The sequence below is a fragment of the Myotis nattereri genome (assembly GCF_964212035.1).
Source record: "Myotis nattereri genome assembly, chromosome: 9".
Classification (NCBI taxonomy): Eukaryota; Metazoa; Chordata; class Mammalia; order Chiroptera; family Vespertilionidae; genus Myotis; species Myotis nattereri.
The window spans coordinates 39508599-39629496 of NC_138084.1; the positions used below are offsets into that span (position 1 = coordinate 39508599).

At 48.1% G+C, this 120898-nt stretch overlaps 4 protein-coding genes across 9 annotated transcripts; 3 read left to right on the forward strand and 1 right to left on the reverse strand.

Moving 5' to 3' along the window:
• The first annotated feature begins 8979 nt into the window (after positions 1-8979).
• Positions 8980-16794, forward strand: HPX (hemopexin). Its single transcript, XM_081098185.1, has 10 exons — positions 8980-9080; positions 9207-9271; positions 9367-9438; positions 9614-9729; positions 11305-11458; positions 12139-12351; positions 12593-12724; positions 15916-16046; positions 16131-16293; positions 16432-16794. The coding sequence occupies exons 1-10, from the start codon at positions 8998-9000 to the stop codon at positions 16689-16691; spliced, it is 1389 nt and encodes a 462-aa protein (XP_080954311.1). The 5' UTR covers positions 8980-8997; the 3' UTR covers positions 16692-16794.
• A 9658-nt stretch (positions 16795-26452) lies between these two features.
• Positions 26453-50694, forward strand: APBB1 (amyloid beta precursor protein binding family B member 1). Of its 6 annotated transcripts, none has more exons than XM_081098187.1 (14): positions 26453-26836; positions 35396-36130; positions 42045-42220; positions 42314-42370; positions 42453-42538; positions 42652-42715; positions 43145-43294; positions 43643-43770; positions 44153-44267; positions 44415-44499; positions 44731-44814; positions 49600-49715; positions 49860-50036; positions 50119-50694. In XM_081098187.1, the coding sequence occupies exons 2-14, from the start codon at positions 35410-35412 to the stop codon at positions 50284-50286; spliced, it is 2127 nt and encodes a 708-aa protein (XP_080954313.1). In that variant the 5' UTR covers positions 26453-26836; positions 35396-35409; the 3' UTR covers positions 50287-50694. The 6 variants fall into 6 exon arrangements, with proteins under 6 accessions (XP_080954313.1, XP_080954312.1, XP_080954316.1 ...); XM_081098186.1 differs by lacking the exon at positions 26453-26836 and adding an exon at positions 27173-27263; XM_081098190.1 differs by lacking the exons at positions 26453-26836; positions 35396-36130 and adding an exon at positions 27175-27263.
• A 142-nt stretch (positions 50695-50836) lies between these two features.
• SMPD1 (sphingomyelin phosphodiesterase 1) lies at positions 50837-55828 on the reverse strand. Its single transcript, XM_081098192.1, has 6 exons — positions 55091-55828; positions 53481-54253; positions 52458-52629; positions 52097-52173; positions 51772-51917; positions 50837-51616 (listed from the first exon to the last, which is right to left on the reverse strand). The coding sequence occupies exons 1-6, from the start codon at positions 55547-55549 to the stop codon at positions 51210-51212; spliced, it is 2034 nt and encodes a 677-aa protein (XP_080954318.1). The 5' UTR covers positions 55550-55828; the 3' UTR covers positions 50837-51209.
• A 41155-nt stretch (positions 55829-96983) lies between these two features.
• CAVIN3 (caveolae associated protein 3) lies at positions 96984-99072 on the forward strand. The gene is made up of 2 exons (XM_081099914.1): positions 96984-97911; positions 98460-99072. The coding sequence occupies exons 1-2, from the start codon at positions 97528-97530 to the stop codon at positions 98856-98858; spliced, it is 783 nt and encodes a 260-aa protein (XP_080956040.1). The 5' UTR covers positions 96984-97527; the 3' UTR covers positions 98859-99072.
• Positions 99073-120898: the final 21826 nt, after the last annotated feature.

Genomic DNA, 120898 nt, shown 5'->3' on the forward strand with positions numbered 1-120898 from the left:
TATATTTTATTGATATTTTACAGAGAGGAAGGGAGAGGGATAGAGAGTTAGAAACATCGATGAGAGAGAAACATTGATCAGCTGCCTCCTGCACACCCCCTACTGGGGATGTGCCCACAACCAAGGTACATGTCCTTGACTGGAATCGAACCTGGGACCCTTTAGTCCACAGGCCAACACTCTATCCACTGAGCCAAACTGGTTAGGCCTCATATCTTCATTTTAAAAAGGATGTTGTAAGAATAGAAAAAGGCTGGAATAGATAAAATGTGAATAATGGTATCCTCTGGTTAGTAGAATTTAAAATGACTTTTATCTTCAAGAAAGAAGTCTTTTAAGTAGGAGTATAAGGTGGTTTCAGATATGCTTTTGAAGATGACCGTGGTTGCTACAAAGAATGAATTGTAGAGGGGAAGGCGAAGCAGAGACAGGGCTATTTCTGTGGTTAGACAAGAACTGATGGTGTTTGCACTGTGAGGGAGGCAGAGAGAGGTGGACAGATTTTAGGTGTAATTAGGAAGTAGGAACAACAAGATTCAGTACTCATCAAACACATACAGTGTTTCAGGCATTGTGCTAGTTACTAAGAATATGGAAGTGAATAAATCAGATAAAATCCTGTTCTGTTCATTAAGGCAGTGTGGTGGACAGTGGGGTGCTGAAGCTAGTTTGTACTGGCTTACAAGAGCTCGTCACATTTCCAGCAATTTTGACAGCTGGTTGTTGAAAACCAGCCATTATTAAAAATTGAGTTATGTAAACTTAAAATTAAATACATTTTGTTAAAGTCAAAGATAATAGCCCTGGCTCTTGTTGCCCAGTGGTTAGTGTGCCAGTCTGCACACCAAAGGGCCGTGGGTTCGATTCCTGGTGAAGGGCACATACCTGGGTTGCAGGTTCAACCCTGGCCTCAGACAGGACACATGCAGAAGGCAACCAATCAATGTGTCTCTCTAACATTGATGTTTCTCTCTCCCCGCTTCCCCCCTCCCTCCCTCCTTTCTCCCCCCCCCTCCCTCCCTACCTCTCTCCCTCCCTTCCACTCTCTCTAAAAATCAATGGGAAAATATCCTCAGGTGGGGATTAACAACAATAACAAAAAAGTAAAAGATAATAAATACTCAAAACTCATCACTTCCTAATTATTTTGCTGCACTTTACTCTGACCTGTGCTCTTGAGCTTGTTTACATCTGTCGGGTCTGCCCGGTGGAAATACTATATCGGAAGGAGCATGTTGCTGTGCTACTTTTTCTTTCAACTGCACATTTGGATGCCTTGTTGGTAGCCTGAAGATGGCTGTGATATTTACATCACAGAAATTAAAAAATGCTACAAACCGGCCTTTTATCCTCTGGAGAGCTGGCCCTGAAACATGTCCCAGCACACGCCTTGGCAGGGCGGAGCGCACGCCCAGGAGTCAGGCCGCAGAGCTTCATCGTGGCTCTACCACTTGATAACAGTGGGACTTGGCTAACATGCCTAATGGCAGTGTCTGTCCTCATTTGTAAAGTGGGACTAATATTATCATGTGTGTATATATATGTGTGTGTGATTTAATGAGATAAATTCTGTTAAGTGCTTAGCACAGTGCCAGGCACATACATGTGCCCATAGATATGAGCAAATCCTATATAATAAAAGTTTAATATGCAAATTGACCAAATAGCCGAATGACTGGTTGCTATGACATGCGCTGACCACCAGGGGGCAGACGCTCAATGCAGGAGCTGCCCCCAGCCTGCAGGCCCTGATAGCCTGCTAGCCACCCTCTTGGTCCCTTCCCCCAGCCAGCAGGCTCTGATTGCCCAATGGGGAACAGGGAACAACGAGTGGCAGATGTGGGCAGTGCCAGGCCAAGGCCCCTGGCCTGCTGGTTGTCCCACACACAGAGGGCAACCAGCGGCGGAGGGTGGGGCTGGTGAGCGGGCAGAATGGCCAACCTCTTGGTCTCTCCCCCTAGCCTGCAGGCTCCTATTGCCTGATGGCAAACGGGGAACTAGGGTTGGGTGGCATTGGGGGGTGGGGCCGGCTGCTGGCAGCTGGGGAAGATGGCCCTGATTATAGGCCACGCCTAGAGACCCTACCCATGCATGAATTTTGGGCACCGGGTCCATATATATATATATATATATATATATATATATATATATATATACTAATAAAAGAGAAACATGGTAATTGGAGTACGACCGCTACCCTTTTCATTGGCTAATCAGCGAGATATGCAAATTAACTGTCAGCCAAGATGGCGGCCGGCAGCCAGGCAGCTTGAAACTAACATGAGGCTTGCTTGCCTCAGTGACGGAGGAAACCAACGTTCCCCGCCTGTGGCTACAGGCCTCTGAGCCTGCAGTTTAAGAAACAATGTAACAAATACCGCCGGACTTCAGCCAGCAGATTCGCAACATTGTAAGCAAAGGCCAGAAACCTACTTTCAGCCGCGGAGGCCTAAGAGCTGGAGCCAAGCTTCAAAGCTAAAGCTGGCCCAGAATAAAAAAAAAGAAAAAAGAAAAAAAGGAGCAGTTGGGAGCTTCAGTCACCCCCAGCCTGAAAACAGCCCTCAGCCCCTCACCCAGACTGGCCAGGCACCCCAGTGGGGTGGGGACCCGCACCCTGATCCAGGACACCCTTCAGGGCAAACCAGCCGGCCCCACCCATGCACCAGGCCTCTACCCTATATAGTAAAAGGGTAATATGCCTCCCAGCACCGGGATCAGCGGAGCCATGAGGCCTCCCGGCACCGGGATCAGCATGACAGGGGGCAGCGCCCAAACCCTCTGATCACCCTGCGGCTCTGTGTGTGACAGGGGGCGGGGCCACAACCTCCCTATCCACCCTGCTCTGTTCGTGACAGGGGAAGGCGCCCCAACCCCCTGATCAGCCCTGCTCTGTGCCTGATAGGGGGGAGCTCCCCCCCGCCCCCCCCCCCACGGGCCCTGCTCTGTGTGTGACGGGGTAGAGCCATAACCTCCCCGTTGGCCCTGCCCTGAGTGTGAGAGTGGTGGCGCCCCAAACCCCTGATCGGCCCTGCTCTGTGGGTGATAGAGGGCAGTGCCCCAACCCCCTGATGGGCCCTGCTCTGTGTGTGACGGGGGCAGTGCCCCAACCCCCTGATTGGCCCTGCTCTGTGCGTGACAGGGTACAGAGCCCCAACCCCCCTGATGGGCCCTGCTCTGTGAGTGACAGGAGGCAGTGTCCCAACCCCCTGATTGGCCCTGCTCTGTGCATGACAGGGGGTGGCGCCGCAACCTCCCCATCGACCCTGCCTTGAGTGTGACAGGGACGGTGCCCTAACCCCCCAATTGGCCCTACCCTGATCATGACTGAGGGTGGCATCACAACCTCCCGATCTGCCCTGCTCTGTGCATGACAGGGGCGGAGCCCCAACTCCCCAATCGGCCCTGCTCTGAGCCCGACCAGGGGCTGCACCTAGGGATTGGGCCTGCCCTCTGCCACCCAGGAGCAGGCCTAAGCCAGCAGGGTGTTATCTCCCGAGGGGTCCCAGACTGCGAGAGGGCACAGGCCGGGCTGAGGGATCCCCCTTCCCCCCTGAGTGCACAAATTTTTGTGTACCGGGCCTCTAGTATATATATAAAAGGCTGATATGCTAAGTGTCCGACCATCCAACTGGTCACTATGATGCACACTGACCACCAGGGAGCAGACGCTCAATGCAGGAGCTTCTGAGCTACAGTGACTTGGCAGAGGTGGTTCTCAGGTGACACATCCCAAAACCAAGAGGAGGGAGCTCGATTCCTCAAGGGGCCGCATGATTCCACCTTCGGCTGTGGGTTATGTTGTTGCTGGGGCACTGTTGGCCCTGAATCTGGTTTACTGCACACTTGCATTTGCGTTCCACACCCTGTATGACAGCAACTTTGCAGAGTGCCTTCTCGCACTCCAGGACCCCTTGGGATGTCAGAGAGTAGGTTTCGGCCTGATCCTTGCAGGCCAGGCTGAGGGACCTCACCTGCTGCAGGGACTCTCATCACTCCACAGACGCCAGGGAGGGACTGAAGGAGGTTAGCTCCAGGGCGTGTCCAGCCTGTGTCACCTAGTCCCGCCCCACTGGCCACATTCTAATTAATTTCCTTTCAATGTGCACGAATCCGTGTACCAGGTTACTACTTATTATTATAATGATTTACTCATAGAGAAGCAAGAACGGATGATGTAGGAAAGCCCATTATAGACAGAGCCAGTAAAAATGCACGTGTTGGAGGACTCATTTGGGAGCAGTGGGCTCTTTTTGGTGCCTGGAACTTTACCCCTAAGCTCTCTCAGTTTGGGGAAAGGACGGGTCCAGTCTCTGCTTCCTGGAGCACACAGCCGGGCAGCAGGCCCAGCACACCAGTACTCAGCGGCCCAGGGGAAAAGACTGGGGTCCGAGAGTGCAGATCAGCAGCAGGGCAGGCTGGACGTGGCCATTCCAAGGGACAGTGGGTCAGTGTTCAGCTTAGATGTGGCCCCTGGCAATGCAAGAGGAAGCTCTGTCCATGCAGACTCTGTGGGGGAAGCAGAAAGCTGCCTGTCAGGAGGACTGAGAAGACTACATGGAAAAGCAGACAGTTGGGATTTTCAGGGCTGGAATTCCCCAGAAATCAAACAAGAGATTGAAGGCCCCCGGCCCCCCCTGGGCAGCAGAGATTTGCAGAGGAAGAGATTGTGCCACTGAGGGGAGGGAGGGAGGGAGAAAGACGGTGAGAGCCGATTTTGGGGAGGAAAAAACTCCTGGGCTCTGTCTCTGGTTGAAGGGTGGGAGCGCACTGACACCTGCAGCCTCCAGGGGGCGCTCAGGGCCCAGTGAGGACAATCACTTCCTCTTCAGCTCAGGTCAGAGAGCTGGGAAGGACTCCAGGACAAGAATAAATGCCACCTCAACCGAGAAGAGAAGCAAGGCCAGCCCAATCTTGGATCCTCTGAGAAGAGTTGCCTTGTGCCCTGTGACCGGCACGAGACGGACAACATATCCACAACTTGGTTTCCAAACGGATAGTTCTCTGCCTGTCGGCTCCTGCTCAGAACCTGAGCTTCCCCCTGAGCTGCCTGCCCTGCAGAAGTCTCTGCTGAACTACTCCTGGGGCGGGCAGGAAGGCTCCTATACTGCGATCTAAGCCATCTGAGGGTAGACAAGCGAATTAGGACACAGTGAAAAGAGAACATAAAGCCCTCTTCTGCGATCGTTCAGGGGTGAGGGAACCAGCGCTGTGTGGGAAGAGGTCAAGTGGAAAACCCGTCATCCAGTGCATCTGCTTTCTCCCCTCGAAGAGCCGCTACCGAGGGGCGGCTGCTGTGCCCCTGCACCAGCAGGTCCGAGCAGGGCCCTGATGAAATGACTACTGAAGACCCTCACTGTGTGTGTGTGTGTGCGTGTGTGTGTGTGTGTGTGTGTGGTTTCTTTGGGGGGTGGGGCGCTGTTAGTGACTCAGGTGTGAAAGCTTCCATCTCCCGAGGGAGGCTCAGTGAAAGCTGTAGGACACCCAGACACCATTCTGGAGCTAAAAACAGTCGCTGCGGGTGTTGCTGGTACAAGGGGCTCAGGAGGGAGAGTTCAGGAAAGTTCTATAAGATTTTAGAGGCTGAGAGTGAAAGAAGAGGTGAGGGGGAGCCTGGGAGTAGTGGTTTCCAGGGCCTGGTCCCAGCTGCTGGGGTGGAGCAGGTCCAGCCAGGGTCGCCCTGCAGAGGGAGAGAGTGGGTGTTGGGCATCTGCTGTAGGAGCCTTGGCATTACCCATGCTGCCAAGGGCTAGGGGAGTCCAGCTTTGTCCACTAACCAATGGGGAGGAATGAGGCTAACAAGGCACATTTGTAAGTCTGGAGAGGACACTGAGCGCGATGGCAGAGGCCGGTGACATGTTGTTCCAGAGGTCCCAGAAATCTTTGTTTTCCGGTTGGGAGGAGCCTTTGCAGAGTACAAAAGGGATGTGAGACCTTTGCTAAGGTTGTTTAGGGCAATGGTAGGGGGGCACAGGTGCCGGGGTTCATGTCCCAGCATCAAAAAGGGTTCAGGAATCTGGAAAAGGGGCTGTGCGTAGATGACAGGAATCCAGAGACTAATAAAGAGTCCAGAGACGAGATATAATTTTGAAAGGCATTGGGAGTCAGAGGACCTTCAGCTAAAGGAACTGAAGAGCCCCTCCTTGTCTAGGACCCTTGCTTTTATTAACACAATTTGTCCTAAGGCAAGGTGGAGATAATACACTTCAAAGGGTAAGGTTTCAAAGGGTACAGAAGCATTGTCAGTTTGGGGAATAGCCTACGGCTGTTCAGGTGTTTGGCCAGTAGGAGGCAATAACATGTAGATTAAGATGCCCTTTAATTGTCTGGCAGCCACAATCAGTTTCCTGTTCAGGTTTGGGGAAATGCCTTTAGCCATTCCCAACAGGTGACTACATGTGTGACTCAACCCTATTGAGTCCCCAAGTTTCATCAACCTTTTGATGAAACTCTTGAAATTATGACATGCTGGAATTGGTCTACGGCACACAGGGCCATCTGAGAGGGATCAGGACCCTTTCAGGCTGGACTAAGGAAATAGGGGTCCTGGAACCAGTCAGCCTGGCCCATAGCTGACTCTGCTTATATTTGTCTTTGGCCTCAGCAGGGAGTCTCAGATGGGAATGGGACAGGCTTTGGGAGAGGCCCTGGGAAGTACTGAAGATAGTAGGTACTAGAGATCCCAGGTGAGTTCCCAGGACTAGAGGAAGAGAGGGATGTGGGGCCCTGTGACCAGCACTGGGATGGCCAACATGTGCACAGGAAAGAGAAACTAAACCATAAGATGAAGGACAGTGACAAGGGGACCTGTGACCCCTCGATCACAATATGCCTTCCATCATAACAACCCCTGCCCAGGCCCTGATATTTCCCCTTATCCCAGGAGGATAATTGCCAGTTATTTGTCTGCAACACTAGTCAGTACTTGAAATCTATTTTTTCATTCAACAAATATTACTGAGCACCTATTATATGCCAGGTACTATTTGTGGTGGAGAAAATGTAATAGTATACAAATAAGTAGACAGATAAAATAATTTAAAATTTTCATAAGTGACATAAAGGAAAGAAACATGGGTTTGAAATGGCTGGATAAGGTGGTCATGAAGGGCTTCATTGAGAAGATAGCATTTCAGCAAGAATTGGCTGTAAATATTGTGAAACCCATGACAGTTCTATTTATTCTATGATGGGTAAATAAAGCACTTTTTCCATATTGTGAAAAGTACCAAGAAAGAGTAATTACTAGCAGTGCTCTCTGGGAGAAAAACAACTTTTCCTGTCCCATTACGGTCAGCCCCTTCCCTCCCAGTGATTTTTTTGTAAAGTTCTTTGCTACTGGGAGTGGGGCCAGGGTGGGAGTCGGACATTGATGGTGAAATCTTAATGATTTTTCAAGGGCAAAGCTGATGACCCAGTGTGCAAGGAGACACCTATTTGGTGGCGGTGCTCTTATAATAGTCAGGGGCAAAGCAGATGTATAGTCCTTAGTTCATCCTAGCTTGTTGCCTGTATCGGTGGCCAGAGCTGTTTCATGTTTGGGACACTGAAAAGAAAAGAAAAGAAGAGAAAAGAAAGAAAAGAAAAGAAGAGAAGAGAAGAGAAGAGAAGAGAAGAGAAGAGAAGAGAAGAGAAGAGAAAAGAAAAGCTGATAATGCCTGGGAATGCCCCAGAAAGGCCCTTAGTGGAACTTGGAAATAGCTGTTCTCTGAGTGTTTCTAAGTATGTTTGTGTGTGTGCTTGCTAAGTATATATAAGTATCAGTGTCTTTAGCTGTCTTGGAGCAGGGCTTGACATCTAGTACACAAAAATGTTAGTGTCCTTCTCTTCTTTCCTCCCCATTATAGACGTAAATCTAATCACAGAAAGGCGATCTTCAATCAGTCTACCCACTTCCTTAATCTTATGGGCAACCAGATCCATCACCAAGGTGATGAGAGTCACAACTGGGCATCAGTGGCATGGGCTAGTCACTGCTCAAAAGTCAGTGAAGCCCTAGTTGGCTTGGCTCAGTGGATAGAACGTCAGCTTGTGGACTGAAGGCCCTGGGTTTGATTCTGGTCAAGGGCACAAGCCCAGGTTGCAGGCTTGATTCCAGTAGGGGGTGTGCAGGAGGCAACCAATCAATGATTCTCTCTCATCATTGATGTTTCTATCTCTCTCTCCTTTTCCTTCCTCTCTGAAATCAATCTCTGTATAAAAGGCTAATATGCTAAGTGTCCCTCCCACCGTCCAACTGATTGCTATGATGTGCACTGACCACCAGGGGACAGACGCTCAATGCAGGAGCTTCTGAGCTGCAGTGACTTGACAACGGTGGTTCTCCGGTGACACACCCCGAAACCAGAGAGGAGGGAGCCCCGATTCCTCAAGGGGCCACGTGATTCCACCTTGGGCTGTGGGTTATGTTGTTGCTGGGGCACTGTTGGCCCTGAATCTGGTTTACTGCACACTTGAATTTGCGTTCCACACTCTGTATGACAGCAACTTTGCAGAGTGCTCTCTCGCACTTCAGGACCCCTTGGGGGATGTTGGAGAGCTGGTTTCAGACTGATCCCTGAAGACCAGGCTGAGGGACCTCACCTGCTGGAGGGACCCTCATCACTCCGCAGTCACCAGGGAAGGACTAAGGGAGGTTGGCTCCAGGGCGTGTCTGACCCATCTCATCCAGTACCGCCCCACTGGCCACCTTCTAATTAATTTCCTTTCAATGTGCATGAATCCATGCACCGGGTCACTAGTAAAAATATATAAAAATATATTTTTTTAAAAAAGTCATTGAAGGGGGATGGGGCCTCCTGCCGGGAAGAGTTAGTCTTGGACCCAGATTTCTGTCCGGACCCTGACCTTATTTACACTGATGTAATCAGCCAATATTGGCCTAAACCTTAGAGACAGCTCATTCCCAGCAGGCTTGGAGGTGGGGCGGTGCTGTTGCCATCTCTATAAAGGGGGTTCAGCCAGGTGACGAGAGCTGTCCTGTGGCCTCTCCAGCTCAGCATGGCTCGTGCACTGGGAACACTAGTTGCCCTGGGGCTGTTGGGCCTGTGCTGGTCTCCGGCCACGGCCCACCCTGTCACTTCGTGAGTAAAGCTGATGCTGGGGAAGGAGGACTGGGGTCTGGGCTAGAGCTGGACAGAGCCAGGTTTTAGGCCTGGGCAAGTTTGGGGTCAGGAGCTAAGAAATACCTCTTTCTGCCTTCTCTCTAGGACTAGTTCCTCTGGGAGTGGAGCAGAAGGTGGGAATAGGAACCAGCTGGCCTCAGACATGCTCGGTGAGGCCCCGACTCCCTGAGTGTGTCTATCTGTGTCTCTGCATTTTATCATCTGACTGGTCTTTTACTTTGTCATTTTCCCACCTCTACCTCAGAACTCTGCTCAGATGGCTGGAGCTTTGATGCTACTACTCTGAGTGAAAATGGGACCATGCTATTTTTTAAAGGTAGGAGAGGCTGGGGTTGGGGCATTTGAGACCTCAGACTTGGTCCCCTTCACCAAGGGTGTATCCACCTGTGGGAGATCTTGGGAATTGCCTGAGAATATCGCCCACAATTCTCTGTAACTATCTCAGTAGACCAAAACTTTGTTCTTGGTCTCTCAGTGAGTGCATTTTTCAGGGGAGTACATGTGGACAGCTCACCACTGGGGCCGGGAGTTGATTTCAGAGAAGTGGAAGACCAGCTCCGTGGATGCCGCCTTTCGCCTTAATCAAGACAGTGTCTTTGTGATCAAGGTATTGCTGGGTCAAGGTCAGGGTTGGGCCAGGAAGTGCTGGAATCTACATGAGAGACTCTCCCCCAAATGGCCCTGGCATACAGCCCTTACCAGTAAGTTCCAGGTTTCCTCCCCCTGGGCCTTCCCTTCCTGAAAAAGCTCAGGCTAAGGCAGTGTGTGCATGTGAGCTTGGAAGGCACTGTATCCAAGGCTATGTTTTAGTTTTGATCTCTGTCCAGACCTCTCTGCCACTCCTCACACTCTTGGCCATCCTTTCCTTCATGGGAATTTCTTTGCTTGGCTTCTGTGACCCTGCATCTGGTCCTCTTCATAGGGTGGCTAGGTTGTTATACAACACAATGGCTTGGCGGATGAAACCCAGGGGGTGAGTGACGGGTGAAATCCAGCCTACTGTGCTCACTAAGTCATGTGCCCTGGACCAAGATGTCTGCTCAGAGGAAAGGGTATCTTCTCCTCACTTGCACAAAGGTGCTGTGAAGTTGGGGTGGGCCTCACTGGCAGCTTTGTTTTCCCTCCTGCTTCTTTTTCTGCTCTTTCTCAGGCTTCTTATCCTTAGCCAGTCCTCAAATGTTCCTCGGAGATCCATCCCAACTCTTCCATACACCCTCCCTTGGTGATGTATACTAATGCCATGGCTTTGAGGACTCTTGTGAATGCCAGATCTGGAGTTCTCCCTGGAGCTCCAGGCATGCCTTTCCAATTTCATGGCAGACATCTTCGACTTAGATGTTCCATAGGTGCATCGCCCAAACTGAACTTAGTATCTTTCTTACACACACAGGAACCCCTCCTCCTGTGTTCCCTATTTCAGTAAATGGCACCACTGCATGCCGGCTCCTGCAAGCCAGGTGCATGTGGGTCTCCGGATCTGCCCCTTGGTTATTTTTTCAGGTTTATCTCCCATCCCCGCCACACTCACTGCACCAGACTCATGACACTACATGTATTTCTCTGAGCATGCTCTGTATGTGCTGCTCCCTCTGCTGGGGATACTCTTTCCACACTTGTCTACCTGGAAAATTCCTTCTTGGTTTTCAATTCTTGGCCCAAATGTGTCCTCCTCTGTGAAGTTTTCTAGGAATTCTCTAGGTAGATCAGGCATTCTCCCTATATTCCCAGTGCACTTCACATCCACCTTGGTGGCTGCATGGCTGGGATGGTGGATCTTTTCTGCATTTGCACAGGGAACTCCTTGAAGGCAGAGACAGAGCCTTGTCATGTCTTTACCCCCTGTATCTGTGGTCATTCTTGAATTAATGAATGAATGAATAAATAAATGAACAAATGCATGTATACATAGATGAGTGATTACAGGATCCCTATTTTTGGATGTTTGCTAGCACTAATGGTGTTGCAAGTAAGTGTGCCATGGGAGTGTCCATTGTACAAAGCCAGATGTGTGTGTTATAGTAATAGTGATGGGTATGGGGACAGTCCATCTACAGATGGACTGGGAGTGTGTGGGGCTGCAGGAGGATATTGTGTAAGTGCAACAGATCAAAGATGCTGTGTGTAAATGCAGGATGGCAGTATGTGGGGAGCATAGTTCAAAACACAGTGCTTTTGTATGCAGGGGGACAAAGTCTGGGTGTACCCTCCTAAGGAGAAAGAGGAGGAATACCCAAAATTGCTCAAAGATGAATTTCCTGGAATCCCATCCCCAGTGGACGCAGCTGTGGAATGTCACCGTGGAGAATGCAACAGTGAGGGCGTCCTCTTCTTCCAAGGTCAGTCCAGGATGAGAGAGACTGGAGCAATGGTGGGTCGGTGGTGACAGAGGTAGTGGTAGGAACAGTGGTGGTGGTGGATTCACTATATGGCTCCCCAAGGAAGAAATGAAATAGGTCAGTTAGGATCTAAAGGTCAAGTAGGGGAAATAGAGGAAGTTATCCTAGGGAAGGTAACTGGGTATAATTCTACTAAAAATTCCTCATTGTTCCCCATGACCCTTAGGACAAATCTATGTTCCTTAGTCTTACATACAAGGTTCTCCATGACCAAGTCCCTATTGACCCTCCAGCCTTGACTCTCATCATACCCTGACCTTGAATATGAAGCTCCAGGAGCTCCATGCTGCTCCCTGTACATCCAATTTCCTTCATGCTTTCCTCTATCTGGAGTTCTGTCTCCTCCTCCCGTCTGCTTTATAACTCCTACATCAGATTTTAGTTTAAGTGTCACCTTCTCTGGGAATTTTCGCCTGACTCTTCCCACTGCCCTTGCTGAGCTGATCATGTGCACTTTGCTGTGCAATTTTACCGTATGATCACTCTCCTCAACTGTTTCCCTGCTGGGCTATCAGCTTCATGTAGCCAGGACCATATCTGGTCCACCCTGGAACCCAGTACAAGCATAAAGGAAGGGGCAGGCTGGCCTCACCGAATGCTTGTTGATTGATTGGACAAAGGTAACCACACGTGGTTCTTGGACTTGGCTACAAAAACCGTAAAGGAACGTGACTGGCCAGCTGTTTGGAATTGCTCCTCTGCCATTCGATGGATTGGCCGCTACTTCTGCTTCCGGGGTAACCAATTCCTACGCTTCAACCCTGTCACGGGAGAGGTGCTTCCTAAGTACCCTCTGGATGTCCGAGACTACTTCATGCCCTGCCCTGGCAGAGGTGAGAAAGCCGCAGCCCTTGGGACTCACTGGAATCTATCCATATGCCCAGCTCCCACCTTACCTCTGTGTTGTAAGACCTTGGCCCTTGCCCTAGCCCCATTTCTATTCTGGCTCTTCCCAGTTGTCCTTGGCTGGTGGAAGCGTATACCCCATTAACCCCAATGATCTCTTCCACCTCAGATTTCATCATGACCTCTGACCTCTGTCTTTGTTTCCCCTTGCCTATTTTTTCCTTCAAGGCCATGGACACAGGAACAGGACCAGCCATGGAAATGGGACCCACCATGGCTATAAGGAGGTACGCTGTAACCCAGATGTAGTCTTGTCTGCACTGCTGTCTGACAACCATGGTGCCATCTATGCCTTCAGTGGTAAGAGAAATCCCTAAGTCCCCCATCTCTTCCCTCTGCATCTCTCACTTCTTTCACATGTCTACATCTCTGATACACTTCCTTCATTTTCACCACTATGTCCCTTACTTTGTCCCTCGGCTTCCATCCTTAGCATATCTTTTTTCATTCCCCTTCTCCTCTGATGTATATTGTTCAACTTGCCCCTCATTGCCCAGGCCTCTAACTTCTGCCACCCAGTACCATCTACTCCTAGGCCGGTGACCTCTCCTGACCTCTCTGGGTCCCCTTGACTCCTTATATTACCTTTGCCCTTGCATGTCTTGCTGGGTCCTCTGGTGCCCCCTGAGCTTATCTTCAGAAGCTCAGTCTTTTTCCAGGTTCCCAGAAGCTCCTGTCCAGGCTTCTGGGAACAGCATTACCAGAGTATGAGATGTTCCAGTACTAAAAAAACTATCCAAGAACTGTTGGGTCCCTCAGACCTTTAGAGATAGCTTCACTAGCCCGAGGAGGTTTCCTCTCTGAGTGACCAGTGGAGAAACCTCTCTTCAGACCAACAGCATTAATTGGTAAAAGCCATCTAATGATACCTTGAGATGCTCTTGGGTTAGTCAGTAGGTAGTGACAGGTGTTAATCCACACTCAAGAACAATTCCAAGAGAAAGAGTAAACAACCACATTACACAGCTCAAAACACATGTATGATCAGATACAAACGTAAAATAGAGGTGAGAACATGGAGTAGTGAAAATCCTTTTTTGCTCCTAACCCCTGGACAACAAATCCTATATAATAAAAGGCTAATATGCAAATTGACCAAACGGTGGAACAACCAGTTGCTATGATGCACACTGACCACCGGGGGCAGACGCTCAACACAGGAGCTGCCCCCTGGTGGTCAGTGTGTTCCCACAGGGGAAGCGCTGCTCAGCCAGAAGCCAGGCTCACGGCTGGCGAGCACAGCGGCAGTGGTGGGAGCCTCTCCCGCCTCCGCTGAAGGCGGGCAGTAAGGACCGAGGGGTCCCGGACTGTGAGAGCCCCGGACTGTGAGAGGGATGTCTGACTGGTGGCTTAGGTCCTATCCTGGGGCAATCAGGCCTAAGCTGGTAGGCGAACATCCCCCGAGGGGTCCTGGACTGCGAGTGGGTGCAGGCCGTGCTGAGGGACCCCCCTCCAGTGTATGAATCTCATGCACCGGGCCTCAAGTATGATCAAAACACTTAAGTATCAGGAAAACATGCAGCTATGGTGAGTGCATGGGACCACTGGGAGGACACACGCGCGCGCGCGCACACACACACACACACACACACACAGAGGAAGAGAGAGAGATAGAAAGAAAACAGGGTCACAGGGACCACACAGAAATGTAGAGAGACCATAGAACTTTAAGACCATGTGGCTGTGAATAGAATGCAGCTGAACTCCTAAATCAAAAGTACAGTATTGTTATATTGTAAATCAGAAGATGCCTTAATCAATAAGCCAAATTTACTTGGAGTCTTGTTCATTTTCGCCAGTGCTAACGGGTGCAGAGGAACTCTTGCTTCTCAAATTCTGGGGCCCCATATGGTGCAAGTCTTTTCAATTTATATGTTTTTCAGCTCTTTGTTTTCCAAATTTGGAATGAGACTTCCGGAACTTCTGAGAAAAAGTCCTGTTTGCTGGGACAGGGCTGTGAGACCATATCTCAAGGCCTGGCCTGGCCTGGCGCCAGTACTGACAACTCTGTCCGGGGCATATTTTATGGCCTCGCTGGAGTGGGGAGTAGTCTTATTTTCCCTATTATTTAAGCAAGCAAATGTTTACAGAGTAGCAGGGTTAAAATTTTAAACAGCAGTTTTTACCCAAGATGGAGGTTACTATACTTCAGTATTAGGTATGTTCCCATAGGTTTCAGTTTCCATCTCTGGTTAGGACATGTATGGGAGGCAACTCATCCATGTTTCTCTCTCTCTCTCTCTCTCTCTCTCTCTCTCTCTCTCTCTCTCTTTCTCTCTCTCAAAATCAAGGAAAAGTATATCCGCAGGTGAGGATTTAAAAATTTATTTAAAAGAATGACAGTTTTTTGGGACTAGGTAGCTAGGTGATTGATTAATGGTTCCTTTTTTAAAATTAGGAAAGATTAGGAAAGGAATGTGTGTGTGTGTGTGTATGTGGTGAAAGCAGCAATCAGTTGAGACATATTGGGTTTTTGGTGCCTAGTGGCCCCAAATGGACAGGTCAAGTAGGCAGTTATGTTTGAGCCTAACATTCAAAGGATAGTCCTATAGAGCTGTAGAGAACAGATTGAAAGTCATCGGTATGTAGCTGAAGAAAAGAATAGTCAACAAGACAAGAGGAACTTGGGAGAGTCTGGTATCACAGGAGTCAAGATAAAAAAAAAAAGACATTTAAAGAAGGGAGTTGTCAGCAGTCAAATGTTGCTGAGAGATAGAGTAAGAGGAAGGCAGAGAATGAACCATGGACCAGTAGATTTGGCAAGTTGGAGGATACTGGTGCCCTTGAACAATTTCAGTAGAGGAGGGAAACAGAAGTGTTAAGTGAAGTAGGTTGAGAAAGTAAAGGTAAATGAGAGCTTAGACGAGTCGTTTAGTAAGTTGCTATGGAAAGGAGAGAAGAAAATTAAAGAGCTGCTCTGGCTAGTCCCTCACTCTCCTGCCACCCTCCCCGCTGAGATTATAGAATACAGCCAGAGTAGAACACTCCATGGAAGCTTGGAAGCTTGCTGTGGTGCTTCCCTTTTAACTTCTGGTCACTCTCTCCTTGTCTATAACATCTCTGCACATGGACATCTGAGATTAGTAGGAAGCCCCCAACAAACCCCATGATATTGGCCTTACCGGGCAAATTGGCCACTGTTCTTTATTCTTGCCTTTCTGTCAGGCCCCTGCTGACTCCAGTTCCAATCAGGCCACAATGCCCAACTTTGCCAAGTCCTTCTCTACTTCCTCTTATGTGTCTTCTTTCCTCTTGGCCTCTGGATGCATTCTCTCCTTCCTCTCAGGACTCACCCCTACATCTGTTCCAATCAGGCCACAATGCCCAACTTTGCCAAGTCCTTCTCTACTTCCTCTTATGTGTCTTCTTTCCTCTTGGCCTCTGGATGCATTCTCTCCTTCCTCTCAGGACTCACCCCTACATCTGTCACTTGCCTCTTCACTTCCTGGCCTTTTACCACCAGCACTACAGGTGCCTTTGATACTCCACAGGGTCCAACTACTGGCGTTTGGACAGCAGCAAGGACGGGTGGCATAGCTGGCCCATTGTCCATCAGTGGCCCAAGGGTCCTTCAACAGTGGATGCTGCCTTTTCCTGGGATGATAAACTCTATCTGATCCAGGTATGTGTTAGGAGGGAGAGAGGCTTGAGGAAAAGACTGGGAGAATATCCAGCTCTATGCTGATTAACATCTCTTATCCTCCAGGGCACTCAGATATATATCTTCCTGACAAAGGGAGGCTATACCCTAGTAGATGGATATCCAAAACGGCTGGAGAAGGAATTAGGGAGCCCTCCTGGGACCAGCCTTTTGGCTGTGGATGCAGCCTTTATCTGTCCTGGGTCTTCTCGACTCCACATCATGGCAGGTGAGGGGCATCTGGGTGCTAAGGGGTGGCTTGTTCTACTACTTCTCCATAGCATGGATCACCATCAGGGCCTGAGAAGGGTTAGGTCAGGATTTCCATGATGTGGAAGCCATGTTATATCTGGTGCCTTCTTCACAGGACGACAGCTGTGGTGGCTGGACATGAAGTTAGGAGCTCAAGCGACATGGACAGAGCTTCCTTGGCCCCATGAGAAGGTTGATGGGGCCCTGTGCATGGATAAGTCCCTTGGCCCCAATTCATGTTCTGCCAATGGCTCCGGCTTGTACCTCATCCATGGCCCCAATTTGTACTGCTACAGCAATGGGGAGGAACTGAGTGCAGCAAAAGCCCTTCCCCAGCCCCTGAGAATGAACAGCCTCCTGGGCTGCAGTCACTGACAGGGCTTCTGATGTGAATCTGTCCCAGACCCTTCTCCCCATTTTCTTTACAATAAAACCAGAGGACTTCTTGTCTTGAATCAAGGGGCCCTGATTGTGGAACAATCTCATTTCCTTCTTTAAATTGAGAGGTAGTAACATTTCTTTTGAGGATTTCTAGCTCAAATGAGGCTGTGGGAGGCAAGGAAGGGGAGGGCTGAGGGACAAACCTCATTTCTGCTCAGATGATCCTAGATCCTAACTAGCTTCTTCTGGACTATTACACATAGAAGGAAACAGAGAACCACAAGTAGGAAAAGGAACTGGTAAGAGGCAGAGCAGGGACTCTGACCCAGCCTGCTAATAACTGACCACAGGAAAGGCATCAGGAAAATAGGGCCAGGGGCAGATATTCATGTGCCAAATGGATTGGCTCAAGGTTGCCATTTGAGCCCTCAAACTGTGGTTTCAGGTGGTTCAGGTAGCACTCCACCAGAAAATGAGGCTTTGGTTGCCATGAGTTAGGTATAACAAGAGGAAGTTGAGGTGGGGAAACAGGAAGAGGCCAGATGTGTGTCAGAGGCAAGCTGGGGAGAGGGGAGGTGGAACCATTCAGGGACCTGACACCACGAACACATCTGTAGAACACGGAGTGGTCCTGCTGGCTACCCTTTACCCTCCATGAATGCGGGCCTAGATGGTGCGGTGTTGGTAAAGGATATAGTTGTTGATTCTTTTCTGATCATAAATGGGCCAAGACTTTACTCTCCAAACTTACTGACAACTATTTGATTGGGGAGTGGGTCTGGACCACAGGCAACTGGATCTCAGGTAAGACCCTTTTTCCTCCTCTACCTTTTCAAGCCAGCAGAGGTTAATTAGTTTGTTTTAGACCAGCCGTGGGCAAACTACGGCCCGCGGGCCGAATCCAGCCCGTTTGAAATGAATAAAACTAAAAAAAAAAAAAGACCGTACCCTTTTATGTAATGATGTTTACTTTGAATTTATATTAGTTCACACAAACACTCCATCCATGCTTTTGTTCCAGCCTTCCGGTCCAGTTTAAGAACCCATTGTGGCCCTCAAGTCAAAAAGTTTGCCCACCCCTGGTTTAGACTCAAAAAATAACCTCAGACTCTAGCAGGGGACCCTTTCTTTGACTTTTCATATCCTAGCCTCAATGACCTCATCCATAAAATGGGTATAATACTACTCATCTCCCAATGGCAAAGAATATGGATTCAAACCCATCCCTTGGATTCTGTCAGGAAGGGGCCCTGGAAGTAGACCCAAACTCTGGTCCATGGCCTCATCTGGTTTGCAGTTAGCCCCTCCTGACCTGTGGCCCCTTACTTATGGGTAGAATGGTACCCTGACAAGGTCCACTGACACACTGGGCTTTGCACTGGGAGGCCATGCCATAGAGTGGCTCCTGATAGGCGCCAGGCTCCTCTGGTTCAGGAGAACTGCCTAAGGGTGCTTCACCAGCCTTGATGAGTGGGGAGGGGGGCAGCCGGGGATGAAACTAGGTCTCGGAGGTTCCACCCAGGACTTGAGGTTGGCTGAGGCTAGGAACAGAAGTTAGAGGCCAGGCACCAGGGCTGTGGGGTCTACTGCCAAGAAGTATCTTGAGCTTTTCCCTTCATCCCTGATGGTGCCTAGATGGTTCTCCTCCTTCAGTCTAAGAGGTGAGGATAAGGCCAGTCTCAGCAACTCTGGTACACAAGGTTAACTTCCTCCTCATAAGGGGGAGCACTAGCTCTCTCCTTTCTTCTCTTCTCCCACCTGCTTTGTTACAAGGAAGCCTCTAGCTTGTCTCCAAGGAACTCCCATAAAAGGCTCAATTCATGCTTCTTTCATCCACTCAGTTAACACCTCCCATGTGCAGAGCACTGTGTCAGGTAATAGAGTAACAAGATGAATTGGACAATGCCTACCTTCAAGAATCTGCTACTCTATCACAGTCAGGAGGGGACTTCAGATAAATGCAATACGTGAGCGAGACATTAAGGTGGAAGTCTATATATACAAAGGAGAGCAGAGCCAGCAATACCTGGGATGGAGAGTGGGTTAGGAAAGGCCTCATATATGACATAACACCTGAGCTGAAATGTAAAAGACGAGTAGAATGTAATTCCTTTAGCAAATATAAATTCTACCATGCCAGGGAGCAGTACAAGCAGAGGAGGCAACACAAGCAAAGAAAAACCAGGGGAGAAGAGGTAGCCACAATTAGGGATAAACGAAGGGCTGGTGGGATCTGAGGCTGGAAAAGGAGGCAGGGGCTTCTCAGCCCATGGGTGTGTGTGTGTGTGTGTGTGTGTGTGTGTGTGTGTGTGTGTGTTCTATGTCAGGCTAGGAAGCATGGATTTTGTCTATCTTTGGGGGATTTTAGACAAGGGTGATGAGATTCCTTTGACTCCTGCAGAGTGGATACTGGGTGAAAGCAGACAACAGTGGCTGTGAGGAGACCACTGAGGAGGCTGGTGCTGTAGTCCAGGCGGCAAATCATGAAGACCTGGACACTGGGTGGTGATGGAAATAAAGAGAAGCGAGCAGATTAAAAATATTGAGAAGACATAAGTCTGTAGGACTTGCTGATGGACTGGACAGGAGTTTGAAGGAGAGAGAGGAAGCTCACCTTTAAACTGCTCCATGGCCCCTTACCCCCTTCATCATTCTCTCTCTCTTTTTTTAGTTAATCCTCACTTAAGGATATATTAAATTTCACATGAGTCCAGGTGATTTTAGAGCACATTTATTTATTTATTTTGAATATATTTTTATTTATTTCAGAGAGGAAGGGAGAGGGGGTGAGAGAGAGAAAGAGAGAAACATCAATGATGAGAGAATCATTAATCGGCTGACTCCTGCCTGCCCCACACTAGGGATTAAGCCTGCAACCTGGGCATGTGCCCTGACCCAGAACTGAACTGTGACCTTCTGGTTCATAGGTCGATGCTCAACCATTGAGCCATGCCGGGCGGGGCCCAAGAATATTTTTTTCCATTGATTTATAGAGAGTAGAAAGGAGGGAGGGAGGGAGGGAGGGAGAAACATCGATGTGAGAGACACAAATCAATTGGTTGCCTCTTGCACATGCCCCAACTAGACCAGGGATCAAACCAGCAACCCAGGCACATGCCCTTGACCAGGAATAGAACTTGTGACCCTTCAGTGTGGGAGCCGACACTCTAACCACTGGCTAACACTGTGTTTCTTCTTCCCAAGCTTTCCATGGTGCCCTCTCAAATTCACTCCATGGTTAGTAAGTTTCTCTGCATTTTTTTACTATACTTTTCTATTTCTTTATCTCCAGCTTTAATTAAGATCAGGGAAAGCCCCAGGGCCCTCTTCCTTTCCATACACAGTAGCTGTCCCAATGGATGGGAAGCAGTGTCAGCACTGGCATAACTTGACACACATTTGTACCATTTCTCTTCCTCTTTCTGTGCAGGGTTAATGGCTCCTCCCTTGGAGCCACACCATTCTTATGGCCAGCACCTGCCAACCTTCTGACTCTGTCTTCTCAATTGCTGAAGTCCCCGATTACTTCAACCACCCAATTATTATGGCCCAAATCTGACCCCAGTCATCATTCACAATTGCTCTACCCATGAAAAAAATCCCAACATCTCACCTGTGATCATAACCACCTCTTATCCTTATTCTTCTGTCTCCCTCACAACTTCATTCTGACTCTCCTGCTCTTTGACTTTATAGAGATGTTTCTTTAATATATATATATATATATATTTCAGAGAGGAAGGGAGAGGGAGAGAGAAATAAAAACATCAATAATGAGAGAGAATCATTGGTTGGCTACCTCTTGCCCTCCCCACACTGTGGATTGGGCCTATAAACTGTGCCCTGACAGGGAATCAAACCCTGACCTCCTGGTACATAAGTCAATACTCAAAAGACTGAGCCACACTGGCCAGGCAATATAGAAACGTTTCATCCCTTTATTATCTCCCAGTCCTTCATTCCCGAAAAGCCATTGTTTTTCCTACTCAGTTTGAACATCAAAGTTGATCATCTGAACAACTTTCTTAATACTGTTATATCTCTGTCCCTTTTAACTTCTGTTTAATCTATCCATAGAAAAGAACAATAAAAACCAACTTCAAATCAGAGAAAGAGAGAATTTTAAAAGTCAGAGATGTCTGAACTCCAATCCCAGCTAGGCCACTTCCTAAGTTTGTAGGTTTGAGAAAGCCTGAGTCTTGTGTGTGGTGTATGTGTGTGTATATGCATGATTGTGTGCAAAATAGGAATGTGCAGTGAATCAACCACTGTTCAGGAAGAATACAGAAATCACTGTAGATGGTTTAAGTAGAGAAGGGCTAAATGGGAATAATTTGTTACAAAGCTGTGGAGAAGTCTGGAGAAACATAAGAGGAAAAGCAGGGCTACCTAGAGACCAGGAAATGACCTCTAATCTTGATTTAAAGGAGTAAAAGTGGGGAACTATCCAAAGATTAAGGAGCTGGAATCTACAAGTCTGCACTGGCTACTGATGTGGCTGGAACTTGTATTGCTGCTGCTGCTGGGACCGCTTTCACTTTTGCCACATCAGAAGCTGATGTTGCCAGAGGCACTGCCAAAAAGCAGAACTTCTCCCTTCCTCATGAGAAGGTTCCCATTAGTGGGACCCAACTGTCACAAAGCAATAAAGGAATCAGAAAAATGTGGTTTTTAGATTTCTAGCCCTTTGTACAGTGGAGATTATAAAACAGTGGATGTGGGGATGAGTACCAACAGGCAACATCTGCCACATGTATTCACCATACTCTTGGTTGCAAGTAATGTCTCAATTCAAGGTGTGCAAGCAAAAAGGAAATTTATTGACTTATGTGATTTCAGGCAGAAGCAATATAGGTGTTAAAGTGATGTTATCAGGCATCTGTCTCTCTCCCTTAACTATGTTTCATTCTCAGGCAGGCTCGTTGTTCCTGGTGGCAAGGTGTCCACCAGGCTTATGTTCTACCAGCACCTCTATTTGCAGGAAAATCCCTGGATCTGATTTTCACCGGCTCAGATTTCATCATGTGCCCATCTCGGAATTGATCGCTTTGATTCAATCATGGGTTAGGAGACCAACACTGAAGTGGATTGTGGGACTTGTGTCACATAGACTTAGACTGGGGAAAGGATGTGCCAAAAAAAAAAATGAGGTGCTGTTACCAATAAAAAGGGAAATGGATACTGCACAGATAACAACAAAGGCAACATGTTCATGACAGGATATTCATCTTGCAGGTTTTTTGTTGCTCTGTATCCAACCCTCCTTCCCTTCTTCAGCTAGACTGAAAATATTGATATCCCTGGGCATGAAATATCTCAACCTCTTGTTGACTCCCAGTTTATTACCCCGTCTATACCTTTGTCCGCACGCCCCTATCTTTTTAGTCTACAAAGTTAAGGTATCCAATTCTTCTCATGAGTCCTTGATCCCACCTCCTCTCCTTGCCTCTAGCATCTCACTCCATCTATTTTCTTTACTTTCAAATTCATCTTCTCTACTGGTACCCTTTTGTGGTGTATATCCATGTTCAAACATATTTTTTAAAAAGACATGCCCAGCTAGAATGGATCAGTTGGTTGAGCGTTGTCCTGTGCACTGAAAGGTTGTCGGTTCGATTCTTGGCCAGGGCACATACCTGGGTTGCGGGTTCGACCCATGGTTGGGGCATGTATGGAAAGCAATCGATTGATGTTACTCTCTCACATCAATGTTTCTCTCTCTGTCCCCCTTCCTTTCTCTACGCATGTCCTCAGGTAAGGATTAAAAAAACAAAACAAAAAACAAATAACCTAAATAAATAAATAAACCAGAATATTTAACTTCATACCACTTTTCAGCTATTGTCTATTCTTTCTTCTAAACTTCTCTATAGGGGTTTCTGCACTTACTTATTCTCCCTCGTTTTCATTTGCTCAACTCATTGCATTGTGGTTCTGCCTTCATTTTCTGCTGATACAGATCACATCTTGGATGTCCATGACCTCCATGCCACAAAATTCAAAGGACACTTTTTTGCCTTAACCTTATTGGAAATCTTTGCTGCATTTGATGCTGTTGACCACTTTTGTCTCCTTGAAAAAATCTTTCCTCCCTTGGATATCTTCCATGACATTACTCTCTCCTGATTCTCCTCTTACTCTGTTTCTTCTCAGCTTTCTTTTTGGCCTTCTTTTCTTCTGCTGGCTTCCCAAACACTGACATTCCCAGAGGTTAGTCCTTTTCTCACCCTCTTTGCTTTTCCTGGGAATGTATTAGAATAGTTTTGAAGAAGGGTGTTGAGGAAGTCCTTGCCAGACCTAGAATCTGAGTTATGAATTCCACTCCGTATAATATGTAGGAAGATTTAACTCCTTATACATTTTTCCAAATGATAACAACCACCTAGAACAGTGGTTCTCAACTTTCCTAATGCCGCGACCCTTTAATACAGTTCCTCATGTTGTGGTGACCCCCAATTTCATTGTTACAAATTGAACATAATTAAAGCATAGTGATTAATCACAAAAACAATATGTAATTATATATGTGTTTTACGATGGTCTTAGGCGACCCCAGTGAAAGGGTCGTTCGACCTCTTAAGGGTTCGCGACCCACAGGTTGAGAACCGCTGACCTAGCATAAAGAAAGTTTATTAGATCAACTACAATAAAAAATACAATATTCAAGCAATGCTTATATGTAGTGGTAGAAAATGCTGCCTTTGCTCCATTAAGTGTCTTTGATGCTAATAGAGATGAAAGCTCTATTCTTCCATATCTAGGTAACATGGATGCCAACTTTCTGGTGATGCATAAAGCCAGTGCTCTTGGTGATTCTCTCGATGGAGTTGTTTCTTTGTTTCTTTTTCTTTTTTTAAAATTGATTTCAGAGAGGATGGGAGAGGGAAAGATAGAAACAGCAATGATGAGAGAGAATCATCGATTGGCTGCATCCTGTACAACTCCTACTGGGGATCAAGTCCGCAACCCGGGCATGTGCCCTGACCGGGAATCGAACCCAGGACCTTTCAGTTCGCAGGCCGATGCTCTATCCACTTAGCCAAACTGGCTAGGGATGGGATTGTTTCTAATTCAAGATTTTCTTGATAGGACCAAAGTAATAATTTTTCAAATTTGCTGCCTGGGACCCACATTGTTAGAACCACACATAATATCTGAGGTGGTTCATAGGCTGTCTGCTCCTAGGCCTTGGAGAGCATCAGAAGGGAGAAGAGATACAATAGTGAAAGGATGGATAAAGGGCACAGGTTGACTCCCCATTGAGCAGGAGGCTTTGCAGACATAGATCAGGGATTCAGGAAGACTGTGTATGGGTCAAACTGCACAGTGTGTGAACTGCACAATTTTCTTTGTGCACCTTAGCTAATTAGATGCCTCTCCCCACCCTCATCATCCTATCTGTGTGCCTCTGGTTACCTGAAGAGATTTCCCTGGATATTACAGCCCTCCTGCCCAATGGACTGAGAAGACAAGTATTCTGGTGGGCTCTTCGTAAACTGATGATATTTCTGGATTTTTTTAATTGCTCAAGCAGAAGTCTGGAATTCATCCTTCCATAGCCAATCAATTGATTACTAATATCTGTGAATTCTACCCCCTGTTTAAACCTATGCAATTTTCTCCATTCCTACTCCCACAACTAGTCATCTCCCACCTAGACTACATGAACTGCTTCCTAACTGGTCCCCACACTGAGAGCCAATTTTACTCTTCCCATCTATTCTCCACTTAGCAGCCAGAAGTGAGCTTCTGAAATGCAAAGATGAACATGCCACCCCTCTGCCTCAAGCCCTCTGATGATTTTCCATTGCCCTTAAAATAAAGTCCAAACCCTTAGCAAACCCTTACAAGGCCCTCCTTTTCAGTTCATCTTATGCCATTCTTCTCCACTGTCACCCATACTGGCCTTCTTGTGCTTCTCCTTTGACTTGGAATAATTTTCTCTTCTGGCTGACCTTCTCCTTTACCCTATTCCCCTCACATAAGTGCCAATTCCTTATGGAAAGCCTTCCCAAACCTCTCCAGGCTAAATTTAGTTCACTCATAGCATCCTGTACACCTCCTTCAGATACTCATCACAAATAGCTAAGATCTGGAAATAGCCCAAGTGCCTATTAGCAGATGAATGGATAAAAAAGCTATTACACGTTGATACTATGGAATACTATGCAGCTGTAAAAAAAGGGATCTCTTACCCTTTGGGACAGCATGGATGGACCTGGAAAATATTATGCTAAGTAGAAATAAGCCAATCTGAGAAAGACAAGTATCACATGATCTCACTTATTTGTGGAATCTAATGAACAAAATGAATTGACCAACAAAATAAGACCTGAAGCAGAGGCATGGAACAGACTGACATACCTTTATGTGGGGCTGGGGGACGAGACTAGATAAACCAAAGAACTTATATACTTATTAGAGGCCCAGTGCACGTAATTCGTGCATTTGAGGGGTATCCCTCAGCCCGGCCTGTGCCCTCTTGCAATCCGGGACTCCTTGGGGGATGCCCGTCAGCCTCTCACAATCTGGGACTGCTCACCCCTAACCGCTCGCCTGCCTGCCTGCCTTCCTGCCTGCTTGCTCCTAACTGCTCGCCTGCCTGCCTGCCTGCTCAGTGCGCATCATAGTGACCGGTCGTTCCTGTCATTCCAACTGTTCCGCCATAATGGTCGCTTAGGTTTTATATAGATAGATATGCATAGCCCACGGACATGGGCAATAGAATAGTGAAGACCTGGGAGAGGGTACGTAGGGGCTGGGAAGGGAAGGGGGGGAAATGGGAGATATCTGTAATACTATCAACAATAAAAAAATATTTTTAAAAAAGATACTCATCACATTTCTAATCATATGTTTAATGTCTCTTTCCCATTATTCAAGCTTCAAGAAGGTAGAAATGCAATCTTGTTTCTTTATGTGTTCCTAGCACCAAGGACAGTGCCTCACACATAATAATTATTTGTTGAAAGAGAATGAATGAATCAGGACAACTTTCTTTTTCTGGGTAACTCTTATTCACCTATCAAGGACCAAGGCCAGATGTTATATCCTCCAGGTTGGGTTACAGTCAAATCTGATACATCTTTGGATCCCTAGGGCCTAGTGTGGAACTTTGGTACATGATTCATATATCAGAGATATTTGTCAAATAATAAACGCTTGGCCAGGAGTTGATAATTGTTGAAACTGAGTAATGGGTATATGAGTAGGGTTCATTACACTGTTCTTTCTCCTTTCATCTATATTTCTAAATTTTCCAAAATAAAAAGTGAAAACATGTATAGTATTCACCTAAAGTCAAGCGAAAGTGTAGTCTCGAGGTTCCTGGCTGAAGCAAACCAGTAGGAGGTGGTGCGGTTCACTGGGGTGGATGAAGTGGAGCTGCATCCATACTCGAATGCGCCTGTGCATGGGCTAGCTTGGAGAGGGTTCCTTTTCACCCCAGTGAAAGTTCTTCGAAGGTCAACCACGGGGATGAAAGAATAAATTTTGATTTCAACACCTTTAGTTTTCATTACTTGAGGGCATCTCCAGTCAGCTGTGCAATAGTTAGCAGCTACAAGAAATCAAAACCCCTGCCTTAAACAATGAGCTGTGAGAGGGTTTCTGGCTGGTAACCTTCCACCTCCTGGTCCTCGCTGGCCTCTGGGACACGGCTCTGACTGACCACCGGGAACTGTCCTGCAGTGAATACTGTGCCCCCCCCCAGTGCTGCCTCCACACTTCTCACCCACACCCTCCCCTTCTTCTTTCCCGCTGTTTTAGTTCTACTGGGGAGCGATTTATTGACATCGGCCAGGCCTCGGTGGGTGTCACGGCTTTATGGTCAGCGGCAGGTAGGGTGTCAAGAAAATTCTGGTTCCCGTTTGACTTCCCCACCTTCTGACCGCAAGTCGCTTGACCGTTCCGAACCTCAAATGCCGCCTCGGACAAACAAGGGTAACAACCGCGGCGACTTCACGGGGCTGACGCGAGGATGAACGCGCGCAAAGGGTTCAACACAGAGCCTGGCACCGCGTGAGCGGTCGATGGACAGGAGCTATTATTATCGCCAGCGCCGCGCCCTCCTCGGCTCCGCACCGGGACGTCGGGAGGGGAGAGCTGCCGCAGGAGCGGCGCAGGCTGCCCTCCGCCCGGTGGGTGCGTGGCCCCGCGGGGGTGCGGGGAGGGTCCCGCGGGCGCGCAGGAACGACTCCGGGCCGGCCGGGGTGGAGGGTGGCGCCGGTCGGGTAGGGTCGGCATAGCCGGGGGCTGCGCCGTGGGACCCGGGAACCGCGCGCAGGGTTCGGCAGAGGGCTCACCGAGGCCGGAGGGTCGCGTGGGTGGGACCCTCCAGGACGCCGCGGCCAGGGCCGCCCCGAGGAGCTCGCGCCCGCGCCCGCGCCGGCCAAGATGGCGCCCCTCCCCGCGCGCGCCCGCCCCCCGCGCGCCCCCGCTCCGGGCGCAGCCCCGCGGCCCGCGCGCTCCTGGGCGGGGGATGTTGTGATGGAGAAGCCGCCGCGGAGCCGGAGTCCCGCAGCCTGAGCCACCTCCGCCACCTGGGCCTGGGGCCTCCCCGCGCAGGTAGGAGCTGCCCCGGCCCGCGCCCAGCCCCGGCGGCCAGATCCCGACCCCCAGCGGCCCGCGGGCCCGCGGCACCTTTCCCGGGGCGCCCCGGGTCCCCCGGCCCGGCCCCTCCCCGCGGGCAGAGCTTTCCCGAGCGCATTCCCACTACCTCCTGTCCTCCCGGTAGATTCCACTTCGGTCTTCACACCGTCCCTCCCCGACCTGTACCTCCTGCCCCTGCGGGAGGAATAGGGGGCGCGGGTGGGGGACGCGAAGGGAGGGACGGTGGGGGATGGGGCGTGGGGGGAGGGGAGGTCAAGGGCTGGGAAGGGGAGGTGCGGCGAGGTAGGCAGAGCCCGCGGGTTTTCTGCAGTGTCCCAGGCCTGCAATCTGTCAGGCCGCATGCTGTCGCTCTCAGCGACCGAGCAGAGTGCCCGGGGCCGGCTGTGTCCCCAGCGCGGCCAGGAGGCCTAGCGCGCACAGGGCCACTCAGTAGGAGCGGTTCTCCCACAGCCAATTCGGAGGTTATTCCGAAGCGGTTTTGATTCTGCCTGTGCGTTTTTGCATTCCCGGACCCTCTGTCGTAGTTGCAGCTCTCTCCACTCTTCAAAGCCGAAACCTTGTCTACACCTGCTGTGTTTATTGCCTCACTTCCCATTCATTCTTAAAGCCGCTTTACTGGGTCTCCTGTGTCACTCACCCACGGAAACTGCTGAAGCCAAGGTCACCGGAGACCTCCATGGGGCCATCCCCAATGGGCTCTCTCCTTCACCTTTTCATAGTATTCATTCAGTGACAGTGTCATCTGGCCCTCAAGCATTTTCCTGGTTTCTCTCCTGGCACTGTCGGCTCCGTCTCCATCTCATTTGCTACCTCTTTCCTCTTCTTTTAGATGTTGGCAAGGCTCTTCGTTCTGTCCTGAGCTATCTTCTCTCATTCTGCACTTTCTCCTTGGGTATTTCATTCATTCCCCAGGCTTCACACACACACATGCTGATGATCCCCACATGCATATATCTGGCCTAGACTTCTTTCCTGAACTGCAGATTCGATATCCAACTGCCCTCACGATCTCCGCTTGGAAGTCCAACAGGAATTCCAAACCTATAGATCCAGGATGAATTAATTATCTTCCCTGTGTTCCCTCTCTACCCTTCTTCAAGTCTGTTGTTCCTTTAATGCTCTGCAATGGCTACTTTCTAATCAGTTAGTTACCCAGGCTAGAATCCTGGGCAACAGTCTAGGTTAACCTCTACTTCATCACCCTCTACATCTAATGTCACCAAGTTCTGTCACATCCACTACCTAAATATTTTTCAAATCCATTCATTTCTCTCCATCCCCACTACTACCAAACTTAATCTAGGTTACAACCCTTTTTTCCCCCTTGGCTGGCTACTCTAGTAGCATACCTCCCCTCCTTAAAAAAAAAAAAAAAAAAAAAAAAGCATCCATCTGGTCATTTATTCATTCAACAAATGCTATTTGAGCACCTAATATATACCAGGAATTGTATTGGGCACTGAAGATGTAATTGTGAGTAGAATAGACCGGGTCCTTGTCCCATGGAGCTGACAATCTACAGGAAGGGAGAATCAGAAAAGAATAAAATTACAGATTTAATAGATATCACGAAGGAAAGGTAGATGGTGCCTTAGGAACACACAAGAGCACAAGCTAAACTGATCTCAGGGGTAGGAAGAAAGGGTCAAGGAAGACTTCTCTGAGAACATGACATTTGAACTGAGACGTAAAGGATGAGTAAGAGTTAGACTGAGAGGATAGGGAAAGGATGTTTTAAGCAGAAGTGAAATCACATGCAAACACCTTGTGGAAAGAGACAATATGATGTTTTTGAGGAATCAAAGAAGGCCAGTGAGGCTGGAGAACAGAGCCAAAGCTGGAGAGGAAGGCAGGGGCCAGACCAAGCAGGAGAGTTGAGACCATGTTATAAATTTTGGTCTAAAGGTCTTCGTTCTTGATGCAGAATGTTGATGGCAGTGGATGTGGGGAGTAGATCAAATCTAGAAATATTTTCAGAGAGAAAATTGTCAGTACCTAGGGATGGATTGAATATGGGGAGTGAGGGAGAAGGTAGTGTCAAGGATGGTTGACACTCCCTACTCAGGATGGTTGATCATATCATTCCATGAGCCAGTTAGGGGGTGGGCAAGAGAAACGTGAGTGGGCATGTTAGTTTGAGAAGCCTTTGAGACATCCAAGTAGAGATGCTGAGTACAAAGAAATGTACATGTCTGGAGCTCAGATGAGGGACCTGATGGAGGGGTAAATTTGGAAACCATTGGTATATAGGTGGTAACTGAGGCTATGAGTATGAATGAATACCTATATTGAATGGTAGGTGAGAAAGACAAAAGGGCATAAGAACAACATGGGAAATTCCAGCTGGTAGAGGAAGATGAGCCAGCAAAGGGGTCTAAGAAGCCACCAGATAGAAACTAGAGTGTAGGAAGGACACCAGGAGACGTAGCATGTAGAAGCCATGGATGAAAGTTGGAAAAGAGGCCCCTGGTGTCAAATGTGCAGAGCGTACAACCCAGATGAGGACTGTGAGTGACTGTCGGATCAGTGACCTAGGGGCCATGTTGACCTTGGTAAGAGCTGCTATTGAGGTGTGTCAGGAGTGGAAGCAAGATTGGAAACGGGTAAGAAGTGAGTGTGAGGTGAAAATGGCGGTTGGAGGATGTGCAGAAGAGAGAGAGCAGCAAGTGGCACTGGAGGAGGAGTGTTGGGTCAAAAAAGAATGCGTGTGTGTTTTAAGTTGGGAGATAGTAGGTCCCATGGAGAAGGAGAGATTGATTATATAGAAAAGAAAATGGGTAAGCAGTGGTATAAAATTCCTGGAAAGGCATGAAAGGAAGGAACCAAATGGTAAGGTGAAGCAACTGGTTTTAGGAAGGAGAGAAAAGGATAGGTCCTGAAGTCAGCAAGTCTGTATGTTTGTGGACATTCCCGACTGATGGCTTCCATTTCCTCTGAGAATTAGGAGTGGGTGGTCATCCTCTGAGAGGGTGGGTGGTGCAGGGGGTGGTCAAAGGAGAGTTGTATTCTTGTCTTAGCTAAAAAGTCCCTTCCTCAGGAAGGTCTTTGCTGATGTCTAGGCTAGAGTAAGCCTCAGGCTCCTACAGTGTCCTATTCTTCCCCCATCATAATACTCAGTCATGTATTCAACAAATAGGGGTGCTTTTAGGTGCCACATACTATTCTATATACTGGCATTACATTTTATTGTAATGACTCGTTCAATGACTATTTCACCACTAGATTGTGAGTTCCACTGGGGAGGAACCATTTCTTTATTATTCCTCACTCTCCCCCATGCCATGCAAAATGCCTGGCATAAGCTGCCAGGTTAGAAGACCCTTGACCTTGAGCAGGATACCACTCCCCCTCTTAGTCTGTTATCAGTTTCTTCAGGTCTAGTGGCCTCTCTTAATTTCTGCCCTGAATTCCTTGCCCAACTCCCTGCCTTATGCCAGAACTTATTTGGCTCTTTCCATCCTTCAAGGGGACCCAGGGTTGGATAACCCCAATGAGAGGGGAGTAGTTGGGTCTGGAAGATATTGGGCAGCTGGGCATCCTTTGATCTCAAAGGCAGTGTGATCACCATCACCTCAGACCTTCCCCATTCCTCCCCCTGTACTTCCTGCCCTGCTGGCCAGAGATGGACAAGGCTGCCCAGGCTCTTTGCTGTCCCGGCCTCACAGTGCATGTGCCCTTCCCAGATCCCACTTCCAAGTGCTAAGGAGCTTGGTCCGAACCTGACCTCTGCAAAACCCAGCTCCATACGCCACTGCCTTAGGGAAGCAGTGGGCATGAGCTTGCCAGAGTCACGACTCTCCCACCTCCTGAAACTCATGGAGATGCCGCTCTTGAACAGCATAAGAGCCAGGATGTCGGTTTAAGTGAGCTCCCATGCTCCTTTCCCCCTATGTCTCAGCCCACACCTGTCCTGCACCCCAGGCCCCTCTTACTTCCTTCTCAGGGACCCTTTACCGTTCTCCAGCACCCTCTCTACACTCCCATTGCCCATCCTCAGCCCGTGGGGCCACACAGCTTATCTTAGTGTCTCTTTCCAAAGAGTTTCAAGCTTCCTAGTGTCTCTCACCCTGTCTGCCTCACCCATCTTTCCTTCCTTCCACACTGAGGGCCAGCTCTGTGGCAGATGCACGGTGGACTCTCATTGTGAGTGGGAAAGTGAAGTTGAGCAAGACATGCTCTCTGATGTGCTGATAGGATGCAGTACTGGGTATTGTGAGACACAAAGGAGGGAATGGTCACTTGAGGATGGGGAGAGAGGACTGAACAAGAATAGACTTACTGCCCTAATTGGTTTGGCTCAGTGGATAGAGTGTTGGCCTACAGACTGAGGGTCTCAGGTTCGATTCCAGTCCAGGGCACATGCCTGGGCTATGGGCTCCATCCCCAGTAGCGGTGTGCAGGAGGCAGCCAATTGACGATTCTCTCTCATTGATGTTTCTATCTCACTCCCCCTCTCCCTTCATTTCTGAAATCATTAAAAATATTGACTTTTTTAAAAAAGAATAGATTTAAAAATATGTATATTTTTTAAAAAGAATAGATTTACTGCTTAGGAGCTGTGACCACTGAGCCAAGTTTTGAAATAGGAAGCAGAGTTTCTCATGAGGGGAGATAGAATGCCAAGCTGAGGGCAAACGAAGAGCCAGGGCTGTGAGAGTGTGACATGTTCTAGAACCCACCATACATCACGTGGCTGGAGTGTCAGGTGTGGAGGAGGCAGGGAGGAGGAGGTCCGAGAGCTCATCTGCCTTGGCTCAGGAGGCTTTTGGTGTCCTGCTAATGAGCACGGATGCTTTATCCTGAAGGCAGGGGTGAGCCATCTACATTTTCGAACTGGGGAATTACACAATCCCGTTCCATTCTTGGAAGATTACTGTGGTTTTGGGTAGAGGCAGAGCTGTTTATTTTTCCCATTGCCCAGGTGGAGCCATGTGGAGCAGACCAGCAGTTCCACGTGAGGCAGACATAGACAGGAGCCTTTCCCATTTATTTCACAGATGTGTGCATAGCCTAGTGCTAGAGCAGCGGTTCTCAACCTGTGGATCGCGACCCCTTCGGGGGTCGAATGACCCTTTCACAGGGGTCGCCAAAGACCATTGGAAAACACATATATAATTACATATTGTTTTTGTGATTAATCACTATGCTTTAATTATGTTCAATTTGTAACAATGAAAATACATCCTGCATATCAGATATTTACATTACGATTCATCACGGTAGCAAAATTACAGTTATGAAGTAGCAACGAAAACAATTTTATGGTTGGGGGTCACCACAACATGAGGAACTGTCTTAAAGGGTCACGGCATTCGGAAGGTTGCGAACCACTGTGCTAGGGTCTGAGGAGCCAGAAGGCACAGAAAAGCGGGCTGCGGCTCCTGCTCAGGACCACCACACCTGGGCGATGGCAGAGCCTTGCTCAGCAGCCTGAACACCTCGCTGCCACCTGTGCTCAGAGCCGAGAGCCACACTGAGGTGGCAGAGAACTGGGGCAGAGGGTCAGGGAGTGAAAGGACTTCCTAGTGGGGAACAGGGAGACAGAACCCTCAGGTGGAAATAAGGAGAGAGAACTGTACAGTGGGAGTCAGAGAGAAAGGTGGGTGTTTGAGAGGCAGTGAGCGAGGGAGAGTTGTGTTGGGGAAAGGGTCAAGTAGGAAGAGAGAACTCTAAGAGTGTTAGGGAAGTAGGAGTGTCATGGTAGGGGCTGTCGACAAGGGACAGGAAGAGAAGGAATTGGGAAATGGTTGGTCAGGAGGCCGGGACTGTGATGTGGGGGGCTAACAGGGGGTGAGCACTTTGTAATGGGGGACAGGGAAGGAGAGTAGCCCAGTAGTGGAAGGTCAGGGAAAATGGGGAGGGTGGACTGGGAGCTTGAGGGTGGGGCACCAGGGCGATGGGGTTGGAAGGAAAGGTAAGTGGAGAAGGTAATCCGTGAATGGCTTGAGAGGAGGGAGGAAGGGTCTGAGGAGTCAGGATACCTGGGCTGTCACTGCGGAACAGAAGGTCCCCTCAGCGGAAGGGCAGGCAGAGTTAGGTTGGCGCACCGTGAGCACTGGTTGAGACGCAGAAACACAATCAGAGTGTGCTTTCGGAAACTGGCAGTGCAGATGCTAAAAGGAGGCCTGGAGGAGATGGGAGGGCACATTTCAACATTAATTCTGCAACTGCGTATTGAGTTCCTCTCTTGTGCCAGGACTGTGTTAGCTCTAGGAATACTGCATTGACGAAAAAAAAAATCCTCACAGGATGGAACTGAAATTATTGTCATGAGGAGACGACGATTTATAAAAAGCAATAATAGCCCTGGTCAGTGTGGCTCAGTTGGTTGGAGCGTGGTCCCCTACACCAGAAGGTGGTAGGTTTCATTCCTGGTCAGGGGACATGGCCAGGTTGCGGATTCAATCCCCCATTGGAGTGCATCACATCCATGTTTTATTTCTCTCTCTCTCTCCCTTCCTCGCTCTAAAATCAATTTAAAAAAACAAAATTAAAGCAATAATAAAAATAATAATAGCTTGTCAGATGGTGTTAGGTGCTAGGGAAGATTTGGGGATTGCTGAGAGGGGGTATAGTGACCTGCAGTTTTGTGTGTGTGTGTGTGTTTTCAATATGTTTTTATTGATTTTTTTAGAGAGAAAGGAAGGGAGAGGGATAGAGAGATAGAAACATACATTGGCTGCCTCCTGCATGCCACCTACTGGAGACTGAGCCTGCAACCTGGGCAAGTGCCCTGACCGGGAATCGAACCAGTGACCTCTGGTTCGACCCTCATGGATCGACATTCAACCACTGAGCCGCACTGGTTGAGCATGACGTGCAGCTTTTTTTGTTTGTTTGTTTTGTTTTGTTTTTAAATATATTCTTTCTTATTTCAGAGAAGAAGGGAGAGGGAGAGAGAGATAGAAACATCAATGTTGAAAGAGAATCATTGATTGGTTGCTTCCTGCATGCCCCTACTGGGGATCAAGCCTACAACCTGGGCATGTGCCCTGACCGGGAATCCAACCATGACCTGCTGGTTTATAGGTCAACACTCAACCACTGAGCCATGCCAGCTGGGCAGACCTGCAGTTTTTGTTTTTGTTTTTTTAAATAGATTGGGAGCATTTTTTTTTAAAGGGGTTTACCTTTTTAAAGAAATATATATTGTATTGATTTTCTACAGAGAGGCAGGGAGAGGCATAGAGTGTTAGAAACATTGATGAGAGAGAAACATTGATCAGCCTCCTCCTGCACACCCCCTACTGGTTTTAAGAAGTATTCAGAAAGGTCTCACTGAGAAGGTGACATTGGGGCAAAGACCTGAAGGGTTGGAGGATCCAGTTCAAAGGCTCCTGCTGTGACCCAGGCTTGGGTTAAAGGGGCTGGTGGAGGGACTGGTGCCCGAAGTGAGATACTTTATAGAAAGAGTCACCAAAATAGAGCGTCAACTGGCCAAAGGAGCCATGAATTGGAGCTGAGGCCCTTCCTTTGTGACCTGCCTTCCCTGGGCCCTGCCCTGCAGGCTGGGCCTGCAGCTCTTTCTTTCCTGACCTCACAGTCCCTAGAGGGGGCGGGCTTGGGGGCTGGTTGAGCCCAGTGATGTGTGATGATAGGAACGCAGCCTGGGCAGCTCAGAGGTCGGACTGCGTATGGCAGCGTGGCAGAGGAAGGGGCAGTCAGTGTCCAGCGTTCAGAACACATGAGCTAGGCCCACGCCAGCTGTGTCCCTGGCACAGTGAGCCCCAGTTGGGTGAGCTGGGGGTGGGGATGCACAGAGAGCCATTGTGTGGAGGCTCCGCTGCTGGAACTGAGGGAAAGGCAGAGGTTGGCTGTGCTCTCCGGGGGAGTCGGGATTTGTGGATGGGGTGGGCTTCGGGCCTGGGCCTAGCCTGGGAGAGGGGTGGTGGAGGACAGGAGGTAAGCTCAGTCATCCCCATGGGAGAATAGCTCATACTCCGGGCGCTGTGGGCTGGCCTGCTGAGAGTCAGGGAGAGGAGGAGCCGCAGGGCACAGCCCTGGGGCAGAGGCAGGGGTGCTGCTATCCTGACCTGGAGGCTAAACATGGTCTTCCCTTCCCCCCCACCCCCCACCCTGCCCTGCAGGATCTGCCAAGGCCATGTCTGTTCCATCATCACTGAGCCAGTCGGCCATTAACGCCAATAGCCACGGAGGCCCCGCCCTGAGCCTACCCCTGCCCCTGCACGCTGCCCACAACCAGCTGCTCAACGCCAAGCTGCAGGTCACGGCCGTGGGACCCAAAGACCTGCGCAGTGCCATGGGGGAGGGCGGAGGGCCTGAGCCGGGCCCGGCCAATGCCAAGTGGCTAAAGGAGGGCCAGAACCAGCTTCGGCGGGCTGCCACGGCCCACCGCGACCAGAACCGAAACGTGACCTTGACCCTGGCAGAGGAGGCCAGCCAGGAACCTGAAACGGCACCCTTGGGCCCCAAAGGCCTGCTGCACCTGTACTCTGAGCTGGAGCTTTCTGCCCACAATGCGGCCAACCGAGGGCTCCGAGGACCCGACCTGATCATCAGCTCCCAAGACCAGGGGCCAGACGAGGGAGAGGAGAAGGCAGCGGGGGAAGCAGAGGAGGAGGAGGAGGAGGAAGAGGACGAGGAGGAGGAGGAGGACTTGTCTTCTCCCCCAGGGCTGCCTGAGCCCCTGGAGAGTGTGGAGGTGCCCCCTGCATCCCAGGCCCTGGTAGACGGCCCCCGGGAGCACAGCAAGAGTGCCAGCCTCCTGTTTGGCATGCGGAACAGTGCAGCCAGTGACGAGGACTCAAGCTGGGCTACCTTATCCCAGGGCAGCCCCTCCTATGGCTCCCCGGAGGACACAGGTACCTTGTGGAGATGACACGGGGAATGTGGGAGGGCCAGAGGGCAGAGGGCAGGGCCAGCCTGGGGGTGAGTCCTCGGGCCACAGCAAGCCATGCCTAGGTTTTCCTGAAGGAAGCCATTCCTGCCTCAGAGACTGCTTGGCCACGCTGACCAGTCCGTCCGTCATGCACCCCTGACGGACAGCAGAGCAGGTCCGTTTATGGGGCATTTACCAGGTACTGGCCCTGTGCTCAGCTCTATCGTATTTAGCCTTCACAATGCTGTGAAGTCGATACTATTTTGTGCCCATGTTACAGATGACAAAACGAGGCCTGGAGAGATTTAGTAGCTTTCCTAAAATCCCAGAGAGTCTGAGATCACAGTAGAACTAAGATCTAAACCAGGTCTGAGTCCAGGCCTGAGCTCTGGGCCCTGTGCTAGCCTGCCGTCAGTGCACACAGCACAAGGAACCAGGGCGCCTTGGGCCAGACTTTGACATGCTTAGGAGGGAGCAGCAGCACCTCTCCACAGAGGTCTCTTTGTAAAAACGGGGGAGTGTTGTGTGCAGCACACTGGGCATTGAAAGGGTCCTGTTTTGAATTCTTTGTATCTGGAATAGAATAGTTACTAAGTTAGGAAGAATAAATATATATTTTGGGGGGGGCTTAAGGGAGAGGAAGAATAGATATTCAGATTCCAAGGATTGATCATTAAATGTGTCTCTCGGAAGTAAGTTGAGTCTCCACATTTGCTGATATCACATTTGTGGAGATGCAGACAAAGCTGAGAGCACAGGGCAGAGTGAGTGGGCTGTAGCCACAGCTGGGCATGTGGTGGATGGGGGTGTAGGTAAAGATTAGGAAAGACTCCCCTGCATCAGGCAGCAGGCACCATACCCAGACTCCAAACGGTGGAACCTTTGCAGGAGGCATGTGGTTCCGATGAGCCAAGGGCAGTACACTGTACCCTTTCAAAACTCCTATTATGGACACTTTCAAACATATGCAAAAGCAGAGGGAATAGAATAACAAACCCGATTTACCTAGGACCCAGTTTCAACAGTTATCAACACCTGCATAGTCTTGCTACATCTGTACCCCCACCTACTCCTGGCCCCCAGCCTAGGTTATTTTGAAGTAAACATTTCCTCCATTAATGTTTGCCTATCCATTGTTTTAAATTTTATCCTCACTGGAGGATATTTTTTTCATTGATTTTTAGAGAGAGTAGAAGGGAGGAAGGGGCGGGGAGAGAGAAACATCAACTGGTTGCCTCCTGCACTGGGCTGTGGATTGAACCAGCAACTGAGATATAGCCCTTGACCGGGAATCAAACCCGTCCCGAGGCCGATGCTCTCACCACTGAGAAACCGGCCAGGGCAGCACATACATTTCTAAGAGACGTAACTCTTTTATTTATTTTTAAAATATATTTTTATTGATTTCAGAGAGGAAGGGAGAGATAAAAACATCAATGTTGAGAGAGAATCATTGATCAGCTGCCTTCTGCACACCCCACACTGGGCATTGAGCCTACAACCTGGGTATGTGCCCTGACCGGGAATCAAACCATGACCTCCTGGTTCACAGGTTGATGCTCAACCACTGAGCCATGCCGGCCGGGCGAGATAAAACTCTTTTTAAAAATTCACAATACCTTTATTATGTCTACAAAAATTTAGCAGTACTCAATATCGTCAAATATTCAGTCAATGTTTACATTTTCCCAGTTGTCTAATAAATGTCCTCCCTGCCTTTTAAAACACTTTTATTGTTTGAATCAATATCCATATAGGGCTAGACCTTTTGATGGTTGATATGTGTCTTAAAGTTTCTTTTGATCTATACATGGTCCCTCCACCTCTCTGTCCTCATTTCTGCCTGTGGGTTTTTTTTTTTTGTTTTTTTTAATATATTTTATTGATTTTTTACAGAGAGGAAGGGAGAGAGATAGAGAGTTAGAAACATCGATGAGAGAGAAACATCGATCAGCTGCCTCCTGCACATCTCCTACTGGAGATGTGCCCACAACCCAGGTACATGCCCTTGACCGGAATCGTACCTGGGACCTTTCAGTCCGCAAGCCGACGCTCTATCCACTGAGCCAAACCAGTTCCGGCCTGCCTGTGGTTTTTTAATGGAAGCCGCGGTGGTGTTTGCCCTGGGTTTTGCTTGGTCGAGACTTGCACAGCCTCTGTCTGTGGTGGTGCTGAACATGTTCCCTTCCCCTGAGTTTGCCAGGAATTGGTAGTGAGTTCTAGAGTTGGGATCAGACTCAGATTTGAAATGTTTTTGCAAGAACCTTTTATAGGTGCCATTGAGTCCTTCTTTATCAAAGGCAACGTCTGGTTGCCTCTCTCCTTTGTGATGTGGCCTTCGATGGTTGTTGCTTGGACCCCCTTCAAAGGGAGCAGCTGCTCTTGCAGTCCAGCTCGTTGTTTGTAGGGTTGGGTTTGGGAAAATGTAGTCTCAATGGAGCCATTTCATGTAACTTTTCCAGGGAAACTGAAAACTAGATATTGATGTGAACTATCTGAATTTCTAAATGTTAACAGTCAATTCTGTTTTTTAAACACCTTGCAGGCCACACAAAATCTCTCTGAGGCTTGCACCCATCTGCAGGTGGCTGTTTTGCAACTTCTGCCCCAAGGGTGGGAGCCAGGCCAAATAATGAAGAGGGCTTGGTTGCTCAGGGCTCCTGGGATGGTTACTGTGGTAGCCACACCTAAGAACCTTCTGGGAGTAGGAGAATAGAACTCCTGGAGACCTGGGAAGGGTATGCAGGCTTAGGCAGTGACCTTAGCAAGGGCATTGGCGTGGCAAGGGGAAGGTCAAGGATCACACTCCAGTGGAGGCTGTGGAAATTGAGGGTAGCCATGTGGGGCCCGCCCAGGAAAGGGCCGACTGTTTTGTGATTGTGTTGCTATAAGCCTGAAAGCCACAGAGCAGTTCTAGACTCCTGTAGGAATGGGCTAGAATTAAGCAAAAATTATTTCTCCTTCCCACTTTAGTATCTCCACAAAGTTGTTGATTGATTGCATAAGTGAATGAATGAATGCTGAATGAATGAATGCACTCAGCTACCTGCGTGGGGTGCATATTCCGTGCCAGGCCTTGTCCTGAAGGCTGGCAATGCAGACTCCAGGGGACAGGTGTTCCTGCCCTCATACACTCCCAGGCTAGTGGGGAGACAGAAGTACAAAGCCAGAATCAGCATGATGCCCTGGGATGGGGCAGTGCAGGAGAGGCATCTACCCTGCCTGTGTGTGGGTTTGGGGTTTGGGGTGGGGTGGGGTGGGGTGGGGTGGGTTCGTTTTGAGACGTGACCTTTACACTGATGCCTGAGGGAGGAGTTGGTAATAGCCAGGTGAGGATGGGAGGGAGGGAAGCTGGGCTGGAGAATATGGGGGGCATGCCCCAAGCAGGGGGAGAGAGAGAGAGGAGGGGGTTAGGGATGGTCAGAGATAAGGCTGAGAGGCAGTGGTTAGGGGCTCCTGACAACACACAAACCTTACGGGGAGGAGGGGAGGATTTGGATTCCATCTTGAGGGCGAGGAGAGTAATTTACAATAAAGAGTAATTTCATCAGCTGAGATTTCACAACAGTCATTCCGGCTGTGATGTGCAGCCCAGACTGGTGGAGACTAGACTAGAGGGAGGCCACTGACGCTGTTGCAATGACCCAGGTAGGAAATATGCGTAGTCTGGGTGGTGGTGGTGACTGGGAGGTAGGTAGCGGTTGGAGGAGATGTGCCAGGCTCCAGCAGGGCCTCCCAGATGGTCAGGGCAGGAGAGCGGCCCCTCCAGGTCAGATCGGAAGGAAGACGCTCTCTGAAGCAGGAAGGTACAGACTGACGGGAACGGCAGATGGATTGGTGTGTGGCTCAGTCAGAAGATGGAGAATTCACCCCCCAATTCGAGAGGTGTATGACTTTCCGTGAAGACGTGTGTGGCTGTGGGGGGCACGGCTGCCCTTTGTGCTGCTGTTCTTGGAAGGTTTGGCCTTTGAGCCCGGAAGGCGGTGGGAGGTCTCTGGAAGAGCAGGCATTTTAATTCCCTAGGGCCTGAGGGTGGGGATGGGTGAGGTTTGGGGGGGGGGGGAGAGGTGGTTATGGCTGCCTGGAGGCTGGATGGGCAGCAAGAGCCCCTCCTCTCTGGGCCCACCTCAGTTGGAAGGTCAGGGTGGTGAGGCACCTGCCCAAATAACTCTCACCTCAGGTGTGCAGCCACCGTGGTGTAACCACGCCCACCCCCAGCCCCCTGGGCCTGGTTGCTCAGCAGCCCCGTCTGGGGACTGCCTGCCTGTCCCTCAGTGCTGCTCTGGACCAGTCAGGATTCCTGGTCTCCCTGGTAACGCGAAGCACGTCAGCAGGCTGGGCGCTCCCAGCCGGTCCTGGTGCTGCGGTTGCCGAGGAGACGCTGCAGCCTAGCTGGGCCCTGGCAGGTGAGGGGGGTTGGTATGGGAAGCCCCAAGCCCAGCCTCAAGCTTACTGGAGCCCATGCCCTCAAGGCCCGCTCTCAGACTCAAACTGTTGGGCAGGCTCTGGGGAGGGGAGGCATCCCTGGGAGCCTTGAAGCCACACCCTGATTGTGCTGAGCTCCAGGCTTGCAGGGCCCCTGGGGGGGCTGGGGTATTCCCAAGAGGCTGAGCCTCCTGGTGTCCCTAAGACGGGGCCTGACTGTGGCACTGATGTGATCACTGTGGGGTGGGGTGTGATGGGGTGGGATAGAGACTTGGGATTGGGGGAGGGGAGCCGGGATTGGAAAGAAAAGATGTGAGAAAAAGGGCTGGGGTCTCCTGAGCACCCTCCCTTCTCACCCCAAGAGGCCCTCTCCCCTGGTGGTCCCGGCCCCTCCCTAGTGAGCTCCAGGCGGAGGAGGATCTTTCCTGGCAAGCACTCTGCCCGGGTGAGAAGGGGGCGGGATGAGCTTTTCTCTGCAGCCCAGCACCAGGCTGTGAGCCCAGCTGGCGGGGCTGGAGGGGCTGTGAGGAGGGAGGGTGCAGGCAGGAGGGGCTGGGGACGAGCGCCATGTTCTCCCAGGACTTTTTCCTGGCCATCATCCTGCAGGACAGCAGCCCAGGTGAGGGAGGGCAGGGGGTGGGCATGATGTGGGGTGGGGCTGGCAGGGAGGGCAGGGGCGGAGGAAGCGTGAGCTGGGCCATAGGGTTGGCGTGGTGATGTCAGCAGGGATGGGGAGTGGGGGGAGAGTGTACCGGTATGTCACAGGTGCGTGGTGTGTGAGCATGTGCACAGAACGTTTGCCTGCATCTGTAAGGGTCCGGGTGCGAGGTCTGCAGTGTCTGCATACACATGGCAGAGGTTGACATATGTTGTATGTCTGAGAGTGCATTCAGAATGTGGTACCTGCACATGTGTTGAGGGTCATTGTGGGTGTGGTCTCTATACTTATGCGTGGCCGGGTTGATTATATATATATACCTACCTATGTGTGTGCACACCTCTGTACATGGTGTCTGCATTAGTATGTGGCTAGAGTTGGTGTGTGTGTTTGCCCATTTTCTGTGCGTACTTACCCTTGTGTTTGTGGTGGCTGCACAGGTGTGGAGTGGGGCTCCTGTGTCTGTGTGCACATGTGTGTGCAGGAGCTGGTAAGCATGTGCACCTGAGATATGGATCTGTATGACAGGAGGTCGCCTAAGCTCCCTCCCTTCTCTCTGCTCTCCTCCTTCCCCCAGTATGGCCTCATTAGCCAGGAGCAGGGCCCAGGAGGAGACCTGAGCCATGCTTCCTGCTGGGGTCCCCCCTGTGGTGACTCCAGACTGCAGGCTCCAGGAGGAAGCAGGAACCATGTTGTACTGGAGCCCTCCCCCACCCCTTCTTGCCCACCAGGGGGTCTTAGGGAGGGGACTGGGCATAAGCACCGCTGCCTGCTTGTGGGGCGGGCAGACTCTCAGTAAGCCCCCACCTCGCAGATTCCTTCTGGAACCCCAACGCCTTCGAGACGGATTCCGACCTGCCGGCTGGATGGATGAGAGTTCAGGACACCTCAGGGACCTACTACTGGCACATCCCGACGGGGACCACCCAGTGGGAACCCCCTGGCCGGGCCTCCCCCTCCCAGGGGAGCAGCCCCCGAGAGGAGTCCCAGGTGAGGCTCACAGGCCTGTTGTATTTTGGGGTGCAGGGGTGGTGCTGCTGGAGCAAGATGAGCTACCCACTCACTGCTGCTGCCCCCTCCTAGCTCACCTGGACAGGCTTTGCCCACGGAGAAGGCTTTGAGGATGGAGAATTTTGGAAGGTGAGTGGGGGACCTGTTTCACAAAGGGGGCGCTGCAGAAGGGGCATGATTTTGGTCCTGATTCCTCTCTCCCCTCCCCAAGGATGAACCCAGTGAGGAGGCCCCGATGGATCTGGGATTGAAGGACCCTGAGGAGGGGACACTGCCCTTCCCGGCTCAGAGCCTTAGGTGAGTGGGAAAGCATGAAGCAGTGGGCTGGCAGTGGATGGGTGTATTGGGAAGGTGCCTTGGGACAGCTCCATGTTTGGGGCCTGTACCAAGTGTTACCCATCTGCCTCCAGCCCAGAGCCATTGCCCCAAGAGGAGGAGAAGCTGCCCCAAAGGAATGCCAACCCAGGGACCAAGGTTTGTTCAAGACCAATGCCCGTTCCCCAGGCTGGGGCCCCTCTGTGTTTAGGAGAGCGCCTCATGTCATGTCCTGGGGGCACCTCTGGTCTCAGTACAGTTCCCCAGGTCCTGAGTTAGGAGCTCTTCCAGTCTCCGCACAGACCCCTGTGTGTGAGCTGGAGGAGCTTCAGTGTTCATTTGGCCAACCCGGCCCGGTGGTCTTACGGGGCCCTGGGGGCTTGGCTCAGATGCTTCCTCTGAGACCACCACCCCTCCCACCAACTGTCTCCTGTTTGGGGAGCTTCCAATCTTAGCTTAGGACACCCACCACCACGTTCTCAGTCAGGGACTCCTCTGGTCTCAGCAGAACCCCTGTGTCCTGTGTTAGGGGCTCCTCCAGTTCCAACTAAGACCCTCTACCTCCACCCCCTCTTCTGTGTCTGGCAGTGTTTTGCCGTGCGCTCCCTTGGCTGGGTGGAGATGACCGAGGAGGAGCTGGCCCCTGGACGCAGCAGCGTGGCTGTCAACAATTGCATCCGGCAGCTCTGCTACCACAAAAACAATCTGCATGACCCCATGTCTGGGGGCTGGGGGGAGGTGAGGGCCTGGCTGGTGGGGTGTGGTGCTGTGGGCAAGTGAAGGGAACTGTGAGAGATGGGAGAGCTGAGCTGCCCAGGCGGGGATGGTGTGTGTGTGTGTACCCACCCCAGGTGACAGCTTGTGAGATGGATGTGTGGGCCTTGGGAGATGGTGGTCTAACCTGGGTTGGGGGGTGGGGGGTGTGATAAAAGGAGGAAGCGATGATGGGTGAGACCTCTACTCCAGTGTGGCCTGCAGGGTGGGTGGTCTGACACCCAAGTAAGGGTCCCAGAGCCATGGCTGATCTCCTCCGAGCTGGAGGTGGCAGCGGGGGCCCCAAGAAGTGCCTGCATCCTGGGCCTGCAGGGAAAGGACCTGCTGCTGCAGCTGGAGGAGGAGACGCTGAAGCTGGTGGAGCCGCAGAGCCAGGCCCTGCTGCACGCCCAGCCCATCGTCAGCATTCGCGTGTGGGGCGTCGGGCGGGACAGTGGAAGGTGGGCGCAGGGCCTGGGGTCTCAGGGTGGGGGCTCACCAGCAGCCAGAGCGGGCCCTCCTCCCTAACTCTGTTCTTTGCCTCTCTTGTGCTGCCGGACCCAGAGAGAGGTACTATGCCTGTTTACCTCCCCCCTCCTCCCACACCCAGACCAATGCCTTGAAGCACCCAAGTTCCCCTATTCTGCCCTGCCCCTTCCTGCCCGCTGTGCTCGCCCATGCTCCCTCACCTCGGCATGCTTGCCTGTATACCCTCTGGCCAGAAGGCAGTACCCACAGGACACCATCTGAGGGCAGAAGCCCTGGTGGAGGGTGTGGGTGTGGTGGGGACAGGCTCGGCATTGGATGGCACTGGGAGACACTGAGGTGCCCCTCCCCCAACAGGGACTTTGCCTACGTAGCTCGTGATAAGCTGACCCAGATGCTCAAGTGCCACGTGTTTCGCTGTGAGGCACCCGCCAAGAACATCGCCACCAGCCTGCATGAGATCTGCTCTAAGGCACGACCCCGTTGCTCCCTGGATTAGCTGCCACCTTTGCTCTACAAGAGTGGGGGTGGGGTCACGGAGTCGGGGTGGGGGGCTTTAAGGCTAGGAAGCCCTAACAGACCCTCCTTCGCTCCTCCCTTCCTCTCCTCCCTTCCTCAGATCATGGCGGAACGGCGCAATGCCCGCTGCTTGGTAAATGGACTCTCCCTGGACCACTCTAAACTTGTGGATGTCCCTTTCCAAGGTCAGTGTCACAACCCCTCCACGTCCAGCATGAACCACTGGACAGACACGATAGAAAAATGGCTGCTAAATTCTTTGGATCAAATGAGTGGAGGGACTTTGGTGAAAGGGAGGAAGTGGGAAAGGGTGGAGGTAGGGCCTTGGCTGGAATGTCCAGCTCATGCCCGCGTGGTGGGGACTGGGAGTGAGCGAGGTCTGCCACCACGACTGAGCTTCCTCTTCTTTCCTGCAGTGGAATTCCCAGCGCCTAAGAATGAGTTGGTACAAAAGTTCCAAGTCTATTACCTGGGGAATGTGCCTGTTGCTAAACCTGTTGGTATGTATGTTCTCCTTCACCCAGGGACCACCACCTTGATCCCAAAGCTCTGCCCCACCCTCTGCCTTCCAACGCCTCTTTTCCCAGACCTTCCTCATGCATGATGTCACCCCGCCCTTCAGAATGCATCCCACCTGCGGTACCTCTGTCCCAGCTGCACTGTGTCCTGCCTGTCACAGCAGTTGGCATGCCTTCCCTGAGTGTGAACCAGTGAACCAGGCACACAGGGAAACCCACTCCTGAATCCCACAGAGAAGCTTTGATTGAGTTGAGAGGCAGGTCTTAGATGACTAGAGACACCAGGCAGCAGCTGGGAGCTGAATTTGGTATTACAGCACCAGCTATGGGCCTCTGCAGAGGCAGTGAGCATATCTGTCACGTGCTTTATTGCTTGTAAATTACTTCCTTATATGTCCTTTAATTCTTGATTAAATTATGATAATCTCCATTTTATAGATAAGGACATTGAAGGTAGGCTGTCTGGTTTACTCTTATATTTCCAGTTCATTTATAACCAAATAATACCTATGAAACCTACTATTATGTGCCAGATCCTGGGAAAACAATGGCCATAGTCCTGCTTTCATGAAGGTTGCAGTAGGAAAACACAGGAACTGATAAAATAATCACGCAAATAAGTGTGTAATTACAAGTTGAGTCATTCATTGAAAGAAAGTAGCATGGTGCTATGAAACTGCGTAATCGGGAAACCTCCTTTAGTCCAGGGAGTCAGAAAGGACTTACTTGGGAAGTGACATTTGAACTGAGAACAGAAAATGAAGAGGAGCTGACCTAAGTGGGATGGAGGTGGGAGTGAAGTAGGGGAAGATCCTTCCAGTCATTTGAGTACCCAGAGTAGAAGGCACTTTGGTGCTTCAAAGGCCCTGAGAGAAGGACAGTGGTGCCAGATGAGGCTGGGAGCTGGGCAGTGGACAGGACAGACTGTGTGTGCAACCTCACAGGCCATGTTAGCGATTTGTTCTTCGTCCCAAGGGCAGCAAGGAGCTCTGGGAGAGTTTTCAGGGGAGCTCTTGACATGATCAGATTTGAATTTTGTAGAGCTTGCTTTGGTTATTCCATACATGGGGAATGTTCAGTGGTGGAGGTGGACGTAGAGAACTCAGGAGACCTTGCAGTAGTGGTTGCCAGTATGGGCAATAACTCGGACTCTGAAGGAACTGAGGAGTAGTGTGTTGACTCAAGAGATATTTAGACAGATGACAAGTCAGAGAGGGAGAGATTTAGATAATTGAAATCAGTAGGCCTTGGTGATTCATGTGTGGTGCGGGGCAGAGGCATTAAGGGTGACTCCTGGCTTCCTGGCTTTTGTAGCGGTGCCATTCTCTAAAGGTACACTCTGCCAGAGGCCAGTTTTGGTGCAGCGATTGTGAGTTCAGTTTTAAACATGCAGAGTTTGAGGTGCCTTGGGGAACGCAAGTAGGCATCTGGGTTCACAGAGGAGAGGTCTGGGCTAGAGATACAAATGTGGCATCCTTGGATTATAGAGTATGGCAAAGACTGACCCCAGAAAGTGGGCAGCCTGCAGTGAAAAGGGAAATGAGGCGAGGCCTAGCTTTGAGGCCCTCCAACATTTACGGTAATGGATATGGAGGAGGGTAGGGAGAGCAGGAGAGAGTTAGAGGAAAAGAAGACTGCTTCAAGGAGTGGTGGGGTGTCACGTCGAAAGACACTTCGGAAGAACTCAGCAATGTTTGGTGAATAGGTAAACAGACAGACGAATGTATGAATGAATGAGACTTGCCTCCGATGACATAGCCAGGAGATGGTGGTCCTAGGACTCAACCTGGTCACCTTTAGTTCTTTCCTCTTCCCCTCCAGCCATGCTGACTGTAATGGCCAGCACCTTCCATTCAGCGAGGGCACCCTTCTTAGGAAGGACAGGGATTGAGCTGCAGTTGCAGAGGAGTGGCTGTTCTGGTTGGATCCAGTAGCACTGCTGCAGACATGGATTTGGAGGTGGAAAGTACGCTGAGGGAGCAGAAAGGAGGTGCTTGACCCCTACACATTCCCTCTCATTTCCTCTCCCTCCCACCCTCAGCTTCTAAGCCCTTGTTGCCTCTTCCAGTTATTACCCCCACTCCCATATCCACCTCACACAGGTTCTCACTACACTGAGCCATCTGTCTGCAGCCCTGGATGGCCCCTCTGTTGTCCATTAGCTCAATGTGTCTGTTCTGTTGAAGCCAGGTCATTCACACCAGTAGGCTCTAAGCTCACTTCTTGCTTTAGTTTCTGCTCCCTTTTTGAACTCTGGGAGTTTATTTATTTAAAATATATTTTTATTTATTTCAGAGAGGAAGGGAGAGGGAGAGAGAGATATAGAAACATAAATGGTGAGAGAACATCATTGGTCAGCTGCCTCCTGCACATCCCCTACTGGGGATTAAGCCTAGGCATGTGCCCTGACCGGGTATCAAACTGTGACCTCCTGCTTCATAGGTCAACACTCAAGTCACTGAGCAACACCTGCTAGGCTGAACCTCTGGGAGTTAACATTGGCTCCTGCTGAAGCTGCAGTATTCATTCACTCAGCAAATGACTGCTGACTGCCTGGTTTGTACCAGACACGATTGTGGGTTCTTGGTATACATTAATGAACAAAATCGACAAAGATTCTTGCCTTCAGGTAGCTGACACTCTAGCCAGGAGAGACAGACAATAAAATAAGCAAGTTATGTAGTATGTGGGACGGCAACACCTGATATGAAAAGAATGCACATCAGGATGAGGGGGATGGGAGTGTGGGGCTAGCAGTTCGGGTGGTTTCAGCCCTGAGTTGTTACCATCTCAGGCTTTTCCCAGGCCCTTTCTTCCACTGCTTTCCCCTCGCCTCCCGCTGGACCTCCCCACACTCTGAGGCCAGGACCCACCCTCACAGCCCCATCTGCTTCCCCCCACCAGAGGATATGCTTTTTATTAATTTTAGAGAGAGGAAGGGAGAGAGAAAAACTAACACATCAATTGGTTGTTCCCCCCCCCCCCCCCCCAATACATGCCCCAACCAGGAATTGAACCCACAGCCTAGGTATGTGTCCCAACAGGGTATCAAAACCGTAATCTTTTGGTGTTTGGGTCAGTGTTCCAACCAACGGAGACACACTGGCCAGGCCCCATCTGCTTCTTAAGCAGTTTGATTTCAGTGTCGCATCCGCAACTCATGATCTTTGAGCCTTTCTATTGACTGAGCGTAATGTCATACACATCACAGCTCTCTGCAGTCTGACCTGGCCCTTCACTCCTGCTTGCAGTGACACCCTTCTGTGGCCTCCCGGGTGGCTTGGTTATACCAGTTTGGGTGCATTGGCCCTTGTTGCCTTGAGCGTGACTTGCTCATGCATCTGGAAAGCCTTCAGTAGATAAGCCCTGTGCTAGGATTGGCAACACAGAGATGAATGAAACTTGGTTTCTGTCCTTGAGATGGCCAGCCCAGGGCAGGAAAGGTTCTAAGCAGTTATTAGATGTTTTGCTAAGAGTTGACCCAGCAACACCCTCTCTCTGCCTGCAGTGGGGAAGGCTTCCTAGGTGGGGCGTGGGTGAACCCTGAAGGATGAGTTTCTCAGGCAGTCAAGGGAGGAAGGTGTGCCACACCGAGGCCTTACCCTCAATAATATTCTGTGTCCCTCGAGGGTATCTACCTCTTTCATGTTGTATTCCCCACCTGCCTCTCAGGGCATTTGCCCAGAGGAGATGTTAATAAATGTTCCATAAGTCATCGGAAGCTCAGGGAGCAGTGAAATAGGAGGCTTGACAGCTCAGAGGAGGCCGGGTTTTAGAGGCCTAGCGCGCTTGGGAGCTTGGCCTGGGTCCAGCCAGAGGTAAGATGAGCAAGGCCAACGTGAGGAAGGACAGTGGAGGAAGACATCTGTCCTCTGCCAGGAGGGTCCCTGTGGTCTGTTTCTGGTGGGAGCACAGAGGGCCCGAGGGACCACAGAGGCGTGTGCTTTTGCGTGGAATGCTTTCGCGATGGCACTGTTCACCACGTCAGGGGTGAAGACACGTAGGTCACACGGCCAGTCCTGAGCGGTGCAGGGACTGGAACCCATGCCTCCACCAGGCCATGTGCTGCCGCCCGGGTTCTCGCTGGGTGCCAGCAGAAGTGGAAGAAACCATTGTGTTTCAAGGAAAAGCTGGCTGATCTAATAAAAGCCAGGGACCTTGGGTTCCTTGGCCTTTGAGCACATTATAGAAATTATTAAGCACAACTAAGATTTTGACACCCCATCCCTCCATGTGACCTAAGGTTTGTTTCCTGATGTCTGTGAGCGTCCTTATCTGTAAAAGGATCTATCGTGAGACTGTTGAAAGGCACTTAATGATTTAACAGAGTGACACAGAGTAAACATTTCCTTAAATGGGTATCTTTAAAAAAAACAAAGGTTGGGTCTTGGGAGAGGACTGGCCTGAGGGACTGATTTTGGAGTCCAATGCTGTGTGAAGCGCAAGGTCTGAATGTGGGTGAGTCAGATATGGTGAGGTCAGAGCTCCAGGAGGTCAGCGGGTTAGGAGGCTGGATTCTCCTCCGAGTGCAAGCAGGAGAGGGAGAATAGAGAAGAAAAACAACCCCAGGATTTAGGATGGGAGAAACCAGACAAGTGGCAAGTCACTGGAGCCCAGGAGGAAAGCACCGTGGGGGCTGTAGGCTGGTGAAGTGGGGATGGAGCAAAGGCCCTGGGTTTGGCTGGGCAGAGCTGGAAAGTCTAGGGTAGATCCGGGGTGTCCTCTCCCCACCTCCAGTGGTGCCGTGTGTGTGTCCGTGTCTTCTAGGGGTAGATGTAATAAATGGGGCCCTGGAGTCCGTCCTGTCCTCCAGTAGCCGGGAGCAGTGGACCCCAAGTCACGTCAGCGTGGCCCCCGCCACCCTCACCATCTTGCATCAGCAGGTAAAGACTTGGGATGGAGAAGGTGTGGCAGTGCTTTGCTGTGGAGGGGAGACTGGGGGGTGAGGGCAAGAGCTGCCAATGAGATGGATGTGCCCATGGAACAGAGTCTGGCTGTTCCTTACCCACTGGGGTCCCTCCCTCCAGACGGAGGCAGTGCTGGGAGAGTGTCGGGTGCGCTTCCTCTCCTTCCTGGCGGTGGGCAGAGATGTCCACACGTTCGCATTCATCATGGCTGCCGGTCCAGCCTCCTTCTGCTGCCACATGTTCTGGTGCGAGCCTAATGCCGCCAGCCTCTCCGAAGCCGTGCAGGCTGCATGCATGGTAAGCCGGTAGGATGGCGGGGTGGTGACACGGACCCCGGGCGGGGCAGGCTAGAGAATGACTGCCCCACCTGTCTCTGCAGCTCCGCTACCAGAAGTGTCTGGATGCCCGCTCCCAGGCCTCCACCTCCTGCCTCCCTGCACCCCCTGCTGAGTCCGTTGCCCGGCGCGTAGGGTGGACTGTCCGCAGGGGTGTCCAGTCGCTGTGGGGCTCCATCAAGCCCAAACGCCTGGGGGCCCACACCCCCTGAAGCCCTCAGTTCTTCCTCCACCTGCTCGCATTAGGCCCCAGGGAACTCAAGGGTATGGGGCAGGGAGGGGCCCTAGAGGCTATTCTTAGGCCTCAGCCCCACTCCCCTCCCAAGCTGCCTCTTCTCTGCAGCTGGGTTCCCTGCCTAGGGGCTGGGGTGGGGGGAGATGTCTAATCCATTCAAGGAAGTGACAATACTGGATTGATAAGAGGAGCAGGAAGCAAAGCCAGCCCTGACTTCTCCATCCCCACAATTCAGGTGGAGCAGGAGGAATGCCAGGCCAGGCCCCATCTTTGTGGGGTCCAGCAGGGGCTGAAGTAGGGGACCAGTCCAGACATGGACCCCCTCCCCCCTGCTCCGTGGCACCTCTGCTGTACTGATATCACTAATAAAGTCTGTCTGCCCTGCTGAGCTGTGTCACTTCCTGTGCCCGCACCACACCATCACCCCCATTACCCTGATCCCTCAGTTAGTTAGGATCTTGTTCCCAGCGTCCTTTTGCCCTGCCTGCCTTGAAAGAAGAAATTGGAGCAGTCACAGAGGGAGAGGATCTGGAATCCAAGTCTCTTTATTAACCGCCTGGCAGCCAGGCAGCAGCAGCAGTAGTGTTCCTGGCCGGCCGGCACGGGCCTGGGGCGACAGCCCCTGTCTGGTCTGCCCAGGGCACTGCCAACTGAGACCTCTGCGCCTAGTCTGTGAAAGGACAGCAGCCCCGATGCTGCAAACGGGCGGAGCCACCAATCCCTGTCCATGTCTTGCCACCCCAGCTCCAGGCAAGGAGAAGGGGCTGTTTCTCGGGTACTTGGGGCCCAGCAAAGTCTCTTTACTGACGTTTCTCACCACAGCGGCCTTCTGGGGTCTCCGCTGCCCTCCTCAGACACGCGCTTTCCCAACTCTAGCAGCAGATGGTGCTTGAGTGGGTGCTAGCAGAGCGGCCGTCGCTGATGGCTCTGGACGTCGGCGATGCTTGCGTCTGGCACCAGGTGGCGGCACAGAGCAGGGCTGTCGGAGCGGGCGGAGAGCTGGGCGCACAGAGTAGCGAGGCGGCAGGGCGTGCCGCAGGGCTCGGAGGGCGGGTGGCCCTTATGGTAGAGAAACCAGAAGGTCTGGAACAGCTGCGTGTCGCCCCGCATGCGGTATACCAGGTCGTTCCAGGCGGCAGGCAGCGCATTGGGCAGCCCGTAGGTCTCTAGAGCCCTGTAGAGGAGATGCCAGCGCGGAGTGGCCCCCGGCTCATTAGCTTGAGTCAGGTTCAGGATGTAGGTCTCATGATCCAGGACCACATGAGAGCTCCCGGGGTAGTTGCCATCTATTAAGTAGACCCGGTAACCTACAAGGAGGGAGGGGCTGGCTGGGAACTCAGATTGCAAAGGCAGCAGAGGGGAGAGGCCTCATGCCCAGCCCCTTGCTGGCCTAGGCTCGAACCCGCCCCTTTAACCCAGCAACCACCCCCCTATTTCAACAGCTGCCCTCTGCCTCACTCACCAGGATTCAGGCTGATGTAGGTGGTGGCACTGGGCGCCAGGAAGGCTACAGACAGGGGCCGGCTCAGGGTCTCTTCATCATAGAAGATTTCAAACTCATCCACGTGGGTGTGGCCAAAGAACTGACCAGCCAAGGTGTTCTCGTACCTAGCCAGGGACAAGAATCATATTCAGAAGGGTCTAGGGAGGAGGAGGAATGAACGCCTTCTTTTCCATCCTATTCAAGTACACGGCCTCCCCACAGGGTTGGGGCAGCAGGAATGTTGAGAGGCTCAAAGGAATTTCAATCTTCACTCTTCATCCTCCCACCCCCACCTCCCTCCTACCTGGCTATAATTCGGTAGTAATTCCAGCTCCAGCTTTTCAGGCAGTGCCCTGGGGGGATGTGGCCAATTATATGCACCTGTGGAGAGAGGTAAGGATGGTTATCAGACAAGGAGGGGTTCAGACAGCCCAGGCCAGCTGAGTTGGTACTCCATCTACACTGACTGGCATTTTTGGCCAGAGAGAGGGTGAGTGAACAAAAGGACTTCTAAGGTTGACCTTGAGCAGCACCCCGAGAGAACGCTGTTGTTGGAAGCGTCTCTGCTCACAGATGCTCCAGCTCCAGACAGGAGTCTATTGAGAAGAGCCTGCTGCTCCCCCTCGTTGGGCACCGACGCCATCATGCTCCCCACTCTCCCTCACCTTGTCTCCTCGATCCTCAGCAGCCTGAAGCTCTCCCACCAGCCACTGAAGCTGTCCAGCGGGATCTGTGGAGTTGATCAAGAGCCAGAAGTTCTCACGGGAACAAAAATTCATATTGAGAGAGATGAGGCGGAGGCCGGGGCTTGGGGAAAGGGCATAGAACCCCCCAATTCTGAAATAAAGTGAACACAAGGGGTCAACAGTCATTCATAACCCTGGTCCCGTATGCCCAGTCCTGTGCGAGACATTTGGACGGAGGGCGGAGCCATACAGACCATCTCTACCCTCAAGAAGCTCACACTCTAGCTCAGCGGTTCTCAACCTGTGGGTCGCGACCCCTTAGGGGTCGAACGACCCTTTCACTGGGGTTGCCTAAGACCATCGGAAAACACATATAGAATTACATATTGTTTTTGTGATTCATCACTCTGCTTTAATTATGTTGAATTTGTAACCATGAAAATACATCCTGCATATCAGATATTTACATTATGATTCCTAACAGTAGCAAAATTACAGTTATGAAGTAGCAACGAAAATAATTTTGTGGTTGGGGGTCCCCACAACATGAGGAACTGTATGAAAGGGCCGGGCATTAGGGAGGTTGAGAACCACTGGGCTAGCTGAAGACCAAAGAGCATGATGATAGGGCCCGAGTGACAGGAGAGTGGGCTCTAGGAGTTCAGGGTAGAGAGAAAAGTGAGCCAGAATGGAAAGCAGCGGCCACTCAGGAAAGATGACATGGGCCTGGGTAAGTTGGGGAAAGGTAGGATGTAAACAGGAGGGGAAGGCATTCTAGAGAGGGCCAACATGAGCAAAGCAGCGCTAGAAGGAGAGGGTATGCTGCCAGCCCTGTGAGGAGGGTGTCGGGAGATAAGGGAAGGAGGGGTCAGATTAGGGAGGCCAGAGAGGAGAGCAGAGGAGTCCCACTACAGCAGTCAGACATAATGCCCGGGTTCCCTGCTCCCTTCACTTTCATCCGCCTTTCTTTTCCACTCCCATTTTCCCCTGGACCTCAGGTACCTGAGGGTGTGAAGGGCTTCAGCTGGCAGCCAGGGCTCCCACGCCTTGGCCATGGCCTCGTAGAGCCAGCGGGAGGACTGGTTGCCCTCTATGAAGGGGGGAGGGAAGCCATTGACGGGAGTGCTCTCGTGGTTGCCCACCGCAGGATACACAGGCACTGGCCCCAAGTACTTCTTCACAAGGGCTGTCACAGTGGTCAGGGCCTGCAGCTGGTCCTGGCGAGACTGGTGCCAGACGTTATGGGCGGGGATGTCTCCCGTCCAGTACACCATATCAAAAGGGCCGGCGGGGCCCAGCCCGCTCAACAGGCTCTCCAGAGTCCGCAGGGGCAGGTCACACTTGCTGTACTCGCCCCAGTATCCAGCACCTGGGCGGGAGGGGGGTGGCGGGCCAGAACCCCGGCGGCAACACAGCGGGTCTTCACAGTCAGGGTCTGTGCCCTCCAGGTAGTCCCGATCCCAGTGCAGGTCCGTGAGGAAGAGGACTCGGCTGACAGGGGCACCTGGGGCCGGCGGTTTGGGAGGCTGGGGAGCCGGCTTCGGCACGGCTGGCAAAGAGATGTTCCAAGATGAGAAAATGTCCCAGTGCCCACAGGTGGAGCCCAGGAGCAGGCCACAGGCCTCAGATGGGCTCAGTACTGAGCGTCTCCACACCTCCACCATGTCGTCCTCGAAGAGCTGAACGGCTGACTGGCACACGGCGGGGGGTGCGATCTTCAGCAGCTGGCACAGCCTGGTGGCCAGGGAGCCCACCCGGACCACATTATTCTCTTTCTGTGGCGGAAAGACCCAGTGGTGAGAGGTCAGAGTCAGAACAAGGGGCCAGGCCGTCCCCTGGCTACCACCCTGTGGGCCTCCCTATCCAAACTGGGGCTGGACTGGACCGGTGCCACCATGGCGAGGAGACTTCAGCGCCTCCTCTGCCTCCCACAGATGCTGCCCCGTGACTCAGGCAGCACCAGGCCAGCACTCCTCTCCAGCTCCATTTCAGGCCTTGGTTTGCCCGGTCGGCTTTCTCCGGCACAGTCTTCAGTGTGCCCTGAAGTTTGGGGCGGGCACAATGACAGACTGTCCAGGGTTTGGAGACACACACAGGGGCAGGGCCCTGCTGATCTGGGGAGCCTCACAAAGCTTGCCTAACCACCAGTACTCATCATAACCCGATCAGGGTCAAGGCGGCCCCAGCTGGTCCTACACCCCTGGGTACCTCTTCATTCAAGCCCCTTTTGAGTAGCTAGTACCAGGCACACCCGGCTGGGAGTCCCAGTGTCCGCCCGGCCAGTCATCTGCCCTTGGACAAGTGACTTCACCTCCCTGGAAATCTATCCATTTGTAAAACGGAGACAGCAGCAGTAATGCAACCAGCTCGCAGGCCTGCTTTAACCTGTACGGAAAGGCTAGCACAGCGCTCAGCGTATAATTTGCACTGTTCCCTTACTTCACAAGGTCACCATGGAGGCAGGGCGGCGTACAGCCAGGGGTGTCCTTAAAGGAGAACAAAGTCAGTGAAGGCTTGTGGAGGCCAGCCTTTCCCCGTGGGGGTGCTCTCGGGGCCCGGGCCCTGGCGCTCTCCGGCCCGGCCTGCTTCCCCACAGCCCCCACAGCACTCACCTGCAGTCCGAAGTCGAGGATGGTGAACAGGCTTTTGCAGGCCGGGCAGGTGAGGTTCCGCCATCCAAAGGTGTCCCGGACCTGGGGCGCTAGGCCACTGAAACTGGCGAAATAGCCTTGGGCGGGGAGTGGGTGGGCCGCCGCCGGGGTCCAGAGAGCCAGGGAGGGGAAGAGGGCCAGCGTCAGCGCCATCCCCAGGGTCCCGGGGCCGGGGACCCCGCAGGACCTGTCCGATCGCCGCTCCCCGCCGGACCTGGGGCGGCGCCGGCTGGGAGTTACTCCGTGGCGGGGCATTGCCGGCCGGGCAGGTCGCCTGTCCCGGCCCCGCCAGTCTAGGCCCTGGCTGGCCTCGCAGCCGTGGGCACAGCGCGAGGGTCCGCCAGTTCGCGCGGCTGCTGGCTGACAGCTCGGCGGCGAGCCGCAAAGCAGCTCCACCCCTTCCTCTTCCTCCGTCCCCATCAGCTGTTGGCGGCGGGGGCGGGGGACCTAGACAACGTCCCGGAGGCGGAGTGGGCCGGGCGCGTCCGGGACCCGCCCTTGACCCCGCCCCGGATTCCGCTGGGGCCCTGGCTGCTAGGGTGGCAGGTGAAAGGCGCATCGGAGGTTCCTAGGTGCCACCTCTCTCCAAACCTGCGCTCAAATTCCTGGAATGGCTGACTGCCAGGCCCACCCGGCATTTAACTCGGGAAGCGGGGCTGGGGGCGAGCGGGGCTGGGCAGGGATCCTCCCACTGAGTGTGCTGCCCCGGCCGGGAGGGCCCCTCCCCTCGATTTCCCACCTTCTGGTCCTGGCACCAACCCCCCTGAGTCACCCTGACTGCGAGTCTTTGAGTCACATTTGATTCAGACTTCTGAAGGAAGGGACCTGGGCCCAGGTGGGGGCACCCATACTTTAATTTTGTGGATGCGGAAACCGAAGCTGGCGGATGGTGAATGACTAAGAAGGGGGAAGGAACATCACCAGGGCTGGGAACATGGACTAGAGCTTGGGTCTCCCACCTCCTGTAGCCATGAAGGTAAAAGCCATCATTTATTGAGCTCTGTACATGTTTCCCACACTGATCCAGACACTGTGATGACTAATCTTCCATTTTACCAACCCTCAGAAGCAGGTCTAATAATATCATTACCTCCACTTTACAGAGGGAAGTTCAGTGGCAGAACAGAGATGAAAACGTAAGCTGTTTCACTTCTGGAGTGCTCCAAGACCCACAGAGTCCTGCCGATTCTCCCTTCGAGAATGTTTCTTCCAAGTGACTCTTCCTCACGTCTGTGGGCATTATCTCAGAGTAATTGTGCTATAATAAATATATTTGGCCTTTGTCTCCAGTTCCTAGCACAGACCTCCCCACATCCTTTGAATTTTCTAAGTGATAGAAGTGTCTTTTGTTATTTATGTTATGCTAATTAGATGATTTAGGGTGATGTTCCTACTTAGAGAATGGGGCTTGTCACTAAAGAAAGAGTAGAGGGTGAGAAATTTCAGTCCCATCCCCCAACCTTCACGGAAGGGAGTAGAGCTGGAGGTTGAGCTCTCTAAAAGCCTCTTTGAGCCCTGGCCAGTTTGGCTAAGTAGATAGAGAGTTGGCCCTGTGGACTGAAGGGTCTCTGGTTCGATTCTGGTCAAGGGCATGTACCTAGATTGCAGGCTCAATCCCCAGCCCTGCTCTGGGCACGGGCAGGAGGCAATCAATCGATGTGTCTCTCACATCCGTGTTTGTCTCTGTCTCTCTCCTTCCCTTCTGCTCTCTAAAAATCAATGGGAAAATATCCTTGGGTGAGGATTAACAAAACAAACAAACAATCTCTTTGAGAGCCTCTGGCTGGTGCAGAGGGTGCTGGGAAAATGGCGCATCTGGAGAGAGCATGCAAGTTCCATGACATCCCCCTTCTATACCTTGCCCTAATCCATTTAGTTATTCTTGTGTAGTACCCTTTATAATAAACTGGAAAATGTAAGTAAGGTTTTTTCTGAGTTCTGTCCCAGCAAATGATCAAACCAAAATTTGTAGCTGGTTGGTCAGAAGCACAGGTGGTGTAACCTGAGACTGGTGACTGGCTTTGGAAAGGGGGTCTTGTGGGACTTAGCCCTTTAATTTGTGGGATCTCACACTAACTCCAGGTAGATAGTATCAGAATTTAATTGAATTATTTTACACCCAATTGGTTTCAAAGAATTGGTTGGTGTCAGAGAAAACACCCCGGAATTGGCATGAGAAGTAGGATTTGCCAGACTGGTCCTGGCTCATAGAAGCACGTGGTTTGGGAAGAGAAAGGATGAAAGGGGAGAGGATGAGGAACTTGATTCCTGGTGGCGACATGGTAGGGAACAGCAGCTGTGCTGCAATTACTAAAGAATAAGGCATAGAGTGAAGAAATAAAAGGAAGTAGCTATAGCCAACCTGCCAAGTTACTAAAATCAGGTAGGTTGAGGCAGGAGGAAACGATTCTATTCCTGTTCTAACTAGCCTGGGAACTAAAACGATTGAGCTTTCCAGTCCTGTGTCAGTGCCTGTATATACATTGAATTTCCAGGTAACCTTCTGGTTACCCCATGAAGAACTAAGGAAAGAATGTTCATGTATCCAGATGACACCCGTAGATGGGATAAAAAAAAGGATTCTAGGGAACGTAACCTCACAGTGTGATCTGGTCATAAATTCCTAACTGGACAAGTTATGGGTCATACCTATGCCCCAGGCATATAACTGTTTACTAAAATGTTTATTTTTGCCCTAAGCAAGCTCTGTCAATTGTTTCTATGCATGTAGATTAACACACCTTTGAACTGAGCCATCACCACCCTCAAGAGAGCACATAATTTTGTTAACTGTCCTGTAATCCTGCTTTGCTTTCCCCCACCTCCAGGAAATCTTCCTTAGTTTCCCTACTTAATTTCAACTGCATGGGGAAAGCTGCAAAACTATTATTTTCTGAAGCATTTGAGATCTCGTTTCCTGGCATATGTTGGCTCAAATAAACTCATAAAAATTCTCTGCCAGTTTGGGCATTTCTTACATCAACACATATCCATTATCCAGACCACTGGTCAGCTAGAAGATTATCATCTCTGGACCAATCCAGAGGCTAAGAATGCAGGACTAATGCTTCTCAAGAATGTAGTTTTTACTAAAAGAACTCTCAGCTTTTTTTCTCTTTTGGAACACTCTGGGTATTGCCTAGTTGAGTTTCTGAAACGAATAAGACAAGAGCAAAATATATCATCTCTTCATTATTGCTATCTGTAATAGTTAAAATGAAAATAAGAGAGTGCTGGGTTGGACCTTGATGTTGGCTCAAGCATAGGTTTTGGTTGAGCTTTGGCCACTAGCCTCCAAATCACCCCAAAGGGAAAAATTATTTGGTGACAACTGAGAGTACCGCTAAGAGGTGGTCTGTGTAGGGAGAGGACAAAACCAAGAAATGACTAAAACCAGGGCGTATAATGTGAATGAGTTGTTTTATTTTGAAGATTAACATCATCAAATTTCCAAAGAACTTTACTAAAATGGGTTGTGAAGGTGAGTAATTTAGGGGCAATGTCTTTGCTTTTAAATGCTACAGAGTGGAAGAGCAGGCTTGGGTTGCTACAGGACCCACAGCTTGCTATGGAACAATCTTGCTGTCAGATTTGTTTACCCCAGACCATACGGCAACCCCTATAAATGTCAGATGAAGCAGCTGATCTGTTTTGTATGGAAGCCAAGTGATGACTCAGATCTTCACCTGCTGACTATGCCCATTACCCAGGTCATGGTGAGTGCTATGGCTCACTGGGCCCTTTTTACATGGGCACCACTTTGGCATTGCCCCCCCCCCCCCCCCATGTAACTTTACAGCTGCAAAATCAGGCAACAGTCGCCTATCGTAACCTACTAAATTGCAAATTAAATCCATAATTCCAGTCAGCTGAGAACTGAAGGGGAAAGGTCTCCCTCTTGTGGATATTTTTAGGGAATACTAGAGGGCTAAGAATCTTAAGAATTTTTTTTTGTAAGAAAAAAAAATCTTAAGAAAGCCCTGAAGAAACAGTATTTTCTAATAGGCAAGTCTAACACAATGTATACAGAACCCTGAATGGCAGGGGCAGGGGCTAAGGGGATGGACTTTAGATTCAGGATCTAAAAAGTGCGTGTCACTTTGTGGGATTCAGTTTCTTCCTGTGTGACATGGAGGTAATAATAGTACATGCTGTGAGGCTTCAGTGAGGAAGAGTACTTAGAGCAACGTATGGTGCAGAGGAAGTAACTGATGCCCCAGCTTTAAGATGCATCTTTGAGATGTATTGGCTGCCAGTAATTAATGAGGTCCAGCTCCCAGCTTTTACTGACTTCCCAGGCCCCATTCACCATGTTCATCGTCAGGGGAGACAGGCTCCGGCTGCAATGAGGTGGAAGGCCAAAGGGAAGATTTGAAAAATCCTATTATTCCCCCTCAGTGGAATATTATTTAACAGACACTTAGCTCCTTTTATTGCCAGGCAATCATACACTCATTCATTCAAAACACACACACACACACACACACACACACACACACACACACCCCTCACTAAATTTATGCTCACCAGAAAAGCCCTGTTGTCATCTATTGTTATTCATGCAGCTTTTGGAGGACCTCACTCTCTCCACCTAAACTTCTCCTCAAAAGATTAATGCAATAAAACCAATTCTCTTCTGAAGGGATAGGGAGAAATTCTGTATCTAAACATATATATATATATATATATGTTATATATATATATATTTATTATATATATATATTTATTAATTTCTCTATATTGCTATACTAGTAATTGAGAATTCTATTCAGTCTGATAAGAACTTCCAGGGGGAGGTGTGGGGAGCTGTGGGAGCAGAGAGGAGGCTGATCACCTGGAACGGAAGGCCTTCCTTGGTGCAGGTTCCGAGGAAGTGATTGGTGTCTACACTGAAGCCATGGAGTGCCTAGATGAGGAAAGACCAATGCCCCTGGCAGAGGGAACTGCTTGCACAGTCCTCTGGCAGGGAGGGCTGGGCAGGTTCAGGAACTGAGAGAGAAGACAGTAGGGCTGGAGCCCTGAGGAGGAATCAGGAGTTGAAGAGTGCTGAGGGATGAGGCTGGAGAAACTGGCAGGGCCACATTAAGGGGATTACATTAAAGTGTTTGTCTTAATCTTTAAAGGAATGGATGCATTTATTATTCATTCATTCATTCATTCATTCATTCATTCATTCATTCAACCAGCCAGCCATTCCTGTGACAAACACTTTAGAAGTCTACTCTGCACCAAGTGTAGGAACCATGAACATAGAGCCCCACTAAGACACCAGTGCCTCCCTCAGACCCTCCCTCATGGACCTGTGGGAAGAAAGACATGAAAGCACAGACCTACCATAAAGGGCTTTTGAGGTCATACTTACTTGGTACTGTCGGGGTCAAAGGAAAAGTGGTTGGCTCCTGCTGATTAGGGGGTAAAGGTTGGTGGGGCTGAGGAAAAGTTTTCCAGTCTTGAGAAATAAGTTAGTATTTGCCTGGAGAACAAGATTGGGAAGAGGTTGCCCTTTATGTCTCAATGCTTTCGATGCACTAACCTTCTTTCAGAATTTATACAACATGCTTCCAGCTTTTTGGGGGCCTTTGCACATGCTGTTCCTCCTACCTAAAGAGATCTTCCCTCTCTTTTTACGTAACTAACTTCTACTCATTCTTCAGTTCAACTGTGATTTCCTTGGGGATACTTTGATCACTTTTACTCTTGTTCTTTTTTCTGCTCCTTCCCGTCCCTCCTCCTCCTTTTCCCTTCAGCATATTTTTATTTACAGTTATAATTTTACATTTATTTATGTGCATATTTGATTCATGACTGCCATCTCCAATAGACTGTAAGCTTCATGGGGGCAGGGGCAATGTCTGGGTTTGCTCCCCAAAATATCCCCAGTATTTACCACAAAGCCTGGCAATGTCTCAATAAGAATGGTTGAATAAATTAGAAGTGAGATATAAGCAAAGTGTTGGCAGCAGCTGGAACAATACCAGGTGTTAGTCCGGTGGGGTCAGGCAGGGCCTGGGTTCAGCAATCTCCATACTTGAGTTCTGGTTAGGAAAGAATTCAGAGCCAAGACTCAAACAGTGAGAGATCTCATTCATTTGGAAAAATCACAGAGGTAGGAAAAGTAATTCATAGAAGAAATGGGCTTAGGAAACAAGCTATAGAGGCAAAGGAAGGGCCCTTGGAGCTCAGAAGTGAGGAAGGTAAAGGTAATATGCCTGAGGGAAAGGGGAAGGGGAGGGTAAAGGGAAAGGCTCCAGCAAGCTCTGGGGAGGGAGAGCGCTTTGGGTCCTCCATCCTACGGGTCTTAAAGGTGGAATTGTAGGGGAGGTCTCAGGGGGAAGATCTTAATAGAATGCTCAGCAGGTTTTGGATCTGGGTCTCCACTGATTGATTGGTTGGCTCCTGGGCAGAGGGTCTTTATTCAATGCAGCTGGTCCTGAGGTGGGTCCCTTGTCTAGTTTTGCTGCTTTTCTGGGCCTGGAGCTGAAATACAGCTGAGGCCTAGATGCTATCTCTAGGGAGGAAAGGTTAGGGGTGTCTAAACCCCATGACCAGCCATATGCTAGGGGAGGAAAGGTCACCCTGGAGATGAGGTCCCATTCTACAATTGTTCTTTGCTAGTCACCTGGGGCTGTCCACCTGGTGACCTTCTGTGCCTGGCCCATTGTCCTTGCTGTGCTCATGTCTGTTAAGTGCTCACCACAAAAGGACCAACGGCGGAAAACACTACGCAACAAGGAGAAATATTTAAAAGTTTAGATGAGGGGTGTTTTTGAGAGGAGATGCAGGGAGGTGGGTAGGCAGGACCAATCTTTTTTTTTTTTTTTTTTTATTAGTTAAGGTATTACAAATGTGTCCTCATCCCCCTCCCCCCAGTCTTCTTTTTAAATTAAATTATTTTATTTTTATTGCTTTCTGAGAGGAAAGGAGAGGGAGAGAGAGTAGAAACATCAATGATGAGAGAGAATCATGGATCAGCTGCCTCCTGCATGACCCCTACTGAGGATCAAGCCTGCAACCCCAGCATGAGCCCTTGACTGGAATCGAACCTGGGACCCTTCAGTTTACAGGCGGATGTCCTATTCACAGAACCAAACCAGCTAGGGCAGAAGGACCAAGCTTAAAGAATTTAGTTACAATCTTGTGGAGAAAAAGGGGCCTCATGCTATCCTGACAAGCCCAGGGAAGACCTCTGTGGTGGCCTTCAAATTCAAAGACTTATAATAACCACCAAGGATGGTCTGAAATTACAACTTTTAAACTAAAAGCAGTTTATGGTGGGTAGTCATATTCTAGGTTAGAATCGTCTCTGACAAAGGTCAATCTTTACCTTAACTAAGCCTGTCTTATTATCTTTTGTATCTATAACATTTTTTTTTGGAAAAAGGCACACCCAGGTTGGAAACCATAAATCCTCTCATTGTTTTATCATGTTAATTATTGACTGTTAACTATCCTGTACCCACCTAAGTAAAAGATGTTATGTATGTGTCTATCATTTTACTTTTCACCCAATCCCAGAGGTTTCCTCGCTTTGCCTTTTCCCACCTCTGTAACCTATCACCAATGGATTTCATGTAACCCACTTGCATCATCTCTTTTGATTGTAATGTATAAAATAAGGTGCAAAACTGCCATTCTCTGGAACATTATCTCAATTCGTTGAGATTTTGCTTCCTGGCAATTGTTGACAGTTTGGCTTAAATAAACTCACAAAAATTCTCTATAGGTTTGAATGTTTCTTACATTGACAATCTGACAACTGAATCATTAAAGAATTTTATTGGAGTTTTTCCTGCTAAGCTATGGAACTTCAGTGAGGATAGGCCAGGGAGATCAGCTGGTGAAAATGGTAATAAGTGCCAGGCTGGTGTGGCTCAGTGATTGAGCGTTGACCTATGAACCAGGAGGTTACAGTTTGATTCCCAGTCAGAGCACATGCCCGGGTTTCGGGCTAGATCCCCAGTGTGTTGTGTGTAGGAGGCAGCCAAACACATCATCATTGATGTTTCTATCTCTCTCTCCCTCCCCCTTCCTTTCTGAAATCGGTCAAAATATATTTTTAAAAAGAAAATTATAATAGGTAAAAGTAGAGATGGTGAATTCTGAAAAGTGGGACTGAAGAGGGGCATTCAGCAGAGGGAATAGATAGAAGAGATATTAGAGAAGCAGCCTCAACACAACCAACTGGATGCTATTCTGCATGGAAAAAGGGGTTCTATGAAAAGTAACCCCTTGGGTGATGTGATCATACATTTCTAACTGGGCAGGTCATGGTGGGTAGTCACACCCCAGGCATTACAAGTTCTTTAATAAAAGAAGTATCTTTGCCTTAAGTAAGCCCTGTTCTTTGTTTCTATGCACCTAGGTTAACATACCTGTGAAATAGGCCGTAACCACCCACGAGAGAGCACATAATCTTGTGGTAGACAGACAGACATGAGCAAAGCAAGGATGATGGTCCAGGTACAGAAGGTCACCAGGGTGGAAAGCCCTGGGTGCATAGCAAAGGATAATTCTAGGGTGGAGTCTCACCCTCAGGGTGACCATTCCTCCCCTAGCATATCTCTGGTCAGGAGGTTTGGACCCCCTGACCTTTCCTCCCTAGAGATAACATTTAGGCCTCAGCTGTATTTCAGCTCCAGGCCCAGAAAAGTAGCAAAACTAGACAAGGGACACCAGCCCAGGACCAGCTGCATTGAATAATGACCACCTGCCCTGGCTCAGACCAATCAATCAGTGGAGACCCAGATCTGAAAGCTGCCGAATATTCTATTAAGATCTTCCCTGCCCTAGCTGGTTTTGTTCAGTGGGTAGAGCATTAGCCTGCAAACTGAAGGGTCCCAGGTTTGATTCTGGTCATTGGCACATGCCTGGTTTGTGGGCTAGATCCCCAGTAAGGGGCATACAAGAGGCAGTTGATCAATGATTCTCTCTCATCATTAATATTTCTAGCTCTCTTCCCTTACTCTCTGAAATCAGTCTATATACTAGTATATAAAAGCCTAAGCGACTGAAGGACCCATGCTCCTGGGAGTGAGAGCACTCTGGGTCCTCCATCCTAAGGGTTTTAAGGGTGGAATTTTTAGGGGAGGTCCCAGGGGAAGACCTAACACCTGGTGCTGTTCCTGCCTACAGCAATCTTCACTATCCTATAATCCAGTGGTTCTCAACCTTGGCTGCACATTAGAATCACCTGGGAAACTTTTTAAAATCCTGATTTCTGGGCCTCATCCTCTGGAAATTCTGTTTCTTTGTTACTTGTTGGGGTCCAACCCCAACAGGTCCAGGGGTCCCCAAAGGTGTGGACAGAATCGGTGAAGAAGGAATGACACGGAGACAGCGTTCAGTTGATCAGCAGCCTAGCCAGGATCTCTAGCCAAGTTCTGTCTAGGATCTCCAGCCAAGTTCTGTCTTTTATTGTCTTGTTACATCTGTATTTATACCAGTTGATTTTAATCCTATCGATTTCTATTCCAAAAGTTAGGGCATTTCTTATCTCCATTCCAGGGAGTAAAGATTATGTAGCTTAAGCGTGATTGTTCATAGTTAAAGTGATTAACTACTCGCCTGGCACTTAGTTAAGGGGTTTTATTCCCTCCCTAACTTCAGGGAAAAATCCCTACCTGGGGAAACAACCTTTCTCAGAGAGGTGACCTTGGTTAAAACACATAGCCAAGAAGGGGAGCAAACATATCAAGAACAGTATGCCATATACACCAGGTCCCTTGAAACATGCTGTGCAGATGTTTCTTCCCTGCAGCGACTGTGTCAAGCAGCAAGGATGGACCGGCTTCCGACAGTTACTAATGTTGTGGCCTCACCCCATAACAAAGAAACAGAATTTCCGGAGGATGAGGCCCAGAAATCAGGATTTTATTATTATTATTTTTTAATATATATTTTAATGATTTTTTACAGAGAGGAAGGGAGAAGGAGAGGGATAGAGAATTAGAAACATCCATGAGAGAGAAACATGGATTCAGCTGCTTCCTGCACACTCCCTCCTGGGGATGTGCCCGCAACCAAGGTACATGCCCTTGACCGGAATCGAACCTGGGACCCTTCAGTCCGAAGGCCGACACTCTATCCACTGAGCCAAACCAGTCAGGGCAGAAATCAGGATTTTAAAAAGATTCCCAGGTGATTCTAATGTGCAGCCAAGGTTGAGAACCACTGCTGTAATCCAATCTCCACTTTGCTCTCTCCCACCTCTTTGTAATCTTCCTTCATTTCAAATGCATAAAAGAAGCTGCCAAACTGTTACTCTTCAGAGCTTTGGAGATCTTTGCTTCCTGGCATTTGTTGTCAGTTTGGCTCAAATAAACTCATAAAAATTCTCTCCAGGTTTGGACTTTTCTTACCTTGACACTTTTCAGCCGTATTTTTCTTGAATCTCATTTAACAATTTTATCTGGGGAGAGAGCTACTGACGTCTTCCAAGTAGCCACCTTATCTCTGTAAGTAAACAAGTGAGAAAAGTAAATACTTGAATTAAAGACAGGAGGGTTTCTGGTTTAGGAGATAGGCAGATGGAGCACATGTATAAGTTTTGGATTGGGATAAGAAAAGGGTTGTAGCTTCTTCTGAGGTTGAAGGTATTTTTAAAAATGTTATTTATTTATTTATTTATTTTGAAACTAGTGTACTGTACTGTTGTCTATGTAAGAAAGAGATAAGGAGATTACATGAAGGGAGAAAGCAAGGTGGGGGTTGGATTACAGCATAGTTAAGATTCTTGAGGGTGGTTATGGCTTTGGGGAGTGGGGAGGGTGAGGGGGTGGTATTACTTCTGGCATCTCAAAGATGTGTTAACCAGATGCACAAGAACAATGGCCAGGACTGTCTTAAAAACCTCTCACTACAGAAGTTACGGGCCTGGGGCATAACTACCCACCATGACCTGCCCAGTTAGGAATTTATGATATATTACAGCACCACATTTTCACCCACACTTCAGATTCATGTAGGGGGAGGAGGAAGAGGACAGAACGTGAGAGGATTTCAAAGTCCCCGTGATCTTTGTCAGGTAGGAATTGAGGTCACGAAGGCCTTGGTCTGCGCTGTCCCCTCCCCCACATCTGCCTAATTTCTTGTCCTTCAAGTTTCAGTTTAGCCGCTTCAAACCTGGGGGATTTCCCCACACTCTACCCACAACACACCCTCCAGGAGACAATTGCTCAATGTTTTCCCCACTAGACCAAGAGTGATGGGGGCAGAGATATTCAGTTGCACCATTTTATCCTCACTCCCTGGCATGGTGTCTGGGGCCTAGTAAAAGCCCACTGCCTGTTTGTTGGGAGAGAAAGGAGTGAGGCTGAGGTAGGGGTCTGGAGGAGAACTTGACAGTAGAGATGAGGGGAATGGGAAGAATATAAGGAGAAACAGCCAACATGATTGACAAATAAGACTGGGCATCCAGCTGTTAGAAACAGAAGCAAAATATCTCAAACCTGAGTAAAGGTGAACTCCTATGCTATTGCACTGATAATGAACAACCCTGATAGACTCAGGGGGAAGAATTTTGTTGTTTGATTTGGTAACAGCCCCTTGTGGAAAGTTAGGCTTAACCCTCTCAGCTGACCATTAGTCTTGTAGTGAGGAGCCCAATGGCCTTGAACCAGCCGTATTTTTCTTGAATCTCTTTTAACAATTTTATCTACATACCCCCTTTTTCCCTCCCAGTAAAGCCTACTTCCCTCAAATATATTTTTTCAACTGGGCTTCTTGTGAGCTTAGCTCCCTTGAGGGAAAGTTTGAAACAAACTTTAACTCCTGCTTGAAATCTATTTGTCTGGCAAGTTGCTTTAAGAAATGCATTACTGCCCTAACCGGTTTGGCTCAGTGGATAGAGCGTTGGCCTGCGGACTGAAGGATCCCAAGTTCGATTCAGGTCAAGGGCATGTACCTTGGTTGCGGGCACAGCCCCAGTAGGGGGTGTGCAGGAGGCAGCTGATTGATGTTTCTCTCTCCTCCATGTTTCTGACTCTCTATCCCTCTCCCTTCTTCTCTGTAAAAAAGTCAATAAAATATATTTTAAAAAAAGAGAAAGGCATTACTTTGCCTGGTGTAATACCACCCACACTTGTTTGCTACACTGGTGTAACAAAGCAATCTTGGAGACTGAAGAGAGAATAGGAAAGCTTTCAATTTTTTTAATGCCCAGTTTTCTTAAAACTGAAAAATAATATATGCACATGTTAAATTTGTTTTTTTTTCCCAGAGAACGCTTCCTACCCCCAAATCCTGAGCCTTTTTCTTTGAAGAGAACCATGACTCCTTTGTGTGTTTTTAGAATGTTTCTACCATAATAAGAGTAAGTGTGTGTGTGTATGTGTGTGTGTGTGTGTGTGTAACAGAATTGTGAATGACACTTTTTAAAACATATATTTTTATTGATTTCAGAGAGGGAGAGGGAGAGAGAGATAGAAATATCAATGATGAGAGAGAATAATTTATTGGCTGCCTCCTGCACGCCCCTACTAGGGATTGATCCCGAAACCCAGGCATGTGCTCTGACCGGGAATCGAGCTGTGATCTCCTGGTTCACAGGTGGACGCTCCACCGCTGAGCCAAGCCGGCTGGGCAGGACTTCTGATATCTCAATATTTTGATCAAAGCTCTAATCTTAGACTGTACACATACCCAACGGATTTCTTAAAATTTGATGCAGCAAGTCCTTTGACCCTCACCCTAACATCCACCTTCAATGCATATAAATGAAGTCTAAAAAGTCTATGAAATAAAGCACAGGGGCAAGTGCTATGGTTTTCTAAGTACGCGTGTGGTGGGGGGTGGTGCCAAGAAAACCACTCAGCGATTGGGAATCTGGTTTCTTTCCTGTGGAGAAAGGCTTGGGGAGTTGCAGAAATATACCCAATGCAACCCCAATGCAGTCACTGGAGCAGAGGGTGATGAGAGAGTTCTTGGAAGAGCTGGGCATGTGACAGTCTGCTGCCTGTTTTCCACCTGCATAATTTCAAGTGGGGAGGTGGCTGGAGCAGCCTTCAGTGTTTGAGCAAGGAGGGAAGGCAGCAGTGGCGCAGTCTGCATGCCAATAGCTTGATGTGACAAAGCCAAGTGGCTGCTGCAGAAGAGAGCTGGACATGAAGGAGCCTTGTCCATGGGGGCACTTGGTACTGACAACAAGGGACTGTAGGATATGCATCAGTGGAGAGGAACTGAGGAGGTGGGGTCTCAGGAGATCAGCAGGAGGATGCGTATCTCTTTCTGCCCATTTCTTTTTTTTTTTTTAATTAAATCTTTATTGTTCAGATGATTACATTTGTTCCTCTATTTTCCCCCCCATAACTCCCCTCCACCCAGTTCCCACCCCACCCTCCGCCCTCACTCCCCACCCACTGTCCTCATCCATAGGTGCACGATTTTTGTCCAGTCTCTTCCTGCATCCCCTACACCCCTTTCCCCCGCAAGAATAGTCAGTCTACTCCCTTTCTATGCCCCTGATTCTATTATAATCGCCAGTTCATTCTGTTCATCAGATTATTTATTCACTTGATTTTCAGATTCACTTGTTGATAGATGTGTATTTGTTGTTCATAATTTGTATCTTTACCTTTTTCTCCCTCTTCCTCTTCTTAAAGGATACCTTTCAGCATTTCATATAATACTGGTTTGGTGGTGATGAACTCCTTTAGCTTTTTCTTATCTGTGAAGCTCTTTATCTGACCTTCAATTCTGAATGATAGCTTTGCTGGATAAAGTAATCTTGGTTGTAGGTTCTTGGCATTCATCACTTTGAATATTTCTTGCCACTCCCTTCTTCTGCCCATTTCTTTCTCCATCTCCCAGGTCAGAATACTGTATAGGGTTGAGATCCCTCCTGAGCCTCTGAAATCCACAAATGTCCCCAGGAGAGAGCCAAATTCCAACATCTCTATACAGAGGGTGTCCATTGCTCGGTTACAACAGGCTCCTGCTACACATAGAAACTCACATTCAAACACTTGGCAGGGACTCTGGAGGAGCCAGTTGTACGGTGAAGGAGGTAGATAAAAAATGAAAGAGCTGTCCATGTTTGTTTTCATTATTACAAGCTTCAAAACCACAGAACTGGCCTGAGCTGGAAGTGCAAAGTAGGTAGGGGAAATTTGGAATTGGAAATGTTTTATACTTTGATTTAGGCAAGACTGAATTATTTTAATACTTAGAAAGGAGTTTAGTTTTAATTACCAATGTGTGACTTTTTCCATCTGTAAGTGACCAAAATCTGTGGGATCTGCTTGAGACGTCATGGGAGGGGTGGTGTGAAAAGGGCATTCAACACAGAACGTGTGAAGGCTGTGGTTGGAAAGAAAGCTGAGACCCGTTACTATTGCACTGAGTTCAGTTCATTCTGAACTCAGTGCAATAGGAACCATTACATGTGTATTGATTGGCAATAACAGAAAAGACACTAAGGAAAATGGCACCTTGTTTTTTTCACTTAGCAAAGTGTCTTTTCATATCAAATCAGAGAAAGCTAACTTCTGGGTAGTTCCGGGAGCCATTTAATCACAGAGCTCCCAGAGTCAGATGAGGATCTGGGTACACCAGCCTCATGGGGTCCTCAGTGGGGTCTGGCAATTTTTCTTTTCTTTTCTTTTTTTTTTTTAAATATATTTTATTGATTTTTTACAGAGAGGAAGGGAGAGAGATAGAGAGTTAGAAACATCGATGAGAGAGAAACATCGATCAGCTGCCTCCTGCACATCTCCTACTGGGGAGGTGCCCGCAACCCAGGTACATGCCCTTGACCAGAATCGAACCTGGGACCTTTCAGTCCGCAAGCCGACGCTCTATCCACTGAGCCAAACCGGTTTTGGCAATTTTTCTGTTTTTCTCTAGTCAGCTTGCTCTACCCTTTTCTACAATAACTCCCCCATAACTTTGCAAATCTTCTCATATCTCTGAGTCCTCTGTCCCCACACCGCACCACCCAGTCCCTTTTAAGGATTTTCCTTCTATTTCACAGATAATTCAGGATCCACTAGACAGAAATATCCTTGTCTTTGTTATAACAAATTAACAGCCTACTTGCTTCTGTAACTATGCTGAGCACTTATTCCTGAACTCAGACATAACTAACTCATAATACACCTGCATTTTGCCTTGGTTGGGGGAAAAGGGGTTCCATCTTAACCAAAGCAGCTAATTTCAGCCTCTTGTCACCTAAAAGTATAAGCAAGTCCCCTAACATAAGGACATGTGGAGGAGGAACAAACTTTCCTCTACCCTCAAGGTTCTTCTGGCTGGACTAATAATCAAACAGTCATGAAACAGATTTGCGAGGGAAAATAACCAAATTTAGTACATACATACGTATGAGAACCCCACATATGTGAGAGAGCCAGAGACCCCACATGCAGGAGAGGTTCAGAGATAGAAGAAGGATTGAGGAATATAAGACATCATGAGCTAGGGATGAGGTAATGCACCCTGGGGGCTTCAAAGGGTCATTGCAAGACTATAAAAAGAACAGATGGCCCAGCCAATGTGGCTCAGTGGTTGAGCGTCGGCCCATAAACCAGGAGGTCACAATTCGATTTCTGGTCAGGGCACATGCCGGATTGTGGGCTCGATCCCCAGTGTGGGGCATGCAGGAGGCAGCCAGTCAATGATTCTCTCTCACTGATATTTCTATCTCTCCCTTCCTCTCTCTGAAATCAATAAGAACATTTTTTTTTTTTAAATTCAAAGAACAGGTGTTTAGTAAATAAAAGTTTGCCCTGCCATATTGTTTACCTCTGATAATCTCTTATGGGCAAGGCCTCTAATTAAAATACATTAAGGCAATTAAGGCGGTTGAGAGGCCAGATGTTTCTCCTGAGCCTGTGGCTAAAGTGGCCTTTAGCTCAGAACAATCCACATACCACAGAAGCACTTCTTGGGGTGACTCTTTCTGGACCCCCCAGACATAGCCCATAACTGGGTCTTTTGCCTGCCTGGCTCAGGACCATACTTTTTGGTATTTCTCTCGTCTTTTATGTCTCCCTTGAATCTAAGTCAAGAAGAAAGTACATTACTTTTTTGCAACAGTTTTCTTACTTTTTCTTTCTCTTGAAAAGTACCTTTTTTTCTATTCCTCCCTTGTGACATTGTCTGAGATGTTACCAGTAGTCAATGATAGTCTTTCTTTTCCCTTTTCCCTGCTACAGAATTCCAGCCCAAAGCAGGCTTCCTGCTTTAACTTCTCTGCTTTAACTTTCATGAGTTAAAGCAGACATGAACCCATGAACCACTCAGAGATACTTGAAAGTCACTGGGGCTGAGGCCTGTAGGCCTGGCCTTACTCCTGAGCTGGCTGCTTTCCAAGGCCTGGCAGCTGTGTGGTGTGGGCAGGGCAGGAGACATAAAACTTGCCAGGCTTGTCCTAGCTTTTCTGTTGAAATCAAATTTGTTCCTCCCACCAGTTCTTTGGATGCAAAATGGTCCAGTTCTTATTTTATATTTTGTTTTTTTTATGTGTGTGTTTTTTTCAAGTTCTAATTTTTTTTTTTTAATAGTGATTTTCTTTTTTTTTTTTTAAAATATATTTTATTGATTTTTTACAGAGAGGAAGGGAGAGAGATAGAGGGCCAGAAACATCGATGAGAGAGAAACATCGATCAGCTGCCTCCAGCACATCCCCCACTGGGGATGTGCCCACAACCCAGGTACATGCCCTTGACCAGAATTGAACCTAGGACCTTTCAGCCCTCAGGCCGACGCTCTATCCACTGAGCCAAACCAGTTTCGGCTCAAGTTCTAATTTTTATTCACCATGGTCATAGATTGAATTCACCCAGTGTGGAGTGTGTGTGGGAGGGCTTACAAAATCAGATTCTGGGGCTGGACTGTGGTATCTTAGCAGCTAAGAATAGGGGAAGGAAGCCTGGAAGGACCAGAAAATTTAGTCAGATCATCATGAATGACTCTGAGACAGGTACGAGTATTATCTCTACTTCTTGGGAAACAGGCTTAGGGAGACTAAAAGGCTTGGCCAAAGTCACACAGCCAGTGAGTGATGGAATCAAGGCTTGGGATTTGCTTTCGGATTGTCCAAACCCCAGCCATGCTCTCAGGGATCCCAATGCATTGCCTCTCTGTTCACATTTCACTGTGAAAATCTTGCCAGTCACACAGGCCTCAGAGATGTTAAGATATCAAGACGCCATGTAAACCTTTCAGACGGTGTGCCTCTCATTATTGGACATTATTGCAAAGGCGGGAAATGTGTGTGACACTACCAATAACAGAACTAGAACTTTCAAACAAACAGAAAGGTTTTTTCTCTACTCCTTGCCTGGGTAAGAAGACAGCTGAAGATGTAAGAAATGACTAGGGAAGTGGTCTGATTCCTTAGCTTAAGGATGGGCTTTGGTTTCTGTCCCTGCATGCACAGAGCCCTGTCACTGTAATATGAAGACATAAATGAGGAGCGTGGGTGGGAAGCTGGTGATCTGAGGAAAGTTAATTGGTACAAAAGCCAATTGATTAGGGAAACAATAATACTTTGAAGCAGGACAATTTTGAATTTACTCTGTTTCCATACTTGTATATTAGTCAGGATGAGTAACACTAGCTGCTTTAAGAAACAATCTTAGAATATCAGTGACTGGACATGGTATGGGTTTATTTTGGGCTGTCATTGTCCAGTGTGGGTGTGTGGTGAGAGAGACGTGAGTGGGACCCGGGGAGATAGAGGTCAGAGGTTTTATCATAGTATCACACAGTCAACTCATGACTCCTGAAGTTGCCCTGGATGTTGAAATTCAGATGGGGGCGTCGGTCGGGGGGGGGTGGGGGGTGAGTGGGAAGGAAGGTGGAGGGGGGAGAGAGAGAGAGAGAGAGAGAGAGAGAGAGAGAGAGAGAGAGAGAGAGAATTATGTAGAAAGCCAGGCTTAGAAGCAATTTTTATGCACCAGGCCTGAGACTGGCGTCCATCGTGTCTGCCCAGATTCCCTTGGCAGGAAGTGGGGCAAGGATGCCTGGAAAATCTAGTTTAGCTGTGGGCCAAGATAGGAGAAGAGGGATCTTGGAGAGCACTGTAATTCACAATGTGTGATTCTTTAGTGCCAGGTGTAATTAAACTGATCTTAATGTTTCATCTCTGCATTTTCCTATCTACACAGTGTCTGACCTGCAGAAGCTCAGAGAATGTGCTGAAATTTTGAATGACTTAAGTGCTAGATAAGAACTCCAGCTTTCTAATTTTCACATTGGTGTTCCTTTAACCTGACCCAGATTGTAGAGAAAGGTCACTGTGTTCAGGTCACTCCAGGCTGAGGTGATCAAGAAAGGCTTCTGGGGAGAGCAGTGCCTGAACCGGGCCCTGTAGGACTTGGATACACCAAGCAGAGGGCAGCATGCTCCAAGCAAGTTTGGAAACAGATTTCAGACACTGTGCCTCTCAAAGAGCGTATTCATTTACTACAATTTATATTCTTTTATAACTAAAATAATTTTTTAAAAAAGGTAACATATTTACATGGCTCAAAAGGTACAAAATGATATATAGAATGAAAAAAAAAATCTCAGTGGATTCAGCGCCAACCCCTGAACTGAAGGGTCCTGGGTTCGATTCCAGTCAAGGGCATGTACCTTGGTTGCAGGCTCAATCCCTGGTCCTGGCTGCTGGCACGTGTGGAAGTCAACCAGTCGATGTGTCTCTCTCACATCGATGTTTCTTTCTCTCTCCGTCTCTCCCCTTCTCGTCTACTCTCTCTAAAAAATCAATGGAAAACTATCCTTGGGTGAGGATTAACAACAACATTTCTTTTCCAGCTTTATTCCCTCCACCCCCACTCCCACTAAGTTCCCCTTCCCAGAGGCAAACATTACCTGTTTCTTTGGTATCTTTCCAGAGATCTTCTTTTCATATATAAATAAATACTTGGGCCCAGCCTGTGTTGCTCAGTGGTTGAGCTCTGACCTATGAACTAGGAGGTCATGGTTCAGTTCCCTGTCAAGGCAAATGCCTGGGTTGCTGGCTTGATCTCCAGTGTGGGGCATGCAGGAGGCAGATGATCAATGATTCCCTCTCACCCTAGCTGGTTTGGCTCTATGGATAGAGCATCAGTCTGTAGACTGAAGGGTCCCGGGTTTGATTCCAGTCAAGGGCATATGCCTGGGTTGCGGGATCAATCCCCAGTAAGGAGTGGGCAAGAGGCAGCCGATTAATGATTCTCTCTCATCATTGATGTTTCTATCCCTCTCTCCCTCTCCCTTCCTCTCTGAAATCAATAAAGATATATTTAAAAAATTAATAGAATAAATAAATACGTGGGCCCTGGCCAGGTAGGTAGCTCAGTTGGTTGGAACATTATCCTGCTATGCCTAAGTTTTAGATTCAATCTCCAGTCAGGGCACATACAAGAATCAACCAATGAAAGCGTAAATAAGTGGAACAACAAATTGGTGTTTCTCTCTCTTGCTCAATAAATTAAGAAAAATGGTTTTTAAAAATAAGATAAAGGGAATCTAGTTGTCCACAAAGTGATGAAGATCTGCTGCCTATTAATGGGATCTTTTTCTTGGTAAACTTGACCCAGAACCAGGAATCCTCCCATCCACTGAGGGCCAGGTGACCTCAGCCACACCCGCAGCTTCCCATACTTTTTACACATTGATGAGTTCCAGGTTTATTTATATCTCCAGTTCTGCCTCTGAGCTCAGACATCTCTCACTTAACTGTGTCCACAATGGAACTTTTGATCTTCCTTCCTGAACTTGGCACGGCTCCGGTCTTCCTAGCTGGGGATTAGGTGCCTCAATCTACATAATTCTTTGTACCAGAAACTCGGGAGTCACGGTTGCCATTTCACCTCTCTTTATCCCTAAATTTTATTCCTCACCAAGTCATGTCTATCCCCACCCCTCGCAACCCTACCCTAACGCCTGCTGCTGCTAACCCCTCGGCAGCAACTGACAGCCGAAGCCCCTGTCACCTCTCGCTCAGATTGCTTCCAGTGATCCTCACTGGTGTCCCCACTTTCCCCTTGCCCCCCCTTTTCTGTCTGAGTCTCTTTTCTTTCCCCTCTACCCCCGGGGCCACTTTTCTCTGTGCTCAGCCACATGGTTGTGGGGTCTCTGAACACCCCAGCTCTCTGTGCTTCTGTACATGGGTGTGGTTCCATCTTCAAATGATTTCTTCTCCTTTGATCTTCTGGCAAACTCTACTCATTCTTCAAATTTCAGCCCAAATGCCTCTTCTGTGCTGCTGTCCCCTGTGTGTCCCCAAACCCCCATTCACGGATTTCATGTAGAAGCTCATTTAGTGTGTGTATGAATACGTAGGTGACCTTGAGCGGGATGAGGCCTGAGGAGGGAAGGGCCTGCATTGTGCTGAGTCTGGAGGACAGGCAGGAGAGTCAGCACTAGGGCCTGGGTGGGGGTCAGGCCAGGTGAGAGGCTGGGTCTGAGCAGCATCGGCCTCTGTGCGACGGGACTTTGCTGTGACGGAGGACTTGTCTGTGGGGAAGAGGGGGTGAGATGATACCGACGTGTGTGACTGGTATTGGGGGGCCAGCAGACATGAGCTCCAGGTAGTGGCAGGTGGGCTGTCCTGCGATGGAATCTGACCTTCTCAGGCCTGAGTTTCTGGGAAAGGGTTAGCAGTCCCAGCAGAGCACACACTCCTCATAAGTGTGTGGCCACATCTGAAGCAGGAACCCAGGAGCAGAGACAGAACAAGATGGAAAGCCTTGATGTCTTAGCCTCTCTGGAGACTAGAGGGAGTGGAGAGATAGATGGGGAACCAGATGGGACCTGCCTGGTTCGTGGGGAGCCAAGAGTCCCTCATAATCCCACTCCATATGTCCACTGGGCACTAGTGACTGAGTGCAGAGGGTCCTGGATGAGGGGGGTCCAGTTCACTGAGGGGCCCTGGTCACTGGGGGCTGATCGAGGGACTCTGGTCTCTGGGAGTCCAGCTGTAGGTTCTGGTCACTGAGTGGTCTGAGTGAGACTGAATGACAGGCCCTCGTTACTGCAGGGCTTGAGTGAGCGGTTCTGGTCACTGAAGCTCAAATGAAGGTTTCTGGCCATTCTGGGGCCTAAGAAAGAAGCCTGGTCACTGGGGGCATGACCTAGGGTCCCTGGACACTGAGGAGCCTGAGTGAGAGGCCCTGGTCACGGGGTGGTGGGCCTGATCCCTGAGGAACCTGACCTTGGGGTCATGGTCGCTGAAGGATGGGAGCAGGGGCCTCGGATCACTGAAGTCTGAGTGAGGGTCCCTGATCAATGCCACTGTATTAATCCTGAGCTGAGGTAGGCTGGGAAGGCTTCCCAGTGCCCCAGTCTGTCATAGCTCACCAGAGCCAGCAGATGGCACTGTGGCTGCACACACAGCCTGGAATCAGGGATGGGCTGCTGGCAGGCAGTCCTTGGGGGTAGAAGCTCAGCAGAGACAGGTTCAGGTGCAGCCTCCGCCAGCCGTGGGAGCCGCAGGGTGGGAAGGTGGGGTGTCAGGTGGACTCTGACTAGACTCCCTGGGGTGACGCAAGGTGGATCCCCTGGAAGCAGAGAACTTGGTGCTGTGGGTCAGGAGTCCTGGGTCTGCTCCAACCCTAGGAGCCAGGACAGGCTTGATCAATAGCTGTGAACTCAGAACAAACTCTACTCCAAATGTTGCCTAACACACCCCGATGCACTTTCCCCTCTGTGCTGGCTCAGCGTTCCCTGTCCACAGATCTAAGACAAACATGGTCTGCCTCGAACATTAGAACTCTTGTTTCCCAGAACATTTCGTGCCCTGTGACACCCAGACAAAACTGGAGGCTGTCCCTTGTCAGAACTTGTCACAGCTCAGAACTTGATACCGCACATCCCAGAGCTTGGTCACATTCCAGAACCAGGTCACCTTCTAGGGCCTTGTCATACCCCAGATGGAGTCACAGAGCAGGGCTCTGTCATCCCCTTGATAAAGGCACATCCCAGGACCCTGTCACCCTGCATGTACAGAACAACACAAGGCCTGTCCTGCCAGTCTTTATATACTAGCACATCCCTTCCAGGGTCCTGTCACAGCCCATGGTTGGCCCTGAGCTGTGAAAATATCGGGGTTGTGACAGCTGGGCTGTGACAGCATTGGGCACATGACCAAGCCCTGGATTGTGCTTGGATTTGAGCGATGTCAGGGCCCTGGGCTGAGACCCTGTCCATGTGTATGCAGTAACTTGTCCCAAAACTTGTACATGTGAGCTTGGCCACCATCAACAGGTATTCATGATTAGCATCTGTAATATTGTGGTGATGAGTGTTGTGGAGCAGCCCTTCTCCAACCGTCTGTGGTGAGAGACCAGTTTTGTGTCTTAAATTTCCACTCTGGACCCATTGCACACGGACACTTTTATAAAATACAATTGCATTGCTATAAAAAATGGAATTGAAAAGAGATGTACAAAATAGAAGCCTATATTTTAAAAATAGATGTTTTATTTTGGAGTGGTGTTAGATTTACAGAGCAGTTGCAAAAAGAGAGAGCTGCTGTATAGCTTTCACCCAGTTTCCCCAATATTAACATCCTAGATACCTGAGGTGCATTTGCCCACATGGACAAGTTGACATTGGTTCAATGCTGTTAACTAAACAATGGACTCTCTCTGATTTCAGCAGTTTTCCTGCTAATGTTCTTTTGCTGTTTCGGGATCCAATTCAGGATACCACATTGTACTTAGTGCACTTTTTAGTAGTAGATTCAAATGGTGTATAAATATTCTGTCAAATTGCTATAAAAATTTCTAAGCACTTACTCTTCATTTCTGAACTTATTTCATCGTGGACCAGTCACTAATGATTTGTGGCTGACACTGGTCCATAGGCCACACCTTGAGTGGCGCTGGTATAAAGCATAGTCGCCTTATTTAAGGTGGTGCAGCAGCGGGTAGAGAGAAGGGTGGGACGCAACTGCGTGAGCAGCTGGAGCAGAAGGGACAGAGGAAGGAAAGATGGTATCTATATGGGCAGGCCTTGGCCCGGCCTGCGTGGAACAGAATAGTGGGAATGGGAAGCTTTTGGGCAAGAAGTCCCACAGGATACCCAGTGAGGCCATGACCCTGCATTTGTGGGCATTGTACTGAGCGTCAGTGCAAACATCTGCAACCACTAGCAGGTCCTCATGACTACTGATGAGCTCATGGAGCTATTGGGTGTCTGGGTGGAAAAATGAGGACTTGATGATATTGTGTTTGGGCCCAGGGATTCTGAGGTCTGACCCAGGCCTCTGTCAGTCCAAGGACGCTGGTGAGTCAGCGTAGTCTTAGGAAGACTCAGGTCTAGGATCGCACAACAGGAGACCAGGAAGCACGCAGGTCCAAGATGGCAAACTCCCCTCAAGGGAGAAGAGACCAGAGCGAGATGGATATGCCTGGGCTTCAGGGCCTCCCTTCGTCGCGATCATGTTGTGATCTGGGCCCCCAGGAAGTAGGTAAAGTAAACACTTCAAGCCTCAGTCTCTTCATCTGTGAGTGGGGTACATGACGCCACCTCAGGGAAGATTCTGAGAATGAAGTGAGAATCATACGGGAGTGTTGCCATGACACCTGGCAAGGAGCAGGAGCTCCCCTTTCCTGCTCAGGACAGCCAGCTAGAGTCATCAGTTTCCTCGTCTTTATCTCCTTTTCCTCCATGAGCTGGAATTGAGGTTCTAGTAGGAGCTGCCTGGCCCAGGTCCCATCATACCCAACTTTGTCCTCTTTGCAGCCGTGCCCAGTCACACATCAGGTGCCAGGAGAAAGCCTCGGGGGCCTTCTCTAAGCCTTCCCTCCATCACCTCGAAGATGCACAGGTAGCTGCTAAGCACTTGCTGCACTTTATCGTCATTGCTTCTTCGATTACGAGTACAGGAATGGCAGACACTGTGCCTGTCTGACTCTCCACTCTATTTCCAGCTCCCAGCAAGTGTCTGGCCCATAGTCAACATTTAACAAATATCTGTTGAATGAATAATTGGGAGGATAATATGTCATTTCTTTCCTTAAATAATTTCAAGTGTAGTTAATAGAGTAACAAAGAATGTGCAGTCAAGTGGCAAAATAATCGTTGCCTGGAACCAAATAAGTTGCCTGGGAAACGGTGGCCCTGATGGACATGAACTTAATATATCATAAAGGTGGAATAAGAAATTATTGGTAAATGAAGAGATTTATTCTCTATGTAGTCTGGGAAAATTGTTTAGTATCAAAGAAAAAAAAAACCTCTAGATGTTTTCCTCACATTGTGTACTAGGAACTTTCCAGATGGACTAAAGAGCTTAAAAGCCTTAGAAACACAAAACTATCAGTCTCTGGAGGGACGACATTTTCCATCTTAGAAGCAATAAAAGCAGTCACAAAGGGAAAGGTTAACTGACTTAACTGCAGAAGTATTTTATACTTTGGTAGGTTAAAAAAATGAAAGGAAACTCATAAAAAAGGCTCACAAACTAGGAAATACGCAGGCAGCTATAGCAAGAACTTCCATAAATTGATTTTAGAAGAACTCACTGAGGCCCCAGTGAATAAACAGGCAGAGTATCTGATCAGACAGCTTCCCAAAGAGAAAAGCCATGGCATAGTACTTAATCTTAATAATTAAAGATAACGCCTGGAAGGAGAGGGCATGGTGGCCAAAAGAGTCAGGGAAGCCCTGCCTGAGGGAGGGAGAGGGAGAGAGAGATAGAAACATCCATGATGAGAGAGAATCATCGATCAGCTGTCTCCTGCATGCCCCACACTGGAGATGGAGCCTGCAACCCGGTCATGTGCCCTGACAGGGAATTGAACCATGACCTCTTGGTTCACAGATTGATGTTCAACCACTAAGCCATGCTGGCTGGACCAAGAGTCTTTTCTTCATATGATTTAATATATTTTTAAAAATCAAGCAAGCAATACATATTCATTGGAGGAAGCGTATATATATATCTGGCATTTCTGAACAGTTTTCTGAAGAATAGAGAGGAATAGAAAATACAAAGAGTTCAGCAACAAATTTCCTAGCACAGTGTGTAGACCCCACAATAAGGAGATTGCCCTGACATGAGGCGTTCGGGTCAACTGGGCTGGGGATTTCTTCCACATTGGAGAGGTCTTCTGACATCATGGTGGCCTCCAGGCAACACAAACCAGATTCGTATTTGCAGCTCCCTCCCACTCAGCTCTCTTTCTGGTCTAAGGAGTGTGACTCATCTTCAGCTGCGAGCAGCAGCCATTCTCAATTTTCCCTCCACCCACCACATGTGATGGATGACATCCGTATTGATACACACTCTCAAAGGTTAAATCCAATTTTATCCAAACCCGGGAAGATTTTTGCAGGAAATGAAAGCCAATGGTAAAAATAACTATTACATCTCAATGCGATAGGTTGGTTTGAAATTGGCTGACGGTTGGTGTGTTAGCCATCTGCCCACTCCCGGCCGCTGCACACGTAGCACAGGCTGTGGGGAAGCCATGCCTGAGGGCTGGCTGTGACACCAACCTTCCTCTCCCAAATCAGTGAGGGCGACATTATTACAGGGACAGCCTGAGTGGTGGTTATCACTAAGCCTCATGCGTGCAATTTTATTGTCTTTGTGATAGCAATTATGTTTTGTCCCATGTCTATTTCCACAGTTAAACTTTTTAGTTTAGTTGCTGTGTATCTAGTGCCCAGCGCGGTGCTGGGACTTGATCAATGGGTAGTGATTGAACGAATGAGTCAGTGGACCCTTCACACCCGTATGTCTCTTGCTCTGATTCTAAGAAATCTCGCCTTCCTGCTGTCTGGTGCCCTCTGTTGCTACGTTTTCTAAACTTAGTTTCCTTTCTGAGAGTCTTTTCCAGTTTGGCTGTTTGCACTAGTCTAGGATCCCAGCCCTGGTATCCTGGCCTTGTTTCCTGGGCTCTTTACCCACATTTTGTCTTTTCTAGCCATCAGGAGCTTTTGAGATATGTATGCTCAAGAACTATTTAGAAGACGAGATTTCTCCAACCGTCTCCTTCCCCTGGCAGATATTCTGATTTTTCACCTAAATTTAGATTCCACCTCTTTTATAATCATTTAAGCAAGTAGCTCAAGCCTAGGTACCTGGAAGGCCCATCTCCTTAGAAGCATGTATCACACTTAAATTTTTTTTTAAAAAATTGATTTCAGAGAGGAACGGAGAGGAAGAGAGAGATAGAAACATCAATGATGAGAGAGAATCATCAATTAGCTGTCTTCCCCATGCACTCCCACCCCGCACACTGGGGATCAAGCCCACAACCCGGGCATGTGCCCTGACTGGGAATCGAAGCATGACCTTCTGGCTCAACTACTGAGCCCACACTGGCTTGCTTATCACACTTTTTATTAAATAAGTAACCATGTAGTTTGTCCGACATCTATGTATCCCATTTGGGGGTAAATTCTGCAAGGACAGGGATGCCAACTATTTTACTCACTGCTGTATTCCCAACATCTAGCAAACAGCGCAATACATAGTAGAGCCCAATAAAGATATGTGACAAGAATGAATGAATGAATGAATGAGTGACTGAATGACAGAGCCATTATGATTTTGATAAGCAGGGCAAAGCTTTGTTTCTCTGAAGGGAAGCCTTAATGTTAAAGGTTCTGTTTGTGAAAGGGAAAAACAGGCCTTGGGGAAGTTGGTGACCAAGAGCAGTGGTTAGTGCTTAAGTGGACCCCATGGACAGCCCAGCGTGGGCCAAAATAGAAGCAACAAATGGCTCTGGGAGGGTTGGGAATGCAAGTGGGGATGGTGAGTCACAATTTCCTATATGTGACCCATCACTGTCCCCCATAGTCATATTTACTTTGGACCCTGTACTGTTCCCAGAGGATTTGGGGTAAAAGTGGAAGTTGGTTTGTTTATGTGTGTGTGGCAGCAACATTTCAAAGAGGTTATTGCTAATCACTCCTAATACATGTGGGCCAAACTGGCCTTTTGGGGGTCAATCCCTGGAATTGCACCAATTAGCCCAGCAGGCCCCTACCTCCTCCTGAGACCCGGGCACAGCTGTGGCCCCTGTCTGGACAAGGGGCCCAGGGACAAAGCAGGAATCAGACATCCCGGGGGCAAGAGGCTTTGGCAGCTTCTCTGGGGACCAGGAGGAAGCAGAGGGTAGGCCTGTGATCTGAAGGGACCCGCCGAGCTCTTGTTATGCTCACTAGGCCTTAATTAGGGCCTTTGGTCTCGGAGCTCTGAGTGATGGCACCAGGTTCCTGAGGGAATGGGGCTGGATCAAGACGGGAAAAGCCCAAACATGTTGAAGATTATGTTTGGTCTCCATATGTCATTCAAAGTAAAAACAGTTAAACCATAAAATATGTGCAAGAAGGTCAATCTAGTTCAGGTTTATCCCATGATGGTTACATGGATGCTTTGCTGCAAATACGGAATTCTTTAAAAAAAACACACACACACCCTTTTATTCCAGTTTTGTTTTGGTGTTTCTGCTTTAGTAATGCCATACATTTCTTGTCAGCCTATTAAGGAATCCACCCCTGAGGAAAGGTCTGAGGGAGGGGTCTTGTCGCTGAGACCTGAGTGAGAACTAAAGAAATCTGAGTGGGGGTCCCTGGATCACTGAGAGGCTGAGGCGGGGGGGGGGGGGGGCGAGGGGGGTCCCTGGCTGCTAAGGGAATGGAGGGAAGAGTTCTGACAGCTGAGGGATCCATGGGAAGTCCCTAGTCACTGGTAGTGCTGAGGGTGGACTCTTGTCAGTGAGGGGCCTACACAGATGGTTTGGTCTTTGAGGACCTGAGGAAATGCCCTGATATCACACCGAGGGGCCTCGTCAGGGGCTCCACTAACCAAGGGGCTGGTCAGCAAAACTGAAGGCGGATTTCTGAGGGGACTGAGGGTGGAGTCCTGGCTTTGAGAGCTTTGAAGAAAGGGCTCTGACCACTGAGACATGATTGTCTTTGGTAAACAGGAAATACAAAAAAGGGGCTCCCTCCATCGGCTCTGAGTTCACATAGAAGGCAAAATGACCAGTATGGGGTCCAATAGCTGAGATTCCAGGACCAGATTAAACCATAGTGAACCTTGGATGCCTCCTTTCCCTTCCTTCCAGCCTGACCTGCAGGTTTTCTAGTCACCAGTAGATGGCACTGCAGCTTCACACGAGGAAGGGGCTGCTGGCTTGGTTCCCAAGGTGGGGTCCAGGTGCGAGCAGGTGACCCCTGGGAGAGAGAGGAAATTAGTTGCTTCCTTGACCAGACTCCCCGGTGACAGGGAGGAATGAGGCCATGATGGCCAAAGCTGGTTTCCTAACCACAGGCCACCTAGAGGCTGAGTCCTGTTATCGACAGACCAACAAGTTCTAAACGCAGTGTGACTTTTTATGTTTGATTCATTCATACATTCATCTGTTCAGCAAATGTACACCCAACACCTGTTAGAATTTGTGTGAGGCACGGAGGACACAGGGTGATTGAATAAGGTCACTGTTGTTGAGAGTCCATAGTCTTGGGGGTGAAACTTTATTATAAACCTAATGATTACAATAAATGTGATGAAGACTGTAACACAGGATGCATATATGCCCTGGGAGTCCAGGAAAGGAATGACTATAGAGTTTGGGGAGGTGGTGAACATGAGAGAAGAGAGAGGTGACATTGATGTAGGTTCTCAAAGTATGAACAGGGACCCCACAAATGAGAAAAGGTGTCTGGAGTGGAAGCAGAAGTGTAAGTAGAGGTGTTGAGGGATCTTTGTGCAGTCCAGAATGTCTAGGGCATAGGAAATGTGGTGGGGGTGGGCTGGGAGGATGGTGGGGAGTAGGATTGACAGATATGTATGGGGAAAGATCATTAAGAACCTTATAGCCCATATTTAGGGATCTGGTCATGGTCCTTTAACGGATGAAGAATAAGGAGGGTTTTCAAGATGGCAGATGAAATATTCAGGTTACTGATTAATTACTCTGGTAGCCAAGGTGTGGGGTGAATTAGAGGAGGAACAAACTGCATGCAGGAACCCAGGTAGGCAACCACGTTAGAATTTATGAGTGTTAAGAGAAAAAGGGAGCCAGGAAAGAGAAAAGAGATTGGAGGGGTATTTAGGAGAGAGGATAAATAGGACGTTTTGCCAAAGTAGATGTGAAAGGTAAGGAAGAATGAAGAATTTAGAAAATATAAATGTTAACATTTACTAAGCCTTCAACAGTTGTGATACTTTATCTCACTAATCATAACAGCACTCTATTAAGTAGGAGCTTTTACCCTCATTTTCAGATGAGGAAGCCATTGGCTGTGTGGCTTGCCGAAGGTCACACAGCTAGTTCTGTCCCCGACCTGGTTTCCTATCTTAGGCCTTGTCCCTCTCCAGACCATTTTCCACGCTGCCACCAGCGCGAGCGTATAGAAAATCCTTCCTTACCATCCTCCAATGCTCCTCTACTGTGTATAAGATAAAATAAAGTCCAAGCACTTCACAGTGGCACGCAAAGTCCTTGGCTGTTCAGTTCCTGCCACCCTCAGCCTTTCCCTACTCCATGCTAAGGATCAGGCACACAGGACTGCTGGAAAGTTCCCGAAGAGCTGTGCTGGTGATGCACACTCCACCCGGAACCTTCACCCATACTGCTCCTCTGCATCATAACATCTCTCTCTTCCACTGGACTGTAAGCTCCTCTACAGGAGGGGCCTTCCTAGAGATATTCATTGCAGCTCTTTTGTAACAACAAAAATACCATGAGTAGAGGGTTGGCTAAATAAAATGTGACTAAGTGTTCCTTCTAACGAAATATTCTGCAGTCATTAAAATGAATGAGAGCTCATGCCACCTTCCCTCAAATCCCACCCAGGATCTTTGACAGAGGGTGAGCAGACCCAAGCCTGATTTTCAGAAAGCTCTGCACAGGACACAGCCAACAGGCAGAGTGGCTAGGAGGATGGATAACCTACCATTCATACAGCCTGGAAGATGGATGTGTCATCGCTCATAATTGCACTTTAATAATCATTCTCAAAATGTTGGCCTTCTGACACCAAGATTCTTATATTATCCAAGTCAGGGACATTTGTACTAAAGGATTGTAATAATGACTCTACTCAATTGGACACTAGGAACTGCTCATTTCACATTTCTCATGACACAGCAGAAAGGGGGGAAAGGGTGCTAGTGTTGATTAGGATGATTTGTCTTGGCTGCTATTGGAGAGAATGCTTTCCCTCACTCCCAATGGCTTATTTCACACGGAGGAAGCTTCTCTAGAGTGACACTCTTGGCCTCTCTCCCCAGAAAAGGAGTCAATAACTTGTTCTAATGACAAATTTCTCTCTTTGGGGGTCAGGTTGACACAAAGTATGTGTTCTGGAGGGCGTTTTAAAGGGACTTACCTCAGTGGGGGAGACCCCAGTTTTCTATTCTGACCCATGATGGGGTGGGTGAGCCTCTCTCTATTTCTGGGGTTCGCTATTAGAAAGTTCATTTGTCCAATGATATATGCCACCTTCTCCAATATTAACTTTTTCAGTAATAAAAATATATATTGACTCCCATCTTTTAACTGCTTTTAAATCCAGGAGAGGAAAGGGGGTATTTATTGAGAGTCCACAGAACTTTAACATCTGATTAAATGGACTAGGAGCCTTAAGAAATAAACAGGAAGCCCTGGCCAGTGTAGTTCAATCGGTTGGGCATTGTCCTGTGCACCAAAAGGTTGCCAGTTGGATTCCCAGTCAGGGCACATGCCTGGGTTGCACGATCCCCAGTAGGGGGCGTGCAGGAGGCAGCTGACCAATGTGTCAGTCTCACATAGATGCTTTTCTTTTCTCCCTCTCCCTCCCTCTCTTTGTAAAAATCAATTTAAAAAATCTGTTTTAAAAAAGAAATAAACAGGAAGTAGAACTTGGAGACCCAACTGACATGTGAAGAGGCTTTAGTGAGGCCAGGGCTCATAGCTTGAGGTTTGGGCTTTAGAGTGCTTACATAGAAGAGAGAATAGCATGCCCTGGCCAGGTCTCTCATTTGGTTAGAGTGTCATCCAGATATGCCAAGATTGTGGGTTTGATCCCTGGTCAGGGCACATACAAGAACCAACCAGTCTATATATATAAAAAGTCAGTAACTGGAACTCTGTACCCAATAGGGGGCGGGGCTGGCAGCCAACCTCTTGCAGCCCCTCCCCCCGACAGCCCCGCCCTCGATCAGCCCCCATCACACCGATCTGGCCCAGGCCCCTTTCCCCAGCCAGTTCTGCACCCCCCACACATACCAGTCAGGGGTGGGCTTGCCAGCCAACCTCTCGCTGTCTCCTCCTCCCAACAGGCCTGGCCCGAATCCACCCAATCCACCCCGATTGGGGCTGGGTCAGCCGGACCCCATGTGCACTGGGCCTCTAGTGTATACATAAATAAGTGGAACAAAAAAATCAATGTTTTTTTCTTTCTCTCCCTTCTTCTCTCTCTAAAATCAATCAATAAATTTAAAAAAGCGAGAATAGTATATGTAATGGCATAATGATTCATGTACTCATAACTCACCTTAACAATAACTGGAAGCCAATTTTATTTATCTGTATTCTCTAACCCTCCCTTTAGCACCAACCTCCTCCCACCCTCATTCTACCTTATTTTGAAGTAAATCCTCAACATGATATAATTTGACTTCTAAATAATACAGTATATTTCTCTAAGAGATAAAGACACTAAAAACTTGACTAGTTTTTGTAACATGAGTTGTTTATTGATGCATTATGACCTCCATTGTATGGTTAACAAAACTAAAGACATATGGTGCAAAGACTTCAGAGTTAACATCTGTGTGGAGCCCATAAAATTGTAATTCACTTCTTTTGTGTGCCAGCAGTGTTTGATTTTATCAGTTTATTTACTGAGATCAGTAGCCAAGAATATTATTATCCATTTCTATCAGGTTTTGACCACAGTGCCTTAAACTGTGTGAGAATTAAAAAACACACAACCACAATACCATCATGACAGTCAAAACTTAATTTCTTAATATTATATAACTAGAGGCCCGGTGCACAAAAATTTGTGCACTCGGGAGGGGGGGGGGGTCCCTCAGCCCGGCCTGTGCCCTCTCGCAGTCTGGGACCCCTCGGGAGATAACGCCCTGCTGGCTTAGGCCTGCTCCCAGGTGGCAGAGGGCAGGCCCAATCCCTAGGTGCAGCCCCTGGTCGGGCTCAGAGCAGGGCCGATTGGGGGGTTGGGGCGCCACCCCCTATCACGCACAGAGCAGGGCCCATCAGGGGGTTGGGGAGCTCCCCCCTGTCACGCACAGAGCAGGGCCAATCAGGGGGTTGAGGAGCTCCCCTCTGTCACTCACAGAGTAGGGCCGATAGGGGAGTTGGGGCACCGCCCCGTGTCACACACAGAGCAGGGCGGATCAGAGGGTTGTGGCGCCGCCACTGTCACACTCAGGGCAGGGCCGATGGGGAGGTTATGGCTCTACCCCGTCACACACAGAGCAGGGCCCGTGGGTGGGGGGGTTGGGGCGCCTTCCCCTGTCACGAACAGAGCAGGGCGGATAGGGAGGTTGTGGCCCCGCCCCCTGTCACACACAGAGCCGCAGGGCGATCAGGGGGTTTGGGCGCTGCCCCCTGTCATGCTGATCCTGGTGCTGGGAGGAATATTACCCTTTTACTATATAGGATAGAGGCCTGGTGCATGGGTGGGGCCTGGCTGGTTTGCCCTGAAGGGTGTCCTGGATCAGGGTGGGGGTCCCGCTTGGGTGCCTGGCCAGCCTGGGTGAGGGGATGATGGCTGTTTGCAGCTGGTCACACCCCCTTCAGGGTGGGGGTCCCCACTGGGGTGCCTGGACAGTCTGGGTGAGGGGCTGAGGGCTGTTTTCAGGCTGGCAGGTGACTGAAGCTCCCAACCGCTCCTTTTTTTCTTTTTTATTCTGGGCCAGCTTTAGCTCTGAGGCTTGGCTCCAGCTCTGAGGCCTCGGCTGCTGAAAGCAGGTATCTGGTTTGTTTGGGTTCTATAATCAAAACACTGTTTCAACTCCAGCTCTGAGATCCCGGCTGGCTGAAAGCAGGTTTCTGGGTTTTGTTTAGCTTCTATATTTGTAACAATGTTTCAAACTGCAAGCTCAGAGGCTGGCAGCGGCAGGCGGGGAACATTGGCTTCCTTTATCACTGGAGCAAGCAAGCCTCATGTTCGCTTCAAGCTGTCTGGCTGCCGGCCGCCATCTTGACTGACAGTTAATTTGCATATCGCCCTGATTAGCCAATGGGAAGGGTAGCGGAGGTATGGCTAATTACCATGTTTCTCTTTTATTAGATAGGATATTCAATTAGCACTCAAATTTCCCTGGTGGTCTCATAATTTCTTTTAGTTTTTTTTAAAAAAAAATCAGTTTTGAGGTTACTTTCTGTATATATTCATTCTATAATTTTTTCCTTGCAATTTATTGATTGAGGAACCTGAGTCATTTGTCATTTGGAATAGCTCACAGTATGCATAAATGCCTATGATATCATAAAGGTGTTTCATTGTCTCACATATTGCTGGTGAGTAGGTAGTTAGATCTGGAGACTTGATCAAGTTCAGATTTGATATTTGATTTGACCCTTCTGGGGCAAAAGGGTCACTTCTCTGGTAAATTTTGGAAGAATAAATTGGCATACTCAACACTACTTCTCTGATTCTTTCTCTTTAGCCAGACTCTCCCAGGTTACACACATTCTGTTCTCCTTCTCCATGAAGTAAAATTTAAAGGGGTCTTTCCTGGATACTTGGGTGGGTGGGAAGGGGAGCTATGGTTTTCTTTTATGGTCAGTGAGTGGGTGGGTTAGTCTCCCTGATCATGGGGTTCAGTATTGAATGATGTAACCACATTTGCCCATATCAACGTTATTAGTAGTATTGTTATTTTGAGCTCTCATTTGCCTCAAACTTTTGCATTATTTCTCAACAGATTCAGAACTTGGGCAAGGAACAGAGGACTCCAACCACCAATAAGGATGAATAGACTAGCCACTTTTATTAGACAAGCTCCTCTGCCTGCCTTGCCCACAGATCCTGTAACACTCACCACAGTTACCACATTCATCTCATTCTCTCACCTCTGGGTAACAGTCTATTGGATCCGATCCAGGGCTATCAGTCAGATGCTCACTCTCTTTCTCTCTCATGAGATTCAGCCAAGACACAGTGTGTAATCATTTGACAGTAGGCACTTGAGCTGGATTGGGATGGACATTTTTTCACTATGTGTATTACTGATAAGTAGGGACAGAGAGCCAGGTTGGGGGGCGGCAGCATGGAGCTGGCCCATGGAGAGTAGTAGAGCTAAGAGATCAGGAGGCTTTGGGAATCAGAGGGAGAGGCCGGGCTCATTGACCTCCTCGTTCTAGTTCCCCAGACGTTTTGGGTGTTGGTGTTCTTAGATTCTGTGAGATGGTCACTTGATTCTAAGTGTATGAGAAAATTACACTCACTGGACTTGCTGAAGAGAGATCACTGCAATTTTTAGAAGAACTTTCATGACAGGCTCATTTGACATATAAGCCAAGGAGTCGGAATATGTGTAAAACCAGGACTGGAGAAAGAAAAAGTGTTTTCTGATTATTCGGGAGAGGAAGGGAAGAAAGAGAGTAAGTGTGTGTGTGTGTGTGTGTGTGTGTGTGTGTGTGTGTGGTGGTGGTGGGGTATGGGGGTAGAATCTGTGACATTGATATGACATTTCCCATGACTGACCATCTAAAACATCAGAGTTCCTACCTCTTGCAATAAGAAATTTTCAATTTTCTTAATGAAAATCAATGAAGAGGCATTGCTTGACACCAGATTCATGCAGAAGAATTAAAACAGCAAAAGGAAGTATCAGAGTCCTGAGTGTGTTTGTGTGTATGTGTGTGACTGTATGTGAGGAGGGTAGGCGGTAGGAGTGTATAGAACTTTCGACTTGAAACTGTGGTTTGGAACTAACTGTACCTAGATGGTATCTGGTCACTGAATGCCCAGCCTCCCTCACTTCCTCTTACAGAGGACAGTATCTAATCTACATGAATACCCACAAGCTTCAGTCTTATTGCCCCTCAACTTTGTCATCTCTGCAGCGCTGTCCTATCATCATTGCTGTTTTCGCCCAGCTCTCAGTTTGGCCTGTCACCACCAGGAGCTCCATGTTGTAGCCCACTCATTGTCTCTCTCTAATAAATCAAAGGAGGATGGTTGGGCAGATCTTTCTTCCTCTTACAGTTCTTTGCCTCTAGTCTTTCCAAAATTACCAATAGCCTTGGTATTTATATACAGGTTTCTTCACAGAGAGTTGAGGAGATTTCAGAAGGGGAGTTCAATGTCAATGAGGGAAGGATAGAACACTCCCTATTTAGACTTTCTCTTTACTTCTCAAAGGGATGGTACCTGCACATCAACTCCTTCACAAGCTCCCTGGGTTTTAGATGTACAACCTTTCCTTGTCCATAGGCCCTCCTTTTAATATTTGTTCAATTCAAAATCCCACCAACTTCCATTCCTTTCACAGGAAGGGATCCCACTTCTTGACTCTCTCTCCAAATTTACCACTCTTTTTGATAGATCCTCCCTTCCCCCAACTCGTGGGCGGAGTATGACGTAACCTGCAGCCCAGAAATACCTGAGTGACTAACCAGGTACCTTATATGGACTATACATTGGACCACCAATCCACACCTGCCAAATACCCTAAGCCCTTGTCCTATATGGACAATGCAGTAAGCCACCAATCAGTGTGCGCCGAGTACACTAAGCCCCCAGTCCTTCCCGTTCTGCACCTCAAAAGGCGTGCCTATCCCTGCACATGCTGCTGTCCTCCCTTTGCGAGACAGCCCGGCAGATCCTTCTCCTCTAATAAAGCCTGTAGTCCTGGTTTTCAGCCTCTGTCTGATTTTTCACTTTTCTTACTTCAAAGTCCTAAATCAGAGTGTGCCAATTTGAGATGGGCCCCCAAGACTCTAGGCAGTTAAAAATGATGCCTATTGTTACCCAAGTCTTGCAGAGTTGTGTATATAGGAGTTGGGGTGGGAGTGGGGATGAAGACAAAAAGCCTGGGTCTGTAGCTAATTGTGGATTCAGATCTTCCTGGTTAGGTTTCCTTTTCAATATTCCTACATGTGTGAGTGGAAATCATGGCAGTTCATTGATTAATACAATTGTTATATTAGCTCTTCTACTGCTCCCATAAAACAGACATTAATATTTAGAGAGTACTCATATTGAAAAAGGATATATTTCCTCAATTAGAAGGGCCTCTCGCCTTTTCCCCAGAGTTAGTGAGTCCCATTATTGTGCAGAAAAGAGGTCTGGTTTCTTTCCTGCTCTGCTTGGGAAGCTATTGAAATAATAAATAAGCTATATTATCCTTTAATGGCTCCTCCCTTTCGTTAATTCAGGAAGGGCTTCAGACTCAATAAATTGTTTCAACACTCTGCTTTGGGGGTGGGGTGGCTGCCAATCGTTTTACAGTAAACCCACCTTCACTTAAGTTAACCGAGATAGTTTCTGTTCTTTGCAACCAACTGATCCTTGTTTAGAAGAGAAATGGATTCTGGGAAGTAGGTTTGAAGCAACAGAGCCTCGAGAGAATGTGGATGTTGTCCCCGCCTTTGCTGCCTGGTGCAGAGTGCTGAAGACTCTCTCATCCTGGGTGAGGCCTAGCCAGCTTGAATGGGCTTCCATTCGTTGCAAAAAAGTGATGCCTGAGTGGGATCCATGATAACAGAGGCCTGGAGAAATTTTTATTCTGCCATGTCTGGTGGAAAATATTAGTACGATTCTAGGCTAATTCACCAAGGGTTCAAACTCTTCTGAAGGTTTGGATCCGTTCATCTGATAAAGAAACTATAACCAGTGTACATACTGGTTAAGAGCCTGGGCAACATGAGATGTGTTGTAGAGGACAGACAAATAAAGATCAGCTCTATTTCTTCAACCCAACCATCCATGTCTTATCTAACTGGCATATTGGAATTTAATTTCAGCTTATTTTTCTTTTAGTTTGTATATATTTAACTCAATCTGTTTTCTGAGATTTTAACTCTAGTCTTAACTGACTTCCTCCCCTCTCTTTTGTTTCCCCCTTTCTCATACTATTTGACACTTAAAATCTTTCCTATTTATTTGCCCCTCTCATTCTAATGGTCCCGGCTTGACTGAAAGGATGAGAGGGGAGTCCCTGACTTGGACAAACACAAGCTTTTGGCAAGGACTAGGTAGTGCAAGCGACTTTCTGGGAGATGGACCGCGTGAGACAGTTGGGGTCAGGTTGTGTGTGTGTCTTTCTGTACCCCCTCCCAGACATCAAGTCCTGCAAGATTTGTGCACCACATGGTTAAGCTGCAGGACTCTCCCATGATAACTGCTTTCAGTTTCAGCCAACTCCCCACAGTAAGGAGGAGTCATGATTAAGCAGCAGCTGCCATAAATAGGCATGTTGAATAGCCAGTGGTGGATGGATTTTGCATAGTATATATCTCCAGGGGACTCAGTGGATCACTGTGATACCATCACACTTAACTGGCTGCAATTTTGATACCAAAAAGCTGGGGCACCAGTGTCAAGGACATCCCACCAGTCTCAGGGATCGTTCCTACCCTTGAGTTAAATGGGTAAGCTGGCAGACCTATTAAAACAATTTTTCCCTTTTCAATGCCTTTCAGACCTGGCTGGCTTAGTGAGTGAATTATTATACACCCGGTCTGATTCTGAGAGCCTTCTCCTCTGTTTCTACAACACACCGAATCCAAACAGAATTAAGAAATATTCACTATAGTACTTTGTGTTGTGCGATATCACTGAACCAGGCCAATTGCCTTACAGTGGGCTGGGATGCAGAGCTTAATGCTATTCTTTGCCCAGGATAGGCTCACTTCTCCCCCTTCCCTTGTTAAATAGGATAGCTAATATCTCTTCTTTAGACACCAAACAAATAATAGTTATTTAGAAAAAATCTCATAACTAAACACCATCCAATAATGTAGTGCTAAATCATACAAGTCATATTATTTCCCAGTTGGGGCAGTAGTAGGTGGCTCCCAATGACTTCTCCTTCCCTGGGCCCAGCCCCAGATGCACAGGGGGATGTTTGAACTATGATAAAAGTGGTTGCAAGGCCCTAGCTATATATAATTTCCTCTAAGTCATCTTGGTCAAGGCTATCTTCAACGCTCCATTCTATCTCTCAGTCTAGAGGACTACCTCTGAGAGGCCACACGTCATGATCTGCCCTGCCCTTTACTCTGTGGGTGGCAAAACATGTTCCTGGATTGGAGGCTGTAGCTGAGTTAGCTTTCGGTAGAGGATGCAGTGGTTCTGATGGTAGCTCCTCTGTGATTTGTCCAAGAATGCAAGCTCAAAGTCAGGCGAGGCCTCCCCCGCATCAGGGCCCATTGAATTCCTGAGATTAGAGAAAGAGGTTCAATAGAGTCTATTCAGTTACTGCTTCTCTAGGCTTTTTGCCTTTGGAATGTTCCAGGACATTTTTTCAGGAGGAGCCCAGCTCTCACATCCTGACAGTTGGCTCCATCAGCAACCAGATACTCCAAAGTTCTGGGTTCCTGCCAACCTCTTCTCATCTCAGGTGCATGGTGCTCTGACGCACCCAGGGTGCCTCGGCCAAAGCATTCACCCATGGCATATTGATTGAGTTACTTAGTTGGTAAACTTGTTTCTTTTCTGCCCCTCACTTGCAGTTGCCCCAAACTTGTAGGTCTTTTAATTGCCTGTGGCACAGAACTCCCTCATTGTGTGGAATGGCCATACCCTTTCCGTAGGCAGGATGTCGATGACAAAGGGTGGAAGGCAGTGCCTGTCCACTGTGGCTCATTCCCTGTTAGAAGGGGGGTAGTTCTGTGCTGCACGTTGTTACTTGTGATTCAAAGGTTAAGTCCCTGGAGGATGCCCCCGTTTGTCTGGCAGCTGAAAGTGAGGCTCAGGATAAGGGATGTTTTTTGTACAATTAACTCACATAATTTTTTCCCCATTTAATAGTCAAAGACTGCTAGGCTGTATTGCTATGTGAGACCAGCGGTTCCAATTTACAAAACAACCCAGGAACCCCTGGTGACTTTTTCCACTGGTATCTGGTAGTAAGCCAGCAATTATCTCTTAAAAGCAGTATACTTCTCAGTTGCTGGAAGCATTGCCTTAGTCCAACATCCTAAATATGTTTGCTATATTTTTTCTTCTAGGATCTGCTGTCTCACCCCTTCTCCCCAAACTGTCTTGGTGGGAGAGACAGAGACCTCAAATCTCATCTTTCTTTCTGATTTATAGGGCCCAAGGGGTAGAGTTGACCAGACTGTTGGCCTGTAACTTGGCCAGGGCCAATCATGGAGGCTCCCCTTGTTGCAGAGGATCCCAGAAAAACCAAGCAAGGCTTTGAAGAAGTGGAGAGATACTGTTTTAATTACACCGGCGGACTCCGGGAAATAATTTCCAAATCAGAGTACTGAAACATGCATGGGCCTTCATTTTATATCTCCCTGTGGTCTTTGTCCCGCAAATATGAATTATGCTTCCGGTCCTTTTTGCGGGCTTTGCTTTGCAAGAGGCCCTCAGGTGTTGGGGGTCTCCAGGCCATATCTGATGGCCTGGCCTGGCGCCAGCCATAACAACCCTCCCTCTGGGCAGTGCACTGTTCACAGGTTTATGGCCTCTGTAACAGATTCTGCAAGACCAGTTTCTGGGAAGGAGGTAATGACTTAATTATAGGTTAGCTTGCTGGCATGGATTCCAATTGCTAGCCCCCCAAATATCAGGATTACATTTGAATTAGCCCTTTTTAGCCTTCTCACCCCAAATCCATTCAAAGTATGTGGCCTTTTGGATAACCGAAGATATGGAGTGTATAAGAACTCCAAGGGGGAGCATACACTGACTCTAAAACCCAAACACTCCCATGAGCTTCTATGGCATATAATACACGTTTCACTACCTGTCACAGGGTCAAGTACTGTTACCCCAGGAAAGCCCTGAAGGCACATGCTCATTTCCCCACCCCACCTGGCCCTGCCCCCAGGAATGATGTTAAGAACGGCAGTGTCCCCCAGCTGGCGTGGCTCAGTGGTTAAATGTCGACCTATGAACCCAGAGGTCACAGTTCGATTCCTGGTCAGGACACATGCCCGGGTAGTGGACTTGATCCCCAGTGTGGAGCGTGCAGGAGCCGTTCAATGATTTTCTCTCATTATTGATGTTTCTATCTATCTCTCCCTCCTTCTCCTTTCCTCTCTGAAATCAATAAAAATATATTAAAAAAAAAAAAGAACTGTAGTGTCTCTGCCTCTTTGTTCATTATGATACCATCCAAGGCACTGGAACCTGATCTGTCCCTTTTCCTTTTCCTCCTCTCACTTAAGTCAAGGGAGCAGCCAACTGTTCTTGAACCAGGCAGAGACAGAGACAGATATATAATAATATGCAGGCAGGTCCAGCCCTGTGAAAGGTGCAATGGATTTTATATATATATCAATACTTTATATATATATTGATTTTAGAGGGAGAGGGAGAGAGAGATAGAAACATCAATGACGAGGGAGAATCATTGATTGGCTGCCTCCTGCATGCCCCCCACTGGGGATTAGCTTGAAACAGGAATAGAACCGTGACCTCCTGGGTCATAGGTTGATGCTCAACCACTGAGCCACGCTGGCCCAGTTGGATTTTTTTTTTTTTAAATAAAGTCAATCCTTCCTCATAGTATGCTATGTTCTGGAAAGGGGATGGACCAGTGTATAAAAGGAACCCTTGACAAGCAATTTTTTTTTTTCCTGGAATGTCCATGTGACCCAGTGGAAACATTCTGGGGGGCTTCTGAGAAATAAATGTCTTAAATTTTAAGAAGGTCTCTTCTTTTTTTCTTGATCTTGTGCAGAGATATGAGGCTTGGAACTGCTGCTGTCACCTTGCTCCCAGCCTGGGAATAAACTGACACCTGTAGGGGATACAGTGTAAAGAACCAGATTTGGAGCTGTGACTGACCCACATTCAGTCATCACCCTACAATGGTCTTTTCAATTATCTTTGGATTGGATTTCCTGTTTCTAAGAACTGTTTTAATCGGGTTGTCTGTTCCCTCAGTTTGAAAGCATTTTAACTGGCACATCCTGATGGGTGTCTCTGGGCAGATATAGTCCCACTGGAAGAGATGGTGATTCCCATCTGGCCCCCGAGGGAGTCCATTTCTCTTGTGTTAAGCAGAGGGGTCAGGCTCCATGACCTTGTATTTGTAGAAGTCGGTCATCAATGGGACATCACCAGGTTTCTGGCAATAGTCGCCCATCCTCTGCCGTACTTCTGTGTAAGTTAGACCGTGGGGCCTTCCAGACTCACTTACCATCCTGAATGACACAGTTTCTCTCACGGTTGGTATCAAGTGGCCTCACAGATTGGCTGAGCAGAGAGATCACTGGTATCAGCAGATTGCTTGGATTTCTAAGCCTACCTTTGGTTTACCAAGGATTGCTAAAGACAAGGCATGGGATTTTTCAAACTGAACATTACAAATTCATGGCCTGCATCTGTGCTCACTGTCTTCCCCCTTACAGCAGCGATTTCAAATCTCCTTCACTTGCAGCAAATATTCTCACCTATTTCCAGAAAAAGTTAAAAAACAACTTGAGGCAGCAGCCACAACCTACCTTCACGAAAACAAAGATACCTGCACTTACTCTAATCCTCATCAGGATTTCAAAGGAAATGGCGTCCTGACTGCCCTCCCAGCTTGGGGTGCAGCAGCTGGGCGCCCTGGGCTTTCCCCAGGAAGCCCAACGAAAGGGAGGGGAGAGAAATAGAAGCAAACGGGGTAATGCTACCCAACAGTAAGAGCTAGAGAAGCAGGAAATGGGCCCTGCAGCTAAACCCTGGCGAGGACTATTGGCAATATACCAGAGAATGCCCCGCCCGCCCACAGTTCCCATTGCGCAGCCTGTCCAGCCACAAAGCGAGGCCTCGGGCCCAGACAGGCTTAGGTCCGTAGTGGAACATTGGGAACACCCAAGAGCCTCCCCAAGGCTGCCAGTCTGGGGGCGCAAACACGACCCCCAGAGGCATAAGAGGCCGGAGGCAGGCTGCTGAGCAGGCCCCTCTGGTTATCCCTGGGCTGCGCTAACATAAACACTGTAGTTTCTCTGCCCACCCGAAGCGGACAACATTTTCCATGGCTCGCCCTTTCTGGTGGAGAGTATGTTCCCGAAAGAGGCACACCAGGGAATTGGGGCTGAGAAAAAGTCAAACTCAGAGTGAGTTTGCGGGATGATGTGGGGTTGAGACTGGGCCAACCTGCTTCCCTGTGGTTCCCGGGGCGGGGCAGCAGAAGGGGGAACGCTTCCTGGGGACCCCGCCGCCCGCCGGCCGACATCCCGCCCCTCGCCCTCCCTCCTGCCGCCCGAGAAGGCCAACTCCGCCTGCCTGAGTCACGGCTGGAGCTGGGGAGGAGCCGGGGAAAGGCGGCCCCAGCCCAGAGCTCAGTCGGCGGTCGCAGGGAGAGCAGGCCGGGGATCATGGGGGAGAGCGCGCTGGACCCGGGGTCGGCGCCCCGAGCGCCGGCGGAGGGCCCGGTGCACGCCGTGACCGTGGTGACCCTGCTGGAGAAGCTGGCCACCATGCTGGAGATGCTGCGGGAGCGGCAGGGGGGCCTGGCTCAGAGGCAGGGCGGCCTGGCCGGCTCGGTGGGCCGCATCCAGAGCGGCTTGGGCGCGCTGAGCCGCAGCCACGACACCACCAGCAACAAGCTGGCGCAGCTGCTGGCCAAGGCGGAGCGCGTGGGCTCGCACGCCGATGCCGCCCAGGAGCGCGCCGTGCACCGGGCCGCCCAGGTGCAGCGGCTGGAGGCCAACCACGGGCTGCTGGTGGCGCGCGGGAAGCTCCACGTCCTGCTCTTCAAGGTCAGTGACCTCGGAGGTCCCCCAGTCCGGGGCCTTTTCCCCGCCTCCGGGCCACCATCGCGGGGCTCCCCGCTCCCATCCGCCCACCACACCCACATTCCTGGCCCTGCCCGGGGGAACAGACTTCCAGAGCCGCACCCGCTCCCCGCACCCGGCCCCTCCCCCCTCCGCCACGCCTGAACCGGCCTGGCCAATCAAAACCCGGCCAGCTCTAGTCAGGACACGTCCGTGGAATTTGCTCCAGGTCTCACCCCATCCCTGATCGAAAATAACGGTGGTGGAAGTGCATCCCGCGACAGCGCATCGCCCCTCCTGTGCTTCCCCCTGCGGCCACCCTCCTCCTCTCGCGCCCCTAAGCGGGTCCCACCTATTGAACAAACTTCTGCAGCTCGCCCCGCCCCCTGCTTTCCCACGCCTGCCTTTTCTTTCCCACTCGGGCAGCGGGGGCTGAGGGTGGGGCGGGCCCCCTTGCTGTAATTGAGGAGTGAGGTGCAGGCTGGGGCGGGGCAGGGGGCTGCCAGGGTCAGTGCTGTGTCCATCACCTGCAGGAGGAGGCTGAAATCCCAGCCAGAGCCTTCCAGAAGGCGCCGGAGCCCTTAGGCCCGCCGGAGCAGTCTGAGCCCGGCCCAGAGCAGCTGGAGGCTGAAGTTGTGGAGAGCTCGGATGAGGAACCCGTGGAGTCCAGGGCGCGGCGGCTGCGGCGCACGGGGTTAGAGAAGGTCCAGAGCCTGCGAAGGGCCCTTTCGGGCAGAAAAGGCCCTGCAGCGCCCACGCCTGTCAAGCCTCCCCGCCTCGGGCCTGGCGGGAACGCTAATGGCCAACCCGAAGAAGCCCTGCCTGCGCTGGAGTCCAAGCTGGAGCCAGAACCTCCTCAGGACACCGAGCAAGATCCCGGGAGACCTGGGGCTGCCCAGCTGGCTGTGCTCCAAATAGAGAGTGCGGCCTGATGGCTGGTGCGCCTGCCTCCCCTGTGCCTATGCTTAGTCCCAAAATAAATCTTCCTCTCGGAAGGCAGCATTCACGCCCAAATAAGGAGCGGATCCTGCATCCACAGCCCAGCTTGGGTCCTCCCTCCCGGGATCCTTCCGCCCAGCACCCTGGGTCCTGGGAGCAGCCACTTACACCTGCTTGTACTCACCATCAATAAAAGCAATGCTACCTAATCCAGACTCCGTGGGAAGGGGTGGGCGGGGGTGGGGGGAAGAAATAAGACAAACGTGGGAACCAGGAATGTGGCTTCCGTTTCAGATCGCTGTATGATTTCTCTAGTTTCCACCGAATCCAAGGCTCCGCTCCAGGGGCACATGCAAATATCCTGCTGGCCGCTGGCTCCCTAGGTGCTTTCCTCATGGGGACACGTCCTGTACGTCCCTCGCTGTAGGTTCTCAGTACATGCCAACTTGTGGTTTTCCTCTTAGACTCTTCTTCCTCTACCACCTCCTAAGAGTTGTTTCCCAGGATTCTGTTCTCAGCCCTCTTCTCATTCTGGGTACTCCTCAGTTAACATTCACTTCTACCAGCCACATACCTCCCGGACCACGGCCTTGAGCTGAAAAGTACTGCAAATTCAATGTGTTCAATCTATCTTCTTCTGAGTAAGTAAGCCCAATTTCAGTTCTGCAGCGATTTATTGGACATTTCCTATCTATTGTTCAAAATTGCTCTCCTCTTGTGTTTTCTTTACTAATGAATGGCGCCATCATCCACGCGGAAATCTGGCAGTCCTCTGACAAGTCCCTCTCACACTCCTCTACCAATGGAAACAGTCATCCTATAGCTTTGACCTCTGTAATCTGTCCACTTTTCTTTTTTTAAAAAAATATACCTTTATTGCTTTCAGAGAGGAAGGGAGAGGGAGAGAGAGAGATAGAAACATCAATAATGAGAGAGAATCATTGATCGGCTGCCTCCTGCACGTCCCATACTGGGGATCGAACCTGCAACCCGTGCATATGCCCTGACTAGGTATCGAACCATGACCTCCTGGTTCATAGGTCGATACTCAACCACTGAGTCACGCTGGTCGGGCTGTCCACTTTTCTTAATACGCACGGCCACTGTCCCATCTCAGGCCTTCCCTTTCACCTGACATTCACATTATGTGAACTACCGATCTGATCCCATCACCCTCCTGATTCAGACCCTTCAATGGCTACCCATCACCTTAGAATAAAGTCCAAGTTCTTTAACATTATCTTCAGTATCTTCATATAACCTTTTTGTAGCCTTACCTCTTGCTACTTCCCTTAATTCTACTAAATTGCACTAAGCAATGTATTCTAACTCTCCTCTCTACTGTCCTGCAAAACTCAGCAAGCTACCCCTGTTTCAGGGCCAGGGGCTTCTCTTCCTTGCTCCCAGCACCACCTGCACACCTCAGTGCTAACTGCACTAATCCTGATTATTGGCAATTTCTCTCCCAATCCCACACCTCTAGACTGTGGTTCCTTTGCAATAGGGACCGTTTTATTCATTTCTGTATTTCTCACACCAAATACTATGCTTAGTACCCCGTAGGGCCTCATAAAGCAAGAACATCTCACAGAAGTGAGAAGCAGGAGGGATTGGCTAGGGATGAGAGCACGGTCATCCACTCATGCATTCAGTCCTTGCCTATGAAAATGTTTTCTAGTACCTACCTGTGTTCCAGGCTCTATGCTAGGACTTGTGAACACCGAGATGACAACCCTTTCTGAGTCTGTCAAGGACCTCAGAGTTTAGAGAAATACAAACATAATTACTAGAGGCCCGGTGCACGAATTCATGCACCAGTGGGGTCCCTCTGCTTGGCCTGTGGGATCAGGCTGAAACCAACTCTCCAACATCCCCCGAGGGGTCCCGGATTGCAAGAGGGTGCAGGCCAAGCTGAGGGACCCCACTGGTGCACAACTGGGGGCAGGGAGGGATGCAGGAGGTTGGCCAGCCAGGGAGGGACCATGGGAGGGCTCCAGGTTTGTCTGGCCCATCTCACTCAGTCCCAATCAGCGGGACCCCAGCAGCAAGCTCACCTACCAGTCGGAGCGTCTTCCCCTTGGTGATCAGTGCATGTCATAGCGAGCAGTTGAGTGGCCTTAGCATATCGTTAGCATATTACACTTTGATTGGTTGAACGGCCAACCAGACGACCAGACACAGCATATTAAGCTTTTATTATATAGGATGATGAAGGATGTAAGTGCAGTGTTAGACACAGGTTATGTTGAGGGGAAAGAGACACAACCTAACCTGAAGGAGGAAAAGTGGAGGATGTTTAAGGAAGTGCTCTTGGAAAAAGGTAAATAGTGGGATGGATGGAAAACAGGAGTGGCGAGGGGCAGTAGAGCTCAGTGGTTAATAATAGTTTCTCAGTTCCTTCATCTATAAAATGGGATAAGTGTAACCCCTACTGGACTGATGTGAGCATTACAGGACATAAGTGCCTAGCACAGTGCCTGGAATGCAGTTAATTTTAGCTGTATAATTCATTCATCCGCTCATTCCACAAATATTTACTGAATTCCGAGTGTCTGCCAGGCACTATTTTAAGAGCTGGGGATACAGTGGCATGTAAGAAAGACAGGATCTCTGCCTTTGTGTGTCTAGTAGGGGGAGATAGGCAATACACAAGTAAATGTCCAAGCCAGATAAAAACGAGTAATCATATGAACTAGAGGGACCTTCTGGATATGGGATATGAAGAAAACAGGAAGGATACACACCGATAATGATCAGGAGAAAGAGGGCTTCCCATGAGAACACTGGGGATTTATAATCGCACCCTCTCCCCATCTCTCACTTTGCATGTCTCTGCTGCTATTGCTTCTTATGACCACATGATGCCACTGTTGGGGAACCAGTGTCCTGGCTGATGCCTTGTCTACCAACCCTGAGGCCTGCCTGTCCGGTTCTGTGTCCTGAACCAGAGGTCCTTCCACGGAGGGCAGCTCTGTAGTAGCTCTGGTCCCTCTGGAGAAACTCAGGGCTCCTGCAGGCTTCCAAGTCTAGGTCAGAGACTGTACCAGCTTCCCAGCAGCCACTGCTTTCAGGTCCTGCCATCACAGAAGGGCTTGTCTGGGCAGGCTCGGTTCTCCATCCACAAGGAAAAAATAAATTCTTGTTCTTTTTCTAAATCCTTGGAAATCCAGCCGATTATCTGCTTTCGACCCACATACAAAATTAATGTGCTGCACATTTCTCACATAAAATGTCTTGATAGCTCACTGGAAATCACACCAAGGACCAGAGACTGACCACTGGGAACCTAAAGGCTTGGCTAACTTGGGTGGGAGGGATATACTTTTCTTTCTTTTTTTAAAATCCTCACCTGAGGACATGCTTAGAGAGAGGAAGGGGGGAGGGAGGGAGAGAGAGAGAGAGAGAAAGAGAGAGAGAGAGAGAGAGAGAGAGAAATTGATGTGAGAGAGAAACATGATCCCCTGCCCTCCATGCATGCCCTGAACCTGCAACCTTTCAGTCCCTAGGGCAGTGATGGCGAACCTATGACATGTGAACTCATTTTTTTGGTTGATTTTTCTTTGTTAAATGACATTTAAATATATAAAATACATATCAAAAATATAAATCTTTGTTTTACTATGGTTGCAAATATCAAAAAATTTCTATATGTGACACGACACTAGAGTTAAGTTAGGGTTTTTCAAAATGCTGACACGCCCAGCTCAAAAGGTTCACATCACTGGCCTAGGGCAACAATCAACCAACTGAGCCACTCTGGTCAGGCGGGATGATACTTTTTATTCCTTCCTGACACTTCTACAGCAGCAAATAATACAAATCACATTGAAAATGTAATTTCTTAATAGTTGTCTTTGTTACATTGCACTCTCTATCATTACTGCTATGGTTATTATTAGTATGATTATAAACTAGAGGGAGTGGAGATACTGATGTTACAGAATCTACCAGTCGACCGAAAAATACGCAGGAGTACCGGAGATACAGGAAAAACCCTTTTTATTTATTTTCAGATGCTCCACATATATAGTACAGTGACTCAGGGAAGACTGTTTCCCTCCAAATCCTGAGCAAACCTTTCGCGGTTTTGCAAAAAGCCCCGTGTGTTGTGATGGGGCAGTGAGACCGCACCTAAAGGCCTGGCCTAGCGCCAGTGTTGATAACCCCCTCTGGGCATTGTGTATGGTTCATGGTTTTTGGCCTCTGTAAAATGTGAGCATTTAGGTAAACCGTTCTTGCAAGACCAGATTGTGGAGAAAGGGGCAGTGACTTAATTATAGGCTATCAAGAATGTGCATTAGGTTACTGGCACAGATTCAGATTGGTAGCCCCCCCACCCCCCAACGTCTTATTTTCCCCATCACTGACTCAGAATACCAACTTGTCATCCAGATATGTGGCATTTATATGGCTGCTTTAATTAGGGGGAGGCACACTGGTGAATTATCAATATGCAGAGATTGGTTCTCAGTTCCTCCGACCAGATGCACAGATTTATTATGCCTTCCAGCATGATTAGGCTGTGAGGGACTGATCTGTAATGATCAAATTCAGAAAACATGGATTAATTTGAGAGCCAAATTAATTAATTTCCCTAAGACATCTAACTGCTAACTGACCTAGAATAATCTAGTTAACTAATCAGAACTTATTCCATCCTGCAATATGACAAGCTAAAGCAAGGCTTTTTATTTTTTTTTAATATATTTTATTGATTTTTTACAGAGAGGAAGGGAGAGAGATAGAGAGCTAGAAACATCGATGAGAAAGAAACATCGATCAGCTGCCTCCTGCACATCTCCCACTGGGGATGTGCCTGCAACCCAGGTACATGCCCTTGACCGGAATCAACCTGGGACCTTTCAGTCCGCAAGCTGACGCTCTATTCACTGAGCCAAACTGGTTTCAGCAGGGCTTTTTAAAGTGTAAGGAAATAGAATAGTAGAAATAGGATGAATTCAATGGGCAGGATAATCCAATCTCTATGCCCATTTTCTGCTGTGCTATTCCTACTACATGAGTAAGGATATATACATTCCTGGTAGAAAACTTCTTCCTCTGTTAAGTGCCGGGGATCCATGTGACAAAGAGAACTCAAAAGTCATCGAATCTACCTGCATTACCAACACCTACACCTCCTCTACCATCTGCTGCCTATCCTCAGCGGGCCTACACTGGAAAAAGTCCCGTAACAGGAGCTCTCTACCTCTCAGACAACTATATTTTTGGACAACATTGACTGATAGGAAACTTCCCTTTGTACTGAGGTCAAAATCTGTCTTTATAGTTTCTAACATGTGGCAGTTGGCCTCCCTTCAGCAATATCTACACAACAAAATTTATTTCTATGATGTGCATACCTTTGGAGTCTAATTAGAGTAGGATACACAGGACTGCCTTATTTAGGAATTTTCTCTCAATCTCAGGCCTTGTGAAATATTGTCAAATCTCAGCCATTCTTTTGTGAATTGCTTTTGTTTACCCATATCCATTTTATTTATTACTAGTAGCCCGGTGCACAAAATTCATGCACATTAAAAGGGAATTAATTGCCCTTACCGGTTTGGCTCAGTGGATAGAGCATCGGCCTGCAGACTCAAGGGTCCCAGGTTCGATTCTGGTAAAGGGCATGTACCTTGGTTGCGGGCACATCCCCAGTGGGGAGTGTGCAGGAGGCAGCTGATCAATGTTTCTCTCTCATTGATGTTTCTAACTCTCTATTCCTCTCCCTTCCTCTCTGTAAAAAATCAATAAAATATATTTTTTTAAAAAGGGAATTAATTAGCAGAGATATTTTAATATTGCTATTTGCCCTTTCTCTATAATAGAAGTGTGAGAGATGAAAGGAAATTAGTAAAATGTATATGAAAATAATATATACATTTATTAATAAATAAACAGTAACAAAAGGATATAACAACAGAGATATGATATAAAAACGACAAAAACATGATATGAAAACAACAAAAACATGATATAAAAACAACAGTGATGCAAACAATGATTTATAAAGTGATTAAACTTATTCTAATATCTCCCTGTACACCACATTAAGAGTGAAAACACTTTCAGAGTGCTTGATTAATTTCCCTTGTGATGAAGTACTTAGAACTTTAACTGTAACATCACATGCTCTTCAAACTCGAGAGAAAACAACATATAACTGACCATGTGCAAAAATGGGTTCAGGTAGGAACATGCCTACTCTGTCTAGAGTTTGTCCTTGTGATTTATTAATAGTCATCACAAATGCTGGCATCATGGGAAACCGTCGTCGAATCAATTTAAATGGGAGGCCAGTGTCAGATGGGGACAAATTAATTCTTGGAATCAGAACAGCCTCTCCCTCTGCAGGTCCTGTTAATACTTCAGCTTCAATAATGTTAGATCATAATCTTTTAATAATAAATCTGGTACCATTACAAAGACCCCATTGACTATTGAGATTTTTCAATAGCATGATGATTGCACCCACTTTCAATTTTAATTTATGACACGGCATTCCTGAAGGAGTAATACTATTCAGAAATTTGATGGGGAAAATTTCCTTTGTTTCTTTGTTATGGGGTGGGGCCACAACATTAGTAACAAAGAAATAGAATTAAAACTTTATTGTGGGGAGCCGCTACAGTGTTTTGGACAGATTCAAGCCTTGGACTGATGAGCGGGTACAGTCCTCTCATTGCCATGTGCAAGTCCCAGCTTGGAGGGCAGGGCCCACCCAGCACAATTATAGCCAACAGCTGTAGTTGTAAGCTTGAACCTATAGTTGGAACACGTGGCCCCATGTGCCTGAGTGATGTGGGCTTGATAGAGTTCAGGTGCATGTAGTTGAGTAGGATTGAAACCCAGGAGAATGTTTGTAAACATCTTGGTCACGCCCTTACTTTGCCTCATAGCATCTGCTATAAAATAAAGGCATGGTTGTGGGCGTGGGCGTGGTCTCTCAGAGAAGCAGCGTCCCACTGAGACCCTGCTTTCATTCTCTTATCTGTCTTTTCTAAGCCTTTCAGCCGCCCCACTCAGGTTCACCCTGTGCTGGCGAGGCCCACTTTAGAAAGATCTGCCTCCACGCTCCCAGGGCGGGTTCCTGCCTCAAACTCCGCTCTTACAGGAAACAGCTCTGGGAAACAGCTTGGGGGAGGGCGCAGCCGTTGCCAAGACAACCCCTGTAGGACTGACTTCCTTCCACTCGGTTGCTGTTCATCTGTATGTGATGAACACCACCCATGGTTTTTATATAAGTAGATTATTATTATTTTTAAAATATATTTGATTGATGTTTTACAGAGAGGAAGGGAGAGGGATAGAGAGTTAGGAACATCGATGAGAGAGAAACATCGATCAGCTGCCTCCTGCACACTCCCCACTGGGGATGTGCCTGCAACCAAGGTACATGCCCTTGACCGGAATCGAACCTGGGTCCCTTGAGTCTGCAGGCCGATGCTCTATCCACTGAGCCAAACCGGTTAGGGCTACCCATATCCATTTTAGATAAGGAGGTGGCAAGGTGCATGGAAAAAGACATCTGAGCTACATTTCTGGTGAATGATAATTCCCTTTTATTAAGGTCTGTTATGAGGTTTGCATAGGAGTTTTTTGTGGGGTTTTTTGGTTGTTGTTGTTGTTGGTAATACTCACCTGAGGATGTTTTTCCATTGATTTTTAGAGAGACAGTGGAAGGGAGGGGGAGAGACACACAGAGAGAAACATCGATGTGAAAGAGACACATCGATTGATTGCCTCCCACTACCACCGGGCCCGGGATCGAGCCTGCAACTAAGGTATGTGTCCTTAATGGGAATCTTCCATCCAAGGCCAATGCTCTAACCACTGAGAAAAAAACAGCCAGGGCTGCATAGGGGTTTTTATTTACTCATGAATTCATTTGACATTTGTTGTGCTACACGATGGAGACAGATGGTGTATTACACAAGCAGGGAGGCCACCCTCATGGAACCTACATTAAACTGGCAATTGTAATAAAGTTTTAAATAAGTGCTGCAATGAGAGAAATACAAGGAACCAGCAGGAGAGGTAGTGATCACAGAGGAGGTCTCTGGAGCAGAAATGATCTTCTCTCTAACCCGATTTTCTCTTCTGTTTATTTTTTAACCTGTTGTATTATATATTTTTATTTCACTTTCTCAAGTGACTTTTTAATTTATTATTATTTTAAAAATACATGTTTTAATTGATTTTAGAGAGAGAAAAAGGGAGAGGGAGAGAGTGAGAAACTTATTGGCTGCCTCCTGTGCATCCCCTATGGGGGATCAAGCCCATGTAGCCAGACCAGGAATTGGGAATTGAACCATGAGCTCTTGGTGCCCCAGATGACACTCAACCACCTGAGCCATACTGGCCAGGGCTCAAGTGACTTTTTAGAATGACATGATGGGATGAAAAACATAGTCATCTGAGTATCCAATTGACATACTAAATCCAAAACTGCGACTAATCTTTTCTCAAACGTCAAGATTCTCTTTTGCATTCACTTTAGAAAGGGTTACAACCAAAGACCTGAACTTTCACCCCCATCAAACCCCATCCCTACAGCCAACGAGTCTCCAAGTCCTGCAAATTCTTTATTCATAACTCTTGTGAAATTTTCTCTCATAACCAATTCTAATAAATTCAGGGCCACTGTGAAGACTTGAGAGGAAACCTCACATACTAGAAGGAACGGCCAAGAAACGGAGAGAAGTTGAGTTTGCACTTTTCTCCTGGGCAAAATGGAGCTAAATGAATGGAAACATGTAAAATGCTCAGAATTGTGCCAGGCCTGTGAGATCTTAACGTTTGTTTTGTTATGATCACTTGATCCCTATATTCAGTCTGGCAGGAAACCAGCTCTTGCCAGAGACATTTTCATTTATGTGAGCTGATATACTTTTTACTAAACCTCAGCTTTCTTTTTTTATGCATGTGATTTTCCCTCACAACTGAAGAGATTCCTAATAGACATGGCCCCATTGGCACTGGAACCATCTTGGAGGACAAGGGCAGCATCTTGCTTATCTTTGTATCCCCAGCTCCTAGCACAGTGCCTGGCACAGAGTAGGGGTTCACTGAATATTTAGAGAATAAGCGAATTTATCCTGGTGTGGTGCTAGGGACACAAAGATGAGCAAGCACCTGCCCTCACGGTGCTGGCTCACGGCTGAGCCCTGTTGCTCATTCTTCTTTGGAGCTCTGTTTCCGGCTCTCAGGGCTCACAAAGGCTTAGTAGAGGTGGTTCCTGGGACCCATAATCCTTTCTGGGCCCAAGACATTGTTCTACTTTTTCACTAAAAAAATTTTTTCATTGATTTCAGAGAGGAAGGGAGAGGGAGAGAGAGATAGAAACATCAGTGATGAGAGAGAATCATCCCGTATGCTCCGCACTGGGGATTGAGCCCGAAATCCAGCATATGCCCTGACCAGAAATCAAACTATGACCTCTTGGTTCATAGGTTGATGCCCAATTACTGAACCACACCAGTTGGGCTTAAATTTTTCTTTTTAATCAGAAGAAAAAAGTAAAATTTTAGGTAAAAGAAGTGTTTTAACATATAATATTAATATATTCATTTTTATATTAACAAAGTTGTGAAATATAATTTTAATTTTTTCTTAGTGGAGGAGGAGCCCTTCAGGGCAAACATGCGCAGAGCCTGGGCAGTCATAATGCAGGCTTATTTCCTCAGTCTCTCCTTTATATTCTTCTCTGTGGAGTTTTCAGGGTTTTATTTCTTCCTCTCGCATTCAGCCTCATATATTTGATCCTTAAATTGGTTCCAATTTTCTCTTGGGTCTGACTCATTATTTCTATGTTCTTTGGCTATTATTTAGAATTAACCACAATTTTTTTAAAAAATATTTTATTGATTTCTTACTGAGAGGAAGGGAGAGGGACAGAGTTAGAAACATCGATGGGAGAGAAACATTGATCAGCTGCCTCCTGCACATCTCCTACTGGGGATGTGCCTGCAACCAAGGTACATGCCCTTGACTGGAATCGAACCTGGGACCCTTCAGTCCACAGGCTGACGCTCTATCCACTGAGCCAAACCGGTTAGGGCAACACAAATATTTTTATTTCTTGATTGATTTGAGAGAGTGAGAGAGAGATTTGTTGGTCTATTTATTCATACATTCATTGATTGATTCTTGTATGTGTCCTAACTGGTGTTGGAACCTACTACCTTGGCATATAGGGATGATGCTCTTACCTACTGATCTACCTTGCCAAGTAAAATATTTTTTATTAAAAATGCACTTGGCCACTTTAGCTGGTTTGGTTCAGTGGATAGAGTGTAGGCCTGTGGACTGAAGGGTCCTGGGTTTGATTCTGGTCAAGAGCACATGCTGGGGTTGCGGGCTCAATCCCCAGTGGGGCGGGGGGGTGTGTGCAGGAGGCAGCCGATCAGTGATTTTCTTTCATCATTGATGTTTCTATCTCTCTCTCCCTCACCCTTCCTCTCTGAAATCAATAAAACAATATACTTTAAAAAATCACCGGGCCCACTTTATGTCCTTTCCCATCTGCTGCGACTTTCGCTGCTGGATTCAGGATCTGAAGGAGGGGTCGACACACAAATGAAAACACTAGACAGAAATATGAATTATTAAGGGGTGGGGGCCAGGTGGTGTCTCTTTTGTGAAGAGCACGTCTACTTCTGGCCTGGTCTGCCTTTTATTTACTTGAATACACATTTGCCTGTTAGCAATGCATATATGCATATCAAAGGTAAAGTTTGGTAAACAGTAAAAGGATCATCAGGTTAGGGAATTGCCTTGAGCCACCACTTAGGTCAGCCCTGCTAATGCCCAAGGTCCATTGGCCTTCTGCGTTCCTTGGTGCCTTCGTGTATAGGCAAGCGGTGGCTTCCCGCACCCATCCACCTAGAACTACCCACCCTTTCCTCAGACCCTTGGCCACTAGCCCTGCTTCCTGTCTCAGGTGGCAAAGCCCTGAGAGTTGTCACATTTGTCTCGTCCAACACTGCCTGCTGTCCTGACCATCTGGCAGCGAGGGCCAGGCTTTGGCTTGAGCTTCGCTGCATCAGCCACTGTAGGAGCTACCTGAGCAGGTCTAGCAACCAGGCCCAAACAAGGAGCTGCCCAAAGGAGCTGTTTACAAATGCAGTGGTTCCATATGGCCCACCAATCAAGGTTTTCTTGAGAAGCTGTAGCCAGCTCAGTTATTGTATCATCTCATGTTTGCTTTCCTTCTTTGCCTTCCTTTCTTCCTCCCTTTTTTTCTTTGTCTTAGTTCTCCTTTTCCCCTCACTCTTGCTTCCCTGATATTGCACTCCCCAAGGACTGGTCACATATAGGTTGCATTTATGAAGACCCTCTCTATGCCAAACACAGTCTTCAGCTTTTGCATTGGATTCCCATGCCAGCTCATTAGCATCTCATTTTACAGAGGAAGAAGATCAGGCACAATGTCGCTAGTTATGCACTGCACTTGTTTCTTGCTTTGGATAATTCTCAATCTTTTTTAAATTAAAAAAATTTCAATTAGGGTTGATATTCAATATTATATTAGCGTTAGCTGTACAGCCTGGAGGCCAGACAGAACCTCTAAATCTTTAAATATTTGTAACTGATATCCTGTCAACGAATGGAGGATTCAATATCCCACAGCATATTGGTCCTCACATGTTTTATATCTCTAAGTTCTAGTTTAAACTAGTAAGGCTTTCAAATTCATTATAAAGGATTAGGTCACAATTTTCATCTTCTCTGTAGCAATATATTTTTTTAAATGAATGTTTTTCAGGTGCCATTTATTTTTCTAGTTCTTTTTTTTCTTTTTTCTTAGAGTAACTTTATTTAAGTTCTGTACAATTTTTAAATCCAAGCTATATTTTCTCCTTTACTTTCTTTTTAATTTTTCAATTACAGTTTACATTTAATGTTATTTTATATTAGTTTCGGGCCAGCTATGTTTTAAAATTAAAATGTGCATAAAAGGAAAAAGAATAACCCAAAATGTTAACAGTGGTGAGAGGACAAGTCATATACAGAGTGTCCCCAAAAATGTATGTATACTGTAACAGTGGATAGCTCAATTTTGAAATGAAATATATTTTAATAAACACTGGCTTTATAATTATTCAAAGTGTGTGTATACATTTTTGGGGACACCCTATATTTTCTTCTCTATACTTTTTTCTTAGTTTCCAAATCAAGTTATTATTGTGATGAGTGCTTTTGTAAATAGGAAACAATACATATCAAAAAATGGTAAGGAACAGTAAATATAAATCCAAGTAAATAAGAGCTGTCAGAAATGAGAATGGATTTATAAGTGTAGAGGCAGTAAGATTGAGGCAATTCTATGCTGACATGTGTAAAATGTAAAGAATTGAAGAGACTCAGTTTAGTAAGAATGTCTCATTTGATTTATAGAGAATGGTGTTCTGAGATGTGAATTTATTTTTCCAGCATCCAAATCAGGTACTTTCAGGTTGTGCTGAGAAGAAAAGAAAGTGCGGAAGATAGATAATGTGTGGTTTGAGCCTGAGTCTCTGCAAGCAAAGCGTCCATAATGGAGTATTTCTGCATTCCAGCTGAGCAGGCTTCTCTCCATCTTGTCAGCATGTTTTGGAGAGTAAAACTGCAGGCGTCTGAGTTACTTACAGGAAGCCAACACTAAATAAGGAGGTGACAGGGTGGAGGTGGTGAGTGGCGGTGGCATGAATACTACCATAAGCCCTGGCTTTGAAGGCACAACTATTTAGGCTGTGCTGAGTATCTACAAACCTGGGATGTGACCGAAATAGACAGAATCCAGAGATAGGCATCTCCACTGGGGAAACTAAGGCAAGACGGCCATACCCTATGTAATATACTCTACTGCTTTTAAAGCAGCATCTCAGGAAGTAAGCTTGCCATCTTCCACCTCATTTCCTTTTATCCCCCTTCCGTTGAGTTAAATCAACAGCAGGCCATAAGGCTGAGGTGGCTCTCATGCTGTGGAGGCCTGTGTAAGCAACCCAAAATCTAAGCCTGTGAGTGCCTCAAGGTTATAACATTGAAACCTAAGGACAACCAATCACAAACAGCCAATTAAGCTTTGATCTATAGCCAATCAATTTTTTTTTTTACTTTGCTTCCACACTTTCTCTTTCCCCTAGTTCCTGTCCGATGAGCTGCAAGGTTGGAATGGATAAATGCTCAAATAAACTCTTAAATTTTTCAAACATGCCTCCATTTATCTTTCTACACTTCTGCAAAACATACACACCTCCATTGTCCCAATTCCCAGTGCTCAAACATTTTGTCTCCTCCTTCTCAGTCACCTCATGCATAATTAGTCAACAAATCTTGGAGAAGCTAGATATGCAGCATTCCACAAATCTAGTCCCTCCTTTATGTTTCATTGGCACTATTCTCGTTTAAAATCTTATTGCCTCTCGTGTGGGCTCCTGAAATCATTTCTTAAATGTCCTTACTCAAATCTGTTTGATATACTCAGTTGGTCCAAACACTACTTTTGATTTTCTCAAAAACTTGTGACCTCCTCTTCCTCTTAGCCAAAGTATTATATTCTTGTGTGATATGTGTTATGCTCAGTATAAAAATGTAGTTATATGAGAATGTAATTATATAATGTATCATGTAGTTGTTCCATTCCCCACGACACTGTAAACTTCTTGAGGGCAGGAATATACTGATTTTATCTTTCAGTCCTTTACAATGCTGCGTCTTTATTTAGAAGTCACAAAAATGCCTGTTTCATGGAATAGTGGGCCCTTGGTACGTAATTATTAACTTAGCTTCCCTCTCCTCTTACCCAAGTGCCAAGAAGCTCCTTCCAAAATCACACCTCAGGTAAGAGAAATGGAGCTGATGCTTTTTTCTGAGCCATAAAAGCACTTCCTGAGCACTTGTTTTCCTCATATCACCAATCAAGGGTGGAAATACATTAGTGCACAGTCCATCTAAAATAGACTGAAGTTGGTATCTCTTTTTCATAAGTGTCTATTGGCTGGGAAGTGCTAGCACCTCCATCTATGTTGGGGACGAATATCCAGACAGTGTTTTCTATGAGGCACAAGTAGCTGCTGCTCCTGCACTTTGAGAGACACCAGTTCTTCACTGCAGGTAATTCTGGGGTGACCAGTGACGCTGTCACTCCCACACAGGATGCTCTGCTTACTCTCCTGGAAGCTCTTTGCTCTGCCACCAGGAATCTCAGCTCCTCAAGCTCCCTTCCTCTCCGCCACTGCTCCAATCTTCTGCTGTGGAGTTGAACCTCCTGCCCTTGCTTCAGCCGTGGCTGGGGGTAAGCTTTCCTGTTTGGCCCCTTGAAGGCTCGCTCTTTTAAGAATTCTAATTTCAGAAGGAAGGTTATAGGATTTCTCTTCTGTCTTACCAGAAACGCAGTGCAACCTTTCTCTCCAGGGAAGGTCTGGGATCTTCATCGTTTCTCTAGGTCAGTGGTTTGGGGGACTCAAACAGACCCATGGTTCTTTCACTTTGAACTGTATCACTCCGCCAGGTGGTTAAATATACTAAACCTACAATAGTGCGGTTTTGTTCCACCAAGCCTTTGCTCTTAGTCACTAATATGGCTCTATATAAGCAAGCAGACATAGGATATTTGGTTATGACCACCCCCCTTTTTTTCTTCCTGGAGGACAGACACCATAAAACCTACACATTTGCCTAGTATTTTTCAGGTTTTACTAGAGATGGAGTCAAGTAGAAAAAATGGAGATGTCATCTAAATTATACAAAAAGGAACTTAAGTCTTATTTGAAGATCATAGAATATTAAACTCATAGGGATAATATAAATATTAATAACAGAAGAAAAGCTTCCAAAACAAGAAATCTTGATATTTATAGACAAAAGTAAATAATAAATTAAAGAGTTTAGCACCATCAATAAGGAGCAAAAGTACAAAAGTCAAACCCTAGAGGGAGGGACTGCAATGTGGTGGATTTCCCAGCACCCCTTTAAGGAGCAGCCACGTAGATCCAGCTAGAGTTATGTTCTAATTTACTGATGCCTGTACCCTGGTCGTGGGTTAAATTCCTGCTCAGGGGTGTGTACCTGGGTTGCAGGTTCAATCCCGGGCCCCACTGGGGGTGCATGTGGGAGGCAGCCAATCGATGTCTCTCTATCACATTGATGTTTCTCTCTCTCTCTCTCTCTCCCCCACCCCCAACCCTTCCCTCCTTCCACTTTCTCTAAAAATCAATGGAAAAAAATATCCTCAGGTGAGGATAAAAAAACAAAACAAAACATCAACAAAAACAAAACAAAAAAATGAAAAACCCAGAAGTAAATGAGTGGTGAATATTACATTCAGCTCTGATGGGTTGGGGAGGGTCAAACAAGCCATTGTTCTTGTGGTGGGGATGGCAGTTGAGCCGGATGTAGGAACTTATCCAATGCATTTAAAAAAATATATTTTCATTGATTTCAGATAGGAAAGGAGAGGGAGAGAGAGAAACATCAATGATGCAGAATCATTGATCAGCTTCCTCCTGCACACTCCACACTGGGGATTGAGCCCACAACCCAAGCAGGTGCCCTGACTGGGGATTGAACCATGACCTGGTTTATAGGTCGATGTTCAACTTCTGAGCCACGCTGGCCAGGCCCCCAGTGCACTTTTCAAACATATAAGAGTAACTCAAAGCTTGTTGCAGATGTGTTCTTAAACTTAGCAGGAACTGGTAGGAAGAATGGGGGCTAACAGAGGATAAATAAAACATTTTTCTGGTCAGGTAATGAACAAGCCATTGAGCATATTTAAACCTTAAACATAAACAGCCACTTTATGGGCCCTCTAACCTTCCCTGAAGTTGCCAGAAGCCAGGTTCTCTCTGATGAATCACATCTTTTAAATGGCTCTGAGACAGTATTATGTAGTTCCTGCTGGGCCAGATGTCAGATGAGGGGAATTAACGTAAGACATGGACCCCTTTCAGTGTGCTATGCTGCTGTCCATCCTCTCAGCTTTGCATAAGTGTTTTAACTAGAAAAAAAACTGCCTATGTTACACCCCTTCATTGCTATTTATCTTCCATCCAAAGATTGTGCTATTTGACCCACAGTTAGGTGCTATTTAACATGCTGTGTCTGCCAAAAAGGGAAGGGTCTTGTCAGGTACTACTTCTTGGATGGCTGTGCCATGATCAGAGGGACCAGGTTGTCTTGGAGTTCAATAGTCATTCTCCCCCACTTCTCTATGGCTGCAAGGGACTACAACCTTGTAAACACCTTTAGGCAACAGTAAATGCAACGTCAATACCATTTTGGTGAGGATACCTGGGAAACCCAATAGCAAGATGTTTTCATGATATATCCTACTGTTTTCTAATCTTGACTGCATATCTTATGAGAAAAAAAGTTGGACCTTCAACCTGAATATATGTATATTTATAAATTATGTGCATGTACTACTGTACTCACACATTGAACACATACAAAAACAGAAGGCTGTCCTGACCCCCGAGATGTGTGTATCCAGTTGTAGAGATGGCCAATATATTCAATGTCAATTCATAGATGATGATATGGTAATGGCTTGCTGGGAGAATGCAGAGATGCTGGCATAACTCAGACCACCTGCATCTTCACACATTACCACAGGATGTGATCTTTTGAGTCTCTATGACTTACTTGACCATGTGGGGTCCTCCTTGAAGAAAATATGACTTCCTTCTACCTATTGTCTAGACACCAGCATGAAGCTTCTTATGACTTTAATTTAAATACGCATATATAACCCCACATGGCAATGCTTGAGCACTATCTCACTCTTCTCTGTGAGAGTTAGAATATGAGGGTCTTAATGTGTATTTCCCCCTGAATTATGCTTTTGGGGTATAGACAGCCTTTTAAGAGCAGCCAAATGACTATGACAATGTCTGTTAAGAAGTTCCAGGCCAACTCAAACAGAACAGGAAAATCAAGAGGCTTCTGAATGAGGCGGCTACCATAAAGCTTCTAGAAAGTTCCTGTGTTAGGTTGCTTGAAAGGTCACCAAACTGGGCTGCCTCAAAAGTCTCTTTGACACTGTTGTCTGAAAACAGCTAGGCGTGTGTGGCTGATGCAAAAACTCAAGGCTCATGCAGATCAGCCATTAAAGGATGGTTTAGTTTTATGCAGGCATTAAAAGAAAATTTTCAAAAGTAGGTAAAATCACGAGTCATATGCAGATATAACAACTTTATGTTAAAAATTTTATTTAATTCATTCATGAGGAAACTAGTGAAGTGTTACAACTAGGTCAAAGGAGATTCCTAAGAATAGGTCAGGAATATTGTAATTTATGTGCAAATAGAGCCAAAATTCTTTTTGTTTTGTTTTTGATTGTTTCCCCCTGAACAGAATTTGTTTGCATGTCTATGGGCAGGAATTATTTAGCAATGCTCTTAGTTATAGACAACTTACAGAATCAGACAACCCAGGTATGCTTTAGAGTGACAGCACACAATTTTCCATTTTCCATTTTTTTCCTTTTCTGTCAGCATTAAAAATAGAAAAATAATCAGTTTCCACACTTTTGGTAAAAAAGAATCTAAAAAATGAGCCTTGGCTGGTGTGGCTCGGTTGGGCACCATCCTGTGTCCCGTGCACTGAAAGGTTGCTGGTTCAATTCCCGGTCAGGGCACATGCCCAGGCTGTAGGCTCAGCAGTTTCCATTCACACTGATGTTTCGCTCTCCCTCTCCCTTCCTCTTTCTCTCAAAATCAATTTTCAAAATTGTAAAATAAAATATCAAAAATAATTCATGTTTTATTAATAACGTGTATTTTATTTTTTAAAAATATTTATTGGGGAGACGTTGGTTAATAAAATTACATAGGTTTCAAGTGTACAATTCTATAACATATCTAATTAGTACTTATGTGTAATGGTCTACGCTGGAGGATATGAGCACTGCAAATGTGAGCCAAGTTTGATTCCTGACCTCCAGAAGCTTTCAATGTAGCAGGAGAGATGAGACATAAATATATTGCAGTGCGGTCGGCACGTCCAGGGGCGGACAGCCGTTAACATAGGTTGAAGTGGGGAGAAAGGAGTAACCATCCCCTGGGTGTGCAAATACTGCTTGTATGTAAAAACGGAGTGCTGGTGGGGGATCTAAAACGTGAGCAGGCTTTTCAGACGTGCTTGGGATTTTGGGTACCTGCTCTCATGTTCTGACCCTGTGTTCTCTCCCTCTCTCCCCCTTCCTGAGGTGTGGTCAGAGTTCTCTTGGTCTCAGATTACAATGTCCCCTGAGAAGCCGAGCAGATGGCTGCAGCCGCAGTGGCGGGAACGACCCCTGTATTCTACTCTTTGGCCAGTGACAAATCTGGCTACTACGGGGTGCCAGCAGCTGTGGGTTGGCTTCACTGCGGTGTGGTCTGCATGCCCTGGTCCCCCATCCATGGAGATTTCTGGTGCCGTGGCACTATCACCTGTCCTTGCTTGATTGTTTTGGAAAAAGTTTTAGCAGTCCTGCAGTGGGAATTTGGTACTCCTTTTTCTTCATCTTCCTAGCTCTCTTCTTACTCATGGAATTCTTCATGGCTCAGATTCATAAACAGATCAAGGTCAAAGTCAGTGGAGTCAGTGGCAGCTGAAGTGGAGGAAGGCTCCATGGTGGGAATCCAGGAGTATGTCCCCTCTCCGAAGTCCATCTTGAACTTCCACCAGCAAGAGGTGCTTTTGCTTTTGTACCTCCTTTATTTCCTCCTGCCGGTTGGCACACAGTGCTTGTTTTTGGTTCTTCTCATGTACCAACACCTGCCACTGGTGAGCTAAGCCATTATCCACTGCAGAACTGATAGCTCACTGGACCCTACCTCTGCCTGATCTGGGGGACCATGGAGAAGCGCATGTCCATCTACACCCCCATCACCTTGTCCTTCATGACCACCCTCTTCTGCTCGGGTATCTTCATGCATTGTATCCATCACTACCTATTGAAGGGGCATTCAGGGTTACGTTTGGGCTTGAATGATATTTGGAAGTTCTCATTGAGAGTCTTTCCTCCTTCACATTAGGAAGTTTGTGTTTCTCTAAATATTGTGCCTTGGGCAGGGCCTCCTCTTGCTAACCTTCTTTGCTTTCCTCCTTCATAAAATAAACATTTGTTGTTCTTGTTTTGTGTTGTCTTTGTTCTTGTTGTCTAACTGTGGGATAGATGGGATGCACTTGATAACATTGCATTGTTCTTTCACATATGCATTTAATTTGTTTCTCACCAGCAGCCTGTGACATTGAACTTGCTACTTCACTCTCCCAGTACCTTCAGATCAGCTACAGTTTCCATTGTCTTGCAACAATGAGCTTTCAAGGTTCCACAAATTCTGCATGGGATTAGGAAAAAAGTTCTTTTGGCCAACCGGGTTTGATTTTGTTTTACAGGATCCTATTCAAAGTGGGATGGCTACATCAGCCACCTCTGGAACCAAGAAATGTGATATCCCTTTGTTGATAACAGCCCTGAAGCAAGCAGGCTATCTGGTCACTGATAAACTCTATGTCGTCTAGGTGAAGAGCTGCTTGTAACTCCTTGATCTCAAAGTTAGGCAGGCAGAAAGAGCGAGCAGAAGTGCACAATGGCCAGGACTTCCAGCTGGGCCGCCTTCCTCCGGGGACTTCTCCTCCAGGCTGGCCAGGACTGGACTCCTGTGGGGCGCCACAGCGCCTCAGCTCTTCATGCAGGGCTGTGGTTGGTTGCTTCTTCTTCTGCTGCTGCTGCTAGGCATGTGCACTGGCCAGTGGCTCGGGCCAGAGTCACCGAGGCAGGTGTTGCTACCTCACCTCTTCTCTGACTGTGGCCACTCCAAGTCCTGCACAATGTAATCATCTCACTGCCAGCGAAAGATTGAAGATGATTCTTGATCATGAAATGATTCTCCTCAAGGCAGGTGCCTGGTGGTAGTGTATTTGGAGCAGCTGGGAGGCAGGGGGTATGATTCCCCTCTCCCAACTTCCAGAGAGCCCCTTCACTTGCCCTTGGTTGTCTGAAACCGTTCCCAAAAAGGACAGAAGGAGCTCAGATCAGTAGTCCATAGTGCTTCTGGTTGGAAATTATTTGGTCAAGTCCCTTCTGGAGAGAATCTTTAGAAAGCTTCCCAAAATAATGCAGCAGGAATATGAAACAGAACAGGGAGGACCTGTAATCACTGCTTCAGTCTTCAAGACATAACAATTTTGAATTTGAGCCTCTTTCTACTATCATTCCGATTCCTGAATACAGGCCATCATATGATTGCTTTTATGTACCGTTGAAGAAATCTTTGCCAAATCCAAGGAAATCTTCCTGCCAAATCTGTGGAAGAAGCTTTACTTCACAGACAAGAACATTAGGCCATTGAGCTGAGTATCAAAATTGAGTAATTAAAGCAGTACATTAAAAAAAAGAAAAACATGTGAGCAGGAAGAAAATATTGCAAATACAATGGTAATTTGGAGCAGTGAAATGCTGCCCATTTGGGAAATAGTACATAATAGGAGGAAGGCTGGAGAATTGAGGTGCAGAGGTTGCCCTCTAGTGTTCATGAAGAAGTTTGGAGCCTTGCTGTAGGAAGAGAAATACCACTCCTGAACTTTATGAAGTATTTCTCTCCAAAGGAAAGAAATGGTGGAAAAGCTTCAGTAAAACACGGTCTCTTTAAACACATCATTATTTAAATGCAGGCGGTGTATCTGTTGATGATACAGATGCCAGTTTGGAATTGAGCTGGACATGTCCGATGCATCTCCATCTCTCTACACCTTGCACAAGGATGACCCATATTATGATGCTTTACACAGCACCTTGGGGGCCATAATCATGTTACAGGCCTGGTGTTAATTATGTCCAAGGGATGTCCTTCAGGGAGGCAGGACACATTCTCAATTAGGAAGAGGTAGATGCCTTCATTGCATTTGGAAATCTCATGAATAAGTCATTCCAGTTGGCCTTTTTCTGTGTGGACTGCAGCAAGATGTTGAAATTTTTAGAATATTCGAAGCATTCTCTGAGGACAATCTCTTCAAACTATTTCTTCACTCAAGTCTTATGGCCTTGCACCAGACATATCCTTGATAGACTGGATCTTCACACAGTATCTCAAATATAACTACTTGATCTGGCCTGTCTAGTCTGGGATGTATTTTGCAGAGATGGGGAGGAATTTTTATTGAGAAGTAGGTTAGGAATTCCCAAAGTGCATGAAGGCATTTCCCTGCAGATAGACTTTATTCATACAGGACAGTTTCTAACTGAATTGGCAGAGGAAAGCTGTTCGGCTGTATCACAGCCACTCAGAGGAGCACCAGTAAATGGACTTAGGTCTTGGTGTTTATAGTGAAGGATATTTAAGAAGGAGACAAGAAAAACAGCACTGCTTTGAATAGCTAATCTTCATAACAAACAAATTAATTGAAGTATAAAAAAGTATTTTTGATAACAGCATTTTTCCCCTATGTAAGCAACATGGAGGAAAGTTGGAAAAATCACCCAAAATCAAGAGATGAAAAGAGCTGATTTTGAATTTTGTGACTGAAATAAAAAATGAATAATATTGACATTATTATTTAAAAATATTTTGTAGGGACAACCATTTTACAAAGGAAAAAGTGCAAGTGGCTAGTTCATACTTCATTATTTGGTGTGAACAGCTGAATTCAGTAACATTTTAAAATAGTTTTTCTTTTTTAAAAAAAACAGTGGCTGGTTGTACCCAATTATATAAGCATCATTCTTAAATATGACATTCCAGACAAGGCTTCAGTTGCACAAACAATTTTTCCACTTATATCTAGTAAAAAAGTAGATTGATTTTTGTGGTTAGCCTCTGATATTTTATATTTTTCTGTTTTTTTTTAAATTAAATCCTTATTGTTCAGATTATTACAGTTGTCCCTCTCCCCCCCCCCTCCCCCCCCGCCCATAGCTCCCCTCCACCCGGTTCCCACCCCACCCTCCGCTCTCACCCCCCACCACTGTCCTCATCCATAGGTGCACGATTTTTGTCCAGTCTCTTCCTGCATCCCCCACACCCTCTTCCCCACCAAGAATAGTCAGTCCACTCCCTTTCTA

What these genes read in the sequence shown, in the direction of transcription:
- HPX (XM_081098185.1), top strand. Translation starts at nt 8,998, where the DNA reads ATGGCTCGTGCACTGGGAACACTAGTTGCCCTGGGGCTGTTGGGCCTG. An exon ending in CATGCCCTGCCCTGGCAGAG is followed by an intron (nt 12,352 to 12,592) that starts GTGAGAAAGCCG and finishes TTTTCCTTCAAG; the next exon opens with GCCATGGACACAGGAACAGG. An exon ending in TCGACTCCACATCATGGCAG is followed by an intron (nt 16,294 to 16,431) that starts GTGAGGGGCATC and finishes CCTTCTTCACAG; the next exon opens with GACGACAGCTGTGGTGGCTG.
- APBB1 (XM_081098187.1), top strand. Translation starts at nt 35,410, where the DNA reads ATGTCTGTTCCATCATCACTGAGCCAGTCGGCCATTAACGCCAATAGC. An exon ending in TTCCCGGCTCAGAGCCTTAG is followed by an intron (nt 42,539 to 42,651) that starts GTGAGTGGGAAA and finishes ATCTGCCTCCAG; the next exon opens with CCCAGAGCCATTGCCCCAAG. An exon ending in TGCATGAGATCTGCTCTAAG is followed by an intron (nt 44,268 to 44,414) that starts GCACGACCCCGT and finishes TCCCTTCCTCAG; the next exon opens with ATCATGGCGGAACGGCGCAA.
- SMPD1 (XM_081098192.1), bottom strand. Translation starts at nt 55,549, where the DNA reads ATGGGGACGGAGGAAGAGGAAGGGGTGGAGCTGCTTTGCGGCTCGCCG. An exon ending in TACTACCGAATTATAGCCAG is followed by an intron (nt 51,918 to 52,096) that starts GTAGGAGGGAGG and finishes GTCCCTGGCTAG; the next exon opens with GTACGAGAACACCTTGGCTG. An exon ending in CTACATCAGCCTGAATCCTG is followed by an intron (nt 51,617 to 51,771) that starts GTGAGTGAGGCA and finishes CCCTCCTTGTAG; the next exon opens with GTTACCGGGTCTACTTAATA.
- CAVIN3 (XM_081099914.1), top strand. Translation starts at nt 97,528, where the DNA reads ATGGGGGAGAGCGCGCTGGACCCGGGGTCGGCGCCCCGAGCGCCGGCG. An exon ending in TCCACGTCCTGCTCTTCAAG is followed by an intron (nt 97,912 to 98,459) that starts GTCAGTGACCTC and finishes CATCACCTGCAG; the next exon opens with GAGGAGGCTGAAATCCCAGC.